The 144179-nt window shown below is 35.5% G+C and overlaps 1 protein-coding gene and 11 long non-coding RNA genes across 13 annotated transcripts; 7 read left to right on the top strand and 5 right to left on the bottom strand.

Moving 5' to 3' along the window:
• The first annotated feature begins 5247 nt into the window (after nt 1-5247).
• Nucleotides 5248-6333, top strand: LOC116405776. Its single transcript, XR_004218866.1, has 3 exons — nt 5248-5380; nt 6035-6104; nt 6186-6333. It is a non-coding gene; the product is annotated as an uncharacterized LOC116405776 (long non-coding RNA).
• An 8011-nt stretch (nt 6334-14344) lies between these two features.
• Nucleotides 14345-22520, bottom strand: LOC116405775. Its single transcript, XR_004218865.1, has 6 exons — nt 21803-22520; nt 16202-16265; nt 15952-16094; nt 15686-15848; nt 15432-15579; nt 14345-14492 (listed from the first exon to the last, which is right to left on the bottom strand). It is a non-coding gene; the product is annotated as an uncharacterized LOC116405775 (long non-coding RNA).
• Nucleotides 22521-34880: 12360 nt separating this feature from the next.
• LOC116405792 lies at nt 34881-36390 on the bottom strand. 2 transcript variants are annotated; one of them, XR_004218893.1, is made up of 4 exons: nt 36272-36390; nt 36012-36074; nt 35101-35173; nt 34881-35027 (listed from the first exon to the last, which is right to left on the bottom strand). It is a non-coding gene; the product is annotated as an uncharacterized LOC116405792 (long non-coding RNA). The 2 variants fall into 2 exon arrangements; XR_004218892.1 differs by lacking the exons at nt 34881-35027; nt 35101-35173 and adding an exon at nt 35228-35583.
• Nucleotides 36391-46016: 9626 nt separating this feature from the next.
• LOC116405816 lies at nt 46017-47141 on the top strand. Its single transcript, XR_004218914.1, has 3 exons — nt 46017-46149; nt 46804-46873; nt 46955-47141. It is a non-coding gene; the product is annotated as an uncharacterized LOC116405816 (long non-coding RNA).
• A 14337-nt stretch (nt 47142-61478) lies between these two features.
• Nucleotides 61479-67773, top strand: LOC116405779. Its single transcript, XM_031889572.1, has 3 exons — nt 61479-61657; nt 66125-66239; nt 67336-67773. The coding sequence occupies exons 1-3, from the start codon at nt 61548-61550 to the stop codon at nt 67474-67476; spliced, it is 366 nt and encodes a 121-aa protein (XP_031745432.1). The 5' UTR covers nt 61479-61547; the 3' UTR covers nt 67477-67773.
• A 1747-nt stretch (nt 67774-69520) lies between these two features.
• Nucleotides 69521-70522, top strand: LOC116405824. Its single transcript, XR_004218919.1, has 2 exons — nt 69521-69939; nt 70379-70522. It is a non-coding gene; the product is annotated as an uncharacterized LOC116405824 (long non-coding RNA).
• Nucleotides 70523-72394: 1872 nt separating this feature from the next.
• LOC116405806 lies at nt 72395-73685 on the bottom strand. The gene is made up of 3 exons (XR_004218903.1): nt 73538-73685; nt 72814-72883; nt 72395-72732 (listed from the first exon to the last, which is right to left on the bottom strand). It is a non-coding gene; the product is annotated as an uncharacterized LOC116405806 (long non-coding RNA).
• Nucleotides 73686-84969: 11284 nt separating this feature from the next.
• LOC116405808 lies at nt 84970-85556 on the top strand. The gene is made up of 3 exons (XR_004218905.1): nt 84970-85162; nt 85264-85336; nt 85410-85556. It is a non-coding gene; the product is annotated as an uncharacterized LOC116405808 (long non-coding RNA).
• Nucleotides 85557-116757: 31201 nt separating this feature from the next.
• On the top strand, nt 116758-127165 carry LOC116405787. The gene is made up of 6 exons (XR_004218886.1): nt 116758-116965; nt 125327-125390; nt 125497-125639; nt 125743-125905; nt 126012-126159; nt 127099-127165. It is a non-coding gene; the product is annotated as an uncharacterized LOC116405787 (long non-coding RNA).
• Nucleotides 127166-132256: 5091 nt separating this feature from the next.
• LOC116405823 lies at nt 132257-133140 on the top strand. Its single transcript, XR_004218918.1, has 3 exons — nt 132257-132446; nt 132907-132981; nt 133100-133140. It is a non-coding gene; the product is annotated as an uncharacterized LOC116405823 (long non-coding RNA).
• A 2521-nt stretch (nt 133141-135661) lies between these two features.
• LOC116405820 lies at nt 135662-135997 on the bottom strand. The gene is made up of 3 exons (XR_004218915.1): nt 135942-135997; nt 135792-135870; nt 135662-135712 (listed from the first exon to the last, which is right to left on the bottom strand). It is a non-coding gene; the product is annotated as an uncharacterized LOC116405820 (long non-coding RNA).
• A 1748-nt stretch (nt 135998-137745) lies between these two features.
• On the bottom strand, nt 137746-138813 carry LOC116405829. Its single transcript, XR_004218922.1, has 3 exons — nt 138681-138813; nt 137958-138027; nt 137746-137876 (listed from the first exon to the last, which is right to left on the bottom strand). It is a non-coding gene; the product is annotated as an uncharacterized LOC116405829 (long non-coding RNA).
• Between the last annotated feature and the right edge of the window lie 5366 nt (nt 138814-144179).

Here is a 144179-nt window from a genome sequence, read left to right as displayed (position 1 = left end):
ACTTCGTTTGTACAACAAAGTGGGCCGCATCCATAGTCTCTCAAAATAAGGCGCCCAACCTTTATTTCATATACTATAGACTATTTAGGCTATATACTCGAACTTGATCCACGTTTATGTTTACACATAAAGTTCAAGTTTATTCAAAAAATAGCCTTGGAACTTTGATTTATTGGATTTAAGATTATAATATTTAATTTCTCAATAACAACTTTATTGAATAGAATATGATTTACAAACTACGAGTTTTAGGACAAAAAATTCCAACAATAACAATATTATTAAATGTATATTATTATTATCTTAACCTTCCAAATCTCTTTCTCCCTTAACTTCTTTTCTAAAAAAAAAGATATATATACACACATATATATAATAAGGTACCCTAGAGTTCGAGATGTTACAAGTGTAGTCTCCAACATTAAACCTTTGTCAAATAAATTTCCAAACTTGAAATAAACAAAGATTACTACTACATAAACTAAAGTATAAGAATTAATAAGAACATTTTAAGATTAGAGAAATAGAAATAAAACACAAATAATTATTATATGTTTAAAAACAAAAGATGAACTTACAGTCCCTATAACACACTTAATATAAATCTAGTCTTCACCCTATTAACCTCAATCTCCATTAACACACTTCTCACTACATCTCCATAAGTTCCAAATCAACACTATCTATTTACCATTACATTTTCTTACCAAAATAATCCAGATACCAATATGTTAATAACACGAAGTCAGTGAAAAATGTCTCAAAAGTTAATCCTAAATTAAATTGAGGAAAATAGAGAAGTGAATATTACGTTCCAATTTCCAAACAATGCTAAACTAAATCTCTCCCTTTCTCTTATTTGTAGTTACCTTTTATATTTATCATTCACTATTTCATTTCTTCACTCTCTTTGGTACTTTCCTTCTTTACCTTTAAACCCCAATCTCCATTAACCCACTGCCCACTTCCTCTTCATATCTTCCAAATCAACTCTCTATTTACCATTACATTTTCTTACCAAACTAAATCCACATACCAATATGTTAATAACAAAAAGCAGACAACAGAAATTAGAACCTACTAAAGATTGATTCAATGATCTATTTTGATGCCTAAAAAAAAGCGTATGAAAATTCTTTGAACCTCCAGAAGAAGGCTCGAAAGGGCCTCTGTAGTCCACTCCCTTTCGTCCAATGTCTGATGAAGTAATACCAGATTGGTATTCACGGGTTGAGTTGCCCTCTGTCTTGGTCTGCCCTGTGCTAGCCGAAGATGACGGCTGGGCACGCGATGGTTGCAATGGCTGGGCACGGTGGTGGCTATGGTGGTGGATTTGAAGATGATTGGACACGAGGGACTCTTGCGGCGGAAGCACGACGGCGACTGTGACTGGGAAAGACTTGAAGGAAGAGTTTTGGGCGACTGCGAATGGTCGAAGATGATTGAGCACAACAGAGGCGTTTCTCGATAGCCAAAGCACAATGGCGACGGAGAAAGACTTGAAGGAAGAGTTTTAGCCACGACGGCGATTGGGATGAATTATGGGCACAAAGACGACGATGAGTTTTAGGTCATAGAATGAGAAGAGAAGGGAGAAGGAAATTCGAAATCGAGAGAGAAAATTTTGATAGGAATGGGTAAAGTAAGAGAGAGAGGGAAATTTAATTTTTACAACTTAAAAAAATTAAAAAAGAAATTAAAAAGGGGAAGGGTCTTTAATGTCAGTTTTCACATAATAAAAAAAAATTTAAAAATTAAAAATGGAAATATCATTAATGTCGATTTAAAACCGACATTAATGATCCGTCTTTTCAGAAATGACATTAAAGCCAAATTTTCATTTTTTTCACCTGACACTAAAGCCCATATTTCTTCTAGTGAAGGAAAGGTTTAGGTTTCACTTTCAGACATACCAATTGTAGTCACGCATCAATAGTAAGAGCGACAGTTAACCTATGAGATAATTAAACACTAATTCAACAAACCATTTAGAAATTTAAATCTGAAGGCATTTCAATCAAACTTTAGTAACGCTGGGAGAAAAACCTAATTGTAGCCATTTTCATTTTTTAAAAAAATTAAACAAACTTTTTTAGTCCAAGCAAATAAGCTTATCAATCTTCAGATCAATTCCTCAACTATAAAATGTCAAATTGTATTGTTTTCTAAGAGTTGCTTAACAATTTCATCATTTTTTTATGCCTCCAAAAACAAAGATTTGGCATCAACTTTAGTGAACACCCCCTCCCAAACTACCTTCTATAAGCCTAAAAGACGGGATGAAGCCAACAAATATCGCCCTCCTCTTTCTACTACTACTAACTCATACAATGATACACTGTTGGAAAGGATTTTTGGAGGTTGGAAGAAATTTGGAAGAGAGAATTGAGATAAGAGGCTACTTGTGTTATTAGACACTTCTATTTTTTTGACTTAATACAAGTCGAAGGACATCCCTCTTATTTATCCTAGTTGTCACTCCTAAATGAATGGCTAGGATTTTGGCAACACATTCTTTATTTAACGGTTACAAATGACTCTCTAGAATATTCTTTACAATTACACTCATTTCTTATATTTTCTAAATGTATCTTCAATCTTCTCTAAATATCTCCTACAATTGATTTATCTAGAATATTATAGTAATTAATACTTTATAGAAATTTGGCTTTTATTTGGGCTATGCCTAAATATTGTTAAACCCAAAATCAAGTTTATATTTCAACATCCTCTCTTAAACTTGATTTTGTTACTCCAAGCATGTCTCTCAATTTTGTGAATTCTTCTTTTTTAAGAGGCTTAGTGAAAATGTTGGCTACTGGATCACGAGTCTTCACGCACTCTAACTATACTTCCTTTCTTCTGATGCACTCTCTAATATAATAATAATGTGTATCAATGTGCTTTATTCTGGTTGTGGAAAACTAGTTTTTGGCCAAAGCAATTGTTGATTTGTTATCTATGAAAACTTCTGGTTGGCTCTTCTTTTGGCAATATCATAACTCCTTTAATAGATTTCTCAACCAAGTTACATGAGGTAGCAACCACATATTATGCTTCACACGTAGAGAGAGTAACAATGGGTTGCTTCTTTGACATCCATGTGAAGGCAGTGTGCACACACATATGCACACACGCACACATGCACACGCATACACAAACACATGCGCGTACAAGCACACGTACACGCACAAATACGCATGCACACACACAAACACATACGCACGCGCACACACGTGCACACACATGCACTCGCACACGCACACCCACCCACATGGGCACACACGCATCGACACACATGCACGCACGCACACCCACACAGGCGTATGTGCACTCATACACACACAAGCACACGTACACCCACCCACATTGGCACACGTGCACTCGCACACGCACATGCATACACCCACACACATGCACGCCCATGCGCATGCACGCACACGAACACACGCATGAACGCACGCACACATCCAGACACGCACGCGCACACACACACATGTACGAACATACACACACCCACCCACACAAACATATGCGCACTTGCACACATGCACACACACACATGCACGCACACGAACACACGCATGAACGCAAGCACACATCCAGACACGCACGCGCACACACACACATGTACGAACATACACACACCCACCCACACAAACATATGCGCACTTGCACACATGCACACACACACACCCACACACATGCACGCATGCGTACATGCACACTCACCCACACGGACACATACGCACTCACACACACGAGCACACACACACCCACACAGACACACGCACACTTTCACACACACACACAAGCACACACACGCGCACACGCATACGTACACACCCACATACATGCGCACATGCGCATGCACACACATGAACACACGCATGAACGCACGTCCACCCATACGGGCACATGCGCACTCACACACACCCACACCCACCTACACAGGCACATGCGCATGCACGCACACGAACACACACATGAACGCACGTGCACACACACACACACGCACACCCACCCACACGGACATATGCACATTTGCACACATCCACACACACATGCACGCACGCGCACACCCACCCACACGGACACATGCACATTTGCACACATCCACACACACATGCACGCACGCGCACGCGCACATCCACCCACACGGGCACATGTGCAGTCACAGACACGCACACACACACACACCCACATGGGCACACGCACACTGTGACATGCACACACAAGCATATGCACACACCCACACACACAAGCACATGTGCATGCACACACACGAACACACGCATGAACGCACGCACACATTCACACATGCATACACACATCTACACACACATGCACACATGCACACACGCACACACACATACGCACACGCACATCAATCCGCACGGGCAAACGCGCACTCGCACATGTGCACACACACACGCACACACGTACATATGCACAAAGATGTGAAAATGAATTAAATTTAAAAAACAATTACATTAATTGTGTTTAGAATGACTTTTAAACTATATTCATTTAACTTAATAACATTAATTAAATTATAATTTCTATTAATATTGATTTAAGAGTGTCATTAGTGTAATTATATCAATATAATGCGATCTTATCCAATTTTACCAACAAAAAACAAGTCAAATATGGACTAGTAAATCCACACTCTTTGTCATAAGAGATATAATAATGTTTTTATGGGTCATTTTAAAAAATGACAAAACAACTTTTTCTTTTGAATTTTAGCAAATAGCATTTTTTATCTGAAAAAGATACATCAACCCATAATAACACTACAACAAATCTGGGTTGTAGTGTCAGGTGAAAAAAATGAAAAATTATCTTTATTGTCGTTTTTGAAAAGGTGGATCAAACCGACATTAATGATAAGGGTTTAATGTCGTTTTTAAATCGACATTAATGATCAGCCAGTTTTATTTTTTTTTTAATTTTTTGTATTTTGTAAAAACTAACATTAATGACCCCCCATTTTTAATTTCTTTTTAAAAAATTGTTAGGTTTTAAAAACTAAATTTTTCCTCTCTTTCTTACTCTACTCTTTCCCTATCAATTTTTCTTTTCTTTCTCTCCAAGTTGGTTTCTAATTTTTTCTCTTCTCAATCTGTGACCCTAGATCGCGAACGGCGACCAATCTTCATCGTGCTTCCGCCGCAAAAATCCTTGGGTTTCTTCATTTGATTGTTAACTTGTGACTGCTAGGTAGCATTATTGATTATTAATTGTCTTTATTTTTTCAAATGTGCAGCCTTATTCATACTATCTTTTGTTAGAAAAATGAAAGAAGAGAAGGCATAGAAATGAGCTTGGTAACTAGCATTCTTGTAGGTGGATTTGCCAAAATGGAAAATGTAGAGTAAGTAATTTTGGTATAGCTATTTGGAGTGTTATGTGAAGCACAATATCTTCATAATGTGATGCGTTTTGGTTTTCGATTGAGATCAATCTTGGTAATTAATTGTTTTGAATTGTGTTTTATTTTATCTTTTAGTAGTAAATGTTTTTGTTTTCTTTAGTTTAGTTTGAGTATTAGTCTGTTTTGATATATTTGTAGGTTGCATCTATTTATCCATATATTTATCTTTGATCAATACCTAGCTAGTGGAGTCTCTTCTTTTTATGGGCTTCCTTATATTCCATGTTCTTTTACTATATATTTGAGATTTTCACCTTCCATAAATGAAATAAATTAACTATTTTCATTTGAAAAGAAAAACGATCCAATAGGAGTTTGTAAGATTATTTATCATCTCCATTGTTTAACTTTCTCTATAAAAACAATGTTGCTATTGATGGGTAAATTTATACAATTAAGAGTAAGAAGCCTATAGACTAGCATTGCTAAATTGAACATTCAAAATTTGCTTTGAAGTAAGAGTCGAGGATGGTATAATTATTCTTTAGTTGTATTCCTCTTTTTCTTATAGATCTTTGAAGAACCAAATTAGGTTATTTTCTTCTTCTTAATGAGTTGTTTGATCAAAGCTTATTTTCTTCTTTATTTTTGCAGCACTTTTGGGTTGCCATTTCAATTGTCTTCTTTGTTGCTGCTACATTATTTACTCTACTGAAACTTTGTGGTAATTTTTAATTTTCCACATTTAGATTGCAGTATGTTTAGTTTGATTTTAAATAATATGTACTAATTTTGCAAATTCTAGATTTAATCTTCCCCAGGTTGTAAAGTATATTTTGGTCTTAGATAGCCAGCCAAGCTAAGCTAAGTAGATGGAAGCAATTGTTGAAGTTGAAGATTGTGAAAGCGTTTAAGATTTCTTATTTAAGTCTTGTATTAGGATCTAGTTTCATGTATTATAATAGAATGTATATACAAACGCAATATTAAGATTTCATTTTCTATATACAAATGTAAAAGAAAAATATTGTAGTTCCTAAAATAATATTAATTTTATTGATTTGTTGGTGTGAGAAAAAAATATTTATTTACACGTATCTAATGTCAGTTTATAAAAAATGAACAATAATGCAATAATTATATTTTTTTTTTGTAAAAATAGATCCAAAAACAAGACTTTAATGTCGGTTTAAAAACGATATCAAAGGCAAACCGACACTAAAGGTCAACAATAGCACCATAAAAAATGTCGGTTTTAAACCAACATCAATGACCATACCGACATTACTGATGCATTTGATATCGTTTTTAAACCGACATCAAAGCAAAAACGACATTAAAGGCCTTTAATAACGGTAGCATAGATGTCAGTTCCGAACTGACACCAAAGATCATTAATGTCGTTCCGAACTGACACCAAAGATCATTAATGTCGATTTTAAACCGATATTGAATGGAAAATTTCTTCTAGTGTAACCAAATTTATATAATTTGAGAATTAACATTTTAATAATTTTATTCAATCTTACTAACTTCAAAATAACCAAATTGAATTTGAATTTCAAAATAACAAAATTATAATTTAATAGTATTTGAGAATCTCAACGATAGATTTTGTATCAAAATAACCTTAATTGAATTTCAAAATTAAAAAATATCAACTTGTTCGATATCTTTATCTCAAAATAATATTAATGACTTGAATATCAACTATTAAGAAATATCAACTTGTTCGTATACAAGCACACGAGCACACACATACACACGCACGCACGCACACATAGACACACACACACGTGCACATGCGCACACACGGACACGCGCATACACATGCACACGCGCACGCACACGCACACATATGCACAAAGATGTGTAAATGAATTAAGATTAAAAAACAATTACAATAATTATGTTTAGGAGTAAAAATCATGTTCATTTGATTTAAAAACATTAATTAAATTATAATTTCTATCAATATTGGTTTAAGAGTGTCATTATTTCAATATAATGCGGTTTTATGCAATTTTACCAACAAAAAATAAGTCGAATATGGACCTGTAGATCCACACTCTTTGTTATAAGAGATATAACAACTTTTCTATGGGTTATTTTAAAAATGGAAAAACTATTTTTTCTTTTGAATTTTAGCAAATAACATTTTTTGCACGTGCATGGTATTTTACAAAATATCCACCTTCTCCAACTGTAATTATTTAGTTTCTACGTTGTAATTAATTTATGTCATTTATCAGCTTTTAATTAATTTTTACTTGAAAAATATACATCAATCCATATTGCAACTTTTTTTTAATATCTTGGGACTCAACTAATTGATTCAATATTTTAATAACTTTATTCAATCTTACTAATTTCAAAATAACCCAATTGAATTTGAATTTCAAAATAACAAAATTATTATTTTTCAGAATTTGAGAATCTCAACATAGATTTTGTATCAAAATAACCTTAATTGAATTCAAAATTAAAAAATATCAACTTGTTCGCTATTTTTATCTCAAAATAACATTAATGGCTTAAACATCAAGATAACGAAATTATTATTTTAAAATTGGAAGAATCTCATCACTAAAAAAATATCAACATGTTCGCACACGCACGAACGATCATCACAACCCATAACTTTAAATTCTTCAAAAACAACGAAATTAAATCAAGACAGAAAAACAGAACAAGAACTCTAACCAACAATCACAAAAAGATCAACCTTAACTCTTGATCCTTGCCATCCATTGGGAGGTTCAACATTGGACATGATAGAGAATAATCGGTTCCCAACCGCAAGTTTCGGCATCGGAAAATATTTTCATAGGGAAATGAAATTTTTGGAAGTGGGTAGTGAAGAAAAATAAGGTTGAAATGATTTTGATTGTAGGGGCAAAATTCTGGCCGGTGAGGAGAAAAGGGAACACATGGGGTTCGACTTACGGGGATTTTTCTTAATGATTGTTGGAAGAACAAAAAGATTATGAAGAGATTTAAGGGAAACAAAAAGAATGGAAAAATGTTAAATCCCAAAAGACTAAATGACCAATTGAATGTTTAGGGAAGTTTGATCAGCCTGTTTTAGCAGTTTTCTTGCTTCTTTATGGAACTGTTGTAGAAAGAGTAGAACGAGGACATAGTTCACTTTTTTTCCTCTTTACAAAGTAACCAATGACTTAAAAGAAAGACATTGCACACTAAATGCCCATTAGAAAACAATATACATCGAAAAGAACAAAAAATATGCAAAAATTCAAAATGAAATGCAAGCAGAATAAAACAGACTTGATTCACCATGAACAGATAGAACAAGCTCCAAAACGGATTTTGAGTAGAATTCCGTCTCAGATTTGCAGTCTCCAGGTTTTCCAAAACGTTCCTAAGAAAGAATCAGCACAACCCACAACTTTAAATTCTTCAAAAACAATGGAATTAACTCAAAGCAGAAAAAAAAAGACAAAAACTCTAACCAACGATAACAAAAAAATAAACCTTAACCTTTGATCCTTGCAATCCATTTGGGGGTTCAGCACTGGACTTGATCGAGAACAATCAGCTCCCAGCCGCAGGTTTCTGCATGGACGAAGATTTTTCGAGGAGGGAAATCAAATTTTTGGAAATGGGTAGTAAAGAAAAATAAGGTTGAAAAGATTTTGTTTGGAGAGTGGGCAAAATTCTAGCTGGTGAGGAGAAAAGAAAAGACATGGGGTTCAGATTCGAGGGATTTTTCTTAATGATTGTTGGAAGAACAAAGAGATTGTGAGGAGATTTAAGGGTATCGCCACGAATGGCAAAATGTTAAATCACAAAAGACTATTGTTTTCTTGCTTCTTTATGGAAATGTTGTAGAAAGAGTAGAACGATGACATGGTTCACTTTGTTTTTCTATTTACAAAATAACCATTGACTTAAAAGGAAAGAATTTGCACCACAAATGACCATTAGAAAACAATATACATAAGAAAGAATAAAAAATACGCAGAAATTGAAAATGAAATTGAAAGTTGAAAATAAATGGAAGGAAGAAAAATACTCCAAAAGTTCCAAATGCATTACGATCAAGAGAAATTTGTATCAACATGAACTGATCGAATAAGCTCCAAAATGATTTTGCAGTGGGATTCCGACTCAGATAAGCAGTCTCCAGTCTTGCCAAAACGTTCCTAACAAAGGATCATCACACCCATAACTTTAAATTCTTAAAAAACAATGGAATTGACTCAAAGCAGAAGAAAACGAAAGAAAAACTCTAACCAACGATAAGAAGAAAATAAACCTTCACCCTTGATCCTTCCAATCCATTTGGGGTTCAGCACTGGACATGATCGAGAACAATCAGTTTCCAGCTGCAAGTTTAGGCATGGACGAATATCTTCCAAGAAGGGAAACGAATTTTAGCGAAGTTTGATCTACCTGTTAGCAGTGTTCTTGTTTTTGTACGGAAATGTTGTAGAAAGAGTAGAACGATGAAATAAATCACTTTGTTTTTCTCTTTACAAAGTAACCAATGACTTAAGAAGAAGACATTGCACAACAAATGACCAATAGAAAATGATACGCAATAGAAAAGAATAAAAAAGAAAACAATATGCATTTTTGTTTTCAAATTCTTGGTCAAATCGCAATTCAGAAATGAAATTATGTTCATTATCGACGATAATATGGTGAACTAAATAACATAAGTTTCAGAGTCATGGGAGAATAATAGCCTTGCTAATTGCTCAAACTCTGAATGTGAAGGCTTTTCCCATGTGAAGGAACCCAAAGAACCAGCCAAAGCAGCATGCTTCTTCCCAATGCAAGAACATTCAGTGTATCTTCTGATTATGTCCTGAATGCAGTAGGAAAAATGATATGAAGTTGTAATTCAAGCTAAGGTTTTGTTGCATAAACCAAAAACTTAGATGGATAAAACACAAAATGCATCATGTTCCTACCTTATGCCTACTACATTGCTAACAATACACTTACTGCACTCTCAGAGAAGGAACCAGAAATGGTTCTTGATGATCTGTTAAAATCTTTTGATGAAAATGTAATTAGTGCAAAGAGCGTTGATGATTCTAAAACAGAGGCACCTCATGCTAACTCGGATGTGCAATGCTTCTCTGAAGATGAAAAAGTAAATGAAGTTTCGAAAGATGATGATTTTGTGGAGATTTCTGCTGAGGAAATCAATGAATCTGACAAATCTTCTCTGCCTACTGAAGACTTGGATGTTACTGAAGTTCACAAATCGAGCATTGCAGAAGAATTTGGTATGGAATTTGAATCTCAACAAAATGAGTCTACCTGTGAATTGGAACATAAAATTGAAGAAGATGTTGAAGAAGAAAACACACGTGAATAACTCTGCTGAAGAACTGTCTCTTCCCACGAAAATGTGGAAGAAGAAACTGAAGTTGATAGAGATGATGCCTTGAGCAGTGATGAAGAATCTTTGGAAGTGAAAGACGATCAAGATGAAAATGATCAGATCCCACAACCGGAAATGTAGCATCAGATGCTGACATTGAAGGAGACAAGAAGGAAACAAAAATGAGAAAAGTTTCGTTCAAGCTGAAGAAGATGATACAATTATCAATAAGTCCACGGAGGAGTTCCCCGAGAATGTTTCTGATGATTTGGTTGATGTCAAGATCCAATGGAAAATGGAAGAAGAAACTCTTCCTAAAGACATAATTGTCGAAGCTATCGACTCACAACCAGAAATCCCAAATGCCATTGTTCAATGTGAGGAAGCTTTGGTGGAAATCACTATCACATCCTCCAACAACAATGCAATTCAATCATTGGCAACCAATTCCCTAGGCCAACAATAGAAGCCAAATCTCCCGTTGAAGAACAAACCATTAGTTTGCTAATGGACAACCCAGATGCTGAGGAAGAAGAAGCTGAAAAAGAACAGAACAAAGAAAAGTTCATTCAGTTAGTGGTGAAGAATGATAATACTAGCCTAAGGCAGCTGAGGAAGTTGTTCAAGGAAAAACTCCAACTTAATCATAAGAAGATGGAAAATAATAACATCAACACAAAAGTTGTTGGAGGTGGCGTGAAAGTGAGAACTGCTTTACAACCAGTGCCGGAAAACAGAATGACCGTGCATTAAAAGTCTAGAAAGAGAGAGCATTGTGCATGGTTCAAACTGTGGTTGACTCAACCTTGACTCCATCACCATCATCAGCAGCATTAGAAATGGAGGGAGGTGAAAACCAAAATGCTTTCAACTTTTTGGTTGGGAATGATAATTCTTCTTTTTGAGTATATCCAAAATACAGGTAAAATCTTGCTAATGAGTCAATCCCACGCCATCCATCTAGTTCATCACAGAATACAAACACAACTTCAACATTAGTTACAGTAAAGAATTGATTGTTGACTCAACAAACATCAAGCAACTTTTTTGATTTAACAATGTTGACTCAACTAATTGTATCCATTGTAGCAATAAAGTAAAGAAGGCATTGTACAAATGAAGTAGAGTACATTGTACAATAGAAGTAGAAGGCATTGTACAAATGAAGTAAGAGATTGTACAAATGAAGTAGAGTACTATTACAAACTTCAACATAAATTATGTTCTAACAGCCAGCATTAGAAATTGATATAAGAAACCTTTCTTCACCTTACCTAATACTAGCCTTTGTGTCCTCTCCACTTGATTTCTACTTTGGAATCATATTTTGTTAAACCATTTAATCACCCAAAAGCTTAAGCTGATGGGTTAAGAATAAATTTTATATTGTATCACCTAGAATTCACTTCACTTTTGAACATAAGGACCTCCTCAACTATCTACTCACTTTTGAACATACAACTTGATAGAACACAGATGTGGTGTTTATTATATTGATATTTGAAACTCAAATGTTACAATAAAAAGAAAATTACATAGAAATTACAAACAACAAAACAAAGAAACCCTCCTACTCCAAAACACAAATAAACAAATTAAAAATACTACAATTAAAACCAGAAAAGGATCATGAGCCTTCTGCTTCCCCTATCTCTCATGGAGTATTGCAGCCCTTCCTTTTACTAAAAACTGCCTGCCCTTTCCCATCTCCCTCTCGTTCATTTAACTTCCTGTTTTAGATAACTGTCATCTTTTTTAAGTAACTATTGTTGGTTCCTAAAGTGCCTTATTTTTCTTTCTTCTATTATAAGTAAATAACAATGGTGGCCTAACAGACCTCCTAAACTATTCACTCTAGACCATGTTAAATCACCAATTCATCCAAAAACTTATGAGGTAAATGTAATATTATATCTTCTAACCATTGTCAACTTAAATTTGCTTTTGACCATAAGCAGTGGGTTTGCTGAAATCGAATGATGAATCCATAAAATAAAAATGAAGTTGAAAGTAGAAAAAATGGAAGGAAGAAAAATACCCCAAAAGTTCTAAAAGCAATATGATCATAACAAATAATGGAAGGAAAAATTTTGGCCGGTGGGGAGAAAAGGGAAGACATGGGGTTCGGTTTACAGGGATTTTTCTTAATAATTGCTGGAAGAACAAAGAGGTTTGTGAGGAGATTTAAGGGTAACCACAAGAATGGCAGAATGTTAAATCCAAAAGACTAAATGGTCAATCGAATGTTTTAGGCAGTTTGATCTTTAGCTGTTTTCTTGCTACTTTATGGAAATGTTGTAGAAAGAGTAGAACGATGACATAGTTCACTTTGTTTCTCTACGTACAAAATAACCATTGACTTAAATCAAAGACATTGCACCACAAATGACCATTAGAAAACAATATACAATAGAAAGTATAAAAAATATGCAGAAATTGAAAATGAAATTGGAAGTAGAAAAAAAAATGGAAGGAAGAAAAATACCCCCAAAGTTCCAAGTGCAATATGATCATAACCAATTTGTATCACCATGAAAAGATCGAACAAGCTCCAAAATGGATTTTACAGTGCGATTCCAACTCACATAAGCAGTCTCTAGGAATGCCAAACCGTTTCTAAGAAAGGATCATCACAACCCATAACTTTAAATTCTTCAAAACAATGCAATGAAATCAGAGCAGAAAAAAACAGAACAACTCTAACCAACGATAACTGCAAAATAAACCTTATGGAAATGTTATAGAAAGAGTAGAACGATGACATGGTTCACTTTGTTTTTCTATTTACAAAATAACCAATGATTTAAAGGAAAGAATTTGCACCACAAATGACCATTAGAAAGCAATATACATAAAAAAGAATAAAAATACGCAGAAATTGAAAATGAAAGTGAAAGTAGAAAACAAACTGAAGGAAGAAAAATACTCCAAAAGTTACAAATGCATTACGATTCGGAAAAATTTGTATCAACATGAACTGATCGAATAAGCTCCAAAATGGGTTTTGCAGTGGAGAGTGGGAAAAATTCTCGCCGGTGGGAAGAGAAGGGAAGACATGGGGTTCAGTTTACACAGATTTTTCTTAATGATTGTTGGAAGAACAAAGAGATTGTGAGGAGATTTAAGGGCAACGACAACAATGACAGAATGTTAAATCTCGAAAGACTAAATGGCCAATTGAGTCTTTAAGCCAGTTCGATCTGCCTGTTAGCTGGTTTCTTGCTTCTTTATGGAAATGGGGTAGAAAGAGTAGAATGATGATATAGTTAACTTTGTTTTTCTCTTTACAAAGTAGCCAATGACTTAAAAGAAAGACATTGCACAACTTGTGACCATTAGAAAATAATATACATAAGAAAGAATAAAAAATAAGAAGAAATTGAAAATGAAATTGGAAGTAGAAAAGAAATGGAAGAAAAATACCCCAAAACTTCAAAATGCAATATGATCATAACAAATTTGTATCATCATGAACAGATCGACCAAACTCCAAAACAGATTTTGCAGTGGGCTTCCGACTCAAATAAACAGCCTCCATGCTCACCAAAACGTTCCTAAGAAAGGATTCAGCTCCCTACCAACATGCATCACATCCCATAACTTTAATTTCTTCAGAAACAACGTAGTTAACTGAAGGTAAAAAAATCAGAACAAGAACACTAACCAACTTCTTAGGAATCAGCTCCCTACTACCTCCGAATGCGTCGGGTTCGTTCAGGATCAAAAGTTGCGTAGGGAAATCTTCACTCTTGGCTGAAGCAACAATAGCATGTAGAAAGTAGAAGAGTAAAGCTGGTTAGATCAGAATGCATCGGGTTCCTTCGGTATCAGAATTTGCGTAGGAAACTCTTCCCTCTTGGTTGAAGCAACAATTTCCAATAGAAAGTAGAAGAGTTAAACCAGTTAGATAAGAATGCGTCGGGTTCCTTCAGAATCAATACTTGCGTAGGAAACTCTTAACTCTTGGAGGAAGCAAAAATAACATGTAGAAACTCAAAAAGTTAAGTCGGTTAGGTCAAAATGCGTTGAGTTCCTTCGGAATCAGAATTTTCGTAAGGAACTCTTCACTCTTGGTCGAAGTAGGAATAGCCCGTTGGAAATAGATGAGTTAACACTTCAAAAATACTTCCTATAAAAAGTTATTATATATAGGGACAATCTTCCTTTGTGTTTGGACTGCACCCATGCATTTATAGCACAGGAGCATTCCTTTAGATCACATCGTATCCTTTAGAGATCGCAGTTTGCTACCTTGATTTTCAACTTTTGTCGAGCCCTTTAGAGTTAGTTTGGTTTGAAATAGAGATTGTTGTCTTATGCGATCAAGGTTGTGAAATATCTCACTATATTTTTTTTAATGGAACATTTGATTAGAGAGTAAGGGTTTTGAGAGGTCTTGGGAGGAGATTGAGACCATTGCTGGTTTAAGGCATTTGTTAGTTAAAAACATTACTTTATCCCGTATATCTAAGACAAGCCAAGCTTATTTTCTTCTTAAAACATACTATAATTAGTCAAACAAAAAAATGTTAATAGTCAAATACATTTTTTATTTGACAATTAATTGTGTTAATTACAACAATAACTATAAAAATTGGTTATCATCCTGTTTTGTTTAAAAATCAAATCAAGAGTTTAACTAAATGGAATGCATTACAATGATGATTCTGCTATTATCAGTAATACACAAACCTTGCATATTGAGTGATGAGGATCTCGAAGATTGACCAGTAGATTATCACTTTCAAAATCAAAGTGCACAATATTCTTTCTGTGCAGGTGTTCCATTCTAAAAGCCGCATCCATAGCAATCAAGAGGCGCTTCCACTTTTCAAGACTCCTGCATCAATTGTATTTATGCTTAATCTAAGGGTGAAGATACATTATACTGCAACTAACTTCTAACAAATTAAATTAAACGTATGAAAAATGAGAACAATTGTTACTTTTCATTCTTCAACAAAGCATTTTTGAGCGAACCATTGGCCATATATTCTGTTACTGTGGCCACAGATCTCCCAGGCCCATCAAGCACGACACCATAAAAAGTACCACATTTGGGTGGTGCAAATCAGCAAACTTAATTGCTTCATTCTAAAAATCTTCTCACTGGTATAATATAAAACAACAAAAAGGACTTGAGTCAAGGAACAAAAAGAAAAATGCACGAATAACAAAAGAAAAGAAAAGCCAGTTGCTTAAAATGAACAACCTTGCGATCTTGTTTAGAAGGTTTCCCAGCAAAACACCTCTCATTGATTCGTTTTATAGCAACATCAGTCCCCTCCATTTTCCATGGTAAAAAGTGCCAAAGGTGCCGGACCCCAATTCTCTTAATTCTTCAAGGTCACTATTCTTTATTACCCGAAGGAAAGAAGAAAAAGAAAAAAAAAAGATGTTCGGATGGACAATTTAAACATAAAGTGCAACCTTAAGGTTAAAAATGGAAAACTAAGTATTACCTGCAAGCGGCCAAGGCCTTTTGACATTGGAAAACCAGGATTTGCTTTACCTAAAAGTCTTGTCCTGCCATCGTGGGCAAACATGAAACAAGAATAATTATGGCAAAAAACGTGACATATTCCCGTTGAATAGCCAAATGAATGATGTGTATGTTGCATCTTGTTTAGGAGAATGTTCAGCATTGTATTGGTGTCTTATTTACACTTTGTATAAATCAGTCAGATGTCTTGAATGGTGCTTTTGCATTGCTTTGTTTGCATTCCACTCTCAGATAATGGAAGACAATAAAAATAATCCTCTTGTTTTACTTGTGTTTTAGTATGCTTCCTTTTATCCATTGTTTTAGTATGCTTCTGGTGTCAAAGTACCATCACATTTGTTGTAATTTATTGAGCTCTTTAGTTATTTTATTACTCTAGTTGAATGGCATAACTTTCGTTTAAATATACATTCAAATCTAATCTTACTTTAACCACTAGTATATGTATGTATACGTGTAAACAAAATCTTGTAATATTGTGTTATCTTATTAACTATGTTGTGAAGTTTATGTAACATTTCACTTGATTGTACTTTTTTTAAAAATAGGACATTTTTTTCATAATTTTTCAAACACAACTAATATCTACTTGGACTCCTTGTACTCCTTGTAAATGGAGTGTATTCTTGATTAACTTAAACACTTAAATTTTTTTACCACACATATCAATTACTAAAATTTCATAATATCAAAATTCAACATATCCATAAGTTAAAAAACATATTTTGTAATAATACTCGAAATTTGGGATGGGTAGTCTGGGTTGTTAGTGTTGTCAGTGTTAGAATACCCCTAGTGGTTTGTGTCAAAAAAGTATCCTTTTAAAAGTTGAAAGATGCCCTTAAACTTTCGAAAACGGTTCAAAAATACCATTGTCTTTGGTTTTAGATGAAAGTCGCTAAAGTTTTGTTTAAAAAATAATCATCAACTATTGAAAAGTTCTGTTTAAAAAATATTGATGAATTATTGAAAGTTCCATAAATATCCTTTTAAGCTTAAAAAAAATTCAAAAATATGTTCATCAATCCAATTCATACACCTATTTCTTTACACTTATAATAAAAAGCCCATAGAAAGTAGAGAACTTTTCACTCTTGCCTGAAGCTACAATAGCCCGTAGAAAGTAGGAGAGTTAAGCTTGTTAGGTTAGAATGCGTCGGGTTAGTTTGGGATCAAAACTTGCATCAGAACTCTTCACTCACGGTCGAAGCTATAATAGCTGGTAGAAAGTAGGAGAGGTAAGCCTATTAAGTCATAATGCATTGGGTTCTTTCAGGATCAAACTTTCGTAGGAAACTCTTCACTCTCGATCGAAGCCACAATAACTTGTAGAAAGTAGGAAAGATAAGTTGGTCAGGTCAAAATGCGTCGGGTTCCTTCCGTGTTAGTATTTGCGTAGGGAACTCTTCACTCTTGGTGAAAGCAACAATTTCCTGTAGAAAGAAGGTGAGTTGAAGCGATTAGATCATAATGCGATGGGTTCCTTCGGGATCAATACTTGCGTAGGGAACTCTTAACTCTTGGTGGAAGCAAAAATAGCCCGTAGAAAGTCGAAGATTTAAGCCAATTAGTTTAGAATGTGTCGAGTTCCTTCGGGTTCAAAATTTTCGTAGGGAACTCTTCACTCTTGGTCGAAGCAACAATGGCCTGTTGAAAGTAGAAGAGTTAAGCCAGTTAGGTCAGAATGCATGTTTGGTTCTTTAGATATCCGAACTTGCACAGGGAAATCTTCACTCATGGTCGAAGCAACAATAACCTGTAGAAAGTTGGAGAGTTAAGCTGGTTAGGTCAGAATGTGTCGGCTTTCTTTGGGATCAGAACTTGTGTCGGGAACTCTTCACTCTCGATTGAAGCCACAATAGCTCGTAGAAAGTAGGAGAATTAAGCCGGTTAGGTTAAAATGCATCGGGTTCTTTGGGATCATAACTTCTTCGACAACTCTTCACTCTCGGCCGAAGCCACAATAGCCCGTAGAAAGTACGGGAGTTAAGCCATTTATGTTAGAATGCATCGGGTTCCTCGAGAATCAGAACTTGCGTAGGAAACTCTTAACTCTTAGTCAAAGCAACAATAACGCATAGAAAGTCGGGGAGTTAAGCCGGTTAGGTCGGTATGCATCGGTTTCTTCGGAATCAAAATTTGCTTAGGGAACTCTTCACTTTTGGCTGAAGCAACAATAGCCCGTAGAAAGTAGGAGAGTTAAGCTGGTTAGGTCGGAATGCGTCGGGTTCACTTCGTATCAAAATTTTCGTAGGGAACTCTTCCCTCCTGGCCAAAGAAATAATTTCATATAGAAAGTAGGAGAGTTAAAGCGGTAAGATCAGAATGTGTCGGGTTCCTTCGGGATCCATACTTGCGTAAGGAACCCTTAACTCTTGGCTGAAGGAAAAAGAGCCTGTACAAAGTCGGATAGTTAAGCCAATTAGGTCAGAAATGCGTCGATTTCCTTCAGGATCAAAATTTTCGTAGGGAACTCTTCACTCTTGGTTGAAGCTTCAATAACCCGTTGGAAGTAAAAGAGTTAAGCCAGTTAGGTGAGAATGCGTTTAGATCTTTCAATATAAGAACTTGCGTAGGGAAATCTTCACTTATGGTCGACGCAACAATAGCCCGTAGGAAGTAGGAGAATTAACTCGAATAGGTCAGACTGCATCGAGTTCCTTTGGGATCAGAACTTGTGTCAGGAACTCTTCACTCTCAGTTGAAGCCACAATAGCCCATAGAAAGTAGGAGAGTTAAGCCGAATATGTTAAAATGCATCGGGTTCCTTCCTGACCAGAAATTTCATGGAACTCTTCACTCTCGGCTAAAGCCACAATAGCCTGTAGAAAGTAGGAGAGTTAAGCCAGTTAGGTCAAAATGCATTTGGTTCCTTCGATATTAGAACTTGCATAGGGAACTCTTAACTCTTGTCGAAGCAACAATAGCCCATAAAAAGGTTGAGAGTTAAGCCGGTTAGGTCGGAATGCGTCGGGTTCCTTCAGGATCAAAATTTGCGTAGGGAATGCTTTCTTGGCCGAAGCAACAATAACTTGTAGAAAGTAGGAGAGTTAAGCTGGTTAGGTCAAAATGTGTCAGGTTCCTTCAATATCAGAATTTCCATAGGGAACTCTTCCCTCTTGGCCGAAGCAATACTATAGAAAGTAGGAGAGTTAAAGTGGTTAAATCATAATTCATTGGGTTCCATCGGGACCAATACTTTCGTAGGGAACTCTTAACTCTTGGTGGAAGCAAAAATAGCCTGTAGAAAGTAAGAGAATTAAGACGGTTAGGTCAGAATGCATCGAGTTCCTTTGAAATCAGAATTTTCATAGGGAACTCTTTACTATTGGCCGAAGCAACAATAGCTCGTTGGAAGTAGAAAAGTTAAGCCAGTTGGGTCAGAATGCATTTGGTTCTTTCGATATCAGAACTTGCATAGGGAAATCTTCACTCATGGTGAAAGCAATAATAGCTCGTAGAAAGTAATAGAGTTAAGCTGGTTAGGTTAGAATGCATCGAGTTCCTTTGGTATCATAACTTGTGTCAGGAACTCTTCCCTCTTAGCTGAAGCCACAATAGCCCATAGAAAGTATGAGAGCTAAGCAAAATAGGTTAAAATGCGTCGGGTTCCTTCCAGATCAGAACTTGTGTTGGGAACTTTTCACCCTCGGTTGAAGCCACAATAGACCATAGAAAGTAGGAGAGTTAAGCCGAATAGGTTAAAATGCATCTAGTTCCCTCGAGATCAGTACTTTCATCAAAATCGCTGGCAAGTCGAAGAATGATGATGCCGAATCCAACAAGACTAGCAAATCTAAGGACGATGAGACATCCACACCTGCCGCTGTTGCAAAGTCCAACAAGCAAGATGTATCGAAGACGGGGAAGTCCAAACAAGAAACCCCAAAAACTCCTGTTTCAAAAGGCAAGTCTACCAAAACAGGCGATAAGTCTAATAATACCAATCTCTCCACCAAGGTTAAGTTCACATCTTCAAAAGCAAAAGAAAAAGAAAGTGGAGATATGAAGCATTCATCAACTTCTGGAAAAACAATGGAGAACTCAAAGGGAAAGTCACTAAATTCATCCAATGATCAGGGCAGTGAATCCAAGTCAGGAAAGAAAAGAAGAAGAGAGTCAAAAGGTTGATAACCACGTCTATTCCAAAAAGGTTGGAGTTGTCTATTCTTGGCTCAGTTTGCACCACATATTTGCAAATTCTACTATGAGTAGTTCTTGGCAAACTTGATCTCTGGATCTGATGATGTCTCTCATTGGCACATTTTCGAGATTGTCGTATATTCTTAGTTAGGTAGGTTAGCAGCAATTATAGGAGTGTGGCAGTTCTCTTTGTAGTTGTTTGGCGCTATTCATGTCATCTGTGGGAGGTAAATGACCAATAAAAAATAATACGCAATAAAAAAGAATCAGAAAGAAAACCATATGCATTTTTGTTTTCAAATTCTTGGTGAAATCACAATTCAGAAATGAAATTTGGTTCATTCTCCACGATAATATGGTGACCTAAATAACATAAGTTTCAGAGTCATGGGAGATTAAAAGCCTTGCTCTAATTGCTCAAACTCTGAATGCAAAGGCTTTTCCCATGTGAAGGAACCCAGAGAACCAGCCAAAGCAGCATGCTTCTTCCCAATGCAAGAACATTCAGTGTATCTTCTGATTATGTACTGAATGCAGTAGGAAAAATAATATGAAGTTGTAATTCAAGCTAAGGTTTTGTTGCATAAACCAAAAACTTAAATGGATAAAACACAAAATGCATCCTATTCCCACCTTATGCCTACTACATCGCTAACAATACACTTACTGCAGCACCAAGATACAGCTTGTAGCCAAATTTCAGAAGGAAAAAATATATTCAGATTTCTGCATATCGAGAATTCGGTGAAACGCACCTGAGTTTATTTACTCAACTAATCCACAACAATTTGTGATATGAACACTCTTGGCAGAGGTCCATTGACCCCATCACCATCGGCAGCAGCATTAGAAATGAGCTGTTTCCACCAACATATTACTACATTGATGAACCAAGGAAGGAAGGACCAAAAACAGTGTAAATGGGACGTATGGTTACTCCATTTTCCCTGTTGTTGGGTCCAAAACTACCCATCGCTCATTCCAATTCCTCAACTGCAAACATTGTAATAGAGAAAATCAGATTTGCTACAATGAAGGCTCATTGCCATAAAAAATGCTGTCTAAGAACAGAAACGCAGAAAATAGAAGGCTGATCAAATGTGACCACAATTCTGCATATGCGCACTACAAAACAGTCTGAGAATACTATCACATCGACGGCCATATTCATAAACACAAATATGCTGACAGTTAGATCATGAACATGGGCATTTCTCACATTTCTATTCTCCTTGAAATCACAAATCCCGACGTCCTAATCTTAATAAGTACTTCTAGGTGATTTAATTAAGTCTTCAAATATCACTAAAACAGTCAGAACGATTTAAATGGAAGACCTAAAGGCAGCGCAATTAAGCAGTAACCATCAATTCAAAACAAAAGGAAAGACAAAAAGAGTTGCAATGCGTTAGTTTACTGTTTCAGATCGCTTTAGAAGGGGACCCTGCAACAAATTCCGACCAGACCCAGAGGCCAGCTGCCGCTTGATCTTCTCCAAACTGTCCCCGGCATCTTCCGCTCTCTCCACCAACAACAATCATAAATTAAAAACATGTCGAGCCAACAAAGATACACACCAGCAAACTTTTGAACATAGGACCCTCCTAAACCATCTACTCACTTTTGAACATTGGACCTCCTCAACTATCTACTCACTTTTGAACATACAACCTTGTTAGAACACTGATCTACTGTTTCCTATTATATTGATATTTGAAAGTCAAAGTTACAATAATAAGAAAATTACAGAGAAATTACAAACAACAAGCAAAGAAACCCTCCTAATCCAAAACACAAATAAACACAATTCAAAATACTACAATTAAAACCAGAACAAGATCGTGAGCCCTCTGCTTCCCCTATCTCTCATGGAGTATTGCAGGCCCTTCCTTTTACTAAAAACTGCCTGCCCTTTCCCACCTCCCTCTCATCCATTTAACTTCCAGTTTTAGATAACTGTCATCTTTTTTAAGTAACTGTTGTTGGTTCCTAACGTGCCTTATTTTTCTTTCTTCTATTATAGGTAAACAACAATGGTGGCCTAACAGCCTCCTAAACTATCCACTCTAGACCATGTTAAATCACCAATTCATCCAAAAACTTACGAGGTAAATGTAATATTATATCTTCAACTTAAATATGCTTTTGACCATAACCAGTGGGTTTGTTGAAATTGAATGATCAATCCATAAAATAAAAATGAAGTTGGAAGTAGAAGAAATGGGAGGAAGAAAAATACCCCAAAAGTTCTAAAAGCGATATGATCTCAACAAATTGTATCATGATGAACAGATCGAACAAGCCCCAAAACAGATTTTGCAGTGGGATTCCGACTCGGATAAACTGACTCCATGCTCACCAAAACATTCCTAATAAAGGATTCAGCTTGCTATCAACATGCATCACAACCCATAACGTTAAATTCTTCAAAACCAATGCAATTAAATCAAAGCAGAAAAAAACAGAACAAGAACTCAAACCAACGATAACAAAAGAATAAACCTTAACCGTTGATCCTTGCAGTGCATTGGGAGGTTCAGCACCGGGGACATGATCGACAACAATCGATTCTCAGCTGCAGGTTTCGGTATCGACAAAGAATTTCCAAGGAAATGAAAATTTTGGAAATGGGTAGTGAAGAAAAATAAGGTTGAGAGGATTTTGTGTGGAGAGTGGGAAAAACTCCGGCCAGTGGGGAGAAAAGGAAAGACATGGGGTTCGGTTTACAGGGATTTTTCTTAATGATTGTTGGAAGAACAAAGAGGTTGTGAGGAGATTTAAGGGCAACCAAAAGAATGGCTGAATGTTTGATCTGGCTTGCTTCTTTATGGAAATGTCGTAGAAACAGTAGAACGATGACATAGTTCCCTTTGTTTTTCTATTCACCAAAAAACCAATGACTTAAAAGAAAGACATTGCACCACATATGAGCATTAGAAAACAATATACATAAGAAAGAATAAAAAATATGCAGAAATTGAAAATGAAATTGGAAGTAGAAAAAAAATGGAACGAAGAACAATACCCCAAAATTTCCAAATGCATTATGATCATAAAAAATTTGTATCAACATGAAATGATCGAATAAGCTCCAAAATGGATATTGCAGTGGGATTCCGACTCAGATAGGCAGTGTACAGTCTTGCCAAAACGTTCCTAAGAAAGGATCATCAAAACCCATAACTTTAAATTCTTCAAAAATAATGGAATTAAGTCAAGGCAGTACAATACGAAACAAAAACTCTAACAAACGATAAGAAAGAAATAAACCTTCACCCGTGATCCTTGTAGTCCATTCGGGAGTTCAGCACTGGACTTGATCGAGAACAATCAGTTCCAAGATGCAGGTTTCGGCATAGACGATGATTTTCCAAAAAGCGAAATGAATTTTTTGGAAATGGGTTGTAAAGAAAAATAAGGTTGGAAAGATTTTGTTTCGAGAGTGGGCAAAATTCTGGCCGGCGTGGAGAAAAGGAAAGACATGGGGCTCCGATTCTAGGGATCTTTCTCAATGATTGTTGGAAGAACAAAGAGTTTGTGAGGAGATTTAAGGGCAACGACAAGAATGGCACAATGTTAAATCCCAAAAGACTAAATGGCCAATTGAATGTTTAAGCAGATTGATATGCCTGTTAGGTGTTTTCTTGCTTCTTTACAGAAATGGGGTAGAAAGAGTAGAACGATAACATAGTTCACTTTGTTCTTCTCTTTACAAAGTAGCCAACGACTTAAAAGAAAGACATTGCACAACAAGTGACCATTAAAAAATAATATACATACGAAAGAATAAAAAATAAGCAGAAATTGGAAGTAGAAAAGAAATGGAAGAAAAATACCCAAAACTTCAAAATGCAATATGATCATAACAAATTTGTATCATCATGGACAGATCGAACAAACTCCAAAACAGATTTTGCAGTGGGCTTCCGACTCAAATAAACAGCCTCCATGCTCCCCAAAACGTTCCTAAGAAGTGACACCATTTCACAACAAGTAGCCAATGACTTAAAAGAAAGATATTGCACAACAAGTGACCATTAGAAAATAATAAACAGAAGAAAGAATAAAAAGATAAGCGGAAATTGGAAGAAGAAAAGAAATGGAAGAAAAATACCCCAAAACTTCAAAATGCAGTATGATCATAACAAATGTGTATCATCATGGACAGATCGAACAAACTCCAAAACAGATTTTGCAGCAGGCTTCCGACTCAAATAAACAGCCTCCATGCTCCCCAAAACGTTCCTAAGAAAGGATTCAGCTCCCTACCAACCAACATGCATCACATCCCATAACTTTCATTTCTTCATAAACAATGTAACTAACTCAAGGTAAAAAAAAAAAACAGAACAAGAACACTAACCAACTTCTAAGGAATCAGCTCCCTGCCAACATGCATCACATCCCATAACTTTAATTTCTTCAAATACAAAGGATTTAACTCAAAGTAAAAAAAAAAAAAAACAGAACACGAACTCTAACCAACAAAAAGAAAAACCAACCTTAACCCTTGATCCTTGCAGTCCATCGAGAGGTTCAGCACTGGACATGATCGAGAACATTCGGTTCCCAGCCACAGGTTTGGCCATCGACAAAGATTTTCAGAGGGAAATGAAATTTTTGGAAATGGGTAGTGAACAAAAATAAGGCTGAAATGATTTTGTTTGGAGTGGGGAAAATTCTGGCGACTGAGGAGAAAAGGGAAGACATGGGGTTCGGTTTACAGGAATTTTTCTTAACGATTATTGGAAGAACAAAGAGATGTGAGGAGATTTAAGGGTAACGACACAAATGCAGAATGTTAAATCCAAAATGGCGAAATGGCCAATTGAATGTTTAAGGAAGTTTGATCTGCCTGCTAGCTGTTTTCTTGCTTCTTTATGGAAATGTTGCAGAAAGAGTAGAACGATGACATAGTGCATAATGTGTTTCTCTTTACAAAGTAACCAATGACTTACAAGAAAGACACCACACAACAAATGACCATTGGAAAACAATATACATATGAAAACTAAAAAATTGGCAGAAATTGAAATTGAAATTGGAAGTAGAAAAGAAATGGAAGAAAAATACCCTAAAAGTTGCAAGTGCAATAGGATCATAACCAATTAGTATCACCATCAATAGATCGAACAAGCTCCAAAATGGATTTTACAGTGTGATTCTGACTCACATAAGCAGCCTCCAGGACTGGGAAATCGTTTCTAAGAAAGGATCATCACAACCCATAACTTTAAATTATTCAAAAACAATGCAATGAAATCAAAACAGAAAAAAACAGAACAATAACTAAAAAATAAACCTTAACCCTTGATCCTTGATCCTTGCAGTGGATTGGAAGGTTCGGCACTCGACAAGATCGAGAACAATGGATTCCTATCAGCAGGTTTCGGCATCGACAAAGGATTTCGGAGGGAAATGATAATTTTGGAAATGGGTGGTGAAGAAAAATAAGGTTGAAACGATTTTGTTTGGGGAGTGGGAAAAATTGTGGCCGATGGGGAGAAAAGGGAAGACATGGGGTTCGGTTTACAGGGATTTAACAAAGAGATTGTGAGGAGATTTAAGAGCAACGACAAGAATGGCAGAATGTTAAAACCCAAAAGACTAAATGGCCAATTGAATGTTTAAGCAGATTGATCTGCCTGTTAGTTGTTTTCTTGCTTCTTTACGGAAATGGGGTAGAAAGAGTAGAAAGATAGCATAGTTCACTTTGTTCTTCTCTTTATAAAGTAGCCAATGACTTAAAAGAAAGACATTGCACAACAAGTGACCACTAGAAAATAATATACAGAAGAAAGAATAAAAAGATAAGCAGAAATTGAAGAAGAAAAGAAATGGAAGAAAAATACCCCAAAACTTCAAAATGCAGTATGATCATAACAAATTTGTATCATCATGGACAGATCGAACAAACTCCAAAACAGATTTTGCAGCAGGCTTCCAACTCAAATAAACAGCCTCCATGCTCCCCAAAACGTTCCTAAGAAAGGATTCAGCTCCCTACCAACCAACATGCATCACATCCCATAACTTTCATTTCTTCAAAAACAATGTAACTAGCTCAAGGTAAAAAAAAAAAAAAACAGAAAAAGAACACTAACCAACTTTTAAGGAATCAGCTCCCTGCCAACATGCATCACATCCCATAACTTTAATTTCTTCAAATACAAAGGATTTAACTCAAAGTAAAAAAAAAACAGAACACGAACTCTAACCAACAAAAATAGAAAAACCAACCTTAACCCTTGATCCTTGCAGTCCATCGGGAGGTTCAGCACTGGACATGATCGAGAACATTCGGTTCCCAGCCACAGGTTTGGCCATCGACAAAGATTTTCAGAGGGAAATGAAATTTTTGGAAATGGGCAGTGAACAAAAATAAGGCTGAAATGATTTTGTTTGGAGAGTGGGCAAAATTCTGGCGAGTGAGGAGAAAAGGGAATACATGGGGTTCGGTTTACAGGGATTTTTCTTAATGGTTGTTGGAAGAACAAAGAGATGTGATGAGGTAAATGTAATATTATATCTTCTAACCATTGTCAACTTAAATATGCTTTTGACTATAACAAGTGGGTTTGCTGAAATTGAATGATCAATCCCACGAAAACTCTGAAACCGGGGGATCTCGGCGCGCATTTTACTTGACCTAAGCGGCTGGCTTGGCTCCCTCTTTTTTTTCTCTCTCCCTCTCTACCGGCTGCCATGCTGGGTGAAGAACTCTAAGCACCTACTAGGCGGGATCGGGTTTTGCTTAGGCAAGAAAAGCGGAGAGGATCCCCACGAAAACTCTGAAACCGGGGGATCTCGGCGCGCGTTTTACTTGACCTAAGCGGCTGGCTTGGCTCCCTTTTTTTTTTTCTCGCTCCCTCTCACAGGCTGCCATGCTGGGTGAAGAACTCTAAGTACCTACTAGGCGGGGGTCGGGTTTTGCTTAGGCAAGAAAAGCAGAGAGGATCCCCACGAAAACTCTGAAACCGGGGGATCTCAGCGCGCATTTTACTTGATCTAAGCGGCTGGCTAGCTTGGCTCCCTCTTTTTTTTCTCTCTCCCTCTCTACCGGCTGCCATGCTTGGTGAAGAAATCTAAGGACCTACTAGGCGGGATCGGGTTTTGCTTAGGCAATAAAAGCGGAGAGGATCCCCACGAAAACTCTGAAACCGGGGGATCTCGGCACGCATTTTACTTGACCTAAGCGGCTGGCTTGGCTCCCTCTTTTTTTTCTCGCTCCCTCTCTACCGGCTGCCATGCTGGGGAACTCTAGTGACCCACTAGGCGGGGGTCGGGTTTTGCAACCCTTAGCAGCTTGGTCGTATTGTTTTGTTTCTATCGGCTGTTATGTTGGGTGAAGAACTCTAAGAACTTGCCGACTTTGCTTTCTACCTGACCTAACAATCATATTTTGCTTTCAAACAATCTTATACAAATGTGTATGGCCAAAAGAGGGATTTAAAATTAATATAAAAAAGGCATTAGAATATGGCAAAAAAGGGGATTAAAATTGAGATAAAAAAGAGAACCGCACATATTATTATGTACATAATTCACAATATTCAGAAAATGAACCAAGTGTTCTACTCATTTCTAAGCTATCAATATATGCATTTTCAACATATGTAACATATTCAAAGAACAAATACAATCACAAATCCGAGCTCCGTTCTCATGCGTTAGGCATACATGCTTTTTTATGCTAAAAAGCGAAGTAGACATGGTACTTATTCTAAGCATAGAGCATTGCAAAAGTTTCTAAATTTTGACATTTTTAGCAAAATTTGCAAAATAAAAATTTCCCAAAGGACATGGAATGTGCAAGGCTACAACCCCACCCCCACTTAAAAATATGCATTGTCCTCAAAGCATTTTAAGCAAGATTCTACGGATGGAAAAAAAAAAAGAAAAAGGAGAACAGAAGACCTCCCCTTGTAACCTAGTTTCTTCATGGAAGCTTGCTTGCAAAGATCCCAAGTTTGGTTATATTTCATTTTCCTTTATTCCTACAAAAAGAAAACAAGAATTTCCATCGAATTTTATTAAAAAGGTTAAACTAAAAATTTTAGAAAAATGTGCAGAATTGTTTAAGCTCGGTTGCATTTTCTAAGCATCACTTGAATTATTAAAACGACCTAACAAATATTCAATACAAGTTCGTAATTCATAACCTACCAAAAAGTTCAAAAAGATTGTTGTAGGTGTTCCACCAAACCTTTTGTAAATTACATACATCAATAAGAAAGAAGCAAGATGCCCAGTTTTTTTGAACTGCTGTTTTTCTCTTCTTTTTTTTTCTTTAACTTGCTGTAAATTGGAGATGTTTTCCATAACTACTTTGGCTTATGTAATTTACCTTCTCCCTAAATGCAACCATAAATCAAACAAAGTAGATGAATAAATTTACACCACAGAAATCCATCCTATGAAGACTAGAGCGGAGAAAGATGGGATAAGGATAAAGCATAGGAAGAGCAAATACCCGATGGGAAGTAAACTGATAAAAAATACTTTGTGTTGAGAGTAATATATCCCGAACCAATTTTCTGGCAGCCATTAAGATTTACCCACTGCAACTCTGCACACAAATATTTTCTTATAAACAATAATTAACACAATCTAATTGGTATCTTATGGATATAAAAGACAGCATGGATCCATATTGGAAGGATTTCAAATTAGTCTACGAACAAAGAATTTGGAAGGATTTCAAATTAGTCTACGAACAAAGAATTTGGAAGGATTTCAAATTAGTCTACGAACAAAGAATTTGGAAGGATTTCAAATTAGTCTACGAACAAAGAATTTGGAAGGATTTCAAATTAGTCTACGAACAAAGAATTTGGAAGGATTTCAAATTAGTCTACGAACAAAGAATTTGGAAGGATTTGTGATCAACTAAGGAGCTCTCGACTTTCTCCGCTGGAATTTACCTTCCTTGGGTACTTATCGACCAGAGACTGGAAGTAGTTGTGCTCTTCGTCCACAGTAGTCATCCAAAGAGCAAGGGAAAGACCACGACGCGCAGTGGAATAGGAAAAAGAGCGTCGAGCACAGCTTTCGTGTCACCAGCAATCGCTTTTCCTTTATTGGTAGACCGAAAAGGCTTTGTCAAGCAGGCAGGCATGATTGTCACTCGATCGACAGTTGAGAAATCCAGCGCTGTTAGGGCTAGGAGAAGAAGATGGCCGTGAATCGCGATTTTGAGGAAGACGAAGAAGATAAGAGAAGGGGAGAGGACGAGAAAGTAGAGAGAAAGAGCCGTTAGAGAAGAAGTAGGGGAAGAAATTCTTTTATTTAAAATTCAATTGCATTATTTATTTATTTATTTATTTTCTTTTTTTATTTATTTAATTTAAATAATATACATAAATTTGCAAATTGGAATATATAGTTATATTACTTATTATAGAATATCAAATGAAAATAGTGATTAGTAGTGATTAGAAGAAACGTCTAAAATAAACAAAAATAATAAATATTCAAAAAAAATATTCTTTTTTTATTTAAATAATACGAAGGCTAGTACCCTTCGGGAAGTGATTGGTCTGTCATATGCTATAAACAGGATTAAACTCCATTTCTCATACTTTCACTCATTGATTCACTCATTGTTAAGATTAGGTTAGGTATATTTCGATCTCACACTAAGCCAAGAAATTCAAAAACGATAAATTTAAAAATCTGGGGATAGGGATCAACAAGTTATTGAAAATTTTTTCCTCGCCAAGTAGAATTGCTTTATCAATGATTCGGTGAATGTATCTATGTTCAATTCGTGTGTGTACATGTATGAATCAAATTCATTTCGTTAGGATGGGGCTCATCAATTTAATTAGGGATCGGTCTTATGATGAAACAATTCATTGCATTGATAAATCCAATATAAAAAACCATTTTACCTATACTCATTAGATAAATCCAGTTCCTCAATGAGCGACTATGTGGATAAGATATATTTATGTACGTATCTTATTATTTATAATTTATAAGAATTATATACACTAGACTCATCGTGGCTAGTGGCTTACTCAGAAATTGAATCAAATAGGCCTTTTTAACTCAGTGGTAGAGTAACGTCATGGTAAGGCGTAAGTCATCGGTTCAAATCCAATAAGGGGGGGCTTTGGCTTTTTTCATAAAACTCCAGTCGTAGTATTCATATTTGATTGAGGGAAACGTGAGTGAGAGAGAAGGGGAGATGAGGGAAAAACTATAAAGGATTTAGTGAAGAAAAACCCATTTAAAATATATTTGAATTATTTGTGATAAAGCTCATTTAAAACCCAAAACAATTTCTTTATAACTAAAACAAATATTTTGTTTTTAAAACTTAGACTAAAAAAATCAAATTTTACTGCAAAAACTGAGATAAAATTGTCAGTAATGATAAAGCAAAAAAAATATATTTTGTTTTTCAAATAATTATAATCCATAATTTTCAAGAAATGTGAAATTTCATTTAATAAGATAAAAAAAAATTGTGAACATTAGTTTCCAACTTTGGCAATGGATGAAAGTATTAGAAATTGAAAATAATTGTTAGACATGCATGTTAGCCGTCACCACAAACCAATCCAATTTTTCATTCAAAAATGTTGAATTTATAATTAATGGTTCTCGAAACATTCATACAATTTTTTTTTTAATTTAACTTACTTAATTTGAGTTTTCTTACGATGTTCATGTCGATATTATACGAAAAATTGTCTTAAATGATAAAATTGCTGAAGATATTCACAAATATAACAAAGTTTTACCGTCTGTTAGTTAGTGATAGAACATGTACTAGTGGTCTATCAATTATCCTCTATGGTTTTAGTTTGGCGAAGAGTATTGAGAGGTTAGGAGTACAGGCTGAGAAGAAACAACAGCAACCAGAAACACTGTTGAAATATATTGAAGGAATGATCAAAGGGAAGACAACGATGGAAGAAGTACTAGAAGGATCATCAAGTGAGTTGACAGCATGGTTGATGTCAGTGATTGGACGATGATGGGAGGAAAATATGAGGAAAAACATACCAAGTTGGAGGGTGAAGATTCTGCGGGCGACCGAAGCAAATTTAAAAAAATTGAAATGCCAGTTTTTGTGGGAAATGATCCTGATTCTTGGTTGTTTAGGGCTGAGAGATACTTTCAGATACACAAACTGAGTGAGTCAGAGAAAATGACTGTGTCCATTATTAGTTTTGATGGAGCAGCTTTGAATTGGTATAGATCTCATTATTAGTTTTGATGGAGCGAGATATATCCTATTAAAGTTGTCGTGTTACTTAATCGCATTATAACGCAAAGACATTCCTTTGCTCTTTCTTGCATACAAGTTAGTTCCCATTTCTATTTTGTCATCCATATTCCCTCTTATAGAATCTCTAAGCGTAGATATCTAGTGGTAGTTTGTTCTTGTATTTCTTTTATACCATTTGTTATTCTTTAATTCTTTTATACTGCCTAGATAATAAGTAATACCTAAAATTAATATCTTGAATCAATTCCTTATGTTCGACCCGGGATCACCCAAGTAAACCTACCATTTCACTTGCACTTGGACAAGTAGTAAGAAAACTTGTACTCAAGAGGACTTAGTTGCCACACGATATGAAGGTCTAGTGAGCAATTCACATGCAGTTAACATGCTTAGTGATATATCGCCTAGATTGAGTATAATTTTCATTCACCATTTACTAACACTAAGTCCTGATTGTTGAAGAGAAACAACACCTCAATAACCGGAGCGATCGACTTCTATCTTTAGTTATTCGATCTTGAACCTTAATTGCACCGAGAGATGGCCTGGGATGAAACAAATTTACATTTATTTTATTCAGTCTCGAGCATACATTGTCCTAAGATGCTACATTATGAAAGACTTCTGCCTTTAGTTATTCGATCTCAGGCCTTAATTGCACTGAAATGGCTCGGGATGAAAGAATTCTGTCTTTATTTTATTTAATCTTGGGCATACATTACATTGAGATGCTCCGAAATGAAATTTTTTTGCCTTTAGTTATTCGATCTCGACCTTAATTGCATCGAGATGACCCGTTATTAATAAATCACAAAGAAGATATAAATCGCAAGGACGTCTATGGAATTTGTGAAAAAATAATCTCGCATCATGGACTTTTCTTATTTTGTTATACGAACCATAAATATTTTGGATTTTTCTACATTTATGTAAATTACTCTTAAATTAATCTAATTAATATTTAATTGGAAATCACCGCCACTTGGATATAGGAATACGGGAGCATCCCACATTCTCTAAATAACACCCACATATGGAAGTTATTATCTTAATTTAAATTAATGATCACAAATAGCAAAAAAGTTAAAACTATTTACAAAATATAGCAAAAAATTGAAACTATTTACAAAAAGACTCAAATGTGCTATAGAGAATTTAATTATTATGCTAATTAGTTTCAATTTAATTAGTATATTTGAAAATTCCACTTAAATTTGATTAACACTAAAATAATTAGTTAATATATAATAATTATTTAAATCACATTTAATTAATATTTCATTTAAATCACATTTAAATGAATATCTCTCACATAACCAATAGTTTGAATTTAATTAAATAGAATTAAACTAAATTATTAATTAATTCTTCAATTATTTAATTTCTAAATTAAATATTTTATATTTGATTTAATATAGATTTGAATCATACTCATATATGAATTTCTCTCATAACCTATTGTTTGAATTTGTATCATATACGTATTAAATTTTAATCTATAGTTTTATTACAAATTTAATTCATATTAAATTAATATTTGAACTCGTTCAAATATTTATTATTTCATAAATTAATTTTAAATCATATACAAAATTAAATTTATATAATAAAGTTCAATTAAAAGATAAATTTTATATTATAATATATCACCATACATTATACTAATTTTCAAAGTAAATATGAACATTTCAAATTACAGTCAATATGTAATAACCTTAATACCCTTTACATACTAGGAAGGGACCTAATAAATTTACATTTCAAAGTGAAATCAATTTATTTACTTTAGTTGTCGTATTATCCTTAAGAGCACCTCATGCCTCCACATCAATAATCATTTTATCTCATTGCAACAATCACCCATATAAATATTGAATCAACATATGGTTCTGTACCTAATGATGAAAAACTTGGCACTGAGCCAAGTATCTCCCCCAATAATCGTAAAGTGATTCATCCTTTCCTTGTGTGATGCCATAGATTTTCTTCCTCACACTAGTAGCATAAAAGGTTGAAAAGAACTTTTCCAAATATTGTCTCTACATCTACTCCCATGAAATAATGCTCCCTGGTGACAAGTAATAGAGCTAATCTTTCATTTCTTCGTGTTACGAGAAGGGAAAAGCTCTCATGTTCGTCTCCTCAAGGGTAATGTGAGGACTCATTCCATTGCAAACAATATGGGGCTCGGCTATCGAGAATAATATGGGGCTCGACTATCGAGAATATAACGACTGAACCCTAAGTGGAAGTCCATAAGTTCACTTTAGCAGTTAGCTAAATGAAAATCTACTTATAATATGGAGCAAGCACTAGAAGAAATTTGCTCTTTATTGTCAGTTTAGAACCGACATTAATGGCCTTCGGTGTCAGTTCGGAATTGACATCTATGCTAGCGTTATTAAAGGCCTTTAATGTCATTTTTGCTTTGATGTCAGTTTAAAAATGACATCAAATGCATCATTGATGGCCACTGATGTCGGTTTTAAATCAACATTTTTTATGGCGTAATTGTTGACCTTTACTGTTGGTTTTCCTTTAATGTCGTTTTTAAACCGACATCAAAGCCTTGTTTGTTTTTTTAATTTATTTATTTTAATTATTTTTCATGGTGTCGAAATCGACATTATTTGTTACGAATTACGACATGAAATGTTCGTCATCGAATATTAAAAAAGTATAAAAAATAATTGTTGCATGATTGCTAGCTGTCTACCACTCCATGGCAAACCTTATATATTACTTCCATATTTCACCTGCAAGGCAGAAGATCAACACCTACAAAACAAGCATACACTTCCACACATCCAATGGCAAACTAATACTATTTCTAGCTATATAGAATTCAAACCTACAAAACCAGCACATACACTTCCACACTTCGATGCAAACTAATAATATTTCTAGCTACAGAATTCAACACCTAAAAACCCAACATATATACATTTTTCCACACTTCCATAGCAAACCAATATTTCCATTTCACCTACAAGGAAGAAGATCAACACCTACAAAACCAGCATACACTTCCACACATCCAATGACAAACTAATATATTTCTAGCTATAGAATTCAACATGTAAGAAACCTACAAAACCAACACATACATTTCCACACTTCCATGGCAAACCAATATTTCCATTTCACCTACAAGGAAGATCAACCCCTACAAAACCAGCATACACTTCCACACATCCAATGGCAAACTAATACTATTTCTAGCTATAGAATTCAACATATAAAAGACTAAGTTTAGATAATTTATGTAATTTGTAACATATAAAAAGTGAAAGTAGAAACTTACAAGGCTAGTGATGGGAGTACTAGAATTATGCACGATTTCATGTATATACTTTTGGACATAATACCCACACCCAACCGAATCCAATTGACGAGGACACTGCATGTATATAAATTACATACAAATTATTCTTATGTTTCATTGAAAATAATTATGTGTCAATGCAAATTACCTTTATAGGTTTCCATTTCGGATTTGACCGATAATGTTGTAAATCATGCTTAGCTTGCCATGTTTTTAATCCTCTATACATTTGGAAACATTAGAATTAGAAGACAATGAAGTCCAAATAAGAAGTAAATCATAAGTCACATTTATGACTCCATGGATGTCTTCGTTAACTTTACTTCGAAGAGAGTCCAAAACATAAACACAGTTCTCTCGAAGATCGATGACATGCAACATCCAATGAAAACTACAATAAACATCTTCAATGTGAGTATACATTTAACCTCAATGAAAAACATAATAATGTGTTAATCTTATTTATTTACCCAGTATTATACGGAATTAGAACTATTTGTTCCAAGGTAGCCGCTTCTAACTGGTTGGCAAAATTTCTGGATCGGAGATCACGATCCTTGATATGTGATGTTATTTTTGCTTGGTCATAACAAAAAACTTGCTTCCACAATCACATTCATCCCAAAGATATCTAAGTAAAAGCAACCTTAGTTAAAAAGGAACAAAATAACTATAGCTATAGTATTGGACATAAAGATGAGTAAAAGATGTTTACTTACGTAATGTATGCTAGGATGCACATATAGCCTATTTCTACCATGCCGCAATAATGGAGCAAGTCCTAACGAGCTAAATAAATGAATTTGTTTTTACCGAATATTAGCTCGTTCATTAGGATGCGAACCATATCTACATCCTTCATATTGTTCACGACATGTCCATATAAGAGCTTAATGGTTCCATTAACATTTATGTAATTTGAAGAATACAGAACATCCTTTGGGGTTGAATGCTCCAAGCACAAACAAAATAATATCAAAACCTAAAGTACAATCACAAATAAATATCAAAGCTTCAATAGCACATAAACAAGTCAACGAGGTCATTCAACAATATTACCTAATGCTTGATTTAAAGTCTCTATCTTGCCCTTCACTGGAATAGGTAAACTACAATCTCCTCCTGTGAGCAAGTCCACCAAGATTTTAACATTGAGACCACCATTGCTATCATCAAGTACGGTTGCTATTGCAACAATATTATTAATTGTTCCTATAGCCAATTTGCACGGTGTTTACTTTACAAGTATTAAAAGCATCATTAAGAACAATTTATCCTATAAACATTAAAATTTTAAAACTGACAACAAAGTTAATTACCTTCACTTCTTCGTTCATAGGTGTGTTGCCCAAATCCTCATCGGCATAGAGATCTATGTTAACACTTCTGATGGACGATCTCAAGTGATTATGACCCTTTTTGTAACTTTTGCTTTTTGAGTCATCTTCTACAACTTGAGAACTTGCAATTTTCTCTTTCCCTTTCACTGTCTTGAAATATAGTGATTGAGAGACAAAACCACCCATGCCACGTACACGTACACCATGCTCCTTAGAGCCCAATGACTCAGTCAATATGTCCTCATCTCTATGTGTTTCAACTAATGCATCCTATAGAACAATACAAGTATTCATCATTAACTAAGTTAACAAAAGATTAAATATTGTATATAAGTAAATCGCAAGCAAACTTACGATTCGAGAGACACAATCTCGAGTAGCATCATCAAAATAATCATTGTTTTTTCCTTTTCTTGCTTCTTTCCAAAGAGTTGAACGATAGGAAAGATCACACGTTATATTATGCAACCAAAGATATATGTTTAATTAGCATAAACATGTTAAGATAAATTATTTCATTCAATTAGAAATACTTACTAATTCTTCGGCAGGATTTTCATATCCCTTACTAGCAATGTGATGATTGTATATGCATTTTGATCTTCTTTCCCTTTGAATACGACTATAATCCTATACAAAAAATTAGTTTGTAGTTACATACCAAACCAACATTAAAGTTAACATGTAATTAAATTTATTTACCTCACATTCTTCAGTCAGTCTAGCGTCCACAAAGGATTTCCAATCTTCTTGATTAATATGAGAATAGATCTTAGGAGGAAACTACAAACATGATGGTTGATCCTTAAACGGAAGTATATACAGAAGAGTTAACGTAGTTTTGAAAGTTCGATACTTTCTTGATGCAGACATTAGGATAGAATGTCTAACATTGGGATGTAACTCAAACGACATCTACACAAGAAAAAAGAAAAAAATATTTAGACTTAGGGAAATCAAACTACATTGTAAGAAAAATGTAATTATAGAATTCATACCGATATACAATCGTAGATTTTATCTTTCAACTCATTCGAAACTTGTTTCCAAGATTTGTATGTGATAGGAATCTGCTGTCGAACACACACACCAATGTAACTTTGAATTTTCTTAGATATAGCTCTTACAAGTTGCCCATGTTCATTAAATTGAACGGGCAACCGTTGCCCAGAATTTCTTACATGCTAACTCTGGCATAGTCGTTGGGCCACATGGCACGAATGATTTGTTTCTTGCTTTGGGAATCATTTTTCTTTCATCCTCACTTAAGTATGTGACTCCTCCATCTATGAATCTGCAAAAAAAACATATATGTATTAGTAAGCACGTTAGTGAGCAAAGTAAGGACATAAAATAAGCTTAGTAATTACAATCTCTGAACATAAATCTATTATAAAGGAAAGTAAATGGCATACCTTAATAAAACATTTATACAATTATTACTTATCAACCCATCTACCCTCACAATCATGTCTAATATATGATGAAGTTGTATCATCAATCTCGTGAGGTGTATCAACATTGGGCATCTTTTGAACAACTCCATAACCACACTCTAGTAGCATATCTCCTATTTCATCTTCAAAGAAATCTTCTTCAATAGTTCTACGTGGAGATGTTAAAACCACTGACCATTTAGGATTTGCATAATCTTTCACATAGAATATGTGTTTTGCTTGGGAGGCTAAAACAAATGGGTCTGATTTATGTCCAATACGTTTGAGATCCACAATGGTAAACTCAAGCTCGTCCACTTTGACTCCACTTCTATTATCAACCCAATCACACTTAAATAAAACAAAGGATAATTGATGGTAATCAATCTCCCATATCTCTTGTATTATGCCATAAAATGTCATATCTGATATGACTGGGTTTTTGTCTTTAGAACTAGACACTTGCATTGTAGTGGTTGTTATACTAACTCCACTATTTTGAACTCTCCTAATATCATCGACGTCTTTTTGTGTGGTAGTAATAACCATTGATCATGTAATCAGAATATGTAGTCACATGTGGAGAAGGTCCATGAGCTATCCATCTTAAGGAAGGCGTGATGGAATTTTTAGGAACTTCGAGAGCGAGGGCAACCTACAAAATATATTGGATCTGATTAGTTTAGATCTAAAATAAACATGGAAGTGTATGGTTCTAGTAATTACCCGTGTGGACAACCACCGACTGAATGTTCGATTATGCTCTTCTTGAATCCATTTTTTACTTCTATATTTACCAGAGTTAAGCTTACACAAACTCTCCATATTTTTTCTGTCAGAAATAACAAAATTATTAGGTAATTACATAACCAACTTATGTAAAATGAGAATAGATGGGATTTAGAACGTACTCAATGTATGGTAGAACTTCGTTTACATTTTGAATAACGTAAAGATGAGCTTGATCTAACTGCTCCTTAATCGGTCTGATAAAAGAAGAAGCTGATAATGATCTATCCACGTTTGAATCTGCTTTTATTACAGATGAGTTTAGTCCAATAGTGCTAGCACCCACCATAAATTTTGAACAGAACTCTATAGCCTCTTCAACAATATAATTTTCTACCATACATCCTTCTGGTCGATTTCTGTTTCACACATAATTTTTCAAAACTTTCATGTATCGTTCAAAAGGATACATCCACCTTAGATGAACAGGTCCACATAACTCAATTTCTCTTATGAGATGCACAACAAGGTGTACCATTATGGTAAAAAATGATGGTGGAACATACTTCTCTAATAGGCATAGAGTGACAACAACATCTTCTTGCATTCCTTTTAATTGTGATGAACCAACTGTCTTCTTACATATAGCATTAAAGAAGAAGCATAGTCGAACAATTACAAGTCTTACATGTTTCATAAAATACCATGAATTGCCACAAGTAGCAACTGTTGCATAAGAACGTGATGGTTTGTACAAGAATTTCTTCCCCACTCGATGTCGTTAAAAAAATAATTGATCTCTAATTGTATTCACATCTAAAGTCTTTGCATTTACGCATTTTAAACAAGGACAAGTCATGACGTTCGACATCTTTGAATGTTTCAACCCATTTTTAATAAACATCTCAACCCCAAAAGCATAATCAGAGGGAGACGGTGGCTGTCGTGGATCTGAACGGTGGAAGAACCTCCGGTCGGCGGCTTCGTGAATCGGAGATGAAAAGAAAAAGAGGGGTGGGGCGGCTGGAAGATGTGAGGAAGAGGAAGAGAAAAAGAAAGAAAAAGAAAAACGGGGAAGGGACGTGCGAGAGAGGAGAGAGAAAGAAAATCTTTGATTTTCTTTTTTTTTTTTTTATTTCCTTTTTCTTTATTTAACTTAATGATTTAAAAAAAATTATAACAATATTATTAAATGTATATTATTATTATCTTAACCTTCCAAATCTCTTTCTCCCTTAACTTCTTTTCTAAAAAAAAAAGATATATATACACACATATATATAATAAGGTACCCTAGAGTTCGAGATGTTACAAGTGTAGTCTCCAACATTAAACCTTTGTCAAATAAATTTCCAAACTTGAAATAAACAAAGATTACTACTACATAAACTAAAGTATAAGAATTAATAAGAACATTTTAAGATTAGAGAAATAGAAATAAAACACAAATAATTATTATATGTTTAAAAACAAAAGATGAACTTACAGTCCCTATAAGTAATTTTGGGTCTCAACTTACCCCCAAAAGAAGAGAAAAGAGTGTGGGTCGGTCAGCGGTCGGCTAAAGAAGACGTGGCCGGAGAATCGCGCGGCAGTGCAGCGGTTGGAACGAAGGTTGCGCGGCTGGCTTCACGGCGGTTGTGAGCGGCGGACGTGGCGATTACTGGTTCACACGGCGGCTCGGGCTTCGACGAAGACAGAACCGGCGATGGAGATGGCAGATCGGCGCGCGGGACGACTGCTGCAAGGTTGCTTCGCGAACCGGAGATGGAGACGACAGATCGCGGGCTGCGGCTGGGCGGCGGGAAGAAAACGGAAGAGAAAGACGGCTGGCTGCGGCTGGGCTGCGGCGGGAAGGAAACGAAAGGGAAGGGAGAAGGAGACGGTGGAGTCGTCGCGGCGCACGGGAGGAAGGAGAAGAGGGGCGGCGGCTGCGGCTGGGGAGAAGGGGAAGGACGCACGGGGAGGAAGAAGGAAATAGGGAAAAAAAGAAAAAGGAAAAAGAAAAGAAAAGGAAAAAAGAAAAAAACAATATATATATTTCTTTTTCTTTTCTTTTTATTTAAATTAAATATAAATAATAAATATATATATATATAATAAAAACAAAAAATATATATATACCTTTAGGGCATTACAGTAACATTCTATGACATTAAATAACCGACGCCCACGATTTTGTTGCTTCGGGTTGATTGGAGAGGTTTGGAGAATACGGGGGTGGTGGCGACGGGTTGGTGGAGAAGGTTTCGACGGACGGGCAAGAGGGGATTGGTGGTGGCGACGGGACTTCAGACGGTCAGAAATGGGCGAAAGCCGACGGGACTTCACGCGGAGGGGAGGAAGAAATTGGGGGAAATTTGGGGAATTTGGGTTTTTTTAAAAATATAAATATGTAATTTTAATTTTTTAAATATAAAATAATAAAATTTTTAACCCTAACATTCTATGACAGTTAATAACTGTCGCGAAAAGTGTTTTCCGAAAAATTCCGTCTTTTCCCGCCAAAAACGCGAAATTTTATATTTCGTGACAGTTTTTTTTTCTTCCATTCATTTTTTGAGATATATAACTGTCATTGTAGGGTTGTTTTCTTCTAGTGTGTAGTCTCCAACATTAAACCTTTGTCAAATAAATTTCCAAACTTGAAATAAACAAAGATTACTACTACATAAACTAAAGTATAAGAATTAATAAGAACATTTTAAGATTAGAGAAATAGAAATAAAACACAAATAATTATTATATGTTTAAAAACAAAAGATGAACTTACAGTCCCTATAACACACTTAATATAAATCTAGTCTTCACCTTATTAACCTCAATCTCCATTAACACACTTCTCACTACATCTCCATAAGTTCCAAATCAACACTCTCTATTTACCATTACATTTTTTTACCAAACTAATCCAGATACCAATATGTTAATAACACGAAGTCAGTGAAAAATGTCTCAAAAGTTAATCCTAAATTAAATTGAGGAAAATAGAGAAGTGAATATTACGTTCCAATTTCCAAACAATGCTAAACTAAATCTCTCCCTTTCTCTTATTTGTAGTTACCTTTTATATTTATCATTCACTATTTCATTTCTTCACTCTCTTTGGTACTTTCCTTCTTTACCTTTAAACCCCAATCTCCATTAACCCACTGCCCACTTCCTCTTCATATCTTACAAATCAACTCTCTATTTACCATTACATTTTCTTACCAAACTAAATCCACATACCAATATGTTAATAACAAAAAGCAGACAACAGAAATTAGAACCTACTAAACATTGATTCAATGATCTATTTTGATGCCTAAAAAAAAAGCGTATGAAAATTCTTTGAACCTCCAGAAGAAGGCTCGAAAGGGCCTCTGTAGTCCACTTTCGTCCAATGTCTGATGAAGTAATACCAGATTGGTATTCACGGGTTGAGTTGCCCTCTGTCTTGGTCTGCCCTGTGCTAGCCGAAGATGACGGCTGGGCACGCGATGGTTGCAATGGCTGGGCACGGTGGTGGCTATGGTGGTGGATTTGAAGATGATTGGACACGAGGGACTCTTGCGGCGGAAGCACGACGGCGACTGTGACTGGGAAAGACTTGAAGGAAGAGTTCTGGGCGACTGCGAATGGTCGAAGATGATTGAGCACAACAGAGGCGTTTCTCGATAGCCAAAGCACAATGGCGACTGGGAAAGACTTGAAGGAAGAGTTTTAGCCACGACGGCGATTGGGATGAATTATGGGCACAAAGACGACGATGAGTTTTAGGTCATAGAATGAGAAGAGAAGGGAGAAGGAAATTCGAAATCGAGAGAGAAAATTTTGATAGGAATGGGTAAAGTAAGAGAGAGAGGGAAATTTAATTTTTACAACTTAAAAAAATTAAAAAAGAAATTAAAAAGGGGAAGGGTCTTTAATGTCAGTTTTCACATAATAAAAAAAATTAAAAATTAAAAATGGAAATATCATTAATGTCGATTTAAAACCGACATTAATGATCCGTCTTTTCAGAAATGACATTAAAGCCAGATTTTCATTTTTTTCACCTGACACTAAAGCCCATATTTCTTCTAGTGAAGGAAAGGTTTAGGTTTCACTTTCAGACATACCAATTGTAGTCACGCATCAATAGTAAGAGCGACAGTTAACCTATGAGATAATTAAACACTAATTCAACAAACCATTTAGAAATTTAAATCTGAAGGCATTTCAATCAAACTTTAGTAACGCTGGGAGAAAAACCTAATTGTAGCCATTTTCATTTTTAAAAAAATTAAACAAACTTTTTTAGTCCAAGCAAATAAGCTTATCAATCTTCAGATCAATTCCTCAACTATAAAATGTCAAATTGTATTGTTTTCTAAGAGTTGCTTAACAATTTCATCATTTTTTTATGCCTCCAAAAACAAAGATTTGGCATCAACTTTAGTGGACACCCCCTCCCAAACTACCTTCTATAAGCCTAAAAGACGGGATGAAGCCAACAAATATCGCCCTCCTCTTTCTACTACTACTAACTCATACAATGATACACTGTTGGAAAGGATTTTTGGAGGTTGGAGGAAATTTGGAAGAGAGAATTGAGATAAGAGGCTACTTGTGTTATTAGACACTTCTATTTTTTTGACTTAATACAAGTCGAAGGACATCCCTCTTATTTATCCTAGTTGTCACTCCTAAATGAATGGCTAGGATTTTGGCAACACATTCTTTATTTAACGGTTACAAATGACTCTCTAGAATATTCTTTACAATTACACTCATTTCTTATATTTTCTAAATGTATCTTCAATCTTCTCTAAATATCTCCTACAATTGATTTATCTAGAATATTGTAGTAATTAATACTTTATAGAAATTTGGCTTTTATTTGGGCTATGCCTAAATATTGTTAAACCCAAAATCAAGTTTATATTTCAACATCCTCTCTTAAACTTGATTTTGTTACTCCAAGCAGGTCTCTCAATTTTGTGAATTCTTCTTTTTTAAGAGGCTTAGTGAAAATGTTGGCTACCGGATCACGAGTCTTCACGCACTCTAACTATACTTCCTTTCTTCTGATGCACTCTCTAATATAATAATAATGTGTATCAATGTGCTTTATTCTGGTTGTGGAAAACTAGTTTTTGGCCAAAGCAATTGTTGATTTGTTATCTATGAAAACTTCTGGTTGGCTCTTCTTTTGGCAATATCATAACTCCTTTAATAGATTTCTACATGAGGTAGCAACCACATATTATGCTTCACACGTAGAGAGAGTAACAATGGGTTGCTTCTTTGACATCCATGTGAAGGCAGTGTGCACACACATATGCACACACGCACACATGTACACGCATACACAAACACACACACATGTGCACACTCACACTCACACCCATCCTCACGACCACATGCGCACTCACACACGCACACCCACCCACACGGGTACACACGCACTCGCACACGCACACGCACACACCCACACACGAACACACGCATGAGCGCATGCACACATCCACATACACATGCACGCAAACACGCACGTCCACCCATACGGGCACATGCGCACTCACACACACGCACACCCACCTACACGGGCACACGCGCACTCGCACATGCGCGTACAAGCACACGTACACGCACAAATACGCATGCACACACGCGCAACATGCACATGCACACACACGAACACATACGCACGCGCACACACGTGCACACACATGCACTCGCACACGCACACCCACCCACACGGGCACACACGCATCGACACACATGCACGCACGCGCACCCACACAGGCGTATGTGCACTCATACACACACAAGCACACGTACACCCACCCACATTGGCACACGTGCACTCGCACACGCACATGCATACACCCACACACATGCACGCCCATGCGCATGCACGCACACGAACACACGCATGAACGCACGCACACATCCAGACACGCACGCGCACACACACACACATGTACGAACATACGCACACCCACCCACACAAACATATGCGCACTTGCACACATGCACACACATGCACGCACGCGTACATGCACACTCACCCACACTGACACATACGCACTCACACACACGAGCACACACACACCCACACAGACACACGCGCACTTTCACACGCACACACAAGCACACGCACGCGCACACGCATACGTACACACCCACATACATGCGCACATGCGCATGCACACACACGAACACACGCATGAACGCACGCACTCACACACACCCACACCCACCTACACGGGCACATGCGCATGCACGCACACGAACACACGCATGAACGCACGTGCACACACACACACTTGCACACACACACGCACACCCACCCACACGGACACATGCACATTTGCACACATCCACACACACATGCACGCACGCGCACACCCACCCACACGAACACATGCACATTTGCACACATCCACACACACATGCACGCACACGCACATCCACCCACACGGGCACATGTGCAGTCACAGACACGCACACACACACCCACATGGGCACACGCACACTCTGACACGCACACACAAGCATATGCACACACCCACACACACAAGCACATGTGCATGCACACACACGAACACACGCATGAACGCACGCACACATTCACACATGCATACACACATCTACACACACATGCACACATGCATACACGCACACACACGTGCACACGCACATCAATCCACACGGGCAAACGCGCACTCGCACATATGCACACACACACGCACACACGTACATATGCACAAAGATGTGAAAATGAATTAAATTTAAAAAATAATTACATTAATTGTGTTTAGAATGACTTTTAAACTATATTCATTTAACTTAATAACATTAATTAAATTATAATTTCTATTAATATTGATTTAAGAGTGTCATTAGTGTAATTATATCAATATAATGCGATCTTATCCAATTTTACCAACAAAAAACAAGTCAAATATGAACTAGTAAATCCACACTCTTTGTCATAAGAGATATAATAACGTTTTTATGGGTCATTTTAAAAAATGACAAAACAACTTTTTCTTTTGAATTTTAGCAAATAGCATTTTTTATCTGAAAAAGATACATCAACCCATAATAACACTACAACAAATCTGGGTTGTAGTGTCAGGTGAAAAAAATGAAAAATTATCTTTATTGTCGTTTTTGAAAAGGTGGATCAAACCGACATTAATGATAAGGGTTTAATGTCGTTTTTAATCGACATTAATGATCAGCCAGTTTTATTTTTTTTAATTTTTTGTATTTTGTAAAAACTGACATTAATGACCCCCCATTTTTAATTTCTTTTTAAAAAAATTTTAGGTTTTAAAAACTAAAATTTTCCTCTCTTTCTTACTTTTCTCTTTCTTACTTTACTCTTTCTTACTCTACTCTTTCCCTATCAATTTTTCTTTTCTTTCTCTCCAAGTTGGTTTCTAATTTTCTTCTCTTCTCAATCTGTGACCCTAGATCGCGAACGGCAACCAATCTTCATCGTGCTTCCGCCGCAAAAATCCTTGGGTTTCTTCATTTGATTGTTAACTTGTGACTGCTAGGTAGCATTATTGATTATTAATTGTCTTTATTTTTTCAAATGTGCAGCCTTATTCATACTATCTTTTGTTAGAAAAATGAAAGAAGAGAAGGCATAGAAATGAGCTTGGTAACTAGCATTCTTGTAGGTGGATTTGCCAAAATGGAAAATGTAGAGTAAGTAATTTTGGTATAGCTATTTGGAGTGTTATGTGAAGCACAATATCTTCATAATGTGATGCGTTTTGGTTTTCGATTGAGATCAATCTTGGTAATTAATTGTTTTGAATTGTGTTTTATTTTATCTTTTAGTAGTAAATGTTTTTGTTTTCTTTAGTTTAGTTTGAGTATTAGTCTGTTTTGATATATTTGTAGGTTGCATCTATTTATCCATATATTTATCTTTGATCAATACCTAGCTAGTGGAGTCTCTTCTTTTTATGGGCTTCCTTATATTCCATGTTCTTTTACTATATATTTGAGATTTTCACCTTCCATAAATGAAATAAATTAACTATTTTCATTTGAAAAGAAAAACGATCCAATAGGAGTTTGTAAGATTATTTATCATCTCCATTGTTTAACTTTCTCTATAAAAACAATGTTGCTATTGATGGGTAAATTTATACAATTAAGAGTAAGAAGCCTATAGACTAGCATTGCTAAATTGAACATTCAAAATTTGCTTTGAAGTAAGAGTCGAGGATGGTATAATTATTCTTTAGTTGTATTCCTCTTTTTCTTATAGATCTTTGAAGAACCAAATTAGGTTATTTTCTTCTTCTTAATGAGTTGTTTGATCAAAGCTTATTTTCTTCTTTATTTTTGCAGCACTTTTGGGTTGCCATTTCAATTGTCTTCTTTGTTGCTGCTACATTATTTACTCTACTGAAACTTTGTGGTAATTTTTAATTTTCCACATTTAGATTGCAGTCTGTTTAGTTTGATTTTAAATAATATGTACTAATTTTGCAAATTCTAGATTTAATCTTCCCCAGGTTGTAAAGTATATTTTGGTCTTAGATAGCCAGCCAAGCTAAGCTAAGTAGATGGAAGCAATTGTTGAAGTTGAAGATTGTGAAAGCGTTTAAGATTTCTTATTTAAGTCTTGTATTAGGATCTAGTTTCATGTATTATTATAGAATGTATATACAAACGCAATATTAAGATTTCATTTTCTATATACAAATGTAAAAGAAAAATATTGTAGTTCCTAAAATAATATTAATTTTATTGATTTGTTGGTGTGAGAAAAAAATATTTATTTACATGTATCTAATGTCAGTTTATAAAAAATGAACAATAATGCAATAATTATATATTTTTTTTGTAAAATAGATCCAAAAACAAGACTTTAATGTCGGTTTAAAAACGATATCAAAGGCAAACCGACACTAAAGGTCAACAATATCACCATAAAAAATGTCGGTTTTAAACCAACATCAATGACCATACCGACATTACTGATGCATTTGATATCGTTTTTAAACCGACATCAAAGCAAAAAAGACATTAAAGGCCTTTAATAACGCTAGCATAGATGTCAGTTCCGAACTGACACCAAAGATCATTAATGTCGTTCTGAACTGACACCAAAGATCATTAATGTCGATTTTAAACCGATATTGAATGGCAAATTTCTTCTAGTGTAACCAAATTTATATAATTTGAGAACAACATTTTAATAATTTTATTCAATCTTACTAACTTCAAAATAACCAAATTGAATTTGAATTTCAAAATAACAAAATTATAATTTAATAGTATTTGAGAATCTCAACGATAGATTTTGTATCAAAATAACCTTAATTGAATTTCAAAATTAAAAAATATCAACTTGTTCGATATCTTTATCTCAAAATAATATTAATGGCTTGAATATCAAGAAAACTAAATTATTATTTTAAAATTGAGAGAATCTCAACATTAAAAAATATCAACTTGTTCGCACACACGAACACACACCCACATGTAGGAACGCACACACACACGCACGCACGCACACTCACACACACCCGCACACACACACATGGACAAACGCACGAACGCACGCATGTTGAATTTGAATTTTAAAATAACATAATTGAATTTGAATTTCAAAATAGCCAAATTGAATTTCAAAATAACAAAATTATTATTTTTTCAGAATTTCATAATCTCAATTATGTTATTGAATTTCAAAATTAAAATATATCAACTTGTTCACTATCTTTATCTCAAAATAATATTAATGACTTGAATATCAAAATAATTAAATTATTATTTTAAAATTGAAAGAAACTCAACATTAAGAAATATCAACTTGTTCGTATACAAGCACACGCACACATGAGCACACACAGACACACACACACGTGCACATGCGCACACACGGACACACGCACAAACACACACACATGCACACGCTAGCGTACACGCACACTCACCCACACGCACACGCGCATGCACACATATGCACAAAGATGTGTAAATGAATTAAGATTAAAAAACATTTACAATAATTATGTTTAGGAGTAAAAATCATGTTCATTTGACTTAAAAACATTAATTAAATTATAATTTCTATGGTTTAAGAGTGTCATTATTTCAATATAATGCGGTTTTATGTAATTTTACCAACAAAAAATAAGTCGAATATGGACCTGTAGATCCACACTCTTTGTCCTAAGAGATATAACAACTTTTCTATGAGTTATTTTAAAAAATGGAAAAACTATTTTTTCTTTTGAATTTTAGCAAATAACATTTTTTGCACGTGCATGGTATTTTACAAAATATCCACCTTCTCCAACTGTAATTATTTAGTTTCTACGTTGTAATTAATTTATGTCATTTATCAGCTTTTAATTAATCCATATTGCAACTTTTTTTTTAATATCTTGGGACTCAACTAATTGATTCAATATTTTAATAACTTTATTCAATCTTACTAATTTCAAAATAACAAAATTATTATTTTTCAGAATTTGAGAATCTCAACATAGATTTTGTATCAAAATAACCTTAATTGAATTCAAAATTAAAAAATATCAACTTGTTCGCTATTTTTATCTCAAAATAACATTAATGGCTTAAACATCAATATAACGAAATTATTATTTTAAAATTGGAAGAATCTCATCACTAAAAAATATCAACATGTTCGCACACGCACACACGCACGAACGCACACATACACATGCACGCAACCACACTCGCACACGTGCGCACGCACGCACTTTTGCACACACACACACATACATATGCACGCACACCCATCCACACTTACCTACACACGCACGCGCACGCGCACACGCACACACACACGAACACATGCGCACACACACACATATGTATAAAGATGTGTAAATGAATTAAAATTTAAAAATAATTAAATTAATTGTGTATAGAAAAACTTTTAAACCATATTCATTTGACTTAATAACATTAATTAAATAACAATTTTTATCAATATTGGTTGAAAAGTGTCATTAGTGTAATTATTTTAATATAATGAAGTTTTATCCAATTTTACCAACAAAAAACAAGTCGAATATGGACCAGTAGATCCACACTCTTTGTCATAAGAGATATAACAACGTTTTTATGGGTCATTTTAAAAATGACAAAACTACTTTTTCTTTTGAATTTTAGCAAATAGCATTCTATCACGTGCATGATATTTTCTAAAATACCAAAATATCCATCTTCTCCAACTGTAATTATTTTGTTTCTACTTTGTAATTAGTTTATGTTATGCATTTATCAACTTTTAATTATTTTTTTATCTGAAAAAGATACATAAACCTATATCATAAATTTTTTCTTAATATCTCGAGACTCAAGTAATTGATTCAAGATTTTCATAAATTTACTCAATCTTACAATTTTCAAAATAACCTAATGGAATTGAAATTTCAAAACAACCAAATTGAATTTCAAAATAACAGAATTATTATTTTTCAAAATTTCAAAATCTCAGATAGATTTTGTATTAAAATAACCTAAATTGAATTTCAAAATTAAAAAATATCAACTTGTTCGCTATCTTTTATCTCAAAATAACATTAATGACTTGAATATCAAGATAATAAAATTATTATTTTAAAATTGAGAGAAACTCAACATTAAAATATATCAACTTGTTCACACACAAGCACACACGGACACGGGCAAATGCGCACACACGTACACACGCACGTATGAGCGCACACACACCGACACACCCACGCGCACAAGCACATACGCGTCCGCACACACACAGACACACATAAGCACACACACAGACACACACACACGTGTGCACATCAACAGTTTCGTTGTTACTTGAAAATTAGACTTTTATGCATTTAAAAAAAAAAAAAGTTAAGAATTCACTAAATTAGACTTTTATCTATGATTGTTACTTGAAAATTAGAAAATGACGAGGTCAATTATATAATTTACTCTAAACCCTATAAAATCCTACAAAAACCGATTATTTTGGCAAGAAAAATTTTCAAATAAAAACATGATTTGAAATCATTTCAAATTTTAAAATCCTTCTCTTTTATGTGATAAAAAACGAAATTTATTTGAAACTGTTAGAAAATAAAATCACTCAGAATTTTGAGGCTTCAAACAAAGCTTTAAAGAGATGTTGACTGTGCATAGTTAAGTTAGGTTGGTAATTATTATTTGGAAGTTAGAATGTCTGTGTTTGGATCTTTGGAGTAGTGAGTTGAGCTAAGTTAAAAGTTTGTGTAAAGTTATGTTGACGTATATGTGGTGCGTTTTTTCTAAAACATAATTGAGTTTGTATTGAGTTTTTTTTTTTTCCTCCAAATGTACACTACTTTTTCTATAAAAAAAATTACTAAAAAATGCTTTTTTTCTTCTATTCCTTCAAATCTAACAAAACTTCTACCAAGTAAACATATATCATACTTTGACACCTTATATTTCAATAAAATGAACATTTTTCTCTACTCCCTAACCTTCAATTTTGAACTCTCAGTTAATTTTAACTCCATCATAAATGTTAGCTAAAAAGAGAACAATTCCTATCTTGTTTCGTTGTTTGTCCACTAGTTGGAGGAAATGTGCAAACGTCTATTTACGTGTTCACAAAAAATAGAGTTATCACTAACGGTCTCATTATAGGTGGCCTTCATCAAAGTTGGTCTCTTGATTATATGTTAGTGTTGGTTGCCAGAGATGGTTGTCATTGAAGTTGATCATCCAAAGTGATATTCATCGAAGTTTGTGGTTAGAGGTGGTTATTGGAGCCTAGAGTTGGTTTTCGGAGTTGGTCACCTAAAGGTGGCTGCTCAAAATATGTCAATGGAGTTGCTTGTGCAAAGGTAGTCATTAGAGTTAGTCACTAGGATTTTCGTCGGAGGTGGTTAGCGGATCCCAAGTTGGTTGATGAAATTGGCGACACGAAGGTAGAAGTCGAAGTATGTCACTGAAATTTCTTGTGTGAAGGTGATCATCAAAGTTGGTCATATAAGCTCAAAGTTGTCGGAGTATGTCACCAAAGTGTGGTAGTGGTAATTGTTAATGGAGGCCAATGGGGGAAACCATTTAAAACATTGAATGGACGAAGAATTGGAGAGAGTTAGAGTAAGTTGGTAAAATAACCAACTCAATTCCATCAACAAAATAATTTGACAAAATTAGCAAATTTAATTTTGTAAATATTTTATCAATTGCTATTTTTAAAGGCATCGAAAGCAAAATAATTGATTTTGAATAATATAAATTATTTTAAATGATATAACACTATAAATATTGTCAAATGAATAGAAGTATTAAATGAAAATGTTCCTAAATTTGTAAAAGTTTTGAAATCCAACCTCTCAAGATTGTTTAATGACAATTTTATTGTTGTCTTATGATAAATAACCTTATAAAATATTTATTCTAAATGCAAATATAGCTATAAAGTTTTACACCCTTATTTGAAATTTTTGCATATATCACCTCAAATAAAATATCTCATACTTTTTTAAACCAATTAAAAACGTTAACGATCGTATCACTATCTAAAATTATCACTTTTAACTTTAAATGCTTTTTTTTCTTCTTTTTTGCTTTTTTTTTTTCCAAGTATAGAGCATCAAGTGATAAACATATATATAACATAAATAAAACGTAGAACATCAAGTATTGAACAGTGAGCATTAAGCATCGAGTGAGTATCTAGTATCTAGTATCTAAAATATAACATAGAGAATATAATATAAAGCATAGAACATCAAGTATCGAGCATTAAGTACAATAGATCGTGCATCAATTAGCGTTTTTCAATTATAAGTGTACTGCAAATTTATAAGGATGAATTAGTAAATTCAGTTCATTTTTGAGTCACTTCTAAAACTCTAGTCATTTTTATTAGATAGGCATTCAAATGATGTTACATCCATATGAATCACTCCTCATATTCGTCTTCCATGAATTATTTTATAAAAAAGAAAAAAAAGCATTAAGCATTAACAACTACTCTAAATTGAAATGTTGATACTTCTATTTCTATTAAAAGCAATGATTGCAACACTAATAAAAATGGGTTTATGAGAGCTTAAAGAAGAAGTGTGTTAGATGATTATAGATAAAAGGTAAGATTAAAGTTGGATAGTTCAACAATGAAATGGACAAAAAGTTAGGAGTGGAGGAGATATTATATATTTGTTGTACCAACATATTATTTGTCCTTTTGGCTCCCCATTCTAATAGCAATGATGCCAAAGCTATACTTTCAAACTTGAGCTATACTTTCAAACTTGTACTAAAGTCAATTTGTATGGACTTGTGCATTCATGACTTCATCAATCACAACAATTACTTCCCTTTTCTTTTCTTTTTCTTTTGTGTAATAGAGATGTTTATAGGTGAGGATAGTGATTTCTTATCCTTTATCTCTCTTTTGTTAAATTATAAGTTTAACCAAAACCATTACATCCCATATCTATATATGATTATAAATATCATCTTTCACCTTTATATGAAATAGGTTTTTTAACTTTTCAACGATGTCTAACATAGCATTGACACAATATTGAACATTGTTTTCAAAGTTAACATATAATTGAACTTTGTGTTTTATATGTCAATATTAAGTAACTCTCTCTTTCTCTAAATTTAGCCGCATTTTTAATTCAATTATTTATTTATTTACATTGTTATTATTTCTACCTTTCTTTTATGAATTTTGTTAGTGTTGTAAATTTAATTGCATTTATTGTCAAATAGTGATGAGAATGGTAACAGTAACAAGAAGCAATGGTAATTTAATCTTCATATATTGAATTGGATGAGCTTTGTGAGATGATGATGAGAAAGGCACATCAATAAAGGCTGCCTTTTTCTTTGTGTATTGCCCATCACATACTTCCCATAATTGGTCCCCTCAACCTCCCAACTTCCCAACTTCCCTTTTTTTTCTCTCTCTTTTTTCTAACAACTTGTACAAATCCTTTTTCTCTACCTTTTATCATTTCAATTCTTTTACCTTTTTCCTTTTTTCCCTTTTCCCAAAACAAATTCTATTTCCCTTTCTCTAAACCTTGCTTGGTTTAGGGAACATGAAGCACTAATATAATATATCAATATAAATAAGAAGAGGGAGATGAAAGACGAAAGGGTATTGACGTCGAGTCAAGAACAAATAGAGAAGAGTTTAGTTGTACATTGAAGTAGAAAAGGGGAAGAGAAGAGGAGGGTGATTGAGGTATTCACACATTTTTAAAATTTACGAGTATTTTTACAAGGAATTGCTAAAACTTGGTGTCGTTTTAAAATTTGAAGACTATTTTTAGGACTTTTGAAAATTGAGAAGGCATCAAATTCATTTGTCATTGTAGAGTGATGGAGGGGGAAGAAAAATCTTCTATTACAATCAAACAAATAAAAGGTTTTGTATTCAAACCTTCACCAAAAAAACTTTCTTTTCTTTGTTACATTGTTGTTTATTTTTCACGGTGTTCGCCTTGGGATCTATTGTACTATCCAAAATACACACTTTTCTGCCTTTCTATTATTGTCTTTAGTCCCAAGCCGATCCACAAGTTTCTCAAGTTTTATCTCTTTGCGTTTATGTTTGAGATAATTTTTCAAATCTCTCCATGAGAGTGACAATTTTTCAATTATTGTTGATACCTAAAAAGATTCACTTAAGGTCATATTCTCAGCATGGATTTACTTGGATTTCCTCGACCTGACTAGTTACAGTTCTTGAATCCACCAGTAATCCATAATTTTTTCCACCATTAATTTCTTTGAATCAACATAAATTTTCAATTATTTTGGCACGCATTACCCTCTACCAACAGAAGTTTCGGGTCCCAAATTGGCTAACTTTTCTGACGAAGATATGTCTATTTATTTTGGAGAATATGAGGCGCTAGAACTGATCCACAATGGTTCAAGAATTCAATGGCCTGCAAACCTTCAAAACCGATAAGCATGAACGCATGGTTGATATTAATGACTCATCATTTCTTCAGTCTTCCTATCTTGTAAGTATGCGCTGATGCTACTTATTATCTCGCTGTGGAAATGTTTGAACTGTGCAATCATAGAGTCCATATCAATTTCAAGAGTAGTTTGGCTTTTACCAAGATATACCTAATGATATAGAGGAAATGTCACTTGTTATTACACCAAATAACACATTATATCGGTGGAGATATGCACGAGGTGCAAATCTTTATTTGGGTTGTTCTTGCTTGCCCATACGTTAGAGTCTTGCAAGCATGTGACAACACGATTTAGAAATTGGTGGACAACAAAGCACAAGACATATTTTAAGGATAATAGACACCATGTGGTGAGCATCCAAACTACTCAAGAATTGAGGGAGTAACCTAGGTGGTAAACATATTCATTTGGTTAAAGCAATGACTCCTACCCTCCAAAAGGAGGCCAAGGAGCTTAGAGACGAAAGTGATGGTAGCAAAAGTGATCGTCATTGCAAGAGACCTTCGAAGAAAGCAAAGGCATTGGGTGATGATTTCTATGGAAAGGGTTTGAGTGCTCTGAAAATTCCTAAAGTTTCGACACTACTAGTTCACATATTTTTCTTTTCTTGTATTATTATTATTATTATTATTCTGTTAGTGGATGATTTATTCATTACTTATTTCTATAGTCACCTTTAGATGATCATCTTCAAGAGCTTGAGCAATGCAACGATGAATCTTTGACACGGCCTCATGTTGTGGATTTGGCCATTAAAGAAGTTGGTACCTAAAAACTACTAGTTGCTGAACAATCATGTGCTCTCCTCGAGGAGAATCGACGTGGTAAGATGAAAGTGAATGAAAAAAATGTTAAAAATTTGAATCCTCCATCTAAAGGAAATGTCTGCCCCAAAGAAACTTCAGAGAATGTCATATCCACACATGCTCTTCTCCAGATTTCTGAGTTGTCTTTAAACACTTCCAAGAAGCAGATGGTAGGACACCCTGTGCCTTCTCATGGGTTGGTGAAAAGATAGTTTCAAACATACTTCAGAAAACGGCTTTATGCATGTGAGAGGACATTCAAGACAAGATCATGTGCACTCTTTTTAAATATATCTCAAGATTTAGACAAAATATAACGACGATACTTTCGAGAATTGCGAAGATCTATGCAGACAACCTAACTCCTTGTTGAAGAATATTTAAACAACTATTTTAAGAGGGTAGACAATTTCAATGTTGTACAATCTTCGTATTTTGCGTAGTTGTCGTCGACAGACAAAGCTCATCAATTAGACAAGAAGCCTTAACTTTGATAAACCAATTACGAAAAGATGCCAAAGTTATTCAAGAGAGGGTTGCACAATTGGCTTTGGAAAAGATGGAACTAGAAAGCAGACTTCAAAGTATAAATACTGAGTCTAAACATCTATCTATCTTATCTTGTGAGAAGAACGAAGACATAGACAAGAAAGAACTAGAAGTTGCAAAGATCCAGAATGAAGTCAACACTCCGGCTATCAAAGAAGAAGTCATCGAGGCTCTAGCTACAGTTCATAAGAGTATGGAGGCTACACACGAGGAATTTAAGAGCTTCACGTGGAAGATTTGACTTTGCTCCCCTTCCCTTTTTTTTATTCGTTTTCTTTTTTTAATTTCAGTAAATACAAAACTTTGCTTTAATGATAATGAAAATTTCTTATTTTATGTTGCTTACATACCATTTACTATGAGATTAAGTCATAATGTCGCTTACTAAACTTTTTTCTTGCACATATAACTGAACTTAAAGTTAACATTAAGCTGCCTACGTACCATTTTTATAACATTGAGATCAAATAGTTTGATTGGGTTTTTTTTTTTTTATCACTCACCTTTTAAGCTCGTGTGGGTTTGGAGATTATGCAGTTTAAGCTCTTGCGATAAAGAGCTTTTTACATAATGACGTTACACATAAAATGTCTTGAGAATCCTATCATTGATTGGGGCAACTTTTAATCTATCTCGATCAACAATCTTGTATACTTCATTTGTGTAAACTTCTTTGACAATGTAGGGTCTATTTCATTTCATTTAGGTGTGAACTTATTCCCTATATACCTTATCGTGATTATCGATCTTCTTATAGCAAGGGATTCCTTGATGACAATCCCAACTTTAGGAAACTCCATCAATTGCTTAAGAATGCTCTACGCAATGACAGAACCTTGATTCTGCTCCTGGATGATTTCCCTTGAACACTGTGGGTACAGGTCCTAGTCCTGTGTAACCGTCGCTTGCAATAGAAGATGTGCAAGTGTCGCTTATAGAAGATTTGGATTAAGCTTTCTTTATTGTCATTGGTTTGCTTGTAGATTTAGATGATGAGAGAGAGATAAGAGGTAGAGATATCCATCGAACGTGTCAATTTGACCAAACAATATTTCTAATATTTGATCCTTTAATTTTCTCTCGATTGAATGTCTATATGTTTGATTTGAGGAAGCTACAACACATAATGTTTTTCTTCAATCTTGGAGGGTGGTCGACGAGAGTCTTCTTGTTCTTAGGAGAATTCTCTTTAACCCTATGGAGTAAAAATTTCTATCTCCACAGATGAGGAGGACTCTTCTATTATAGTCTTCTATGGCTTGGACTTTGTTGATCATGGATCAGACTCATGATCCAATCACATATATTTTTGTCGTATTTAGCTCTCCAACTAAGTTAACCTTATTACATAAATTTTTGTCATATTTAGCTCTTAGGCTAAAATTGTACAAATAAATAATATTTAATTGAACCTAAAATAGTTAACTTTAACTTGAACCAACGATGAAAATGCGTGGCATCATCTTTATGTCAACACATGTCAACTTTTAATTAGTCCTAAATTCAATTATTTGTACTTTTCGTGATTGGTCCAAAAATTCTTAAACCAAATATCATATCCAACATCATATTTGAAAAGGCAACAAAATCTAAAATTACACACCTGTTTGTAGCTCACTTTTCAAAACCCTATACTCAAAAGATAAATATGATTGAATAATTGATAATTTTCTATCCAGGAAGAATAAATTAGTAACAAATAAAATTAAATGGTAATTCTATACCAAGGACATTGAACTTAACAAAACTATTTGCAAATAAATGTCTATAATCTAAGGTGTGAAACCATTGTTATCTTAGACAAGATGGGGGTTTCATATGCTACAAAAAGAGGGATACCACCATATGGGCGAGCCATGGCTGAAGAAGTTTAACCCAGTTCTGACCACCATGCCAGAGAGATGCCTCCAAGTTGTTGCCTAAGACTTCAAACTCTGTATCCCGATTCCATGCTGTGAAAGAACTCCGTTTTTCTACTGCTAATCCTATCTGACTATTCGACTATTCCTGCAACAGCAACAAACATCAAGACTGATCTTGTCCGCGAAGTTTGTTAGATAGAGGGAGGTGTCCATACATGAAAAAACTTAACGAAACTCATCGTGGAAATCATAATCGTCCTCATCAACTTCGTTGAAAATGGCACTGTAAAATACGTAAGGATGATCGATCATTTCTGCCAAGGTGAGACGTCCATCTTTATCTGCATCAGCCTGTAAAATAAAGACAGAATGAAGATGTTAATCAACAGATGTAGTTGCTGATAGAACTAAGTCATGCACAGCGGAAAAAGAATCGAATTTCTACCCTAATTGCCACAATTAACATGTAACATAAACTAATCAAATTAGTGTTTAAGAAGTATTACCTTTGAAGCTTTCAAAAGTTGATGTCTTCTTACCAATTCTACCCGAGACACCACTAGTACTCAACTGCTATCCTCTAGACAAAGAACCGGTTTGTGGGACCCAATTTTGGTGTAGAAAATAATGGAGATAAAATGAGATTGGAAGTTTTTTTTCTTTTGTTGAGATGATGAAAATGATAAAAGAGGCAAAGTCCTTCAACATTTGAAAACACCTCTATTTATAGCCTAATTGCATGCAAAAATGCATGCAATTCATTTGCCAAATCTCAACACCTAATATTCCACTAACAATTAATGGAACTTAGTGGGCTAGGTGTCTATATCTCATATAGCCACATATCCCACTAAGAGTTAGTGGGATTATCCAACAAAAATGTTGGATTTTCCCACTAACTTAGTCCAAGGGTAAAATGGTCATTAGATATTTCTAGTCAAAAGTCAAACTTTGACTTTTCTAAGTCAAAAGTCAATATTTTGACTTTTTACCATTTTTGTCCGTCTTGACTAATTCCAACCTCCCGAGCATGAATCCGCATTCATTTTTCCAAAATTCAAATCACATTTGAATATAAGGCCGGTCAAAGTTTGACTTCTCAAAGTCAAAAGTCAACATTTTGACTTTTTACTATTTTTGACCAATTCGAGCTTCTTAGTATGAATCCGCATTCATACTTATAGTATGTAAAACATAAAACTCTATTTCTAATTAGAAGACCGACGACTATATCACTATATATGTCGGTTTCCCTTTCTTCTCCAATTCGAACAATTCGACTTATTTCATCACACTTTTCTAAGTTTAATCCATATGAGCTAGCAGAGGAACCTAATGGACCTATAGATCATGGGCTCCAACGATTCAAGATTAACTAGCTAAACTCTTTTAAACCGAGTTAATCAACATTCGTTAACTAACGGGTCATTCCACTAAAGTCCCGTAGTTGCACTCCCTCACTATAGATATATTGTGTCCATTTGATAAAACCATAATCAGTAAGTTAATCCTTCACAGGTTGCTCGTAACCTTGGCTGGGTCAAAATACCATTTTACCCCAAGATTACATCTTGCTCCTTAAGTCCCACTAATCCACTATTGAACAATTGGTTAAGGTTCAACCTATAAACTTAATCCCTCTCGGGCCAATGAGAGGGTGGGGCCCCTTGTTCAAGACTTGGATTCAGTGCTTAAGAGAGCAACCTATCTACTAACCCTAAAGCGGGTAGGAGTGAATTCCATCTTGTACCCTATGTTCCCAGCTATCCACCCGATCTTACCCCTGAAATGGAGGCTTATTGGGCCAACGCTGATGAGCTGCCCTCACCTATGCAGATCTAAGGATAATCTCGTGTGAACAGGAGTTCATAGTTAACTCAGGATTAAGACTAAGTTACCTAGGTCATCAAATAATTGAGATAGTCAGTTTTAAACAGTAAAACGGTGTTATAACGTAAAAATGACTAATTCATGGTTCAGTCTTATGTAAACATTTTACATAGGATGCCCCCACTTTCATGTCTCTACATGAACGATTAGGATCACCTCGTTTGCACTACAAAGTGGGCTGCATCCATAGTTTCTCTAAATAAGGCGCCCAACCTTTATTTCATATACTATAGACTATTTAGGCTATATACTCGAACTTGATCACGTTTATGTTTACACATAAAGTTCAAGTTTATTTAAAAATAGCCTTGGAACTTGATTTATTGATTTAAGATTATAATATTTAATTTCTCAATAACAACTTTATTGAACAGAATATGATTTACAAACTACGAGTTTTAGGACAAAAAATTCCAACAGTTGCTCCCTCTGGAAGATGAAAATATTTTCCAGGCCTAGTCTAATTCTAGATCTTATGCCTTATGGTAATGTTTTCTCATTTAGAAAACATTTGCAAGAAAGTTCTTCCATGTAAAATGATAAGATAAATGACGTCATACTATATCTTATGTTCTGAGGCTGATAGAGAACACTTGGTCTATCTTATTAAAATCAATGAGGACCATAATAACATTAACAATTATGCTACAGTTTATTGAGTTAAAAGTCAGATGCAATAGATTTATAATGAAATCTGATAAAGGAACTTCCAAGAGAATAACCATTCAGTCCACAAAGTGCAAACAGAAAACAATTGGTGTAATGACTGCGTTTTAATATGACCGATTTTACTACTCGTAAAATGAATTTTACACAATATTACTTATATGTGATGGGTGGTCGGTCAAGTAAAAATTAAAATAACTGTACAGAGTATAAAACAATCCATGGACAACCCAGCAAGCTCTCACTGATAGAGGAAAAGAAAGAGTAAATTGTTTCTACAACCATACATAAGAATCATGAGATGTTTGTTGATGACATTAATATGTGCCACAATATCCAAGCAATATCTCAATCGTAAAAGTAAAGCTAAAAAATTCATCGACTTGCATATGGGTTTTTAAGATTCGTTATGGATGAGTACCTGCTGTATGATATATTCTGCCTGTTGTTTTGCATAGTAATGCTCTGATGGGTGAATTTTTCCAATTATAGGTAACAGCTCTTCATTAGACAGGTGTCTATGAAAAACAAAATACAACACACAAAATAATCCTTAAAGGTGTCAAATAGGATACAAAACTGTAGAATCATTGCTATAATCTTTTAATGAAACCAGACCCGTTCCTAGTAGATGGGTATATATTGGTTAGTAGGTGCCAATAGGTTCTCTCTAAGAATTATCTTTGGTTAGGATTAGGAGAGATGGGGAGCTCTTGAAATGTCTGTAGTTATTTATGTTCTTTTTAAAAATTACATTTTGTCAAACTGATTTTTATCAATTTTTTGTTTCTTTAATCTTTATTCAAAACCACAATTTCTTGGAGAGAAATGAAGAACATAGAAGGGCACTCAAGAGGATAGAAAAGAGAGTTCAACCCTTCCTACAATAAAGGACTCCAATCCAAAGAATGATCCCAAAAGATCAAGACAACATATAAATACAATTTGGTTTTACAATTTGGTATGGAAGCAAAATAAAAAAATGGGATTACAATGCCTGGTTATGTGAACAATCATTGGCAGTCTATCACATTCTTTTATTTACTCCTGGGACAACCTAGTAGGCCACTCATATTATTTCTAGACCTATTCCTAAAGCATGATTGGTGACATCATAATTTCCTGCAACTTTTCCATCATCGTGTCATAATTGACATTTTTTGTCACTTAGCTGGAATGACGGAGGTTATGAGATCTGCTTGCTCATTAAATATCTAAGTTACTAATTCTCCGAGTTTGGCATTTTAATCTTCAGCACCAATTAGTGCTTGTATTTGTGTTCTCAAAACATGCCTTTTCTTTTCTCTCTTTTCTTTTTCAGGTTGATAGTTTGGTTGAAGAGTTTGCAGATATAAATCGTAAAATGGAGAAAACAGGAACATTCACTATGGATAAGAAAAAGCTCCTTCAACTTGTTGGAAAGGCCAATTCAAATTTAGCAGATGTAATTCTCAAAGTTGGTCTTTTTGAGAGGTAAAACCCCGATAGTTGGTATTGGACTTATAGTATATTGGTCTAAACAGATAGCTGTCTTTTTATTTTATTTATTATTGTTTTGAAAAGGATACAATATATATAAAAAACTGTTCATTAAGGAAATGCAAAGAGACTTGCAATGAAGAAACTAAAATGTTTGTCTCATGGCCAATCCAAGGGGTAATGGCAGCGGCATAGCTCTAGAAAGCGGCGGAATAAGAGACCACCCACAACGCAGGACATTCTTAAAAAGGAAGACCATCTGTCGTTAAGCATTCTTATACATCGTTTACTCGGAATTGTGCAAATATAGGAATAGTCTGGTTCCTCACAGTAAGAGACTTCCTTGCGGAAGTTTCCCATCACATAAGGAAATGAAAACAAGTTTCCCATCACGTAGGGAAATGAAAAGAGATATACTCAAAATACAAACCAATAAGCAAACAAAGTAGAAGAAAAAAGATCCTCAAAACAAATAAAGAGGCAAACAAAATCCAGTAAACATCGCTTGGAATTAAGACTTCATTGATTTATGCTAAAATAATATATTTCTTGTTTATTTCACAAATAGCAAGATTTTACTTAAATAAAACAACTCATTACAAAAAAGGAAAAAATAAATTTGGCAAATATTATACAACCAACACAATAAAATATAATACAATAAAGGAAATAATCAACATTTCCCCTCAAGCTGGTTTGAAGATATCAGTCATTGCTAGCTTGTCAATCAGTTTGTTGAATTGCCACTTTGGAAGGCCTTTAGTTAACACATCTGCAATTTGTTCTGTTGTCGGAAGGTAGGGTATGCATATTACTCCCACATTGGTCTTTTGCTTTATAAAGTGTTTATTGACTTCAGTATGTTACGTCTTGTTATAAAGGACTGAATTGTGGGCAATGGAAATTGCTGCCGTGATACTGCATGAGCATTGTTTGAGTGAATCCCAATTCTTCCAACAATCTTATTCATTTACACTCACAAATGCGTTGGGTTAAAGCTCTAAATTCTGCTTCTGCACTACTTCTTGCAACAGCACTCTGTTTTTTACTTTGCCAAGTAGCAAGATTTCCTTCAAGGAAGGGGCAGTAACCAGATCTCAGTCATGCAACCTGCCCAATTAGTATTAGTGTAAACGTTAACATTAGATGATCATGTCTTTGAAACAATGTGTCTTTTCCTCAAGTACCTTTCAAATACTTAGGATTCTATTCTATAAACGGCATAAAAGTGAGTTGGTTCAAGAGCATGCATGAACTGACTTTTGATACTAATTTCAAAAGCAATGTTAGGACGTGTGGGAAAGATATATGAGTCTTCCTACAAGTCTCTAGTACTTTTCTCTTTCCTTTATCTCATTCTTGGTTGCAACTTTCAATTTCAAATTCTGCTCAATGGGAGTTTCTGCTACCTTGCAACCAAGTAAACCTGTCTCTTTTAACATATCAATAATATTCTTCCTTTGTTTGAAAAGAATGCCACTTTTGGACCTGGCAAACTTCATGCCTAGGAAGTACTTTAAAGTTCCTAGGTCCTTGATCTGGAAATCATCTGCCAACTTTTTCTTCACAAAAGTTTGTTTTGTCTCATCATTGCTTGTAAGAACGATATCATCAAATTAAACTATCAAAATCATAACCTTGTCATTTCCTGTATGTTTGTAGAATATCATATGATCGACTTGGCTTTGACTGAATCCATAGCCCGTGACTACTTTCTCGAATCAAATCAAGCTCTAGGAGACTGTTTGTTCCAAGGAATATACAAGCGTTCAAATCAAGCTCTAGGAGACTGTTTGAGACCGTATAATGATCTCTTTAACTTGCAAACTTTGTTAATCCCGAGATCTACCTTAAAACTAGGTGGCAAGTCCATAATTACCTCTTCTTTCAGTTCCCCATTGAGAAAGACATTCTTAACATCCAATTGATAAAGAGGCCAATCAAAGTTAGCTACAACAGACAACAAATTTCTAATAGAATTGATTTTGACAACTGTAGCAAATGTTTCTTGATAATCAACTCCATAGGTTTGAGTAAACCCCTCAGCAACCAATCCAACCTTGTACCTCTCGACACTACCATCAGCTTTACATTTTAGCGTAAACATCCACTTGCATCCAACTGTTTTCTTTTCTTTTCGTAGTTCAAGTATATCCCATGTAGAATTCATCTCTTCCATCACTGCTAATTTCCAATTCAAATCATTTAGGACCTCTTGTATATTCCTTGGAACAAACAGGTTGATTATTTTGGATGTAAAGGCTTTATGATTGTGAAAGTTTACGATAAGAAAGATAGTTTGCAATGGGATATTTGACAAATTTACTGGTACCTTTCCTGTTGGCAATTGTAATATCAAGATCAGAGACATTAGACAAGGAATTATGAGAAGAACGGGGAGAATTAGACGAAGTAAAAGGAGAATGTATGTTACCTGGATCTTCATAATCATTTATCGGGGTATTAGTTTGGTTTTGTGATAGATCATTCTCAATTCCTTCGAGTCAAGTTTCTTTTATTATAAAGCTGTAGTTCAGGTTTTTACTTGTCAAGTCAGTCTATAGTGGTTCTCCCCCTGAAGAACTCTCCACACTTGACGTCAAGAGTTAGCTCATAACTTTGGAATCAATGGTGTTTGGGATAGGTTAAGTGTCCCAAAAATTATCTTAAGGTTAGGGGACTCCCTCTAAAGAGAATTTTGGCTAAAAAAAGGTTGATTTTCCAAAAACAGACATATCCATACTCTCAAAATACCTTTTAGTCGAAGTGTCAAAACATTTGTAAGCCTTCCTATAGGAGACAGCCTACAAAAATGCATTTAACAGCTAGATCAAGTGAAGTACGAGTAGAGTTGGGATTATGAACATAAGTAGTGCAACCAAATAATTTAATTGGTAAGTCAGAGAAAAACCGAACAATAGGAAATCCTTTTTTAAAATTATTTAGAAGAGTTTTTAAATTCAAAACCTAAGAAGCACGAACACCGACACGAGATACGACACACCAGTTTTTTAACATATAGGATACAACATGCATAGGACACGACATGCAGAGGACACGTTCTTTTTTTAATTTTTTTGGTAGGTAGTTGGAGTAAAGGAGCCACTAACCTATCAAAACGGACTGCAATATTCCTCCACCACTGTTTCTTGCTTGATTATGAGAAATTGCCCACAAACTGAACCTTGGCATGATGAGCCAAATCGGATCAACAATCTTCGTTTCATATCATTCCAATTCAAAATTGGTTCTCGTTTGTCTGTGGCTTGGTACCAATTGAGAGCCGCTGCTTCGAAGCTAATGCTCCGCTGCTTTGAAGCTAATGACTGTCACTGTTAATTTTTTGGAATCAGTAAGTTTATGGATTTGTAAGTAACGATCGGATTCATTGAATACTGACATCTCAAACTTGTTTAATTTGCTATGATCCTGTTCACCCTCATTATTGTCTGAATGCATTGCTCCTATAGCCATAAATAGGTTCCACTGTGTTTGCCACTGTCGTATTCTTAATTTCCTCATTCGATTCCGAATTGGAAGGGCGATCTGACAATCCAACACCTGAAACTAGAGAAGCCAATAATGTTTGAGTGTCATCTGCATTCCTTCGTTGTTGTTCCAACTGTGCTATAAGGATAAAGCGTTGAACAATCTTAAGCAAGTGCAAGCAGCGTTTCTTCAATTTGTGGTAACTTCTGAACATCTACTTAAATCCTGGCAATTTCAAAATCAGTTACGCCTAACCGTTCTTCAATTTTCTTCTGTGCCACCTTTCCTATCATCCCCAGGTTGAGGGCTCTTATACCAGTATGATAGTTACTAAAGTAAAGTTCTTCTATTATAGATAATTTACTATTACATAGACCATTCTTCCCACACGAGAGAAACCCAAACACTTCAAACTAAAAGACTGTCTACCCATCTGCTAACTTAACTTCTTATTTAAACACATAACATAGCAACGGTAACATAACTTCCTTGATCATAACCAACTACTAACCACCTGAAGACTGAAACTAGTCAAGATAAATGCCCAAAACTACCCAAGATAATCATTCTTACTGTTGGATGATTCTCCCAACTCAATAATAACTACTTCTTTGCCCTTTTTGCCCCTGCGAGCATACTGATGTATAATCAGTGGCCTATCAAATACATTTTTCTTTTTATTTTATCTAGAGCCTCTTTAAAGCTTGGATTACGTCTTATGTGGTTTTCGCAGTACTTGGCGCCAGGATAATACTATTGTTCAGAAATGTATTTGACATCCTAACAGAACCAAGATCATAACATAGAAAAGTTTGCCTTTCAAGCTTGATATAAGTAAACAAAAATATATACATTCTTACCTTCTTATTATTATTAATATTCGTGCATAGAAAATTCGATCATAATATTGCTTTAATTGGTAGAATTTTGTTATCTTAGTGCTCTTTTATGTCTTTTTCCTTTGCCACTCAGATCAGAAATTGCGTGGAGGGATGCAAAATATGCTCAAATATATGAGTACCTTCGGGAAGAGTACGAGGTCACCCAGCGCTTTGGGAATCTAGATTTCAAATTGAAGTTTGTGGAGGTAATTTCATTCTATTCCATTCATTCCTTCAAAGTGGTTTTTTCCGTATAGTTGAGCCTCTTCTCTTGAACGTTCTTCTTAAATATCGTGGCAATAGCCAACTTGAAAGCAATATTATCTATTTTTGGTTATATGCAATGGAAAATGTGTTGAGAGGACGTGTAACCTCGTGAAAACTTTCGTATTTTCTTTAGTATTCTTTTTAAGGGAAAGAAAACCAATTTATACTAAATGTTGTATTAACTAAATCTCTCAACTTTCACAAGTGAATGAATTTAAATCCTTCATTCTTATTTCATTTTAAAATCGTTAAATCGTTAATGCATAATATTCACACATGTACAAGGCTTTAAATTCAAGGATTGGAACGTATTAAATCAAATGGATACTAGCAGCTTCTGATTAATTTTATTGGTTTTATCATATTCTTGTCCACTCTTTCTTCACTTATTTAGAAAAAGTTACATAACAACTTTTCCTACTGCTTCGGTAGAATTTTAGGAAAAGAATTTTTTTATTTAACAGTTTGGATGGTGGATATTATTTCGTGGGTATGAGCATTATTATCCCTGGACATTTAGATCCCAATGTTCAAGAATTAAATGTTTATTTTTTTTAAAGAAGAAGAATAAAAAAAATTAAAATATTGACATCAATATTCTAATCCGTGGTGAAGGGACGTGGTCCTATCAAAAGCTAGCTACTATTGTAGGAGAATCAATTCATAGTTCTTCAAGGAGTGAAGTTTTGAGGACTCTCTTTATTTAATTAGTTTAGAATGTTTCTTTAAGAAATTGGTTCTGCTAAATTGTTTCCAAGTGTTTGTGCTGTCCATCTGAAGTTTGTGTATTCTGAAGCTGACCCAAAATAATGCAAATGAAATCAGGGAGTGGTGTGTGTTCCTTTTCCAAAAGCCGAGCTAAGGAAAAAATAATCAACATTCTCATTGTGATTTCCTTATTTAAATCTTTAACCTAGATTCTTCCACTTATATCATACTCACTGGAAGGAGGTTCTTTTACTTTTATGGAAATGATATTTCTTGAGATAGAACAGTGTTTAATTCTTCTCTAATAAATTTGCACCTTCCTTGCAGCATAACATTCATTTTCTTCAAGAAGTCCTCCAGAATAGGAAATCAGATCTCTTGGAATGGTGCATCATTGGCCTATTGAGCATTGAAAACATTATATCATTATATGAGATTGTTAAGGATTCAACTCCCATGCAACTCTGATTTGCCAGCGTCGCGGATGCAATTTTTGATCTGCAATTAGTAAAGTCTAATTTTGTTTTTTGTTGTACTAATTATTTTTTCATAAAGATAATAATCTGATTTTCTTATATTTTTATTTGATCCTCCAGCTCTCCATATTACATTATGCTCATGTTGTCTTACATTATTGCATTATATATATAGATGCGCATAAACATACAACTATTGTAACTCGAACAAAATTCAGTTGGAGAAATTCATTACTATTTTACCTTCTAGTTTTCTTTTATGTAAATAACTATTGAAAAGTTTCCTAAAGTATGTTGATGTTGAGCCATAGCAAGTACTTTTAGAAGATGCAACTTATTCTCTCTAGGGAGAGATTCTTGAAACTGATCACAGATACAAAATTGTGTACATTTACAATAAGTTTAGGAATATTGTAATAGGTAGCAAAATAAGTTGAGATATTTTGCAAATGTGTCTTCCAGATTTCTACTATTGCAAATATGAGAAAGAATTCAAGTTATGATTTTGGTTATTTCTTTATATCCATTTATCTTCTTGATGAACCTAAACAAAGTTCCTACTTTCTCTTTTTTTTTTTTCCATTTGCATGCATGATCTTTTTCTCCTCTCAACATTTTTCTTCTTCGCAAGTGTGGTCTCAATCCTTATTTTCTTTGTCTTGACCATGATCAATAACTCAACTTTGAGGCGGTAGACGGTGTGGTGTTTGAGAAATTGTCAAGTGATTTTTATTATCTAATATGAAGTGTATGATAACATTCTTAGATCTATAAATTTACAAATTATTTACATCTGCAAACCTTTTATCAAAATAACAATGGACAGCAACAACGAGACAGTCAATTAATACATTATATAGCAAGTCTTCCATTTCGGGGAACAACTAACTATAGTCAAATTCATCACCATCTTCTCACAATTTCTGCCATTTTACAACAACTCCATAGGTCTTCCGCAACATTCCAAGTCAGTAGCTAATCTTAAGTACAAAAGTTCCTATGAGGGAGGCATAGTAGCTCTAAAATTTCTCATCCCACAAAAGTGTGTGTTGACGGACGATTAGAGAATTCGTCCAAGGAAAAGACTTAGAATTTTGAGGATTCATCTCAAGTTCAATAGAGTTGTAATTTTCCTGTATTTCATTTTATTTGATTGAATTTATTAATGAAATATTCAGTTTATAATCACTTCTTGGTTCACTGTGGTTTACACGAGATCTTTATAGAGAAATTTAATTTGTGAACTCCAACTTGTATTAATAATGTATTTATGTTGATTTGATGCAATGAGTCATTTGATCTCCTGATTCTCTCTCACTTAGATGCTTATGCTTGATTTGAGGAAGCAGAGCACGTGACGTTCTTGAAGTTGGAGTCTTGAAAGAAAGTTTGTATCTTCAAATGAAGGGAACTCCAGTATCTATAGAGTTCTTTAGTGGCTTTTATGAACTTGAGTCTGGTTGATTTATGGACCAGAGCTAAATTAAATTTATTTTTTTGGCTCGATTGAATTTTAGTCTTAACCGAGTAAATAATATTAATTAAACTAAAATAATTAATTTGATCCAAACATGTGTATCATCCAAATTAACAAATTTATATTTTTTTTCAATTTTAATTTGGGACACATGTCAATTTTTAATTAGTCTTGAATTCAACGATAATGCGTGATTGATCTAAAATTTTTTATTCTACAACTATAATAGTATAAAAAATTGAGATTTAGGACAAATTTTGAGATTTAGGCCAAATGGGGTAGAAAAAGAGTTTTAGGATTGATTGTAAAAAAGTTGAGATTTAGGACAAATTTTGGGTAGAGGGATTTAAACCCGAGACCTCTTGGTTCTAAGTACATACATACAGGCGTTAGTTGAGCTTGGTTGACAATTTCTATACTTTTTTAAGTAACAAATAATTGGAGAAATTTTGTGGCTATATTTATGATTTTTCTCAAAGAACTTAAGGATCTTTATTTCCATTTCTATATATTGTGGGAATTTTTGCAGACATTGATATGGGTGAAACAAAGAAAGTAACCGAACAAACTAATATTGGACAGTTGGAGTTCAGCCCTGCACGACCCTTTGACAAAGCCCTTCCCTCACTTCTAGCCACCATTGTCCATTGTTCACACCTAACACAACCTAGTGGTAGCATGTCACTTCCTCCTTGCCAGCCAGTTCACCCCAGCCTGTTATAAAAGAAAAAAGTCAATTTTTATGTTCTCCCCCAACCGACAGTGAGCTTCACGGTGACATCTATCCTAATCTACACTGACTTTCACCCTACTTCGACCACAACCAGACTTTCATAGTTAATAGGGTGGTAATTTTGCTGGTTTCGACATTATGTACATGCATGAGTTTAATCACCCCTCCCTCCTCTTTTCCTTTTCAGTTATGAGATTAAAGTGAGGGAATGACAAGAGAAGATCATGAACCAACGAAAATTACAGGTAATTATTGTTTTTCTTTTTTTCCTTAACTCTTTTTAGCCTTTGGAAATATTTTAGCAAAGAACTCATGTATGATCTGCATTGAGACTGTTCTTGAGTTGCTTTCATCAGACAAGTTTATGAAGTTCTTGTTGTTGGTTTGTCATGATTTTGTTTCAATTTTTCTGGGAAACTAAGAGTTGTTACTCTTGATTTTTTTTCGAGTATTTCTCAGTCTAAGAGTAATTTATCACTAAGCACATGATTTTGTTGGTAACATGCAAGATACAACCTGAATGGAATATCAAATACCATAATGTATTTGTCAGATCATGCAAGACAACTATACAAGCAGATAATTATGCTTATAGTAGCAATCGGCAATAAAATTATTTTTAAAATTTATTTCAGTGTTCTAATTACCTTGTTATCCTAATTCCTATCTTCTTTCGCCTTGCAGATGTGTTGAAATTTGTTGTCAGAATCTGTTTGAATGATGAACTTCATGCATACAATTGTTGTGGTTGTCACAACTGGAATCTATTAAACAAAATCAAATACTTGATAATAACTACCTCTCCACACTGTTATGTTTCTTGTTTTTTTGTTTTCAATAATTTGATCGGTTTTAGACTTTTGATTTATTTTCAATTAGAAGTAAATGAATGAAGGAAAAAGATAACAGAAAAAGATGATTTTACTTTTACTATCATTTTCCTATGCTTTTTAGTTTATGGGGATAGATATTTGTTGGTGTTCCTTTTCTTAAGTTAGAAGAAAAAAGTTGGGGCATAACTTTACATGGACAATCAAGTCATTTTTTTTCTTAATTTGTGTCTTTTATAGCTAAAAGAAGAAAACTTAAGAATTACATATAAGTAGTATAAAGTCCTAATATAAGCTTGATAAAAAAATTTCCTTTAATTTTTACTCTGTTTATAAACTTATGAGGTTACAAATTGCAATATATTTTCTAATACCATATTATGAATAATTTGGATAGCTGGTTGTGTTTGAAAACTGTATCTTCTTCCATCGTCATTGGTTTGTCGTTGCTTTCTTTTCATTTTTGTTAAATTTCAACAAATATCAAGTTGATGTGACTTTTATTGTAGGATATGGGTAATGTTTACAATTTCAAGGATTAGAACTTTTCGTTTATGTTGTTTATCAGACCTTCTATACATCTCTACAATTATATGATCTTTATGGTGAATACATTGTGCAAGGCCGTATATTATAAGATCAATACTGTTTTTTAATGGAAAGAAAAATATATAATGTGCTACACACCAAATTTTCTTCAAAGAAAAAAAAACAAATTAAATATATTCCATACTTTCTTTTTGTAGTTTGTGATCCTAGCTAAACTCAGGTTAAAGAGTTATGTTTATATTTGTATATTTGAATGGAGTTAATTGCAAATACAACGATTAGATACAAAATATTTGCATATGTAACACATATTGTATTGCTAATATAAATATATCACTCATAGAATTTGCTATAATTATACTTGTTTAAACATACTAATACACACTTAATCTTCTTAGTTCAATAATGGTATGGAGTGGAACAAACTTCCTACGTTAGGATAAAAGGGTCACACAAATTACCTTCGTAGTAAACTTACTTTTGACATTATTCATTTAACTTAGGGTAAGTATAATGGATTAGTAATTTTATGAATAATAATTAAGTATATAACAATATCTTTTAAAAATTGTAAATGTAGCAAAATATATTTGTGATAGATTTATATCGTTAATAGACTCTTATGGCTTATAAGCGAATGACATATGTGATTTAAAATAACTGCAGCAATTAGTTTAAAATGTTGTTATATATCTACGAATTTCTTAATTGTTATATTCATTTGTCATTAGTTGTATTTAAAAGGGATGACCAGAAAAACATTAAAACAAGAGGTTTACTTTTGATAAAAGAAAATTTTAAATTTAAATTGCTAAAATAGCAAAATGTCCATGTCTAAGTGAAAATTATTCAACAATAATCACGGTCGAACTCAAACTCCCAAAAACAATGATTACATTTATTCCCTAATTTGCTAATTCATTTTGGATTAAGTTTATTTTTGACAACAATAAAAAAATTGAGGTGTGAAACAATGATATTATAAATGCCAAAGAGTAGTTAAGATGCAAAATATAAATTTATATTTGCAATATTAGGTCAAAATGAATGATAATTTAGTTAGATTTTTGTCAAATAAATAAAAATGTGAACCATACCAAAAGCAAATATAGATGCTTTTTTATTATTGAGTTTTCATAGAATAAATAAAAAAAAAGTAGAAAATATTTGCCTTTTAACTTTTTCTTTTTTAATTTTCATAGAAAATATTTAATACAAAAATCAAATAAACGAAAAAAGCTTCTCCTCCACGGTCAATTTTCTTTCCCCTCTTCTTCAACCTCAACGGTCTCTTTTATTTCAAATTTCTTTCCCCTTTTTCTTCTCGATCGGTTTACTCTGCCTCTCATCTCCCCTTCTCTTCTTCGTCTTCCTCAAACCCTGCGATTTCCTATCTCTCAAATTCCGTTTCGCTCTTCCTATACCTCCAAAATTTCGCTCTTCCTCTCTAACGTGAAGCAGCCAAGAAACTCTATGTTGCGACATACCCATCTCGTCGATCCACCACTTTCTTCTTCTTCTAGCCTTAACGGTGCCGAAATCAAGGGCGGCAGACCCCTCGGAAACCCAAGTCTTCCAAAGAAAATTCTCCACCGTCAGATTGGTCTTGGCTGGCTATCTAAGACCAAAATATACTTTACAACCTGGGGAAGATTAAATCTAGAATTTGCAAAATTAGTACATATTATTTAAAATCAAACTAAACAGACTGCAATCTAAATGTGGAAAATTAAAAATTACCACAAAGTTTCAGTAGAGTAAATAATGTAGCAGCAACAAAGAAGACAATTGAAATGGCAACCCAAAAGTGCTGCAAAAATAAAGAAGAAAATAAGCTTTGATCAAACAACTCATTAAGAAGAAGAAAATAACCTAATTTGGTTCTTCAAAGATCTATAAGAAAAAGAGGAATACAACTAAAGAATAATTATACCATCCTCGACTCTTACTTCAAAGCAAATTTTGAATGTTCAATTTAGCAATGCTAGTCTATAGGCTTCTTACTCTTAATTGTATAAATTTACCCATCAATAGCAACATTGTTTTTATAGAGAAAGTTAAACAATGGAGATGATAAATAATCTTACAAACTCCTATTGGATCGTTTTTCTTTTCAAATGAAAATAGTTAATTTATTTCATTTATGGAAGGTGAAAATCTCAAATATATAGTAAAAGAACATGGAATATAAGGAAGCCCATAAAAAGAAGAGACTCCACTAGCTAGGTATTGATCAAAGATAAATATATGGATAAATAGATGCAACCTACAAATATATCAAAACAGACTAATACTCAAACTAAACTAAAGAAAACAAAAACATTTACTACTAAAAGATAAAATAAAACACAATTCAAAACAATTAATTACCAAGATTGATCTCAATCGAAAACCAAAACGCATCACATTATGAAGATATTGTGCTTCACATAACACTCCAAATAGCTATACCAAAATTACTTACTCTACATTTTCCATTTTGGCAAATCCACCTACAAGAATGCTAGTTACCAAGCTCATTTCTATGCCTTCTCTTCTTTCATTTTTCTAACAAAAGGTAGTATGAATAAGGCTGCACATTTGAAAAAATAAAGACAATTAATAATCAATAATGCTACCTAGCAGTCACAAGTTAACAATCAAATGAAGAAACCCAAGGATTTTTGCGGCGGAAGCACGATGAAGATTGGTTGCCGTTCGCGATCTAGGGTCACAGATTGAGAAGAGAACAAAATTAGAAACCAACTTGGAGAGAAAGAAAAGAAAAATTGATAGGGAAAGAGTAGAGTAAGAAAGAGATGAAAAATTTAGTTTTTAAAACCTAACAATTTTTTAAAAAGAAATTAAAAATGGGGGGTAATTAATGTCCTTTTTTACAAAATACAAAAAATTAAAAAAATAAAACTGGCTGATCATTAATGTCGATTTAAAAACGACATTAAACCCTTATCATTAATGTCGGTTTGATCCACCTTTTCAAAAACGACAATAAAGATAATTTTTCATTTTTTTCACCTGACACTACAAACCCAGATTTGTTGTAGTGTTATTATGGGTTGATGTATCTTTTTCAAATAAAAAATGCTATTTGCTAAAATTCAAAAGAAAAAGTTGTTTTGTCATTTTTTTTAAAATGACCCATAAAAACGTTATTATATCTCTTATGACAAAGAGTGTGGATTTACTAGTCCATATTTGACTTGTTTTTTGTTGGTAAAATTGGATAAGACCGCATTATATTGATATAATTACAGTAATGACACTCTTAAATCAATATTAATAGAAATTATAATTTAATTAATGTTATTAAGTTAAATGAATATAGTTTAAAAGTCATTCTAAACACAATTAATGTAATTGTTTTTTAAATTTAATTCATTTTCACATCTTTGTGCATATGTACGTGTGTGCGTGTGTGTGCATATGTGCGAGTGCGCGTTTGCCCGTGTGAGTTGATGTGTGTGTGCGTATGTGTGTGTGCGTGTATGCGTGTGTGCATGTGTGTGTAGATGTGTGTGTGCTGATAGAACTAAGTCATGCACAGCGGAAAAAGAATCGAATTTCTACCCTAATTGCCACAATTAACATGTAACTATAAACTAATCAAATTAGGGTTTTAAGAAGTATTACCTTTGAAGCTTTCAAAAGGTTTGATGTCTTCTTACCAATTCTACCCGAGACCACCACTAGTACTCAACTGCTATCCTCTAGACAAAGAACCGGGTTGTGGGACCCAATTTTGGTGTAGAAAGTAATGGAGATAAAATGAGATTGGAAGCTTTCTTTTTTCTTTTGTTGAGATTATGAAAATGATAAAAGAGGCAAAAGTCCTTCAACATTTGAAAACATCTCTATTTATAGCCTAATTACATGCAAAAATGCATGCAATTCAATTGCCAAATCTCAACACCTAATATTCCACTAACAATTAGTGGAACTTAGTGGGCTAGGTGTCTATATCTCATATAGCCACATATCCCACTAAGAGTTAGTGGGATTATCCAACAAAATGTTGGATTTTCCCACTAACTTAGTCCAAGGGTAAAATGGTCATTAGATTTTTCTAGTCAAAAGTCAAACTTTGACTTTTCTAAGTCAAAAGTCAATATTTTGACTTTTTACCATTTTGTCCGTCTTGACTAATTCCAACCTCCCGAGCATGAATCCGCATTCATTTTTCCAAAATTCAAATCACATTTGAATATAAGGCCGGTCAAAGTTTGACTTTTCAAAGTCAAAAGTCAACATTTTGACTTTTTACTATTTTTGACCAATTTCGAGCTTCTTAGTATGAATCCGCATTCATACTTATAGTATGTAAAACATAAAGCTCTATTTCTAATTAGAAGATCGACGATTATATCACTGTATATGTCGGTTTTCCTTTCTTCTCCCAATTCGAACAATTCGACTTATTTCATCACACTGTTCTAAGTTTAATCCATATGAGCTAGCAGAGGAACCTAATGGACCTATAGATCATGGGCTCCAACGATTCAAGATTAACTAGCTAAACTCTTTTAAACCGAGTTAATCAACATTCGTTAACTAACGGGTCATTCCACTAAAGTCCCGTAGTTGCACTCCCCTCACTATAGATATATTTGTGTCCATTTGATAAAACCATAATCAGTAAGTTAATCCTTCACAGGTTGCTCGTAACCTTGGCTGGGTCAAAATACCGTTTTACCCCCAAGATTACATCTTGCTCCTTAAGTCCCACTAATCCACTATTGAACAATTGGTTTAAGGTTCAACCTATAAACTTAATCCCTCTCGGGCCAATGAGAGGGTGGGGCCCCTTGTTCAAGACTTGGATTTAGTGCTTAAGAGAGCAACCTATCTACTAACCCTAAAGCGGGTAGGAGTGAATTCCATCTTGTACCCTATGTTCCCAGCTATCCACCCGATCTTACCCCTGAAATGGGAGGCTTATTGGGCCAACGCTGATGAGCTGCCCTCACCTATGCAGATCTAAGGATAATCTCGTATGAACAGGAGTTCATAGTTAACTCAGGATTAAGACTAAGTTACCTAGGTCATCAATAATTGAGATAGTCAGTTTTAAACAGTAAACGATGTTATAACGTAAAAATGACTAATTCATGGTTCAGTCTTATGTAAACATTTTACATAGGATGCCCCCACTTTCATGTCTCTACATGAACGATTAGGATCACATCGTTTGTACTACAAAGTGGGCCGCATCCATAGTCTCTCAAAATAAGGCGCCCAACCTTTATTTCATATACTATAGACTATTTAGGCTATATACTCGAACTTGATCCACGTTTATGTTTACACATAAAGTTCAAGTTTATTCAAAAAATAGCCTTGGAACTTTGATTTATTGGATTTAAGATTATAATATTTAATTTCTCAATAACAACTTTATTGAATAGAATATGATTTACAAACTACGAGTTTTAGGACAAAAAATTCCAACAAACTCCCACTTGGACTAAAATTCCTAGTGGTATGAGAGATGTGGTGTGAGAGAATATATATGAAACATGGCCAATAAGTCTCCCACTTGTCCTAGTTTACAAACATCGTACACCTAAACTGTGTAGGTGACCCTCAAACACTTTAGCCGTGAGGGCTTTTGTAAAATGATCAGCTTCCATTGTGGAATCAGCTATACAAGTTTGCTTTATGCTTCTCCAAACTACTGCTCCTCCATTTAGAGTAAATACTGATTCTGATGTAGACTTTCTAACATCTTTATTAGTTTGGAAATCCGAATCAGTGTATCCAGTAAGGATCATATCCTTTGTACGATACATGAGCATGTAGAATGTTTTTAACGGCTGTCCAGTGATCACGTCCATGATTGGATTGATACCTACTGACCATCCCTACTGAGTAGCAAATGTCAGGTCTAGTACATAACATTGAATACATTAAACTTCCAACAGCGGAAGCATAGGGAATATTTCTCATATCCTCAACTTCTTGAGGTGTCTTAGGACATTGTTCCTTTGACAAATGAATTCCATATCTGTACGGCAGCAGACCCTTTTTGGAATTCTGCATTTTATATCTAGACAACATTTTGTCTATGTAAGATGCTTGAGACATGGCTAGTGTTTTGTTCTTACGGTTTCGAACAATTTGGATTCCGAGAACGTATTGTGCATCTCCCAGATCTTTCATTTGAAATTGCATAGCTAGCCATTTCTTGATATCAGTAAGATATCCTACGTCATTTCCAATAAGTAGAATATCATCTACATATAAGACTAAAAAATGCTATAATGGAATTGACGACCTTTTGTAAACACAAGGCTCGTCAACATTTTGTTCAAAGCCATAAGATTTTGATCGCAATATCAAATCTTATATTCCAGGATCTAGAAGCTTGTTTTAATCCATAAATGGATTTTTTAAGCTTACAAACCTTTTGTTCTTGATCTTGTTTTATAAACCCCTCTGGTTGAGACATATAGATGCTCTCTTCAAGATTACCGTTCAAAAAAGCTGTCTTGACATCCATCTGCCAAATTTCATAATCATAAAAAGTGGCGATGGATAAGAGTATTCTAATTGACTTTAACATGGCAACGGGAGAGAAAGTTTCCTCTAGTCTACTCCCTCTCTCTAGGTATAACCCTTTGCCACAAGTCGAGCCTTAAAAGTCTGTACTTTACCGGCATGGTCTCGTTTTCTCTTGTAGATCCATTTACAACCAATAGGTTTTACGTCATTTGGTTGATCTACTAGAGTCTAGAAAGAATTAAAGTACATAGACTCCATTTCGAGGTCCATGGCTTTGATCCATTGGTCACGATCTACATCTTTCATTGCCTGTTTATAGGTTAATGGATCCTCTATGCCATCGTCAGGTATGACGACTTGAGTTTCAATTAAACCCAAATAGCGATCAGGCTGATGAACAACCCTCCCACTACGTCGAGGCTCTCTCAACTGTTGAGAAGGATGTGATTGACCAGATTTCCTAGTCTTATCAACTACTTTAGTGGATGAACTAGGTTTTATCTATAGCACTTTTGGAAATTTCTTTAAATACTAGTTTACTACAAGGTTGATGATCCCTGATGTGGTATTTTATTTTCTTGAGGATCATAAAACAAACCACCTCTTGATTCTTTTGGATAACCTATAAAAAAGCATAATTTTGAACGATGTTCCAATTTCTTTGGATTTTGTACCAACACATGTGCTGGACAACCCCAAATTTTAAAATGACGTAAACTGCCTTTACGCCCTTTCCATAGCTCATAAGGTGTTTCTGAAACACTTTTAGAGGGAACATTATTCAAAATATAAGCAGCTGTTTCTAAAGCATATCCCCAAAAAGAATCTGACATCTGAGAAAAACTCATCATAGAGCGAACCATGTCTAACAAGGTCCAGTTTCTTCTTTCTGATACACCGTTCTGTTGAGGTGTACTAGGTGCAGAGAGTTGTGACTGGATTCCATTTTCTATTAAATAGTCTCGGAATCGTAAGTCCATATACTCTCCACCTCGATCTGATCGAAGTATTTTTATTGTTTTACCTAATTCGTTTTCTACTTCAGCCTTATATTCTTTGAACTTTTCAAGACTATTAGACTTATGATGTATTAGGTAAATATGACCATACCTTGAATAATCATCAATGAAGCTAATGAAATATTCATATCCACCTCGAGTTTTGACATTCATTGGTCCACAAAGGTCCGAATGTACGAGCTCTAAGGGTCCTTTGGCTCTTAGACCTTTTCCAGTAAAAGATCTCTTGGTCATTTTTCCTTCAAGACAAGATTCACAAGGAGGTAAAGAGTTATCTTCTAACGGACTTAGAAGCCCACTTTTAACCAATCTCCCAATCCTATTGAGATTTATGTGACCAAGTCTTAAGTGCCATAAATAGGCATTAGAAGAAACTTTTTGTCTTTTATTCTGAGTTTCAGCTGTTCTGAATATTTCAGTATTTAAGACAAAATTTGCTCTAGTTGGTCTTAACTTATATAAGTTGTCTTCAAGTATAGCAGAACAAACTAGAATACCTTTATAGAAAACGAACGCTTCATTAATTTCAAAAGATATTCTATACATTTGTTCCAAAATACAAGAGATAGATATTAAATTTCTTTTCATTTGAGGTACATATAAGACATTCTTAAGTATGACATATCTATCTCTAAAAAACAACTTTAAAACTCCCACTGCTGAAGCTGAGACCATCTCTCCTGTTCCAACCTTGAGAGTGATCTCACCTTCTGAAAGCTTTTTCAAGAACTATTTTCCTGAAATGAGAAGCAAATATGGTTAGTGGCTCCTGAATCTAGTATCCAGGTAGAATTTTCATATTCCACTAAACATGTTTCTACAACTAGTAAATCATATTTACCTTGTGTTTCCTTCTCTGCCTTTTTTTCTGCAAGGTATTTTGGGCAGTTTCTTAACCAGTGCCCGTTTTGGCCACAATGGTAACACTTACCTTTTTCTGCAGCTTTCTTACCCTTGTTCTGTTTGGGAGTCTTTCCCTTTCCCTTCTTTTTTATTTGAGCATTAGGTTTTGAGGGTCCAGCTTTGGTTTTAGAGGACGATCCTCTTATAAATTTTCTTTTTGTGGTAGCAACATTTGCTTCCACTTGTTTTCCTTTACCCATAGTTAGGTTTTGGAATCGCTGGAGTTCATTCAGAAGGGTTGTCAAGTTAAATTCTATCTTGTTCAAAGACGCATTCGTTTGGAATGGAATGAAGCTCTTCGGAAGAGACTCTAAGATAAAACTAACTTGATTAACCTCTTCGATGGGACCACCATTCACTTCAGCGATGTTGAAGTGCATCATCATGTCCAGAACATGTTCTCTAACAGAGGTCCCTTCCTTCATACGCTTAGTGTAAATGTATTTGACTGCCTCGTGTCTTAAGGACCATTCTGGTTGCCCAAACATTCCCCTTAATGAATCCATAATCTCTTTAGCCGTGGCTAAGGATTCATGTTTCTTTGCCAATACATCAGACATGCTGGCAAGAATGTAAACACGGGCTTTTTCATTAGCTTTTATCCATCGATCATATGCATCCCGACTAGTTCGGTTAGCATTAGAGGCAGGGTTTTGAGGACATTCCTCAGTTAAGACAAATCTTAAATCGTCAACCACTAGTATTGTGTTAAGATTTGATTTCCAAGCCGCATAATTATCGCCATTAAGTTTTTCGGAAGCTAAAAGTTGAACTATTGAGCTATTCATGCTGAAAAACAAACATATTCTTTTTAAGAAAAAACTATAATCATAAAAAATATCCAATCTAATTTAGCAATTACTAATAATGTACCCTTTCATTATTTGTATTTTGCAACAATATTTCAAAGGTTTAGAACAACCTTCTCCGAAGGGTAGTTGATTATTCCTCCTTTGAACCAAGACAATCTTGACTAGATGCTATCTCAAGAATAACTCTTTATTCTTTATAGCACTTAGTTATCGCTACTTTAGTCAAGAATATACTAACAACTTAGTAATTCTTGTAAGTGTTACCCACCATTTTCAGATTTTATAGATTAGAATCATTTATGAAAACTAATCTAAGAAATCCTATCCAGTTTTGGAGTTCGCGGTGTTCCGAATCCTATAATACAACCCTCCGAAGGGAACGTCGCTCCAGGGCAGACAAGCAGGCATATTATAGAAATCTCACGGTGCGACCTAATGGAAGAGACCGTGGGATGTGCTGCCACAAATCCCTCACCCACTTACTATGAACTACTTCCCCTATTCACCTTGATTTTGATCCATGCAAACACTCTCCGAAGGGAGGCCGCTCCTATGCACGGCACAAAGCCCTGCATGGACCTCACGGTGTGAACTCTTAGGGACACTAGAGCTAAAATACATTATTTTTCTCTAGTTGAAGTGTTCTAAAAGAAAAAAATAGGGTAATCCAAACTTCAAGATTTATATTTAGGCTAACTTAAACAAATCTTAAGTCTAGATAAAACATCCAAGTATAACCATTATACAGGATTTTAACCTATGATGTCTAGGTGAAAAACCATTTTTATTACCTCACACCTCTCACGAATGCTCATAAAACTAGGTTAACTAGGCTCAAGAACTGATTACGATCTCCAGGTAGGAGGTGTTCCGTAAACCGTCAACTTAAGAACCTCCAACCTTAGTCATCTTATCTGACTTGTTGACAAGATTGAACCAGGTGAGCCTTTTGTAACCAGTTTTACAAGATATCGACCTATTTCTATGAAAAATGGAAGATATGTTTAACCTAAGTGAGCATGCATTTAATCTTTGTTATTGATTTTAAAAGTCTAATTTATTTTATAACACTTATAAAAACTTTTAAACTTAATCAATCATTTTATCAATATATAATAAAAACAATCAATTAATATGGATTTTAATTTATTTAACTTTAATTAAATCATATTTAATTAAATTAAATCAAACAATAATTAATTAATTTGATTAAATCATATTTAATCAAGAATAACTTAATTAATTAAATAATTAATTAATCATATTAATTAATTTCCATATTAATCAATTAACATGCATACAATACAATATAACCTTTATATCATACATTTTAATGCATGAACATGTTAACCTATGGTGGGATTTTAAATCTATATGACATTCAAAATGCACATACAAATTTAAAGTAATTTAATCATACATCACATGCATAAATAAAAAAAACACCCTAAAATGGACTGATTTTTGGCTCCTAAATTAAGCTAAGTGCTAAATTATTACATAATTAATTTGGTGTAGTACAGAACCACTCCCAAAAATTTCGAACCGACTAAAAAACCAACCGAACCGCTTGAACCGGCCCAAAAACCAAATTTATTGGCTTGAACCGGCCCAGGCGCACACGGGTCGTGCGAAGGCAGGCGCGCGGGCGAAGGCGGGCGTGCGGGCGCATGCGGGCGCGCGGACACATGCGGGCGCGCGGCGCAGGAGGGCGCGCGGCGCAGGAGGGCGCGCGGCGCAGGAGGGCGCGCGGGCGCGCGGCGCGTGCGGACGCAGGAGGGCGCGCGGCGCAAAGGGCGCGCGGGCATGCGGGCGCGTGCGGGTCGCGAAGCGGGTCAAAACCGGGTTTTCGGGTCTGTGACCTTCTTTTCTTCATTTTTTTCAATTCTCTCACCCGGTTGAACCAATTACAGCCTAGCTTCAACTCTAATGACTTTTTTTTATTTTTTAAAAAAATTACAAACACTTTGCAACAATAAAAATAAGCCATTAACAAGGCTAATTACAATAATTAGAACAAAAACACTTAATCTAGAGCCAAAATCATAATATATCCATTTTAGTTCAAACCAAAATTTATCTAATAAATATGAACCCACCACATGCAATTGGGTAAAAATGAAGCATGCTCTGATACCACATGATAGAACTAAGTCATGCACAGCGGAAAAAGAATCGAATTTCTACCCTAATTGCCACAATTAACATGTAACCATAAACTAATCAAATTAGGGTTTTAAGAAGTATTACCTTTGAAGCTTTCAAAAGGTTTGATGTCTTCTTACCAATTCTACCCGAGACCACCACTAGTACTCAACTGCTATCCTCTAGACAAAGAACCGGGTTGTGGGACCCAATTTTGGTGTAGAAAGTAATGGAGATAAAATGAGATTGGAAGCTTTCTTTTTTCTTTTGTTGAGATTATGAAAATGATAAAAGAGGCAAAAGTCCTTCAACATTTGAAAACATCTCTATTTATAGCCTAATTACATGCAAAAATGCATGCAATTCAATTGCCAAATCTCAACACCTAATATTCCACTAACAATTAGTGGAACTTAGTGGGCTAGGTGTCTATATCTCATATAGCCACATATCCCACTAAGAGTTAGTGGGATTATCCAACAAAATGTTGGATTTTCCCACTAACTTAGTCCAAGGGTAAAATGGTCATTAGATTTTTCTAGTCAAAAGTCAAACTTTGACTTTTCTAAGTCAAAAGTCAATATTTTGACTTTTTACCATTTTGTCCGTCTTGACTAATTCCAACCTCCCGAGCATGAATCCGCATTCATTTTTCCAAAATTCAAATCACATTTGAATATAAGGCCGGTCAAAGTTTGACTTTTCAAAGTCAAAAGTCAACATTTTGACTTTTTACTATTTTTGACCAATTCCGAGCTTCTTAGTATGAATCCGCATTCATACTTATAGTATGTAAAACATAAAGCTCTATTTCTAATTAGAAGATCGACGATTATATCACTGTATATGTCGGTTTTCCTTTCTTCTCCCAATTCGAACAATTCGACTTATTTCATCACACTGTTCTAAGTTTAATCCATATGAGCTAGCAGAGGAACCTAATGGACCTATAGATCATGGGCTCCAACGATTCAAGATTAACTAGCTAAACTCTTTTAAACCGAGTTAATCAACATTCGTTAACTAACGGGTCATTCCACTAAAGTCCCGTAGTTGCACTCCCCTCACTATAGATATATTTGTGTCCATTTGATAAAACCATAATCAGTAAGTTAATCCTTCATAGGTTGCTCGTAACCTTGGCTGGGTCAAAATACCGTTTTACCCCCAAGATTACATCTTGCTCCTTAAGTCCCACTAATCCACTATTGAACAATTGGTTTAAGGTTCAACCTATAAACTTAATCCCTCTCGGGCCAATGAGAGGGTGGGGCCCCTTGTTCAAGACTTGGATTTAGTGCTTAAGAGAGCAACCTATCTACTAACCCTAAAGCGGGTAGGAGTGAATTCCATCTTGTACCCTATGTTCCCAGCTATCCACCCGATCTTACCCCTGAAATGGGAGGCTTATTGGGCCAACGCTGATGAGCTGCCCTCACCTATGCAGATCTAAGGATAATCTCGTATGAACAGGAGTTCATAGTTAACTCAGGATTAAGACTAAGTTACCTAGGTCATCAATAATTGAGATAGTCAGTTTTAAACAGTAAACGGTGTTATAACGTAAAAATGACTAATTCATGGTTCAGTCTTATGTAAACATTTTACATAGGATGCCCCCACTTTCATGTCTCTACATGAACGATTAGGATCACATCGTTTGTACTACAAAGTGGGCCGCATCCATAGTCTCTCAAAATAAGGCGCCCAACCTTTATTTCATATACTATAGACTATTTAGGCTATATACTCGAACTTGATCCACGTTTATGTTTACACATAAAGTTCAAGTTTATTCAAAAAATAGCCTTGGAACTTTGATTTATTGGATTTAAGATTATAATATTTAATTTCTCAATAACAACTTTATTGAATAGAATATGATTTACAAACTACGAGTTTTAGGACAAAAAATTCCAACATGTGCATGTGTGAATGTGTGTGTGCGTTCATGCGTGTGTTCGTGTGTGTGCGTTCATAATATTGTTGAATGACCTCGTTGACTTGTTTATGTGCTATTGAAGCTTTGATATTTATTTGTGATTGTATTTTAGGTTTTGATATTATTTTGTTTGTGCTTGGAGCATTCAACCCAAAGGATGTTCTGTATTCTTCAAATTACATAAATGTTAATGGAACCATTAAGCTCTTATATGGACATGTCGTGAACAATATGAAGGATGTAGATATGGTTCGCATCCTAATGAACGAGCTAATATTCGGTAAAAACAAATTCATTTATTTAGCTCGTTAGGACTTGCTCCATTATTGCAGCATGATAGAAATAGGCTATATGTGCATCCTAGCATACATTACGTAAGTAAACATCTTTTACTCATCTTTATGTCCAATACTATAGCTATAGTTATTTTGTTCCTTTTTAACTAAGGTTGCTTTTACTTAGATATCTTTGGATGAATGTGATTGTGGAAGCAAGTTTTTTGTTATGACCAAGCAAAAATAACATCACATATCAAGGATCGTGATCTCCGATCCAGAAATTTTGCCCAACCAGTTAGAAGCGGCTACCTTGGAACAAATAGTTCTAATTCCGTATAATACTGGGTAAATAAATAAGATTAACACATTATTATGTTTTTCATTGAGGTTAAATGTATACTCACATTGAAGATGTTTATTGTAGTTTTCATTGGATGTTGCATGTCATCGATCTTCGAGAGAACTGTGTTTATGTTTTGGACTCTCTTCAAAGTAAAGTTAACGAAGACATCCATGGAGTCATAAATGTGACTTATGATTTACTTCTTATTTGACTTCATTGTCTTTTAATTCTAATGTTTCCAAATGTATAGAGGATTAAAAACATGGCAAGCTAAGCATGATTTACAACATTATCGGTCAAATCCGAAATGGAAACCTATAAAGGTAATTTGCATTGACACATAATTATTTTCAATGAAACATAAGAATAATTTGTATGTAATTTATATGCATGCAGTGTCCTCGTCAATTGGATTCGGTTGGGTGTGGGTATTATGTCCAAAAGTATATACATGAAATCGTGCATAATTCTAGTACTCCCATCACTAGCCTTGTAAGTTTCTACTTTCACTTTTTATATGTTACAAATTACATAAATTATCTAAACTTAGTCTTTTATATGTTGAATTCTATAGCTAGAAATAGTATTAGTTTGCCATTGGATGTGTGGAAGTGTATGCTGGTTTTGTAGGGGTTGATCTTCCTTGTAGGTGAAATGGAAATATTGGTTTGCCATGGAAGTGTGGAAATGTATGTGCTGGTTTTTGTAGGTTTCTTACATGTTGAATTCTATAGCTAGAAATATATTAGTTTGTCATTGGATGTGTGGAAGTGTATGCTGGTTTTGTAGGTGTTGATCTTCTTCCTTGTAGGTGAAATGGAAATATTGGTTTGCTATGGAAGTGTGGAAAAATGTATATATGTTGGGTTTTTAGGTGTTGAATTCTGTAGCTAGAAATATTATTAGTTTGCATCGAAGTGTGGAAGTCTATGTGCTGGTTTTGTAGGTTTGAATTCTATATAGCTAGAAATAGTATTAGTTTGCCATTGGATGTGTGGAAGTGTATGCTTGTTTTGTAGGTGTTGATCTTCTGCCTTGCAGGTGAAATATGGAAGTAATATATAAGGTTGGCCATGGAGTGGTAGACAGCTAGCAATCATGCAACAATTATTTTTTATACTTTTTTAATATTCGATGACGAACATTTCATGTCGTAATTCGTAACAAATAATGTCGATTTCGACACCATGAAAATAATTAAAATAAATAAATTAAAAAACAAACAAGGCTTTGATGTCGGTTTAAAAACGACATTAAAGGAAAACCAACAGTAAAGGTCAACAATTACGCCATAAAAAATGTTGATTTAAAACCGACATCAGTGGCCATCAATGATGCATTTGATGTCATTTTTAAACTGACATCAAAGCAAAAATGACATTAAAGGCCTTTAATAACGCTAGCATAGATGTCAATTCCGAACTAACACCGAAGGCCATTAATGTCGGTTCTAAACTGACAATAAAGAGCAAATTTCTTCTAGTGCTTGCTCCATATTATAAGTAGATTTTCATTTAGCTAACTGCTAAAGTGAACTTATGGACTTCCACTTAGGGTTCAGTCGTTATAATTCTCGATAGTCGAGCCCCATATTATTCTCGATAGCCGAGCCCCATATTGTTTGCAATGGAATGAGTCCTCACATTATAACCCTTGAGCAGACGAACATGAGAGCTTTTCCCTTCTCGTAACACGAAGAAGTGAAAGATTAGCTCTATTACTTGTCACCAGGGAGCATTATTTCATGGGAGTAGATGTAGAGACAATATTTGGAAAAGTTCTTTTCAACCTTTTATGCTACTAGTGTGAGGAAGAAAATCTATGGCATCACACAAGGAAAGGATGAATCACTTTACGATTATTGGGGGAGATACTTGGCTCAGTGCCAAGTTTTTCATCATTAGGTACAGAACCATATGTTGATTCAATATTTATATGGGTGATTGTTGCAATGAGATAAAATGATTATTGATGTGGAGGCATGAGGTGCTCTTAAGGATAATACGACAACTAAAGTAAATAAATTGATTTCACTTTGAAATGTAAATTTATTAGGTCCCTTCCTAGTATGTAAAGGGTATTAAGGTTATTACATATTGACTGTAATTTGAAATGTTCATATTTACTTTGAAAATTAGTATAATGTATGGTGATATATTATAATATAAAATTTATCTTTTAATTGAACTTTATTATATAAATTTAATTTTGTATATGATTTAAAATTAATTATGAAATAATAAATATTTGAATGAGTTCAAATATTAATTTAATATGAATTAAATTTGTAATAAAACTATAGATTAAAATTTAATACGTATATGATACAAATTCAAACAATAGGTTATGAGAGAAATTCATATATGAGTATGATTCAAATCTATATTAAATCAAATATAAAATATTTAATTTAGAAATTAAATAATTGAAGAATTAATTAATAATTTAGTTTAATTCTATTAATTAAAATCAAACTATTGGTTATGTGAGAGATATTCATTTAAATGTGATTTAAATGAAATATTAATTAAATGTGATTTAAATAATTATTATATATTAACTAATTATTTTAGTGTTAATCAAATTTAAGTGGAATTTTCAAATATATAATTAAATTGAAACTAATTAGCATAATAATTAAATTCTCTATAGCACATTTGAGTCTTTTTGTAAATAGTTTCAATTTTTTGCTATATTTTGTAAATAGTTTTAACTTTTTTGCTATTTGTGATCATTATTTAAATTAAGATAATAACTTCCATATGTGGGTGTTATTTAGAGAATGTGGGATGCTCCCGTATTCCTATATCCAAGTGGCAGTGATTTCCAATTAAATATTAATTAGATTAATTTAAGAGTATTTACATAAATGTAGAAAAATCCAAAATATTTATGGTTCGTATAACAAAATAAGAAAAGTCCATGATGCGAGATTATTTTTTCACAAATTCCATAGACGTCCTTGCGATTTATATCTTCTTTGTGATTTATTAATAACGGGTCATCTCGATGCAATTAAGGTCGAGATCGAATAACTAAAGGCAAAAAAATTTCATTTCGGAGCATCTCAATGTAATGTATGCCCAAGATTAAATAGAATAAAGACAGAATTCTTTCATCCCGAGCCATTTCAGTGCAATTAAGGCCTAAGATCGAATAACTAAAGGCAGAAGTCTTTCATAATGTAGCATCTTAGGACAATGTATGCTCGAGACTGAATAAAATAAATGTAAATTTGTTTCATCCCAGGCCATCTCTCGGTGCAATTAAGGTTCAAGATCGAATAACTAAAGATAGAAGTCGATCGCTCCGGTTATTGAGGTGTTGTTTCTCTTCAACAATCAGGACTTAGTGTTAGTAAATGGTGAATGAAAATTATACTCAATCTAGGCGATATATCACTAAGCATGTTAACTGCATGTGAATTGCTCACTAGACCTTCATATCGTGTGGCAACTAAGTCCTCTTGAGTACAAGTTTTCTTACTACTTGTCCAAGTGCAAGTGAAATGGTAGGTTTACTTGGGTGATCCGAGTCGAACATAAGGAATTGATTCAAGATATTAATTTTAGGTATTACTTATTATCTAGGCAGTATAAAAGAATTAAAGAATAACGAATGGTATAAAAGAAATACAAGAACAAACTACCACTAGATATCTACGCTTAGAGATTCTATAAGAGGGAATATGGATGAAAAAATGGAAATGGGAACTAACTTGTATGCAAGAAAGAGCAAAGGAATGTCTTTGCGTTATAATGCGATTAAGTAACACGACAACTTTAATAGGATATATCTCGCTTCATCAAAACTAATAATGGGATCTATACCAATTCAAAGATGCTCCATCAAAACTAATAATGGACACAGTCATTTTCTCTGACTCACTCAGTTTGTGTATCTGAAAGTATCTCTCAGCCCTAAACAACCAAGAATCAGGATCATTTCCCACAAAAACTGACATTTCAATTTTTTTAAATTTGCTTCGGTCGCCCGCAGAATCTTCACCCTCCAACTTGGTATGTTTTTCCTCATATTTTCCTCCCATCATCGTCCAATCACTGACATCAACCATGCTGTCAACTCACTTGATGATCCTTCTAGTACTTCTTCCATCGTTGTCTTCCCTTTGATCATTCCTTCAATATATTTCAACAGTGTTTCTGGTTGCTGTTGTTGCTTCTCAGCCTGTACTCCTAACCTCTCAATACTCTTTGCCAAAGATGACACGTTTTCCTTGATTGTTGGCAGATCATGTAATTCTGCTCGAATGCCGGATATTTCTTGATCTACCATTTCCAACTTTTCCTCAATTCGCTTTTGAGCCATGATATAGAACTTCACAGATTCGATTTCTCCGATACCAAAATGATAGAACACCAAATAGTGTGTTCTACTAATTTATTAATCAGCCAAACATGTTCTAACACAGTCTTGAAAACAAAGTACTCGACAATTTGGAAGACAGAAAGCCCTAGAAGAGTGAATATCACGCTTTGGAGAATGCGAAATGGACTATGAACTGTGCAGAAGTTTTGCAAATGAAACCTCCCTTTCTCAGTTTATCTTCTCATGTTTCTCCCTTGTGTTTGCATGCTTTAGAAGATTTACATCATATTTTCTTCTCCTGCCTACATGCAAAGAAGTGTTGGTTTTGGCTTACTTGGCTATCTTCATTTGAATTGGGTTTTCGACTATAGATTTAGGAGAACGCGGTCCAGCTTATTTCATGTCCCATTCTCAAGAAGAAACCAAGATTGATTTGGTTAAATGCAGTAAAGGCCATTTTACCAGAAATTTGCTTTGAACATAATCAACTAACAATTTAACTGATCTCAACTGCTCATGAAGAATGAAACCAGCCCATCCCTGGAAGTTAGAGTTGCTCACTGTTTCAACAATAATCTGATTAGAATCACTGGACACCAACCAGCTGTTACAAAACCGAAAAGGAGAGGGACCCCAAAGAAAAGAACCAGCCTCCAAGAATAAAGGAAAGTGATCCGAGAAGATGCGTGCTTTTCGAGAAACCCGAGAATTTTCAAAACAAATATCCCACATCTGATTTATGAAGAATCAGTCTAATAATGATCTTCAAGGAGAATTACCGTCTCTAGACCAAGTGAACCTTCCATTTTGCAATGGAATTTCCATGAGAGAAACCACTATCTGATCGTAATTCTAATTATTTACTTGGCCTTGTTTCTTTGTAGGCAGTGATAGAAAATACCAGAGCAAATGATATACACAAGCGAGTTCCCTTTTTAGTACCGTTTATTAGCAGGGTTAAGATTTTCACTGTAAGCAAGTTATTTTTTTGGTTTCCTTATCCACAATATTGAATTTCTTGATGACTGTTAGTTATAGAAATATGTAAGATATTTTTTATTTATGGTTACTTTCTCTATAACTCATTTCACAGACACAACTAGCAGCAGCTAGGCAAAGGAATGGATCTCTTGCTGTTTTTGCCAGAAACCGGTTTAGAATTCGACGAAATCATATATTGGAAGATGCTTTCAGTCAGATGAGTGCATTGTCTGAAGTTGATCTTCGAGGATCGGTAATTTCAGATTTATGAAAAATGAAATTGTTATCTTACTTTTTTCTATCTTTTTCTTTGCCCTCGTGAAAACGACCCCTTCCCTCTTCTGCATCCTATAGTTGCAGAGTTACTTGTAATTGTTTATTAGTTTTTTCTTGTTTGTGTTGGGTCAATTGCTTCACTTTTCTGCATGCAGATACGTGTGTCTTTTGTTAATGAATTTGGAGTTGAGGAGGCAGGAATTGATGGTGGTGGTATTTTTAAAGATGTCATGGAGAACATTACACGGGCAGCCTTTGACGTGCAGTATGGTTTATTTAAGGTTATCACGACATTCCTTATTATTAGCATGGCATGGCTTTGTTAATCCTGTAGTATTATTGGATAACATGAAGCGTGATGAGACAGCCATAGTTGTTTGAAATCGCTTTTCAAAATAAAAATAGTTGTGAGATCACATTTCAATATAAAAATTGGTTGCTTGAAATCTATTTCATAAAATTTCAGTAATATGTGGGTATGTATTGTTCATTTTTTCTAATATAAGTTATTTTCTGCTTGGTAATCCAGCAAATTGCTGACCATTTGCTCTACCCCAATCCTGGTTCGGGAATGATACATGAGCAACATCTCCAGTTTTTCCATTTCCTCGAAGTTCTTTTGGCAAAGGTATGGCCATAATTCCCAATCATACATGGAATTTACTTTGGTTGATTAGTTTTTTCTTTTTTTGGATAAGGATATCCTGGTCTTGGCCTTATCATGGAAGATTCTTATATATCTTTCACCCCATACTTTGGTTGAATTTTGGAACATCAATGAATCGCCTGACATTCATAAATACAATGTCATAATTTGAAATTTGTTGTCTTCCTACATTATGCATGTTTTTCTGTTATTGAAGTTGCTGCTTGGTTGTGCTAAAAGTTCTCAAGCAGTCATGCTAAAAGATCTCAATCACATTAAATGATTTTTGACAGGATGTTGTTGTTGTTTTACCCTTCTTCCTGTAGGTCATGTTTGAAGGAATTCTTGTTGATATACTTTTTGCAACATTCTTCTTGAGCAAGTTAAAACAGAAGTAAGGTTTTTAAAGATTTACTGTCTTACTGTTTTGTATTTTGTGCTGATCCACTAATCGTAGTATTGATGGTCATGACAATGACTAGTTGCAAGTTACTTGAATTTTTAGGGTTCTAAAAATCTTACATTTTATTATGGGTGCACTGCCTACTAATGAGATTGTCAATTGCTAACTTCCAAATGTTGAATTTGGGATTTCCATGCTACATTCACTTTCTTGATCTGCAATTACAGAGCTACTCTATACTGGAATAAAGTCTCATCTGAACTGTACATTGCTTTTGATGCTGTAATTGCAAAGCTAGGAAATCTTTATGTATAATGCCTTTTTTTTTATCATTTATTAATGAAAATGAGAAGCCTTTTTATAGGCTGGAGATTACAAGAGTTGTTAAACTAACTTGGGGTTGAGTTAGTTTACTTATAACTAACTCAAGATACAAAATTGTTAACTCAAATAACTAATCCTAAACTATAAAAATGGTAATTCAAACACCTCCTCTAGGATAAAACTCAAGAAACATAAAGAAGGGGGGTGTTCTACATTAGCTTTTGTCAAGGCTTTAGCCAAAATTTTATTTATCAACTGTGGGGGAGGATTTGAGAGCTCCCCAATCTCTACACACTTCTCTAATGAGAGTCTATACCAAAATCAAGATACCCATTACCCTCCCACTCAAGAAACTTAAGTAATTGCTTAGAGAAATAACAAAATACTTGGCCCCACTCTAACAAACACATTCCTAAGGGCCCACACAAATAGAAAAATATCAACTAACTCTCAATCATTCTTTCTTCTTCCTATTCTTGTCTCTACGGGAATACACCTTTACTATGGGAGGTCTATCATTACTAGCCCCCAAATAGCCACCTTGTCCTCAAGGTGGAATTCAGGAAACTGTTTCTTGAATAAGAGCAGCTTGTTCCCACGTTGCACTTTCAAGTGTCCCCTCACTCCAACGGATCAAAACTTCTAAGTTGTCCTCCTTTTCTATTGTTTTGCGAACTCCCAATACTTCTACCGGAGACACTTGCATAGACAAATCAGCAGCCAAATCTTTTGAAATTGGGAATAATGGCCTGTTTGAACCCACGACCTTGCGAAGAACAGAAACATGAAAGACCGGGTGTATAAGCGATTCCTTGGGAAGGGCCAAACGGTATGCAACGAAACGAATTCGTGCCACGATCATAAATGAACCAATGAATCTTGGGGCCAATTTGGAGTGCTTAAAACGGCTGAGAGAGGACTGTCGGTAAGGGCGTAACTTCACATAAACCCAATCATGAACCTCAAACTGCACCTCCCGTCTTTTAGCATTAGCATATTTGACCATTTGCTGCTGTGATTTCAGTAAATTGGCCTTCAAAACGCCCAAAATTTCATCTCTTTCTTTCATCAAATGGTCTACTTCATCATTCACCCGGCTCGAGCCCTTCACATATGGTAATATAGAGGGGGTGGTCGCCCATAGAGGGCCTCGAAGGGGGTCATCAATGTGGCTGTACGGACTGTTGTATTATAGCTCAATTCAGCCCAAGCTAGCCATTTAACCCATTGTTTAGGTGTGTTCATAGAAAAATACCCTAGATACGTCTCCACCCCTCGATTGACAACTTCCGTTTGACCATCTGTTTGGGGGTGGTAAGTGGTGCTTCGTCTCAACTGAGTTTCCAACAACCTCCACAACTCTTCCCATAATAGACTTGTGAAAATACGATCACGATCCGACACTATACTTCAGGGGCATCCATGCAAACGAATAATCTCTCGCATAAAAACAGCAGCAACCACTTTTGCACCAAATGGATGTTTCAAGGGGATGAAATGTGCATACTTGGAAAGAAGATCCGCAACTACCAATATAACATCATAACCCTCGGATTTGGGGAGGCCCTCAATAAAATCCATACTAATATCTTCCCACACACGGTCCGGAATGGGTAATGCTTGAAGAAAACCAGCCGGAGTTAAAGACAAGTATTTGGCTTGTTGACACACGGAACATTCAGCAACATAGGTGCGGATATGGGCTGTCATACCTCGCCAATATACCTCCCTTGCTAGCCTTTGATATGTTTTCAATGCACCATGATGTCCCCCTATCTGGCTGTTATGGAATTCAGCTAATAATAAAGTAATATCAGGTGAATCCTCCTCCTTGTAGCGAATATCCCTCTGGAGCTTGTTGTCCATTTATCAAGGATAGTCGAATATTGTTAAGAGATTCATTTCCAGCCACTTGATCGATGAAAACTGAAGGGTTTAGCCCCCCACAATACTTACGAGGCCCAATTCAAATACCGGTGGTAATCTCTATAAGGCATCGGCCGCTTTGTTTTCCAATCCTTTCTTGTACTCAATCACAAAATCATACCCCAATAGTTTAGCGATCCATCTCTGATATTCTCCCCCGATAGCCCGTTGTTCAAGAAGAAACTTCAAACTTTTCTGATCTGTACGCACCACAAAAGGCTTACCCAATAGATATGGTCGCCATTTTTGAACAGCCAGCACTATTGCCATAAGCTCCCGTTCATAAACAGCCTTAAACCTATGGGTAATAGGTAAAGCTTGACTGAAAAAGGCCACTGGTCGTTGATTTTGCATTAGGACAGCCCCAATACCCACACCCGAAGCATCAGTTTCCAGCACAAAACTTTGTGAAAAATCAGGAATACCTAGCATCGGGACAGACATCATTGCTGACTTTTAACTGCTGAAATGCGTTCTCGGTCGTCTCATTCCACTTAAAGTTACCTTTTTTAACAGTTGTGTCAAGGGGGGCAGCACAATAGAACCGTAGTTTGCAACGAATTTCCGATAATACCCCGTTAGCCCCAAAAAACCCACCTAGCTCCTTCACGTTCTTGGGTGCTGGCCATTTAACCATCGCTTCTATTTTTGTTGGATCCGCTGCCACCCCCTCTGAAGAAATAACATGGCCCAAGTATTCAATTTTGTCAACCGCAAATTGGCATTTTTTAAAGTTGGCTACCAGTTGATGAGCTACTAGAGTTTCCAAAACCATTGCCAATTGGTGCAAATGCTCGTCCAAGGACTTGCTGTAAATTAAGATGTCATCAAAGAAAACCAAAACAAACTTGCGTAAATATGGGCGAAGAACATCACTCATGATTGATTGGAATGTTGCCGGAGCGTTTCAACCCAAACAGCATCACAAGGAATTCATAGGGCCCCTCGTGGGTTCGAAACGCTGTTTTGTGAACATCGGCTGCCCGCACAAATAGAAAAATATCAGAATGCTTGTTTTTCTTTATTTATTTTGTAATGTCAATTAATTGGCTAATTATTTATCAGAATGCTTGTTGATATCGCTGCATGTTTTATTTTGTAATGTTTGTACTTTTTAGTTGTGATTTGTGAATATGCTAGGATTGATTTGATTTGCTCTTCTGACTGTTAAGATCGGAATGATGTTGCTCATCTGAAAGTAGGCAGCATCATGTGCTTGAAGACTTGTAGAGTATGGAGAGTGAATGGTCAAATTTGAGGAATCATATCTGCTGGCTTTGTAGTCCAAACAGGTTGTCTGGCTAACTTTCTTTTTCTCATTTTCAACCAATTAGGATAGCTGTCATGTTTTTTGAATTCCTTGCCATTCTTGAGTAGTAACTTCGCATTTATTTATTAAAAGGTTTTAATTAAGATTATGGTGTTCATAACTTTGTAGTCACACTAAATAACTTAAAAGAGTTAGTTTGACAGTTGACAAACATGATAGTAATGTGATAGTGAGTGCAAGGGTAAAAAGAGTTGCTTCTGTTGGGTTAAAGTGATGTTTGTGTTTTTTAGTGTGATGTGTTTTGTTTTCAAGTTCGTTAGTAGACGTATTACTTAATTGAAAATTTTGATACCATAGCCAGTGTAGGGGAAGATGAATGGAGGGTGCTATTAGACTAGTTAAGACTTATATGTATCCTAATTTTAGTAATATATAAAATTGAGAGAATTTCCTTTGATTTTCAGGAACAAGGATGAATAATCAATGAAAAAGGAATGAAAAGGTTTATCCATGCAAGCTTCAAACAAAAGTCAAGGATGTCGATCCTTCCAGAGGAGTCCAAAGTTCCCCCCTTATTTTTCTCCATTTACTTTGATTTTCAAAAGCTTTTAGGACAGAAAAAGCAATTTTTTGAGTGGGTGTGGATAATAGCTTGCTTAGCTTGCATAGTGTAAACTTGGGGGTTCAAATTTTGCCCAAATTTCAAAATTTTTCAGAATTCTTTCCATACAATAATGAGCATAGCTTAATTAGATCTTGCATAAAAAGCATGATTGGCAACCCTTGAGCACTGAGCTCGGGTTTATGATGTGAAATTCTGAATTTTGATGAGTATATGTGCTGAAATTTGAGCATAAGCTGCTGTCTTTTTTGTTTTAAGCTCCTTTTAGCTATTTCTTATTGAGATGTGAATGCATGATTGAGAAAATGGTATGTGTGTTGTGAATGCTTGATTGCATGTATAATAAATAAGTGCATGGATACTTTTCTAGCTTTGTCTTCTTTGTTGCTTTGTCGTGACTTACCTATGATGCACTTAGTCCAAACCTAGCCTAGATAGAGTAAAAAAGGATAGGAGGCACTCTTTAGAAACTGGGATGGTTTTAACAAATTTGTCTTGTCAAACATGAGTTAGAAGCCTCTTGTCTAGCCACAATGAACTAAATCCCTTTAAAAAAGGGTCGACATTAACAAAACTTATTGTCACTTCGAAGGGAGCAATCTAACTTAATTAGTAACTAAATGTAGAACCATAGAAAGGTTAGCCCAGCGGTTCTAGCAAGGCCTAGTTACCACATTGCATACCAAAGAAAGAAAAGAGAGACTTGACAATGCAAAACATAAAACAGTAAGACAATCAAGAGCTATAAAAAAAATCAAACAACAGTAGAAAAAGTCCATAAAAAATGGGGGAAAACTTCACTTTTGGCCTAACCAAAACCGACTACCTACTCTTAGCGTTCTAAACATAGCATCGAGTTTGATGAGGGCTTTGAAAAGAGGAGGAATCCTCCCCGATCCACATTAGGGGGAAAACAAGGCTTGTTGTCACGTCGAAGGGAGCAGTCAAACTTAGCATTGAGTTTGACGAGGGCTTTGAAAAGAGGAGGAATCCTCCCCGTTCCATAGTAGGGGGAAAACGAGGCTTGTTGTCACTCCGAAGGGAGCAGTCAAACTTAGAAACTAAGTTTAGAACCATAGAAAGGTTAGCCAACCGGTTCTAGCAAGACCTTGTTACCACATTGCATACCAAAGAAACAAAAGAGAGACTTGCAAATGCAAAACGTAAAAAGGTTAGACAATCAAGAGCTATAAAAAAACAAACAACACATGCAATATACATTAGAAAAATCCCATAAAAAAAAAAAGAGCCAACTTGTTTCGGTCAGGTAGAATGTGTTGAGTTCCCTAACTATCAGAGCTTTTAGCAGAAAACTTTACTTTTGGCCTAACCAAAACCAAACCACCTACTCTTAGCGTTCTAAACTTAGCATCGAGTTTGATGAGGGCTTTGAAAAGAGGAGGAATCCTCCCCGATCCACATTAGGGGGAAAACAAGGCTTGTTGTCACTCCGAAGGGAGCAGTCAAACTTAGCATTGAGTTTGACGAGGGCTTTGAAAAGAGGAGGAATCCTCCCCGTTCCATAGTAGGGGGAAAACGAGGCTTGTTGTCACTCCGAAGGGAGCAGTCAAACTTAGAAACTAAGTTTAGAACCATAGAAAGGTTAGCCCACCGGTTCTAGCAAGACCTTGTTACCACATTGCATACCAAAGAAACAAAAGAGAGACTTGCAAATGCAAAATGTAAAAAGGTTAGACAATCAAGAGCTATAAAAAAACAAGCAACACATGCAATATACATTAGAAAAATCCCATAAAAAAACAAAGAGCCAACTTGTTTCGGTCAGGTAGAATGTGTTGAGTTCCCTAACTACCAGAGCTTTTAGCAGAAAACTTTACTTTTGGCCTAACCAAAACCAAACCACCTACTCTTAGCGTTCTAAACTTAGCATCGAGTTTGATGAGGGCTTTGAAAAGAGGAGGAATCCTCCCCGATCCACATTAGGGGGAAAACAAGGCTTGTTGTCACTCCGAAGGGAGCAGTCAAACTTAGCATTGAGTTTGACGAGGGCTTTGAAAAGAGGAGGAATCCTCCCCGTTCCATAGTAGGGGGAAAACGAGGCTTGTTGTCACTCCGAAGGGAGCAGTCAAACTTAGAAACTAAGTTTAGAACCATAGAAAGGTTAGCCCACCGGTTCTAGCAAGACCTTGTTACCACATTGCATACCAAAGAAACAAAAGAGAGACTTGCAAATGCAAAACGTCAAAAGGTTAAACAATCAAGAGCTATAAAAAAAACAAACAACACATGCAATATACATTAGAAAAATCCCATAAAAAAACAAAGAGCCAACTTGGTTCGGTCAGGTAGAATGTGTTGAGTTCCCTAACTATCAGAGCTTTTAGCATAAAACTTTACTTTTGGCCTAACCAAAACCAAACCACCTACTCTTAGCGTTCTAAACTTAGCATCGAGTTTGATGAGGGCTTTGAAAAGAGGAGGAATCCTCCCCGATCCACATTAGGGGGAAAACAAGGCTTGTTGTCACTCCGAAGGGAGCAGTCAAACTTAGCATTGAGTTTGGCAAGGGCTTTGAAAAGAGGAGGAATCCTCCCCGTTCCATAGTAGGGGGAAAACGAGGATTGTTATGAGGATTTTCCCTTGGGAAATTATTATAAAAGTGACAAATGAAAATATTGATTTGTTTCTGAACCACTGTGGTGCCCTTGTTTGTTATTTTCGCTTATGTTGCTTTATGCTTGGTTTTCTAATTGATAATATCATCTTAAAGTGTTCTAATTGATAGCACATATCTCTTAGTGTTAGTACTTTCTTACCTTTCTCTCTCTTACATATATAGGGGATATGTTGAGCATTTTCGCTAGCAAGGATTATGTACTTAACAAGGCTTAGTGGATTAGAGAGTTAAGAAATTTGCATATGCTTGCATCCAGACTGTACACCATAATAGGTAATTAGTTTTTTCCATTTCAACATTCCTTATTAAAAACTTATCCTTTTTAACGTTTTGATTGGAAGAACAGATGTTTGATCTATCATTGTTGATTTTGTTGGCTTTCTATGCTGTGATCCTTTAATTGTATATGATATATTTCTTTTGTTGAAAAGTGATATATTTCTTTTGTTGAAAAGTGATATATTTCTTTTGTTGAAAAGTGATATATTTCTTAGATTTTGTTCAGATATATATAACTGACATAAAGGTTTTTTTACCTTCAGCTAACGAATTCAGATTAATCTTATTTATATATATGATAAGTTGTCTTTATTTTTCCTCTGAATTATTCTTACTTGATGTTGTTCTTGATAGAAACCAATTGAGGAATCAACTTTTGGCTGCACCTGTGAACTCTAACACACCTGCAACTCTATTGTTAGACACAATTATTTTCTTATTACAACCTAAACTCCCATGGGTTTGTAAAATTGTTGGTTACTTCCTGGAAAGAAATGCATATGCGTTGATTAGGGATATCACTTTGACAGGGAAGGTATAAATGTACTTCCTTTTTCTTCTACTTGCAAGTGGTTTTTTTTATAGATATTCTGTTTTGCCATGGATTATCCTCTGCAGGTGTTCTCAGAGAACTAATTCACACTCAAAGTATTACAGGAAAGTGCAGATTCACATTCCAAGAGTTCTGTGAGACCCCCAATCATACATACGTATGTTAGGAAGGGTAAGAAGGGAAACTCACCAACATGTAAGGAGAGAGAATGAGTGGGAAATAAAAGAATGTGCAGGTGGGTCCCACTGGGTAGGAAATTGAGGGTGAGTATAAATAGAATGATTGAGAAATAGGGATAGGTATCTTTTTGGTTATCTTTGAGGAAAGGGAGGCAGCAGCAGCTGATAGGAGAGGGGTATCCTTCTTGTGAAGGGTGCAGGTTTGTTCTTGTTGTTCATTGTTCTTGTTTTCATTCCTTATTGTAGCTGTAACTTTGGGCTATATATTCTGTCTCTGTTTAGCCCTAGTTGGGTATTTTATTAAAAAGGGTGTAGAATCCTAACATTTGGTATCAGAGCCCGACAAAAAAAAAAAAAAAAAACTGGGGGTGGTGACGCGTCGCATGGCACAAAGACAAATGGAGGAACGAATGGAAGGAACCGAGAAGGAGCTGCTGAGCATGAAAGAAATGCTACTGGAAATGAAGAAATCTATGGAAAGACTGACAGAGGAACTAAGAGAGAATCATAGCTATAAGAAAAGAGATGAATCCGGAACATCTGATGGATCCAGCATGAAGTTGAAAGGAAAAGTAGAAGAATCGGAAGTCTGTAATGAGGTAAATGGAAGCAATGTGGATCGAAGTAAGTACGCAAAGTTAGAAATGCCTATGTTCTTAGGTGAAAATCCAGAATCCTGGGTATATAGAGCAGAACATTTCTTTGAGATGAACAACCTGCCAGAAAACGAGAAGATCAGAGTGGCGGTGGTCAGTTTTGGGCAAGAGGAAGTGGACTGGTACAGGTGGACGCATAATAGGAAGAAAGTAGAGTCATGGGAAGATTTGAAAGGGAGGATGTTTGATTTCTTCAAGGACTCGGGACAAACAAGTCTAGTGGCACGCTTGATTAGGATTCAACAAGATGGATCCTACAGTGAGTATGTGAAGAAATTTGTCACATATTCAGCTCCCCTCCCTCACATGGAGGAAAGTGTGTTACGAGATGCTTTTCTGACCGGTCTGGAACCCAATCTTCAGGCAGAAGTCGTTAGTCGTTTCCCTCGAACATTGGAAGATTGTATGAGGGAGGCTAAACTAGTCAATGATCGGAATGTAGCAATGAAATTGACTAAGACGAGGGCAGGACAGTGGAACCAAAGAAAAAAGAAGAGTATGCAGGAAAAATCCAAGATGGAACAGACAAAGGCTACATGAGGAGGACAGATTTCCCCATAAAACAAGTAACTATACCTATTAAGGGTAGTTATCAAAAAAGTGAACCTCCTATCAAACGACTTTCAGACGCAGAATTCAGGTCCAGATTGGATAAGGGCCTATGTTTTAAATGCAATGAGAAATATACACCAGGGCACAGATGTAGAGTGAAGGAAAAAAGGGAGCTGATGTTATTTATCATGAATGAAGAGGAGAGCAAGGAAGAGGAAGGCAAGATGGAAGAGGAACCAGGGGAAACAGTGGAATTAAACCATCTGGATTTTGCTGAAGGGGAGGAAATAGAATTGAAGACAATCCATGGGATGGCATCGAAGGGAACGATGAAGCTGAAGGGAAATATAAAGGGCAAAGGAGTGATAGTACTGATTGATAGTGGAGCAACCCATAATTTTATACATAACCGGACAGTAAAGGAAAAGAACTTATATCTGGAAAAAGGTAACCCGTTTGCAGTTACAATTGGAGATGGCACCAAGTGTACAGGCAAGGGTGTTTGCAAGAGAGTGGAATTGGAACTACAAGGGGTGGTGGTGGTGGCTGATTTTTTTGCTATTGAGTTGGGAATGTGGATGTAATATTGGGTATGCAGTGGCTGGATACAACAGGCACCATGAAGATACATTGGCCATCTCTAACAATGTCTTTCTGGTTGGGCAAACAGAAAATTATCTTGAAAGGAGACCCATCCCTCATCCAAGCAGAATGTTCCCTGAAAACCATTGAGAAAACGTGGGAAAATGAAGATCAGGGTTTTCTGTTGGAATTCCAAAAGTATGAAGTAGACACGGAGGTGGAAGCGGAGCAGGAAGTGAAAGGGGACGAGGAAGAGACTCCAATGATTAAAAATCTGTTACAACAGTATGCAGACATCTTTGAGGATCCAAAAAAACTACCTCCTAAGAGAGAAATAGATCACCGTATATTGGTTTTACCGAACCAAAGGCCCATCAATGTCAGACCATATAAATATGGTTATGTACAGAAGGAGGAAATTGAGAAATTGGTGGTGGAAATGTTGCAAGCAGGTGTGATACGTCCCAGTCATAGCCCTTACTCCAGCCCTGTTTTATTGGTCAAAAAGAAAGATGGAGGGTGGCGCTTTTGTGTAGATTACCGGAAACTCAACCAAGTAACCATATCAGACAAATTTCCTATCCCAGTGATAGAAGAACTGCTGGATGAATTACATGGAGCCACGGTTTTCTCAAAACTAGATCTGAAGTCTGGTTACCATCAAATAAGGATGCAGAAGGAAGATGTTGAGAAGACCGCGTTCAGAACACATGAGGGTCACTATGAATTTCTGGTAATGCCCTTCGGTCTTACAAACGCACCAGCCACCTTCCAGTCCTTGATGAATCAGGTATTCAAACCTTTTTAAGAAGGTGTGTATTGGTATTCTTCGATGATATACTTGTATATAGCAAGGATATAGCAGAACATGAGAAACATCTAGGGATGGTATTTGCAGTGTTGAGAGATAACCATCTATTTGCAAATAAGAAGAAGTGTGTCATAGCTCACTCCAAAATCCAATATTTGGGGCATATAATTTCGAGTAAAGGAGTACAGGCTGATGAGGAGAAGATCAAAGACATGGTGAAATGGCCTCAGCCGAAAGATGTCACGGGTCTGAGAGGATTTCTGGGATTATCGGGCTATTATCGTAGGTTTGTGAAAGGATACGGAGAAATTGCAGCCCCCTTGACCAGATTGTTGCAAAAGAATTCTTTTGCGTGGGATGAACAAGCAACCGAGGCCTTTGAAAAATTAAAGATGGCCATGACTACTATCCCGGTGCTAGCACTGCCGAATTGGGATCTACCTTTTTTAATCGAAACAGATGCTTCAGGGACAGGATTGGGAGCTGTACTTTCACAGAATGGTCACCCCATAGCCTTCTTCAGCCAGAAATTGTCGACACGAGCTCAGGCCAAGTCCATTTACGAAAGAGAACTGATGGCTGTAGTATTATCAGTGCAGAAATGGCGTCATTATCTATTAGGAAGGAAGTTTACAATTATCTCAGATCAAAAGGCATTGAAATTTCTCCTTGAGCAGAGGGAAGTACAACCCCAATTTCAGAAATGGCTGACCAAACTGCTGGGATACGATTTTGAAATATTATACCAACCTGGATTACAAAACAAAGCAGCAGATGCCCTTTCTAGGATGGAATATCCGCTGGAAGTAAACTCCTTGACGACAACTGGCATTGTAGACATGGAAGTGATAGACAAGGAAGTCAACCAAGATGAGGAATTACAGAAAACCATTAAAGAATTGAAACAGAATCCAGAGGGAATTAGCAAATTTAGCTGGGAGAATGGGAAACTGTTCTACAAGAAGAGAGTGGTATTATCAAAGAAGTCGTCAGTGATTCCCACATTGCTGCATACATTCCATGACTCCATCTTAGGAGGACACTCAGGATTCTTGAGGACATATAAAAGGATGAGCGGAGAGCTGTACTGGGAGGGAATGAAGGCTGATATAAAGAAATATGTGGAACAGTGTGAGATTTGTCAAAGAAACAAATATGAGGCCACGAAACCAGCAGGGGTATTACATCCACTTCCTGCTCCGGAAGCCATACTAGAAGAATGGTCAATGGATTTCATAGAAGGGTTACCGAAGGCAGGGGGAATGAATGTGATAATGGTGGTGGTAGACAGATTGAGCAAGTATGCTTATTTCATCACTATGAAGCACCCTTTCACAACTAAACAAGTGGCGACGACATTCATTGAAAAGATCATCAGCAAGCATGGGGTTCCAAAATCCATAGTATCCGACAGGGATAAAGTTTTCATTAGTCATTTTTGGAAGGAGTTATTTACAACTATGGGAACTAAACTGAAAAGAAGCACGGCGTTCCACCACAAACAGATGGACAAACGGAAAGGGTAAACCAATGTCTGGAGACATACTTGAGATGCTTTTGCAATGAACAACCCCAAAGGTGGCATAAGTTCATTCCATGGGCTGAACTGTGGTATAACACCACTTTCCATTCATCCATACGTTCCAACCCTTTCAAGATTGTATATGGAAGGCAACCACCCCCGATTCTATCCTACGGAACCCGAAAAACTCAGAATGATGAGGTAGAAATAATGCTCAAGGAGAGAGATCTGGCATTGAACGCCTTGAAGGAGAACCTTCACTTAGCCCAAAACCGCATGAAGAAATGGGCAGACACCAAAAGAAGGGAATTGAAGTTCAAGGTGGGTGATGAAGTATACCTAAAGCTCAGACCTTATAGGCAGAGATCCTTAGCTCGGAAAAGGTGTGAAAAGCTGGCTCCAAAATTCTACGGGCCTTACACAATCATTGAAGAGATAGGAGAGGTGGCCTATAGATTGAAACTTCCACCAGAGGCGAGTATTCATGATGTATTCCACATCTCACAGTTGAAGCTCAAGTTAGGTAAGCAGAAGGTTGTGCAGCAACAGCAACCTATGTTGACAACAGATTTCGAATTACAACTATGGCCAGAACAGGTATTGGGAATTCGCTGGAACAAAGAATTGGGAGCTAACGAATGGCTAGTCAAGTGGAAGAATTTACCAGAAACTGAAGCCACATGGGAAGCTGTCTATCAAATGAATCAACAGTTTCCCACATTCCACCTTGAGGACAAGGTGAATTTGGAACCGAGGGGTGTTGTGAGACCCCCAATCATACATACGTATGTTAGGAAGGGTAAGAAGGGAAACTCACCAACATGTAAGGAGAGAGAATGAGTGGGAAATAAAAGAATGTGCAGGTGGGTCCCACTGGGTAGGAAATTGAGGGTGAGTATAAATAGAATGATTGAGAAATAGGGATAGGTATCTTTTTGGTTATCTTTGAGGAAAGGGAGGCAGCAGCAGCTGATAGGAGAGGGGTATCCTTCTTGTGAAGGGTGCAGGTTTGTTCTTGTTGTTCATTGTTCTTGTTTTCATTCCTTATTGTAGCTGTAACTTTGGGCTATATATTCTGTCTCTGTTTAGCCCTAGTTGGGTATTTTATTAAAAAGGGTGTAGAATCCTAACAAGTTCATTGGCTTCTCTAGAACATCTGCTGTCTCTTTTGAGTTCTCATGTTGGTAAGAAGCCATGTTGTTGCCCACGTGTTGATCCCAATTGGAGTTTCTCCTCTCAAATTCTTACTCTTCCTTTTCTGTGGCGGACATTCACATTTCACACCTCTCTCTACCCAATGGACAAAGTTGCATGTGTCATCCTCTACTAGGTTTGTGTACCTTGCTGTTTGGATATAATGGCGTTAGTAATGGTTTAAAGGTCATGTTTTCTCAATAACGAGAAACATAACATGCATGTACTTCATTTAAAAAAGAAAAAAAAAACTCTATAGATTTTTTTTGAAAAGATCTTTTTAAGTACAACTTGGTGTGGGACATAAAAAATTATGACTATTCTAGCATACAGAATGGAGTTAGTTCCAGTACTCTGGAGTTTTATTAAAAAGTGCACGAGAATAAAAATGGTCATCCTTTTCAGAGAAATTGGCATATTTATCAGGTTGGCTATTACCTTTGGCTGTTTTTTGTCCTGTGTACAAGTAAGATTATCTTCTTTATTCCTGTTCCTCTACTTTTGAATTTCGCTTTAATTCCTCATCTGATGTTATATAATTATATGGTATGTTATAAGATTCGGCATGTCCTGATCACTTCTTTCCTTATCAATCAGGCACATGCTCATAATAATTGACAAAGAGGAGTTTTATGAGCAGGAGAAGCCACTATCGTTAAAGGACATCAGATGCCTGATCGTTATTTTAAGACAGGTGAGCTCTTTAATTCCATCATATGTCCAAAAAGATACCCATACCCTCCCATGCAAGACACTTAAGTAATTGCTCAGAGAAATAATAAAATACTTGGCCCCACTCTAACAAACACATTCCTAAGGGCCCACACAAATGGAAAAATACCAACTAACTCTCAATCATTTTTTCTTCTTCCTATTCTTGTCCCTATGGGAATACACCTTTACTATGGGAGGTCTATCAGCTTTCTATATAATTTATGAGAGTTTAATATTGCATGGTTGCATGGTATAAAGATGGAATAATATTTAACCCAACATTGAATATTTCCAATGTTTATCATCACAACATGTATAACTATCTAAATGACTTGCCATCCTTGGATCCTGAATTGTATCGCCACCTTATTTTCTTAAAGGTGTGTATTCCCTGGTATCACTTTTAGCTGATACCACACTTAGCCTGTTGATCAATGATCTAGATCAATCTAGTATCCTGGTAGAATCTTTTTCTCACTTCTTATCTTAAATTATGAAGGTGACATTCCTGAACTAGAGCTATATTTTGTTATTATAAACAATGAATATGGAAAGCAAATTGAAGAAGAGCTACTTCCTGGAGGAAAAAACCGTCGTGTCACCTGTGAAAATGTCATCACATTCATTCATCTTGTTGCCAATCATCGTTTGAACTTTCAGCATAGTTTGTCCCTTGTTTATCCAATGTGTCTCCCTACTCCAATGTTGATTGAAAACATGTCCTCCTCAGATACGACAGCAAAGTTCTCATTTTTTGAGAGGGATTCAGCAGCTTATACAGAAAGAATGGATCAACATGTTCAATGAGCATGAATTCCAGGTATCACTATACCGTTTGAAGAAATTCTACCAGAGCTAAATAGCGATCAAATCGGTTACGGTATTCTTCTACATTCGTTTTCTGTTTGATTGAGAAAAATCTTCCAACCAAAGTTCCTTCTCGAATTGATCGAAACTGTACAAGCATTCGTTCTTTCAGGCCAGCCCAATTCTTAAAAACTTCCAACTCTTCTTGTGCTTGGTACCAATCCAATGCCAGATCATCAAAACTAATAACACCTGTGGTTAATTTCTCTGAATCGGTAAGATCATGTATCTTAAAGAAGCGATAGGCTCTAAATGTGAGACTCATTTCTAATTTGAGTAATGAAGTAAAATTTGGCTAGGTATTAAGAACTTGGCATTTGAATAAATCCATGAAAAGGATTAAGTGATAAAAAAATTTATGGTTAAGTATACGTTATTGCGATTCAGTGGGTAGTTCGCGAAGGAAGTTGTGCGACTCATTTCTAATTCGAGTAAGGAAGTAAAATTCGGCTAAGAATTAAGAAGTTGGTGTTCGAATAAATCCATGGAAAGATTAAGTGATATGATCTTTTACGGTTAAGTATACTTTTTTGCGATAAGTGCGTAGTTCGCGAAAGAAGTTGTGCGATAAGAAGCGAAAAAGTCTTTGCGTAAGTTAAGAAATGAAAGTTTTGAGTGTTAGACTAGGAGTTTTGGGTGGTCTTCGTGAGAAGAACCAAGTGTTTCGTGGAGAAGAAGTCTACGAGGAAGCCTTGGAGTTTAACTTCACGATAAGAGTTCTATGCGAGTAAAAATTGGTTAGTTCACGTGGAAGGTTTCTTATAATATGTTCAGAAGTGAGTAGATAGTTGAGGAAGTCCTATGTTCAAAAGTGAGTAGTTTAGGAGGGTCCTATGTTCAAAAGTTTGCTGGTGTGTATCTTTGTTGGCTCAACATGTTTTGAATACGTTTTAGGTTAGATTGAGTTTGTTGCACTTGGTTGTCATTTTTGGTCTTGAAATGCTTTTTTGAACCTTTTTGGTAGATTATGAGTTACGAACCTACATTTAGGATTTGCTAGGTCGTTTTGAAAACTCAAGTAATACCTAGACACGTTTTGAGCACGTTTTAGGTTGGTTTGAACTAAGTTTGTTACACTTACACACTTGGTAGCCATTCTGGGTCTTGTAGTGCTTTTTTCACACTATTGGAACTTTTTTCGTAGGTTATGAGTTACGAACCTACACGTAAGCTGTTTTAGGTCGTTTTGAAAGTTCAAGTGATACTTAGACACATTTTGTTCAAGTGATACTGTTTTAGGTCGTTTTCAAGTGAACTTTTTTCTTCTTGTATCAACTCTTTTACTATTTCTTCATGGTTTGTATTCATGGTATTTATTTTCGTAATGAATCTTTCATGTTCTGGTAAACATTGCAGAAACACATAATTTCAGCAATCTGTCAAAGAGTTGAAGGAGAAAACAGAAGTACTTAAAGGTCACATGAAGACCTAAAAGTTAGGTAATTTTTTGAAAACTTTTTTCTTCGTCTTGCTTAGTTTTAGTGGTATTTGTTAACAGGCTGAGACATACTCTTGTATGCCAAGGCTGGGTGGCCAATTCAATGGATGGCCTGAGACGGTGAAATGACGAGTGTAGAACAAAGTAGACAATCGAGCAGATTTACAAGTAGGAGGATGGTGTTTGGTCTTACTCTAAAGCTACTGCTAGAAAGGTGATTCTCCCTTTATTTACACATGTTATCTATATTTAATTACTGTTTTTATGTGATGGTGAATAAATATTTAAGTCGTTTCAAGTTTTTACATCATGCTTGAGTTAATACATTTCCCAACTCGCACTAATTTTAAAGTTGAGACTAAGTTTGTTGCACTTACACACTTGGTTGCCATTTTGGATTTTGGAGTTTTTCTACATTTTTTGAACTTTTTGGTAGGTTATGAGTTATGAAGTAACACTAAAGCATTATTAGGTCGTTTTTAAAGTTCGAGTGATACTTAAACATTTTTTGAACATCCTTTAGGTTGCTACAAACTAAGTTAGTTTTACATACAGCCATGTTTGCCATTTTGAGTCTTGAAAGATTTTTTTTCACACTTTTTGAAATTTTTGGTAAGTTATGAGTTATAAAGTTACACTTAAGCGGTGTTAGGGTGTTTGAAAACTTATACGTGTTTTCAATACTTGTTAGGTTTGTATAGAACTAAGTTCGTTGCACTTACACACTTGACATTTTGGGTTTTGGAGTGTCTTTTTTAAAAAATTTTGAACTTTTTGCTAGGTTATGACTTATGAACTTGTATTGAATATTTGTTAGGTCGTTTTGAAAGTTCAAGTGAAACTTAGAGATGTTTTGAACTCATTTTAGGTTGGTTTGAAACTAAGTTTTACATTGAAGTACTTTTTTCATACTTTTTGAAATTTTGGTAGGTTGTGAGTTACAAACTTACACTTAAGCATTGCTTGGTCGTTTTGAAAATTCAAGTGATACTTACACACGTTTTGAATACATTTTAGGTTAGATTTAGTTTGTTGCACTTGGTTGTCATTTTTGGTCTTGAAATGCTTTTTTCAACCTTTTTGGTAGATTATGAGTTACGAACTTACACTTAGGATTTGCTAGGTCGTTTTGAAAACTCAAGTAATACCTAGACACGTTTTGAGCACGTTTTAGGTTGGTTTGAAACTAAGTTTGTTGCACTTACACACTTGGTTGCCATTTAGGGTCTTGTAGTGCTTTTTTCACACTATTTGAACTTTTTTTCGTAAGTTATGAGTTATGAATCTACAAGTAAGCTGTTTTAGGTCGTTTTGAAAGTTCAAGTGAAACTTAGACACGTTTTGAACTCGTTTTAGGTTGGTTTGAAACTAAGTTTAAAACACATTTGATTGACATGTTGGGTCTTGAAGTACTTTTTTCACACATTTTGAAATTTTTGGTAGGTTGTGAGTTACAAACTTACACTTAAGCATTGCTTGGTCGTTTTGAAAATTCAAGTGATACTTACACACGTTTTGAATTCATTTTAGGTTAGATTGAGTTTGTTGCACTTACACACATGGTTGTCATTTTTGGTCTTGAAATGCTTTTTTCAACCTTTTTGGTAGATTATGAGTTACGAACTTACACTTAGGATTTGCTAGGTCGTTTTGAAAACTCAAGTAATACCTAGACACGTTTTGAGCACGTTTTAGGTTGGTTTGAATTAAGTTTGTTGCACTTACACACTTGGTTGCCATTTTGGGTCTTGTAGTGCTTTTTTCACAATGTTTGAACTTTTTTCGTAGGTTATGAGTTACGAACCTACACGTAAGCTGTTTTAGGTCGTTTTGAAAGTTCAAGTGAAACTTAGACACGTTTTGAGCATGTTTTAGGTCGTTTTGAGTAAATGGTATGTATGTTGTGATTGTTTGATTGCATGTATAATACCTTATTGAGATGTGAATGCTTGATTGAGAAGCTGATAGAACACCAAGTAATGGTTCTTATTTGTTCATTAAGCAACCAAACTATTACAGAATACAATACTCAAACCAGTCTTGAAAACACAGAACAAATAAGTACTATTACAGACAATAACCAAGTACAAAATAAAACATTCAAACATCAAAAGTAGTTTACGATAATGGAAAACACTTTCTAAGATTAAAGTAACTGAACAACTTCTGTAATTCTGCTCTCCAGAAAATACAGCCCCTCCACTTCCAGAAACTGATTAACCAACCCCCATCTTTCCTTCCATCTCTCCCTTTTAACCTCCCCCTGTAACTAACTGTTGTCCCCACTAAGGTGGTTTCCACTTCCTCCAATTCCATCACCTGTGCACGTGCAATTCCACTTGTCTTTCTTCTGCTATATTGTATTGCAATTGGTGGTCTATCATTACTCTCCCTCTCCAAAGACACCTTGTTCACAAGGTGGGAAATGAGGAAGCTTTTGTGTAACATCATCACAATTCTCCCATGTAGCCTCATGAGGTGGTATTCCTTTCCAACTAACAAGCACTTCCCATCTTTCCTTCCATATAGTTCGGTAAATGTCATTCCTCCCTCCATAGCTCGACATTTTGTCAAGAAACCGTAATCAGATGGTGTCCATGTCTCCATCATGTGTTACAGACTCACTCTAGTCTTTGTCAAACTCGGGTCACCCCTTATAACAACATTCTTTTCATTTTGTATGAAAGTTAAAGTGAGTTTCCGCCAATCCACTTCAGTTACCCCAACGTGTGCAGCCATTGCATTCCAAGGATGACATCATGATAGAACACTGATGTAGTGTTTCTATTATATTGACAATTCAAACACAACTTACAACATAAGCAAACCGTGAACCTCAGAAAATGAGTCACGTTACATATAATTCACAAACATCAAACAAAGAAAACCTCCTAATCCAAAATTCCGAACAACAAAATACTAATAAGCAAACCAGAATATAGAACACCAATCTTCTGCTTCCCCTGTCTTTCAAGGAGTATTGCAGACCTTTTCCTTCACTCCGAAAACTCACTTTAACAAAGAGGCAGCCACATTTTCAGGTACAGAAAATAAAGTAGGTAGTATGTAGGAAGGCTAACCAGAACTGAGTTGCATAAGGTTTGTCTTCCGCCTCTAGAGATGTTATATCTTTTCCACCTTTCAAGTTTCTTGTGAATTCGATCAATGACTGGTTGCCAAAAAGACTTTTGTCGAGGGTAGCCTCCCAAAGGGAGACCTAAATATATAATCGGAAGCTGGAATAAAAAGAGAAGAGTATCATCGACAAATTGAAGCAAAGGGAGGTGGATCAAGTCTTTGCCAACAAGGAAACCTTCAAACTGGTTGTTAATATGAAGCTTGTTTATGATTTTTCCAAGTCATGTTTTAAAATTCATCCTTTTTTCCGTTTTGCCCTATAATCTTCCACGGCCTCGTTAGCAATTAATATTGGGTCAAGAATTTGCCTACCTTCAATAAAGGCGCTTTGAGTGGGGCTTATAATTGCATCCATAACTTGTTTTAGACGTTCAGATAAAACCTTTGCAACAACCTTGTATGCTAACGTAGTAAGGCTGATTGGACGGAAATCCTTGACTAGAGTCACATTCTCTTTTTTCTGCACTAAACAAATGAAGTTTTCTTGGATGCAAGCATCTAATCTTCCATTTCTGTGGAAATCAGACATTAGTGATTTGAAGATATCCTTGAAAATAGACCATTGGGTGATTAGGAACTTCACTGTGAAGCCATCCGGGCTCGGAGCTTTATTGTTGCCAAGTGCCTTTAATGCCTTAAAGATCTCCTCCACTGAAAATTGGGTAACAAGAGCCTCATTCTGAATTGAGGAAACACAAGACCAATTACTGTTAATAGGGATGAATCTGTCCCCCGGAATTCTGGTATAAAGTGACTCAAAAAATTCCAGCACAAGCCTTTCAATGTCGCGGAATGAAGTCGAGACAACCCCATCATCATTTTTTAATTCAGTTATGAGGTTCCTTCTTTTTTTCGCATTTAGAAACCGGTGGAAGAAGCCCGTATTCTCATCACCCGAAGAAAGCCAATTGAGTTTACTCTTCTGAATAAAATTACGCTCTTCGTTTTGATAAATACTAAGTAATTCCGCTTGCAAAGCAACTCTAGAATTCAACTCTTCTTGATTTAATCCAATCAACTCAGCCACAGAATCATATTTTTCTAATTTTGACATCAAGGATTTCTCTGTTTTTTTTTTACCTTAGCTTGCGCAGCAATATTCCAAGCTTTTACTGCCAATTTAACTGATCTCAACTGCTCATGAAGAATGAAACCAGCCCATCCCTGGAAGTTAGAGTTGCTCACTGTTTCAACAATAATCTGATTAGAATCACTGGACACCAACCAGCTGTTACAAAACCGAAAAGGAGAGGGACCCCAAAGAAAAGAACCAGCCTCCAAGAATAAAGGAAAGTGATCCGAGAAGATGCGTGCTTTTCGAGAAACCCGAGAATTTTCAAAACAAACATCCCACATCTGATTTATGAAGAATCTGTCTAATAATGATCTTCAAGGAGAATTACCGTCTCTAGACCAAGTGAACCTTCCATTTTGCAATGGAATTTCCATGAGAGAAACCATGTGAATAAACTTATTGAATAATGACATTCCTCTAGTACTTCTGCCAAAAGGAAATCTTTCCCGGGCCCAACGAGTGATATTAAAATCCCCACCTATGCACCAGGCCACGGCCGAACAATCAGCCAAGGAAGACAATTCGGGCCAAACCAATTTCCTTTCTCTGCAACCACAAGGGCCATAGACATTTGTGATCCAACAAACCTTTTTGCACAAAGTGAGGCATTTGATTGACTAAGAGAGGCGTCTTTTAATGACCTCTGTTACAGATATTTTACTGCTGTCCCACATGGTAAGAATTCCCCCAGAAGATCCAACAGAAGCCACATAATCCCAGCCAATATCCTTAGAACTCCACAATGATTTTATAAAAGCCGAGTTCAAGGTGTCCTTCTTAGATTCTTGAATCATGACTACAATTGTTGATGAATTTTTTAAGTGCTGCACGTTTAGAGGAGTCGTTCAAACCCTTAGTGTTCCAGAAGACAACCTTAATAATGACTGGGAGGAGGAAAAGGCAGCACATCTAATTTAAGCCAGAATGATTCCACAATCACCGACTATAGACACTAAATCTTTAGGCAAATCCAGGGAATTTTAATAGGGAGAATATCTTCATCATTGAACAAGAAATTCAGATCCATCCCATTAATTTCTGGGACTAATTTAGGGTCAACTTCAGTGTTGGGGACTGCCAATTTAACTGATCTCAACAGTAAGTTGATTAAGTTGGGCAGTAGGAGGGACACGAGACAAGGCATCTGCTGCTTTGTTTTCTAGTCCCGGTTTATACACGACATCAAAATTGTAGCCAAGAAGCTTAGCAATCCACCTCTGATGTTGAGGTTGGATAACCCTTTGTTCCAATAAAAGTTTCAATGATCGTTGATCAGTTTTCACTACAAACCTCTTGCCCAAAAGATAAGGTCTACAGCGTTGCACAGCCAAAACTACAGCCATTAATTCCCGTTCATAAACTGGTTTAGCACGATCCCTCATAGCTAATGTCTGGCTAAAAATAAGCAATTGGCCGATGATTTTGAATTAAGACAGCACCTACCCCGTATCCAGAAGCATCGGTCTCTATTTCAAATGGTAAGGAAAAATTTGGCAGTGCTAAGTTTGGGAGAGTCATCGTAGCCATCTTTAAATTCTCAAAAGCTTCAGCAGCTGCAACAGTCCATTCATATGCTCCTTTCTTCAATAGTTGAGTCAAAGGAGCAGCCACACTTCCATAATTCATTACAAATCTTCGATAATATCCTGTCAACCCAAGAAATCCACGAACTTCACGGACATTAGTGGGCACGGGCCATTCTTTGATAGATCTAATTTTCTCGGGATCAACCTCTACACCCTTGCCCGAAATTATATGGCCAAGATACACCCTTGCCCGAGAGTCCATATTTGATTCAACACATACTCAAGCATGTGACAACCTTCTCTTATCGAATTTTATGTTGTTGTTGAATTTAAAGAAATCAAATAATTATCAATCAACTTTTAAAAATTTAAAAATTTGTTTCTAGACATCCATATTCTTACCGATTAAAATTCAACTTACATATTCTCTTTTTTACTTAATATCTAAAATTTACATATACTTTAAAATTTATTGGTAGGGAGCTGAATCCTTTCTTAGGAACGTTTTGGGGAGCATGGAGGCTGTTTATTTGAGTTGGAAGCCTGCTGCAAAATCTGTTTTGGAGTTTGTTCGATCTGTCCATGATGATACAAATTTGTTATGATCATACTGCATTTTGAAGTTTTGGGGTATTTTTCTTCCATTTCTTTTCTTCTTCCAATTTCTGCTTATCTTTTTATTCTTTCTTCTGTATATTATTTTCTAATGGTCACTTGTTGTGCAATAGCTTTCTTTTAAGTCATTGGCTACTTGTTGTGAAATGGTGTCACTTCTTAGGAACGTTTTGGCGAGCATGGATGCTGTTTATTTTAGTTGGACGCCCACTGCAAAATCTGTTTTGGAGTTTGTTCGATCTGTTCGTGATGATACCAATCTGTTATGATCCTATTGCACTTGCAACTTTTAGGTATTTTTCTTTCCATTTCTTTTCTACTTCCAAGTTTCATTTTCAATTTCTGCAAATTTTTTAGTTTTCATATGTATATTGTTTTCCAATGGTCATTTTTGTGTGGTGTCTTTCTTGTAATCATTGGTTACTTTGTAAAGAGAAACACATTATGCACTATCATCGTTCTACTCTTTCTGCAACATTTCCATAAAAAGAAGCAAGAAAACAGCTAGCAGGCAGATCAAACTTCCTTAAATATTCAATTGCCATTTCGCCTTTTTGGATTTAACATTCTGCATTTGTGTCATTACCCTTAAATCTCCTCACATCTCTTTGTTCTTCAAACAATCGTTAAGAAAATTCCTGTAAACCGAACCCCACGTATTCCCTTTTCTCCTCACTCGCCAGAATTTTGCCCACTCTCCAAACAAAATCATTTCAGCCTTACTTTTGTTCACTACCCATTTCCAAAAATTTCATTTCCCTCTGAAAATCTTTGTCGATGGCCAAACCTGTGGCTGGGAACCGAATGTTCTCGATCATGTCCAGTGCTGAACCTCCCGATGGACGGCAAGGATCAAGGGTTAAGGTTGGTTTTTCTATTTTTGTTGGTTAGAGTTCGTGTTCTGTTTTTTTTTTACTTTGAGTTAAATCCTTTGTATTTGAAGAAATTAAAGTTATGGGATGTGATGCATGTTGGCAGGGAGCTGATTCCTTAAAAGTTGGTTAGTGTTCTTGTTCTGTTTTTTTTTTTTTTTACCTTGAGTTAGTTACATTGTTTTTTGTAGGGAGCTGAATCCTTTCTTGGGAACGTTTTGGGGAGCATGGAGGTGGTTTATCTGAGTCGGAAGCCCGCTGCAAAATCTGTTTTGGAGTTTGTTCGATCTGTCCATGATGATACAAATTTGTTATGATCATACTGCATTTTGAAGTTTTGGGGTATTTTTCTTCCATTTCTTTTCTTCTTCCAATTTCCGCTTATCTTTTTATTCTTTCTTCTGTTTATTATTTTCTAATGGTCACTTGTTGTGCAATATCTTTCTTTTAAGTCATTGGCTACTTGTTGTGAAATGGTGTCACTTCTTAGGAACGTTTTGGCGAGCATGGATGCTGTTTATTTTAGTTGGACGCCCACTGCAAAATCTGTTTTGGAGTTTGTTCGATCTGTTCGTGATGATACCAATCTGTTATGATCCTATTGCACTTGCAACTTTTAGGGTATTTTTCTTCCATTTCTTTTCTACTTCCAGTTTCATTTTCAATTTCTGCAAATTTTTTAGTTTTTCATATGTATATTGTTTTCCAATGGTCATTTGTTGTATGGTGTCTTTCTTGTAAGTCATTGGTTACTTTGTAAAGAGAAACACAATATGCACTATTTCATCGTTGTACTCTTTCTGCAGCATTTCCATAAAGAAGAAAGAAAACAGCTAGCAGGCAGATCAAACTTCCTTAAATATTCAATTGGCCATTTTGCCTTTTTGGATTTAACATTCTGCATTTGTGTCGTTACCCTTAAATCTCCTCACAATCTCTTTGTTCTTCCAACAATCATTAAGAAAAATCCCTGTAAGCCGAACCCCCGTATTCCCTGTGCTACCAAGTTTACTTCCAATTTCAAGAGTGCCTTGATCCTTTGATTTACTTCCAATTTTTGGAGGCTGGTTTCAGCACGGGTGTGGTTTCCTTTTTATCATCATCACCTGACAATGTTTTCACGTTTTTCCAGAAATAGATTTAGCTGATCCCTTCTTTCTCTTGACCTCTGATTGTTTTAAAGAACTCCCCCACTCTTGCTGGTTCCATCACCCTTCCTAACAGACTGCTTCAATGTCTTAGTTTCAAAATCACTTGTAGTGTCATTAGTTTACATTTACATTTACGTTGAAGATATAATATTACATTTACGTCATTAGTTTTTGGATGAATTGGTGATTTAACATGCTCTAGAGTGGATAGTTTAGGCGGTCTGTTAGACCACCATTGTTATTTTACTTATAATAGAAGAAAGGAAAGTAAGGCACGTTAGTAATCAACACAGTTACTTATTCAAAAGGATGACAGTTATCTAAAACAGGAAGTTAAATGGATGAGAGGGAGATGGGAAAGGGCAGGCAGTTTTTAGTAAAAGGAAGGGCCTGCCAGAATTGTTCTGGTTTTAATTGTAGTATTTTGAATTGTGTTTATTTCTGTTTTGGATTAGGAGGGTTTCTTTGCTTGTTGTTTGTAATTTCTCTGTAATTTTCTTTCTATTGCAACTTTAAGTCTCAAATATCAATATAATAGAAACAGTACATAAGTGTTCTATCAAGGTTGTATGTTCAGAAGTGAGTAGATAGTTGGGAAGTCCTATGTTCAAAAGTGAGTAGTTTAGGAGGGTCCTATGTTCAAAAGTTTGCTGGTGTGTATCTTTGTTGGCTCAACATGTTTTTAATTTATGATTGTTGTTGGTGGAGAGAGCGGAAGATGCCGGGGACAGTTTGGAGAAGATCAAGCGGCAGCTGGCCTCTGGGTCTGGTCGGAATTTGTTGCAGGGTCCCCTTCTAAAGCGATCTGAAACAGTAAACTAACGCATTGCAACTCTTTCTGTCTTTCCTGTTGTTTTGAATTGATGGTTACTGCTTAATTGCGCTGCCTTTAGGAATTTGGCAAGCATGGAGGCTGTTTATTTGAGTCGGAAGCCCACTGCAAAATCTGTTTTGGAGTTTGTTCGATCTGTTCATGATGATACAAATTTGTTATGATCATATTGCATTTTGAAGTTTTGGGGTATTTTTCTTCCATTTCTTTTCTGCTTACGTTGTATTCTTTCTTACGTATATTATTTTCTAATGGTCTTGTTGTGCAATGTCTTTCTTTTAAGTCATTGGCTACTTTGTAAAGAGAAAAACAAAGTGAACTATGTCATCGTTCTACTCTTTCTACCCCATTTCCGTAAAGAAGCAAGAAAACAGCTAACAGGCAAATCAATCTACTTAAACATTCAATTGGCCATTTAGTCTTTTGGGATTTAACATTCTGCCATTCTTGTCGTTGCCCTTAAATCTCCTCACAATCTCTTTGTTATTCCAACAATCCTTAAGAAAAATCCCTGTAAACCGAACCCCATATGTTCCCTTTTCTCCACATCGGTCATAATTTTGTCCACTCTCCAAACAAAATCCTTTCAACCTTATTTTTCTTCACTACCCATTTCCAAAATTTTCATTTCCCTTGGAAAATCTTTGTCGATGTCGAAACTTGCGGCTGGGAACGATAGTTCTCAATCATGTCCAGTGCTGTACCTCCCAATGGACGGCATGGATCAAGGGTTAAGGTGGATTTTTTTTTATCGTTGGTTAGAATTCTTGTTCTGTTTTAGGACATAAATTCCAACACAAAGAATGTTTAAGTGTTAGCTTTCTCTACTCATAACCTACTCAAATATTAGAAAAAAGGACTTAACGACACAAATTGCATCCAAGTGTCCAGATGCAACACTATAGGCCAAACAAACCTAACTAGTGTCCAAAATGTGCCTAAGATTTAAAGACAACCAAACGATGCTTAACTGTGAGCTTTTCCAATGCATAAGCTACCAAAAAGTGAGAAAAAAAGGTCTGAACAACCTAAAATCGCAACCAAGTGCCCAAATGCAACTACTATAGTGCCAAATAAACCTAAGTAGTGTCCAAAAGGTGCCTAAGCTTTAAAGAAAACCAAAGAATGCTTAAATGTGAGCTTTCTAGACTCATAACCAACTAAAAAGTTAGAAAAAAGAATTTAACAACCCGGAATGACAACCAAATGCCAAGGTACAACAACTATAGTGCCAAACCAAGGTGCGTAAGCTGTAAAGGAAACAAAAGAATGCTTAAGTGTTAGCTTTCCCGACTCATAACCTAACAAAAGTTAGAAAAAAGGACTTAACAACCCGAAATTGCAACCAAGTGCCAAAGTGCAACAACTATGGTGCCAAAGAAACCTTATTAATGTCCAAAAGGTTCCTAAGGTTTAAAGACAGCAAAAAAAATGCTTAAGTGTGAGATTTTCCAAATCATAACTTTAAAAAATGTGAGAAAAAGGACTTAACGACCTGAAGTGGAAATCAAGTGTCCAAGTGCAACAGCTATAATGCCAAACCAACCTAGGTAGTGTCCAAAAGGTGCCTACGTTGTAAATGCAATCAAAGAATGCTTCAGTGTGAACTTTCTCTACTTATAACCTACCAAAATGTTAGAAAAAAGGACTTAACGACTCGAATTGCAACCAAGTGCCCAAGTGCAACAAATATAGTGCCAAACTAACCTAACTAGTGTCCAAAAGGTGCATAAGGCTTAAAATCAACCAAACAATGCTTAACTGTGAGCTTTTCCAACTCATAAGCTACGAAAAAATGAGAAAAAAATGACTTAACAACCCGAAATGGCAACCAAGTGCCCAAATTCAATAACTATAGTGTCAAACCAACCTAACTACTATCCAAACGGTGTTAAGTTGTAAAGGCAACCATTGAATGCTTAAGTGTGAGCTTTCTTAACTCATAAGCTACCAAAAAATCACAAAAAAGGACTTGATGAACAAAAATTTCAACCAAGTGCGTAAGTTAAACAAATATGCTGTTAAAACAACCTAATTAGTGTCTAAAAGGTGACTAAGGTTTAAAGACAACCAAAGAATGCTTAAGTGTGAGCTTTCCCGACTCATAACCTACCGATAAGTCAGAAAAAATGATTTAACGACTCGAAATGGCAAGCATGTGCCCAAGAGCAACAAATAAAATGTCAAACATACCTAAGTAGTATCCAAAAGTTGCGTAAGCTATAAACGCAACCAAATAATATTTAAGTGTGAGCTTTCTCGACTCATAACAAACAAAAATGTAAAAAAAAAAAGACTTAACGACCCCAATTGGCAACCAAGTGCCTAAGTGAAACAACTATAGTGCGAAACATACCTAAGTAGTGTCCAAAAAGTGCCTAAGCTGTAAATGCAACCCAAGAACTTGTAAGTGTGAGCTTTGTCGACTCATATCCTACCAAAATATCTAACTTAACGACCCGAAATGGCAACCAAGTGCGCATGTGCAATAATTATAGTGCCAAACAAACCTAAGTAGTTTAAAAAACGTGCCTATTATATAAACACAACCAAAGAATGCTTAAGTGTGAGCTTTCTCAACTCAAAATCTACCAAAATGTCAGAAAAAAGGACTTAACCCCAAAATGAAAATAAGTGCACAAAAGCAACAACTATAGTGCCAGACCAAGTAGTGTCCAAAAGGTGCCTAAGGTTTAAAGACAAACCAAGAATGTTTAACTGTGAGCATTCCTGATATGGATCAAGAAATCATGATTGAATCAAATGAAGAAGTTGAGTAGATGCAATGCTTGGAAGTTGAAGAGTTATTTTGGGCAACTCAAAAGTCATAAATTTAAATGTTTAAGAAATAATGTTTATGTTTTAGTTATTATGTTAGTTGAAAGGTTATCAAATTAAATGTTTTGACCTTTCATTTCATATTTTAATTAGTATAAATAGGGTTGTAATTTTTCCACATTTAAAAAGAAGAATTTGGGATGAAATCTGAAAATTCTAGAATGTAGAATTTTGTTCTTGTCTGTTGTGATAGAATGCACAAACATTTGAAGCATTCAAGTGAGAATTGATCTACCTTACTTGTGGAGTGTTTTGAAGATTAAGGATTGATGGGAGTTTCTAATTTTGTTCGATCCTTGGTTTCTTAGATCATCTAAGCAATTTGTATGTAGCCTATCTTAGGGGTTGAAATCAAATTGGTTTTGCGGCTAGTGGGGTTGTGTTCTTTGAGTCTTGTTGTTTAACATGATTCTTAGATCCAATGCCTAGGGGTTTCTTATCAATTTCCAACACATAACCTACCAAAAAGTGACCAAAAAGGACTTAAGGACCTTAAATGGAAACCAAGTGTGCAAGTGCATCAACTATAGTGCCAACCAACCTATGTAGTGTCCAAGAGGTGCTTAGGCTGTAAAGACTATCAAACAATGCTTAAGTGTGAGCTTTCTTAACTCATAAACTACCAAAAATTGAAAAACAAAGAAGGAATTAACGACCAAAAATGGTAAATAAGACAAGAACTATAGTGCTAAACCAACCTAAGTGGTGTGCAAAAGGCGTCTATAGTGCAAATCATGTCATTTTAATTGATCAATTCATAAGTTAGTCCTAGAAGTTTTATGGTATAGTGCTTGATTTGGCAATGCATAGGTAAAGAAACCATAGTGACTAAAGTTCACAAATCAAATGTATAGTATTGTGTTTGAAATGACTTTATAAGTGAATAAAAACACTAGGAAAAAGAAATTGAGTCATATAAGGGATCATCTAGCAAACAGGTTTTTGTCAAGTTCCAAATGTAGTAACACTACAACAAAAATTATCTACTACGACAGTTGTTTATATCACAAAATGGAGGGAGGAAAAAAAATTATCACAAAAGGAAAAAAAACGCGCGGGAAAAGGCGAAACTTTTCGGATAATACTTTTCGCGACAGTTATTTGACGTCATAGTATTGTAATTGAAAAAAATTTTAGAGGCCTAGAACCACAAATGAAAGTCACGAATGAACCATCATCATTCTTCTTAAATCGCCACTAATCTTAAAAGTGCAAGCATTGTATATATGTTTAATTTTTAAAATAAAAAGAAAACAGTTCTAAAAAAGAAAATGGTTATCAATTCCTATCTGATGAGTTGTGGTAAAAATTATATCAATAAAATGAACAAGAAAAAAAAGTGTAAGGAAGGAAAAGTTGAATACCGTAGAACCCAACGAATTTTGACCTAATCGGCTTAACTCTCCTACATTCTACAGGCTATTGTTGCTTCGGCCGTGAGTGAATATTTTCCTACGCAAGTTCTGATATCGAAGGAACCCAACGCATTCTGACCTAATTGGCTTAACTCTTCTACTTTCAACTAGCTATTGTTGCTTCGGCCAAGAGTGAAGAGTTACCTATACAACTATCGATCCCGAAGGAACCCGACGCATTCTGACCTAACCACTTTAACTCTCCTACTTTCTACAGAAATTGATGCTTTGGCCAAGAGTAAAAAGTTCCCTATGTGAATTCTGATACGTAAAGAACTTGATACATTCCAACCTAACCAGCTTAACTCTCCTACTTTCTACCGTTATTGTTGCTTCAGCCAAGAGTGAAGAGTTCTCTACGCAAGCTTTGATTCTGAAGGAACCTGACGTATTCTGACCTAACTAGCTTAACTATCCAACTTTCTACAGGCTATTGTTGCTTCAACCAAGAGTGAAGAGTTCCTTATGCAATTTAGGAACCCGATGCATTCTGACCTAACCGGCTTGACTTTCCTACTTTCTACGGCCTATTGTGGCTTCGGCGAAGTGAAAAGTTCTTTACGCAAGTTCTGAACTCAAAGGAACCCGATGGATTTTGACCTAACCCGCTTAACTCTCCTACTTTCTACCGGCTATAGTTACTACAACCAAAAGTGAAAAGTTCCCTACGCAAGTTTTGATCCCGTAGGAACCCGATGCATTGCGACCTAATCAACTTATCTCTCTAACTTTCTATGGGCTGTTATTGCTTCATCCAAGAGTGAAGAGTACCTAATGCACGTTCATGTCTCGAAGGAACCCGATGCACTCTGACCTAATCGATTTAACTCTCCTACTTTCTATGGGTTATTATGGCTTCGACAAAGATTGAAGAGTTCTCCACACAAGTTCTGATCTCGAAGGAACCCAACACATTCTGAACTAACCAGCTTAACTCTCCTACATGCTACGGGTTATTATGGCTTCGACCAAAGAGTGAAAAGTTCTCTACGCTAGTTTTGATCACGAAGGAACCCGATGCATTTTTGCCTAACCGACTTAACTCTCGTACTTTCTATGGGGTATTGTGGCTTTAGCCGAGAGTGAAGAGTTCCCGATAAAAGTTCTGATTCGGAAGGAACCTGACACACTTTGAGCTTTTCGGCTTAACTCTCCTACATTTTACGGGCTACTGTAGGTTCAGCCGAGAGTGAAGAGTTCACGAACAAGTTCTGATTCTAAAAGAACCCGATTCATTTTAATCAAACCAGCTTAACTCTTTTACTTTCTACGGGCTATTGTGGCTTCGGCCGAGAGTGAAGAGTTCCTCACACAAGTTCTAATCCCAAAGCAACTCGACGCATTCTAACCTAATCGGCTTAACTCTCCTACTTTCTACATGTTATTGTTGCTTCGACCATAAGTGAAGATTTCATTATGAAAGTTTTGATCCGGACGGAACCCTACGCACTCTGAGCTATCCGACTTAATTCTCCTACATTCTACAGGCTATTGTTGCTTGGTCGAGAGTGAAGAGTTCACCAACAAGTTCTGATCACGAAGGAACCAGACGCATTCTAACCTGATCGGCTTAACTCTCTTACTTTTTATGGGCTATTGTGGCTTCGGCCGTGAGTGAAGAGTTCCGGACACAAGTTCTGATCTCAAAGGAACTCTATACATTCTGACCTAATATGCTTAACTCTTCTACTTTTTATGGGCTATTGTTGCTTCGACCATGAGTGAAGATTTTCCTACGCAAGTTCTAATATCGAAAGAACCGAATGCATTTTGACCGAACTAGCTTAACTCTTCTACTTCCAACGACCTATTGTTGCCTCGACCAAGAGTTAAGAGTTCTATATGCAAGTTCTTATTCTGAAGGAACCCGATGCATTCTGACCCAACCGTCTTAACTCCCCTACTTTCTACGGGCTATTGTGGCTTCGACCAAGAGTGAAGAGTTCTCTAAGCAAGTTCTGATCCTAAAGGAACCCGACGCATTCTGACCTAACCGATTTAACTCTCCTACTTTCTACGGGCTATTGTGGGTTTAGTCGAGAGTGAAGAGTTGTTGATGAAAGTACTGATCTCGAGGGAACTAGATGCATTTTAACCTATTCGGCTTAACTCTCCTACTTTCTATGGTCTATTGTGGCTTCAACCGAGGGTGAAAAGTTCCCAACACAAGTTCTGATCTGGAAGGAACCCGACGCATTTTAACCTATTTTGCTTAGCTCTCATACTTTCTATGGGCTATTGTGGCTTCAGCTAAGAGGGAAGAGTTCCTGACACAAGTTATGATACCAAAGGAACTCGATGCATTCTAACCTAACCAGCTTAACTCTATTACTTTCTACGAGCTATTATTGCTTTGACCATGAGTGAAGATTTTCCTATGCAAGTTCTGATATCGAAAGAACCAAATGCATTCTGACCCAACTGGCTTAACTTTTCTACTTCCAACGAGCTATTGTTGCTTCGGCCAATAGTAAAGAGTTCCCTACGAAAATTCTGATTTCAAAGGAACTCGATGCATTCTGACCTAACCGTCTTAATTCTCTTACTTTCTACAGGCTATTTTTGCTTCCACCAAGAGTTAAGAGTTCCCTATGCAAGTATTGATCCCGAAGGAACCCATCGCATTATGATCTAATCGCTTCAACTCACCTTCTTTCTACATGAAATTGTTGCTTTCACCAAGAGTGAAGAGTTCCCTACGCAAATACTAATACGGAAGGAACCCGACGCATTTTGACCTGACCAACTTATCTTTCCTACTTTCTACAAGTTATTGTGGCTTCGGTCGAGAGTGAAGAGTTTCCTACGAAAGTTTGATCCTGAAAGAACCTAATGCATTATGACTTAATAGGCTTACCTCTCCTACTTTCTACCAGCTATTGTAGCTTCGACCGTGAGTGAAGAGTTCTGATGCAAGTTTTGATCCCAAACGAACCCGACGCATTCTAACCTAACAAGCTTAACTCTCCTACTTTCTACGGGCTATTGTAGCTTCAGGCAAGAGTGAAAAGTTCTCTACTTTCTATGGGCTTTTTATTATAAGTGTAAAGAAATAGGTGTATGAATTGGATCGATGAACATTTTTTTGAATTTTTTTTAAGCTTAAAAGGATATTTATGGAACTTTCAATAATTCATCAATATTTTTTAAACAGAACTTTTCAATAGTTGATGATTATTTTTTAAACAAAACTTTAGCGACTTTCATCTAAAACCAAAGACAATGGTATTTTTGAACCGTTTTCGAAAGTTTAAGGGCATCTTTCAACTTTTAAAAGGAGACTTTTTTGACACAAACCACTAGGGGTATTCTAACACTGACAACACTAACAACCCAGACTACCCATCCCAAATTTCGAGTATTATTACAAAATATGTTTTTTAACTTATGGATATGTTGAATTTTGATATTATGAAATTTTAGTAATTGATATGTGTGGTAAAAAAATTTAAGTGTTTAAGTTAATCAAGAATACACTCCATTTACAAGGAGTACAAGGAGTCCAAGTAGATATTAGTTGTGTTTGAAAAATTATGAAAAAAATGTCCTATTTTAAAAAAAAGTACAATCAAGTGAAATGTTACATAAACTTCACAACATAGTTAATAAGATAACACAATATTACAAGATTTTGTTTACACGTATACATACATATACTAGTGGTTAAAGTAAGATTAGATTTGAATGTATATTTAAACGAAAGTTATGCCATTCAACTAGAGTAATAAAATAACTAAAGAGCTCAATAAATTACAACAAATGTGATGGTACTTTGACACCAGAAGCTCAACCATTTGAAGGAAAGTTCCAAACAATGGATAAAAGGAAGCATACTAAAACACAAGTAAAACAAGAGGATTATTTTTATTGTCTTCCATTATCTGAGAGTGGAATGCAAACAAAGCAATGCAAAAGCACCATTCAAGACATCTGACTGATTTATACAAAGTGTAAATAAGACACCAATACAATGCTGAACATTCTCCAAAACAAGATGCAACATACACATCATTCATTTGGCTATTCAACGGGAATATGTCACGTTTTTTGCCATAATTATTCTTGTTTCATGTTTGCCCACGATGGCAGGACAAGACTTTTAGGTAAAGCAAATCCTGGTTTTCCAATGTCAAAAGGCCTTGGCCGCTTGCAGGTAATACTTAGTTTTCCATTTTTAACCTTAAGGTTGCACTTTATGTTTAAATTGTCCATCCGAACATCTTTTTTTTTCTTTTTCTTCTTTCCTTCGGGTAATAAAGAATAGTGACCTTGAAGAATTAAGAGAATTGGGGTCCGGCACCTTTGGCACTTTTTACCATGGAAAATGGAGGGGACTGATGTTGCTATAAAACGAATCAATGAGAGGTGTTTTGCTGGGAAACCTTCTAAACAAGATCGCAAGGTTGTTCATTTTAAGCAACTGGCTTTTCTTTTCTTTTGTTATTCGTGTATTTTTCTTTTTGTTCCTTGACTCAAGTCCTTTTTGTTGTTTTATATTGTACCAGTGAGAAGATTTTTAGAATGAAGCAATTAAGTTTGCTGATTTGCACCACCCAAATGTGGTACTTTTTATGGTGTCGTGCTTGATGGGCCTGGGAGATCTGTGGCCACAGTAACAGAATATATGGCCAATGGTTCGCTCAAAAATGCTTTGTTGAAGAATGAAAAGTAACAATTGTTCTCATTTTTCATACGTTTAATTTAATTTGTTAGAAGTTAGTTGCAGTATAATGTATCTTCACCCTTAGATTAAGCATAAATACAATTGATGCAGGAGTCTTGAAAAGTGGAAGCGCCTCTTGATTGCTATGGATGCGGCTTTTAGAATGGAACACCTGCACAGAAAGAATATTGTGCACTTTGATTTTGAAAGTGATAATCTACTGGTCAATCTTCGAGATCCTCATCACTCAATATGCAAGGTTTGTGTATTACTGATAATAGCAGAATCATCATTGTAGTGCATTCCATTTAGTTAAACTCTTGATTTGATTTTTAAACAAAACAGGATGATAACCAATTTTTATAGTTATTGTTGTAATTAACACAATTAATTGTCAAATAAAAAATGTATTTGACTATTAACATTTTTTTGTTTGACTAATTATAGTATGTTTTAAGAAGAAAATAAGCTTGGCTTGTCTTAGATATACGGGATAAAGTAATGTTTTTAACTAACAAATGCCTTAAACCAGCAATGGTCTCAATCTCCTCCCAAGACCTCTCAAAACCCTTACTCTCTAATCAAATGTTCCATTAAAAAAAATATAGTGAGATATTTCACAACCTTGATCGCATAAGACAACAATCTCTATTTCAAACCAAACTAACTCTAAAGGGCTCGACAAAAGTTGAAAATCAAGGTAGCAAACTGCGATCTCTAAAGGATACGATGTGATCTAAAGGAATGCTCCTGTGCTATAAATGCATGGGTGCAGTCCAAACACAAAGGAAGATTGTCCCTATATATAATAACTTTTTATAGGAAGTATTTTTGAAGTGTTAACTCATCTATTTCCAACGGGCTATTCCTACTTCGACCAAGAGTGAAGAGTTCCTTACGAAAATTCTGATTCCGAAGGAACTCGACGCATTTTGACCTAACCGACTTAACTTTTTGAGTTTCTACATGTTATTTTTGCTTCCTCCAAGAGTTAAGAGTTTCCTACGCAAGTATTGATTCTGAAGGAACCCGACGCATTCTTATCTAACTGGTTTAACTCTTCTACTTTCTATTGGAAATTGTTGCTTCAACCAAGAGGGAAGAGTTTCCTACGCAAATTCTGATACCGAAGGAACCCGATGCATTCTGATCTAACCAGCTTTACTCTTCTACTTTCTACATGCTATTGTTGCTTCAGCCAAGAGTGAAGATTTCCCTACGCAACTTTTGATCCTGAACGAACCCGACGCATTCGGAGGTAGTAGGAGCTGATTCCTAAGAAGTTGGTTAGTGTTCTTGTTCTGATTTTTTTACCTTCAGTTAACTACGTTGTTTCTGAAGAAATTAAAGTTATGGGATGTGATGCATGTTGGTAGGGAGCTGAATCCTTTCTTAGGAACGTTTTGGTGAGCATGGAGGCTGTTTATTTGAGTCGGAAGCCCACTGCAAAATCTGTTTTGGAGTTTGGTCGATCTGTTCATGATGATACAAATTTGTTATGATCATATTGCATTTTGAAGTTTTGGGGTATTTTTCTTCCATTTCTTTTCTACTTCCAATTTCATTTTCAATTTCTGCTTATTTTTTATTCTTTCTTATGTATATTATTTTCTAATGGTCACAAGTTGTGCAATGTCTTTCTTTTAAGTCATTGGCTACTTTGTAAAGAGAAAAACAAAGTTAACTATATCATCATTCTACTCTTTCTACCCCATTTCCATAAAGAAGCAAGAAACCAGCTAACAGGCAGATCGAACTGGCTTAAAGACTCAATTGGCCATTTAGTCTTTCGAGATTTAACATTCTGTCATTGTTGTCGTTGCCCTTAAATCTCCTCACAATCTCTTTGTTCTTCCAACAATCATTAAGAAAAATCTGTGTAAACTGAACCCCATGTCTTCCCTTCTCTTCCCACCGGCGAGAATTTTTCCCACTCTCCACTGCAAAACCCATTTTGGAGCTTATTCGATCAGTTCATGTTGATACAAATTTTTTCCGAATCGTAATGCATTTGTAACTTTTGGAGTATTTTTCTTCCTTCAGTTTGTTTTCTACTTTCACTTTCATTTTCAATTTCTGCGTATTTTTTATTCTTTTTTATGTATATTGCTTTCTAATGGTCATTTGTGGTGCAAATTCTTTCCTTTAAATCATTGGTTATTTTGTAAATAGAAAAACAAAGTGAACCATGTCATCGTTCTACTCTTTCTATAACATTTCCATAAGGTTTATTTTGCAGTTATCGTTGGTTAGAGTTGTTCTGTTTTTTTCTGCTCTGATTTCATTGCATTGTTTTGAAGAATTTAAAGTTATGGGTTGTGATGATCCTTTCTTAGAAACGGTTTGGCATTCCTAGAGACTGCTTATGTGAGTTGGAATCGCACTGTAAAATCCATTTTGGAGCTTGTTCGATCTTTTCATGGTGATACAAATTGGTTATGATCATATTGCACTTGGAACTTTGGGGGTATTTTTCTTCCTTCCATTTTTTTTTTCTACTTCCAATTTCATTTTCAATTTCTGCATATTTTTTATACTTTCTATTGTATATTGTTTTCTAATGGTCATTTGTGGTGCAATGTCTTTGATTTAAGTCAATGGTTATTTTGTACGTAGAGAAACAAAGTGAACTATGTCATCGTTCTACTCTTTCTACAACATTTCCATAAAGTAGCAAGAAAACAGCTAAAGATCAAACTGCCTAAAACATTCGATTGACCATTTAGTCTTTTGGGATTTAACATTCTGCCATTCTTGTGGTTACCCTTAAATCTCCTCACAAACCTCTTTGTTCTTCCAGCAATTATTAAGAAAAATCCCTGTAAACCGAACCCCATGTCTTCCCTTTTCTCCCCACCGGCCAAAATTTTTCCTTCCATTATTTGTTATGATCATATATTGCTTTTAGAACTTTTGGGGTATTTTTCTTCCTTCCATTTTTTCTACTTTCAACTTCATTTTTATTTTATGGATTCATCATTCGATTTCAGCAAACCCACTGCTTATGGTCAAAAGCAAATTTAAGTTGACAATGGTTAGAAGATATAATATTACATTTACCTCATAAGTTTTTGGATGAATTGGTGATTTAACATGGTCTAGAGTGAATAGTTTAGGAGGTCTGTTAGGCCACCATTGTTATTTACTTATAATAGAAGAAAGAAAAATAAGGCACTTTAGGAACCAACAATAGTTACTTAAAAAAGATGACAGTTATCTAAAACAGGAAGTTAAATGAACGAGAGGGAGATGGGAAAGGGCAGGCAGTTTTTAGTAAAAGGAAGGGCCTGCAATACTCCATGAGAGATAGGGGAAGCAGAAGGCTCATGATCCTTTTTTGGTTTTAATTGTAGTATTTTTAATTGTGTTTATTTGTGTTTTGGAGTAGGAGGGTTTCTTTGTTTGTTGTTTGTAATTTCTATGTAATTTTCTTTTTATTGTAACATTGAGTTTCAAATATCAATATAATAGAAACACCACATCTGTGTTCTATCAAGGTTGTATGTTCAAAAGTGAGTAGATAGTTGAGGAGGTCCTTATGTTCAAAAGTGAAGTGAATTCTAGGTGATACAATATAAAATTTATCTTAACCCATCAGCTTAAGCTTTTGGGTGATTAAATGGTTTAACAATAATATGATTCCAAAGTAGAAATCAAGTGGAGAGGACACAAAGGCTAGTATTTTAGGTAAAGGTGAACAAAGGTTCTTTATTCAATTTCTAAATGCTGGGCTGTAGAACATAATTATGGTTGAAGTTGTAATAGTACTCTACTTCATTTGTACAATGTACTCTACTTCATTTGTACAATGCCTTCTACTTCTATTGTACAATGCATACTAATTAAGTTGAGTCAACATTGTTAAATAAAAAAAGCTGCTTGATGTTGGTTGAGTCAACAATCAATTCTTTACTGTAACTAATGTTGAAGTTGTGTTTGTATTCTGTGATGAACTAGATGGATGGGCGTGGGATTGACTCATTAGCAAGATTTTACCTGTATTTTGGATATACTCAAAAAGAAGAATTATCATTCCCAGCCAAAAAGTTGAAAGCATTTTGGTTTTCACCTCCCTCCATTTCTAATGCTGCTGATGATGGTGATGGAGTCAATGGACCTCTGCCAAGAGTGTTCATATCACAAATTCTCGTGGATTAGTTGAGTAAATAAACTCAAGGTGCGTTTCACCAAATTCTCGATATGCAAAAATCTGAATATATTTTTTTCCTGAAATTTGGCTACAACCTGTATCTTGGTGCTGCAGTAAGTGTATTGTTTTTTTTAAACACAAACTACTAGCATTTTTATTATTGAACTGATGAACAAAAATTCAGACAAACTAATCATTTACCTCATTTTTCCCTCCTCTCAAAATACATCATGGAAAGAATAAAACAAACACAAAATCAATAACATGAGGCAAACCACAGTTTGAACCATGCACAATGCTCTCTCTTTCTAGACTTTTAATGCACGGTCATTCTGTTTTCCGGCACTGGTTGTAAAGCAGTTCTCACTTTCACGCCACCTCCAACAACTTTTGTGTTGATGTTATTATTTTCCATCTTCTTATGGTTAAGTTGGAGTTTTTCCTTGAACAACTTCCTCAGCTGCCTTAGGCTAGTATTATCATTCTTCACCACTAACTGAATGAACTTTGCTTTGTTCTGTTCTTTTTCCAGCTTCTTCTTCCTCAGCATCTGGGTTGTCCATTAGCAAACTAATGGTTTGTTCTTCAACGGGAGATTTGGCTTCTATTGTTGGCCTAGGGAATTGGTTTGCCAATGATTGAACTGCATTGTTGTTGGAGGATGTGATAGTGATTTCCACCAAAGCTTCCTCACATTGAACAATGGCATTTGGGATTTCTGGTTGTGAGTCGATAGCTTCGACAATTATGTCTTTAGGAAGAGTTTCTTCTTCCATTTTCCATTGGATCTTGACATCAACCAAATCATCAGAAACATTCTCGGGGAACTCCTCCGTGGACTTATTGATAATTGTATCATCTTCTTCAGCTTGAACGGAACTTTTCTCCATTTTTGTTTCCTTCTTGTCTCCTTCAATGTCAGCATCTGATGCTACATTTCCGGTTGTGGGATCTGATCATTTTCATCTTGATCGTCTTTCACTTCCAAAGATTCTTCATCACTGCTCAAGGCATCATCTCCATCAACTTCAGTTTCTTCTTCCACATTTTCGTGGGGAAGAGACAGTTCTTCAGCAGAGTTATTCACGTGTGTTTTCTTCTTCAACATCTTCTTCAATTTTATGTTCCAATTCACAGGTAGACTCATTTTGTTGAGATTCAAATTCCATACCAAATTCTTCTGCAATGCTCGATTTGTGAACTTCAGTAACATCCAAGTCTTCAGTAGGCAGAGAAGATTTGTCAGATTCATTGATTTCCTCAGCAGAAATCTCCACAAAATCATCATCTTTCGAAACTTCATTTACTTTTTCATCTTCAGAGAAGCATTGCACATCCGAGTTAGCATGAGGTGCCTCTGTTTTAGAATCATCAACGCTCTTTGCACTAATTACATTTTCATCAAAAGATTTTAACAGATCATCAAGAACCATTTCTGGTTCCTTCTCTGAGAGTGCAGTAAGTGTATTGTTAGCAATGTAGTAGGCATAAGGTAGGAACATGATGCATTTTGTGTTTTATCCATCTAAGTTTTTGGTTTATGCAACAAAACCTTAGCTTGAATTACAACTTCATATCATTTTTCCTACTGCATTCAGGACATAATCAGAAGATACACTGAATGTTCTTGCATTGGGAAGAAGCATGCTGCTTTGGCTGGTTCTTTGGGTTCCTTCACATGGGAAAAGCCTTCACATTCAGAGTTTGAGCAATTAGCAAGGCTATTATTCTCCCATGACTCTGAAACTTATGTTATTTAGTTCACCATATTATCGTCGATAATGAACCAAATTTCATTTCTGAATTGCGATTTGACCAAGAATTTGAAAACAAAAATGCATATTGTTTTCTTTTTTATTCTTTTCTATTGCGTATCATTTTCTATTGGTCATTTGTTGTGCAATGTCTTCTTCTTAAGTCATTGGTTACTTTGTAAAGAGAAAAACAAAGTGATTTATTTCATCGTTCTACTCTTTCTACAACATTTCCGTACAAAAACAAGAACACTGCTAACAGGTAGATCAAACTTCGCTAAAATTCGTTTCCCTTCTTGGAAGATATTCGTCCATGCCTAAACTGCAGCTGGAAACTGATTGTTCTCGATCATGTCCAGTGCTGAACCCCCAAATGGATTGGAAGGATCAAGGGTGAAGGTTTATTTTCTTCTTATCGTTGGTTAGAGTTTTTCTTTCGTTTTCTTCTGCTTTGAGTCAATTCCATTGTTTTTTAAGAATTTAAAGTTATGGGTGTGATGATCCTTTGTTAGGAACGTTTTGGCAAGACTGGAGACTGCTTATCTGAGTCGGAATCCCACTGCAAAATCATTTTGGAGCTTATTCGATCAGTTCATGTTGATACAAATTTCTCTTGATCGTAATGCATTTGGAACTTTTGGAGTATTTTTCTTCCTTCCATTTATTTTCAACTTTCAATTTCATTTTCAATTTCTGCGTATTTTTTATTCTTTCTTATGTATATTGTTTTCTAATGGTCATTTGTGGTGCAAATTCTTTCCTTTTAAGTCAATGGTTATTTTGTAAATAGAAAAACAAAGTGAACCATGTCATCGTTCTACTCTTTCTACAACATTTCCATAAAGAAGCAAGAAAACAATAGTCTTTTGTGATTTAACATTTTGCCATTCGTGGCGATACCCTTAAATCTCCTCACAATCTCTTTGTTCTTCCAACAATCATTAAGAAAAATCCCTCGAATCTGAACCCCATGTCTTTTCTTTTCTCCTCACCAGCTAGAATTTTGCCCACTCTCCAAACAAAATCTTTTCAACCTTATTTTTCTTTACTACCCATTTCCAAAAATTTGATTTCCCTCCTCGAAAAATCTTCGTCCATGCAGAAACCTGCGGCTGGGAGCTGATTGTTCTCGATCAAGTCCAGTGCTGAACCCCCAAATGGATTGCAAGGATCAAAGGTTAAGGTTTATTTTTTTGTTATCGTTGGTTAGAGTTTTTGTCTTTTTTTTTCTGCTTTGAGTTAATTCATTGTTTTTGAAGAATTTAAAGTTGTGGGTTGTGCTGATTCTTTCTTAGGAACGTTTTGGAAAACCTGGAGACTGCAAATCTGAGACGAATTCTACTCAAAATCCGTTTTGGAGCTTGTTCTATCTGTTCATGGTGAATCAAGTCCGTTTTATTCTGCTTGCATTTCATTTTGAATTTTTGCATATTTTTTGTTCTTTTCGATGTATATTGTTTTCTAATGGGCATTTAGTGTGCAATGTCTTTCTTTTAAGTCATTGGTTACTTTGTAAAGAGGAAAAAAAGTGAACTATGTCCTCGTTCTACTCTTTCTACAACAGTTCCATAAAGAAGCAAAAAACTGCTAAAACAGGCTGATCAAACTTCCTAAACATTCAATTGGTCATTTAGTCTTTTGGGATTTAACATTTTCCATTCTTTTTGTTCCCTTAAATCTCTTCATAATCTTTTTGTTCTTCCAACAATCATTAAGAAAAATCCCCGTAAGTCGAACCCCATGTGTTCCCTTTTCTCCTCACCGGCCAGAATTTTGCCCCTCTACAAACAAAATCATTTCAACCTTATTTTTCTTCACTACCCACTTCCAAAAATTTCATTTCCCTATGAAAATATTTTCCGATGCCGAAACTTGCGGTTGGGAACCGATTATTCTCTATCATGTCCAATGTTGAACCTCCCAATGGATGGCAAGGATCAAGAGTTAAGGTTGATCTTTTTGTGATTGTTGGTTAGAGTTCTTATTCTGTTTTTCTGTCTTGATTTAATTTCGTTGTTTTTGAAGAATTTAAAGTTATGGGTTGTGATGATCGTTCGTGCGTGTGCGAACATGTTGATATTTTTTAGTGATGAGATTCTTCCAATTTAAAAATAATAATTTCGTTATCTTGATGTTTAAGCCATTAATGTTATTTTGAGATAAAAATAGCGAACAAGTTGATATTTTTTAATTTTGAATTCAATTAAGGTTATTTTGATACAAAATCTATGTTGAGATTCTCAAATTCTGAAAAATAATAATTTTGTTATTTTGAAATTCAAATTCAATTGGGTTATTTTGAAATTAGTAAGATTGAATAAAGTTATTAAAATATTGAATCAATTAGTTGAGTCCCAAGATATTAAAAAAAAGTTGCAATATGGATTGATGTATATTTTTCAAGTAAAAATTAATTAAAAGCTGATAAATGACATAAATTAATTACAACGTAGAAACTAAATAATTACAGTTGGAGAAGGTGGATATTTTGTAAAATACCATGCACGTGCAAAAAATGTTATTTGCTAAAATTCAAAAGAAAAAATAGTTTTTCCATTTTTAAAATAACCCATAGAAAAGTGTTATATCTCTTAGGACAAAGAGTGTGGATCTAAAGGTCCATATTCGACTTATTTTTTGTTGGTAAAATTGCATAAAACCGCATTATATTGAAATAATGACACTCTTAAACCAATATTGATAGAAATTATAATTTAATTAATGTTTTTAAGTCAAATGAACATGATTTTTACTCCTAAACATAATTATCGTGTAACGACCCAACTTTTCTAAGTACGTCGAGATCGTTAATTTTTAACAAATAAAGACTTTGATTAATATAAAACAAAACGTAAGCAATTTAAAAACAAAACATCTTCAAGTCAGGCTGATTTTTAAACATTCAAGAAAACTTAACAATAACACTATTTACAAATAAAAGTTTGTAAACTAAGTTTTAGTACATCTTAAACCTTAAAAGAAATCATAAGCGGAAGCAAAATAACACATTCCCTATGGCAATCACGCTTTCTTCCTGCTCCTCGCCGGTTTGCCACCTTTATTTCCTTTGCCTGAAAATTAAACATAAGAAGGGTGAGTATAACAATACTCAGTAAGAGACCCTCTACTGGTCTCGTCAGGGGAAAATAAATTGTTAAAGTTCTATTGGGACACCCTGTACAGTCGCAGTCTTGTGATCCCGTAGGATACACATCTCAGTCTAACGCCCCGAGGGACGTACATATCAGTCTAATGCCCCGAGGGACGTACATATCAGTCTAGTGTTCTGCAGAAACACATATCAGTCAAATGGCCCCGAAGGTGCAAAATAAATTGGTGATCCCGTGGGACACCTACAAGGTAAACATCCCAATACAATCTAACAATTTATCCCCTCATTCCCTTCAATCCATCTTTCAGTTACTTCAAAACAGAAAGTTGTTTCTCTCAACGTCCTAACAGTCAACTTATCTCACTTTAGTCATATGTCTGTCAATAATATACTAATACGTCAGTCAATCAACCTATACAGTCAATACACCCCTTAGTTCGCCAGCACAAACCACAGTTCAGTATAATCCACATCCAACCGAAACAAATTCACTAGTTCACATCCAAATCTTTATACAGCACAATCTATTAATATCATCATGTACACATAAGCATAATTTCAGTCATTCACATGTATACTTTCGGCAATCCACATCAATTCACACATCAATGTGTATATATATGTTTCCAGTCAAATACAACATACACTAAACATTTAGTCTGCAACCAAACATGTACATCTTAATCATCATCCATACAGTCCAATACAACTCAAAAACTTTAGGTGAGTCCAGTAGAAAATCCCTTACCTCAAAGTTGGGGAAGCTCCTTAATCAACTAACGTCCTCGAAACAATCCTAAGCACAACAACACAAAATTCAATTACTTCCACGATACATATCTCACTTACTTTCCTCAACGTAAGTTCCAACTCACCGATATATTGGCGAACTGAACCCTCAACAATTCACAAATTGGTTGTGAATTTAAGGGAGCCCAACGTTACTCCCAACACCTTCAAGAACCAATTAACAAATTAGCTAAACATTCCAACCATAACACTTGAACCACTTTGAAACCAATTACCATTCATACTTAAGTTGTTACCAACAAAGCAACCTCGATAAAATTGTAAAACAGAGACAGCAGCACACCTCAACGGACGACTGTCGACTCGCAGCAAAATCCTAAGTGTGGGTCGGTCAGCGGTCGGCTAAAGAAGACGTGGCTGGAGAATCGCGCGGCAGTGCAGCGGTTGGAACGAAGGTTGCGCGGCTGCTTCACGAACCGGCCGACGGTTAAGAGCGGCGGTTGTGATGCAGATGGATGGCGGTTTCGATCCGAAGGAGAAAAGAGAGGGTGGCGGTTGGGTTCGGCGAGCGGCGACGGTTTTGCTTCGCGAACGGAGATGGAGACGGCAGATCGGCGCGCGGGACGACTGCAACGCAAATCTGGACTGGCAGCGGCACGGTCTTGTTTCGCGGCGGGGCTGCAGACGGAAGAAGAAAATGGAAGGAAGGGACCGGCGGCTGGCTGCGGCGGGAAGGAAACGGAAGGGAAAGGATCGGCGGCTGGGCTGCGGCTGGGCACGAACGGAAGGAGAAGAGGAACGGAGATGGCCGGCGGCGGTTGCTGCGCGAACGGAGAGAACGGAAGGGATGGGCGTACGGGAGGAAGAAGAAAGTAAATTTTTTTTTTTTCATTTTCTTTTCTTTTATTTAATAAAATGTAAAATATATATAATAATAAAAATAGAATTAAATACATATATATATTTAATTATATTAATACATTTTCAAATCTTCTTTCTCCCCTTCAACATATTTTTAAAAAAAAATCTTGAACAAATCGAAATAATTCTCTCAAAATAATTTACCTTCAAGTTTGGGGCGTTACATATTGTAATTGTTTTTTAATCTTAATTCATTTACACATCTTTGTGCATATGTGTGCGTGTGCGTGTGCGTGTGGGTGAGTGTGCGTGTACGCTAGCGTGTGCATGTGTATGCGCGTGTCCGTGTGTGCGCATGTGCACGTGTGTGTGTCTATGTGTGCGTGCGTGTGTATGTGTGTGCTCGTGTGCTTGTATACGAACAAGTTGATATTTCTTAATAGTTGATATTCAATTCATTAATATTATTTTGAGATAAAGATATCGAACAAGTTGATATTTTTTAATTTTGAAATTCAATTAAGGTTATTTTGATACAAAATCTATTGTTGAGATTCTCAAATACTATTAAATTATAATTTTGTAATTTTGAAATTCAAATTCAATTTGGTTATTTTGAAGTTAGTAAGATTGAATAAAATTATTAAAATGTTAATTCTCAAATTATATAAATTTGGTTACACTAGAAGAAATTTGCCATTCAATATCGGTTTAAAATCGACATTAATGATCTTTGGTGTCAGTTCGGAACGACATTAATGATCTTTGGTGTCAGTTCGGAACTGACATCTATGCTACCGTTATTAAAGGCCTTTAATGTCGTTTTTGCTTTGATGTCGGTTTAAAAAACGATATCAAATGCATCAGTAATGTCGGTATGGTCATTGATGTTGGTTTAAAACCGACATTTTTTATGGTGCTATTGTTGACCTTTAGTGTCGGTTTGCCTTTGATATCGTTTTTAAACCGACATTAAAGTCTTGTTTTTGGATCTATTTTTACAAAAAAAAAATATAATTATTGCATTATTGTTCATTTTTATAAACTGACATTAGATACGTGTAAATAAATATTTTTTTCTCACACCAAACAAATCAATAAAATTAATATTATTTTAGGAACTACAATATTTTTCTTTTACATTTGTATATAGAAAATGAAATCTTAATATTGCGTTTGTATATACATTCTATAATAATACATGAAACTAGATCCTAATACAAGACTTAAATAAGAAATCTTAAACGCTTTCACAATCTTCAACTTCAACAATTGCTTCCATCTACTTAGCTTAGTTTGGCTGGCTATCTAAGACCAAAATATACTTTACAACCTGGGGAAGATTAAATCTAGAATTTGCAAAATTAGTACATATTATTTAAAATCAAACTAAACATACTGCAATCTAAATGTGGAAAATTAAAAATTACCACAAAGTTTCAGTAGAGTAAATAATGTAGCAGCAACAAAGAAGACAATTGAAATGGCAACCCAAAAGTGCTGCAAAAATAAAGAAGAAAATAAGCTTTGATCAAACAACTCATTAAGAAGAAGAAAATAACCTAATTTGGTTCTTCAAAGATCTATAAGAAAAAGAGGAATACAACTAAAGAATAATTATACCATCCTCGACTCTTACTTCAAAGCAAATTTTGAATGTTCAATTTAGCAATGCTAGTCTATAGGCTTCTTACTCTTAATTGTATAAATTTACCCATCAATAGCAACATTGTTTTTATAGAGAAAGTTAAACAATGGAGATGATAAATAATCTTACAAACTCCTATTGGATCGTTTTTCTTTTCAAATGAAAATAGTTAATTTATTTCATTTATGGAAGGTGAAAATCTCAAATATATAGTAAAAGAACATGGAATATAAGGAAGCCCATAAAAGAAGAGACTCCACTAGCTAGGTATTGATCAAAGATAAATATATGGATAAATAGATGCAACCTACAAATATATCAAAACAGACTAATACTCAAACTAAACTAAAGAAAACAAAAACATTTACTACTAAAAGATAAAATAAAACACAATTCAAAACAATTAATTACCAAGATTGATCTCAATCGAAAACCAAAACGCATCACATTATGAAGATATTGTGCTTCACATAACACTCCAAATAGCTATACCAAAATTACTTACTCTACATTTTCCATTTTGGCAAATCCACCTACAAGAATGCTAGTTACCAAGCTCATTTCTATGCCTTCTCTTCTTTCATTTTTCTAACAAAAGATAGTATGAATAAGGCTGCACATTTGAAAAAATAAAGACAATTAATAATCAATAATGCTACCTAGCAGTCACAAGTTAACAATCAAATGAAGAAACCCAAGGATTTTTGCGGCGGAAGCACGATGAAGATTGGTCGCCGTTCGCGATCTAGGGTCACAGATTGAGAAGAGAAAAAATTAGAAACCAACTTGGAGAGAAAGAAAAGAAAAATTGATAGGGAAAGAGTAGAGTAAGAAAGAGAGGAAAAATTTAGTTTTTAAAACCTAACAATTTTTTAAAAAGAAATTAAAAATGGGGGTCATTAATGTCAGTTTTTACAAAATACAAAAAATTAAAAAAAATAAAACTGGCTGATCATTAATGTCGATTTAAAACGACATTAAACCCTTATCATTAATGTCGGTTTGATCCACCTTTTCAAAAACGACAATAAAGATAATTTTTCATTTTTTTCACCTGACACTACAACCCAGATTTGTTGTAGTGTTATTATGGGTTGATGTATCTTTTTCAGATAAAAAATGTTATTTGCTAAAATTCAAAAGAAAAAGTTGTTTTGTCATTTTTTAAAATGACCCATAAAAACGTTATTATATCTCTTATGACAAAGAGTGTGGATTTACTAGTCCATATTTGACTTGTTTTTTGTTGGTAAAATTGGATAAGATCGCATTATATTGATATAATTACACTAATGACACTCTTAAATCAATATTAATAGAAATTATAATTTAATTAATGTTATTAAGTTAAATGAATATAGTTTAAAAGTCATTCTAAACACAATTAATGTAATTGTTTTTTAAATTTAATTCATTTTCACATCTTTGTGCATATGTACGTGTGTGCGTGTGTGTGTGCACATATGTGAGTGCGCGTTTGCCCGTGCGGATTGATGTGCGTGTGCGTATGTGTGTGTGCGTGTGTGCATGTGTGCATGTGTGTGTAGATGTGTGTATGCATGTGTGAATGTGTGCGTGCATGCGTGTGTTCGTGTGTGTGCATGCACATGTGCTTGTGTGTGTGGGTGTGCATATGCTTGTGTGTGCGTGTCAGAGTGTGCGTGTGCCCATGTGGGTGTGTGTGTGTGCGTGTCTGTGACTGCACATGTGCCCGTGTGGGTGGATGTGCGCGTGCGCGTGCGTGCATGTGTGTGTGGATGTGTGCAAATGTGCATGTGTCCGTGTGGGTGGGTGTGCGCGTGCGTGCATGTGTGTGTGGATGTGTGCAAATGTGCATGTGTCCGTGTGGGTGGGTGTGCGTGTGTGTGTGTGTGCACGTGCGTTCATGCGTGTGTTCGTGTGCGTGCATGCGCATGTGCCTGTGTAGGTGGGTGTGGGTGTGTGTGAGTGCGCATGTGCTCGTATGGGTGGACGTGCGTTCATGCGTGTGTTCATGTGTGTGCATGCGCATGTGCGCATGTATGTGGGTGTGTACGTATGCGTGTGCGCATGCGTGTGCTTGTGTGTGTGTGTGAAAGTGTGCGTGTGTCTGTGTGGGTGTGTGTGTGCTCGTGTGTGTGAGTGCGTATGTGTCCGTGTGGGTGAGTGTGCATGTACGCATGCGTGCATGTGTGTGGGTGTGTGTGTGTGCATGTGTGCAAGTGCGCATATGTTTGTGTGTGGTGGGTGTGCGTATGTTCGTACATGTGTGTGTGTGTGCGCGTGCGTGTCTGGATGTGTGCGTGCGTTCATGCGTGTGTTCGTGTGCGTGCATGCGCATGGGCGTGCATGTGTGTGGGTGTATGCATGTGCGTGTGCGAGTGCACGTGTGCCAATGTGGGTGGGTGTACGTGTGCTTGTGTGTGTATGAGTGCACATACGCCTGTGTGGGTGCGTGCGTGCGTGCATCGTGTGTCGTGTGTGCCCATGTGGTGGGTGTGCGTGTGCGAGTGCATGTGTGTGCACGTGTGTGCGCGTGCGTATGTGTTTGTGTGTGTGCATGCGTATTTGTGCGTGTACGTGTGCTTATACGCGCATGTGCGAGTGCGCGTGTGCCCGTGTAGGTGGGTGTGCGTGTGTGTGAGTGCGCATGTGCCCGTATGGGTGGACGTGCGTGTTTGCGTGCATGTGTATGTGGATGTGTGCATGCGCTCATGCGTGTGTTCGTGTGTGGGTGTGCGTGTGCGTGTGCGAGTGCGTGTGTACCCGTGTGTGGGTGTGCGTGTGTGAGTGCGCATGTGGTCGTGAGGATGGGTGTGAGTGTGAGTGTGCACATGTGTGTGTGTTTGTGTATGCGTGTACATGTGTGCGTGTGTGCATATGTGTGTGCACACTGCCTTCACATGGATGTCAAAGAAGCCCCATTGTTACTCTCTCTACGTGTGAAGCATAATATGTGGTTGCTACCTCATGTAGAAATCTATTAAAGGAGTTATGATATTGCCAAAAGAAGAGCCAACCAGAAGTTTTCATAGATAACAAATCAACAATTGCTTTGGCCAAAAACTAGTTTTCCACAACCAGAATAAAGCACATTGATACACATTATTATTATATTAGAGAGTGCATCAGAAGAAAGGAAGTATAGTTAGAGTGCGTGAAGACTCGTGATCCGGTAGCCAACATTTTCACTAAGCCTCTTAAAAAAGAAGAATTCACAAAATTGAGAGACCTGCTTGGAGTAACAAAATCAAGTTTAAGAGAGGATGTTGAAATATAAACTTGATTTTGGGTTTAACAATATTTAGGCATAGCCCAAATAAAAGCCAAATTTCTATAAAGTATTAATTACTACAATATTCTAGATAAATCAATTGTAGGAGATATTTAGAGAAGATTGAAGATACATTTAGAAAATATAAGAAATGAGTGTAATTGTAAAGAATATTCTAGAGAGTCATTTGTAACCGTTAAATAAAGAATGTGTTGCCAAAATCCTAGCCATTCATTTAGGAGTGACAACTAGGATAAATAAGAGGGATGTCCTTCGACTTGTATTAAGTCAAAAAAATAGAAGTGTCTAATAACACAAGTAGCCTCTTATCTCAATTCTCTCTTCCAAATTTCCTCCAACCTCCAAAAATCCTTTCCAACAGTGTATCATTGTATGAGTTAGTAGTAGTAGAAAGAGGAGGGCGATATTTGTTGGCTTCATCCCGTCTTTTAGGCTTATAGAAGGTAGTTTGGGAGGGGGTGTCCACTAAAGTTGATGCCAAATCTTTGTTTTTGGAGGCATAAAAAAATGATGAAATTGTTAAGCAACTCTTAGAAAACAATACAATTTGACATTTTATAGTTGAGGAATTGATCTGAAGATTGATAAGCTTATTTGCTTGGACTAAAAAAGTTTGTTTAATTTTTTTAAAAATGAAAATGGCTACAATTAGGTTTTTCTCCCAGCGTTACTAAAGTTTGATTGAAATGCCTTCAGATTTAAATTTCTAAATGGTTTGTTGAATTAGTGTTTAATTATCTCATAGGTTAACTGTCGCTCTTACTATTGATGCGTGACTACAATTGGTATGTCTGAAAGTGAAAACTAAATCTTTCCTTCACTAGAAGAAATATGGGCTTTAGTGTCAGGTGAAAAAAATGAAAATTGGGCTTTAATGTCATTTCTGAAAAGACGGATCATTAATGTCGGTTTTAAATCGACATTAATGATATTTCCATTTTTAATTTTTAATTTTTTTTATTATGTGAAAACTGACATTAAAGACCCTTCCCCTTTTTAATTTCTTTTTTAATTTTTTTAAGTTGTAAAAATTAAATTTCCCTCTCTCTCTTACTTTACCCATTCCTATCAAAATTTTCTCTCTCGATTTCGAATTTCCTTCTCCCTTCTCTTCTCATTCTATGACCTAAAACTCATCGTCGTCTTTGTGCCCATAATTCATCCCAATCGCCGTCGTGGCTAAAACTCTTCCTTCAAGTCTTTCCCAGTCGCCATTGTGCTTTGGCTATCGAGAAACGCCTCTGTTGTGCTCAATCATCTTCGACCATTCGCAGTCGCCCAGAACTCTTCCTTCAAGTCTTTCCCAGTCACAGTCGCCGTCGTGCTTCCGCCGCAAGAGTCCCTCGTGTCCAATCATCTTCAAATCCACCACCATAGCCACCACCGTGTGCCCAGCCATTGCAACCATCGCGTGCCCAGCCGTCATCTTCGGCTAGCACAGGGCAGACCAAGACAGAGGGCAACTCAACCCGTGAATACCAATCTGGTATTACTTCATCAGACATTGGACGAAAGGGAGTGGACTACAGAGGCCCTTTCGAGCCTTCTTCTGGAGGTTCAAAGAATTTTCATACGCTTTTTTTTTAGGCATCAAAATAGATCATTGAATCAATCTTTAGTATGTTCTAATTTCTGTTGTCTGTCTTTTGTTATTAACATATTGGTATGTGGATTTAGTTTGGTAAGAAAATGTAATGGTAAATAGAGAGTTGATTTGTAAGATATGAAGAGGAAGTGGGCAGTGGGTTAATGGAGATTGGGGTTTAAAGGTAAAGAAGGAAAGTACCAAAGAGAGTGAAGAAATGAAATAGTGAATGATAAATATAAAAGGTAACTACAAATAAGAGAAAGGGAGAGATTTAGTTTAGCATTGTTTGGAAATTGGAACGTAATATTCACTTCTCTATTTTCCTCAATTTAATTTAGGATTAACTTTTGAGACATTTTTCACTGACTTCGTGTTATTAACATATTGGTATCTGGATTAGTTTGGTAAAAAAATGTAATGGTAAATAGAGAGTGTTGATTTGGAACTTATGGAGATGTAGTGAGAAGTGTGTTAATGGAGATTGAGGTTAATAAGGTGAAGACTAGATTTATATTAAGTGTGTTATAGGGACTGTAAGTTCATCTTTTGTTTTTAAACATATAATAATATTATTTGTGTTTTATTTCTATTTCTCTAATCTTAAAATGTTCTTATTAATTCTTATACTTTAGTTTATGTAGTAGTAATCTTTGTTTATTTCAAGTTTGGAAATTTATTTGACAAAGGTTTAATGTTGGAGACTACACACTAGAAGAAAACAACCCTACAATGACAGTTATATATCTCAAAAAATGAATGGAAGAAAAAAAAACTGTCACGAAATATAAAATTTCGCGTTTTTGGCGGGAAAAGACGGAATTTTTTTCGGAAAACACTTTTCGCGACAGTTATTAACTGTCATAGAATGTTAGGATTAAAAATTTTATTATTTTATATTTAAAAAATTAAAATTACATATTTATATTTTTAAAAAAACCCAAATTCCCCAAATTTCCCCCAATTTCTTCCTCCCCTCCGCGTGAAGTCCCGTCGGCTTTCGCCCATTTCTGACCGTCTGAAGTCCCGTCGCCACCACCAATCCCCTCTTGCCCGTCCGTCGAAACCTTCTCCACCAACCCGTCGCCACCACCCCCGTATTCTCCAAACCTCTCCAATCAACCCGAAGCAACAAAATCGTGGGC

Source organism: Cucumis sativus, unplaced genomic scaffold (genome assembly GCF_000004075.3).
Source record: "Cucumis sativus cultivar 9930 unplaced genomic scaffold, Cucumber_9930_V3 scaffold31, whole genome shotgun sequence".
NCBI classification, from domain to species: Eukaryota; Viridiplantae; Streptophyta; class Magnoliopsida; order Cucurbitales; family Cucurbitaceae; genus Cucumis; species Cucumis sativus.
Note: the sequence above shows the minus strand (reverse complement) of the source record. Positions and strands in the feature narration are given on the sequence as shown.

Bases quoted from the DNA above. Each gene is read 5' to 3' on its own strand.
- LOC116405779 (XM_031889572.1), top strand. From the start codon at position 61,548: ATGGAGAAAACAGGAACATTCACTATGGATAAGAAAAAGCTCCTTCAA. The intron at 61,658-66,124 runs GTAAAACCCCGA...TTTGCCACTCAG, and splicing joins AAAGTTGGTCTTTTTGAGAG to ATCAGAAATTGCGTGGAGGG. The intron at 66,240-67,335 runs GTAATTTCATTC...CCTTCCTTGCAG, and splicing joins TCAAATTGAAGTTTGTGGAG to CATAACATTCATTTTCTTCA.